Consider the following 130382-nt stretch of genomic DNA (forward strand, 5'->3'; position numbering starts at 1 on the left):
TTTTTTGGGGGTTGCCGAGGGTCCCGGTGGCTGCGGATGGGTGTTCCGGCTGGCGTGCGGCCGGCGGCACGGCGGGGAGCGGCTTCTGGAGGCGCGGGGCGGGTGCTGGGTTTCCAGTCGGGCGGTAGGTAGGGACGGCAATGCCCTGGGGGCGGGCCTTCCCGGGGGGTGTGTCGCTCTCGTGACGTCAGGTGGTAGTCGCGCTGTGTGTACATGCAGTGCGGCGCCGTGGACGGCAGGGGGCGCTACGACGGGGCGCGCTGATTGTACTACGCCGAGTCGGACAGCAGGGGGCGCTATTTCAGTGTTGTGGCGAACAACAGGGGGGTGGTGCGGTTGGTGACGGGGGCTGGTGGATCGGCAGTCGGGATGGCAGCTATGGATGGGGGGCTGCGTCTGGGGGGTGGCAGCTGGGGTGGGCGGGGACAACAACAGGGGGTGGGTGCTTGGGTACTGGGCAGGGTTTTTTCTGTACAGGGGGATGGTGGCTGGGCGATGGGGGTGGCGTGCGTGGCCAGGGGGGCAGCTAGGGGTGGGTGCTTGGGTATGGGGGTGGTGCCTTGTGACAGGTGTGACTCATCAGGCTTGATTGGGGGCAGCTGGGGAGGGTACTGATTAGGGGTGGGTGGGGTCCCCTATATACTATATATAAAAAGAAGAAAAACTATATGTCTGGTGCAGCAGTAGAAAACTTTCAGGCTCCCGGGGAGTAAATGCTTTGTTTTATAATTTTTTTTTTTTTTTTTTTTTTTTTGCTTTACTCTCCAGGGAGCCTGAAAGTTTCTACTGCTGCTTTTTTAAAACTAAAAGCTAGAAAGGAAAACAAAGTTAGAAATAGAGAGAGAAAAGAGAGAGAGAGAGAGAGAGAGAGAGAGAGAGAGAGAGAGAGAGAGAGAGAGAGAGAAAAGAAAGAGAGAGAGAGAGAGGAAAAGAGAGAGAGAGAGAAAAGAGAGAGAAAAAAGAGAGAAGAAGAGAGAGAGAAGAAAGAGAGAAGAAGAGAGAGAAAGAGAGAGAGAGAGAGAGAGAGAGAGAAAAGAGAGAGACAGAGAGAAAAGAAAGAGAAGAGACAAGAAAAAAAAGATTAAGAGAGACAAGAAAAAAGTCAGAGAGAAGACAGAAACGAAAGAGAGAAAAATAGAGAGAGAAAAGCAGACAAAAGAGAGAAAAGAGAAAGAGAGAGAAAAGAAAGGAGATGGAGAAAAAGGAGAGAACAAAGAAAATAGAGAGGCACAAAAGAAGACAGAGAAAGAAAAACAGACAGAAGAAAAGACAGAGAAAAAAAAGAAGACAGAGAGACAGAGAAGAAAACACAGAGAGAGAAACCAAGACAGAGACAGAAAAGAAAAGGAGGATGGAAAAACTGAAGAACAGGAGTTAAAAGGGAAAAAAAGTGGTTAGGATTAGAGTTACAGCAAAAACTCAGGGTAGAGTGAAATAGGAAAAGACTAAGAGCAAAAAAAGACAAACCAAGGAAAAGGAGAACACAGACAGAAAAAGAAGCAAGAAGAGCACAGGGGAAAGTTATAAAGAAAAAGAAATAAGGTCCAAAGTAAAGAGAGAAAGAGAACAGAGTTACAGAAGCAAGACAGCATCAGAAAGAGTGAGACACAGAAACAGAGGGTGGGAGACAGATGGAAGTTAAGTGAAAAATAGAAAAGGAAAGGAAGGGGCAAAAGGAAGAAACACAGAAGAAAAAAATTACAAAACCACACCAAAAAAACACAGGAGCCGTGGGGGTAATGGGGGGTTTAGGGAAGGGCAGGGGGTATCTTTATTAGGGGTGATTCAACTTTATTACAGGAAATCAGCAAAAGACATAGACATAGAAACAGTGCATACAAATGCAAGCACAGATACAATCCATACACACAACAAAAAAATCCAATTCACATACAAAGCAGTACAAAGCAGTACAAAGCAGTACAAAGCAGTACAAAGCAGTACAAAGCAGTACAAAGCAGTACAAAGCAGTACAAAGCAGTACAAAGCAGTACAAAGCAGTACAAAGCAGTACAAAGCAGTACAAAGCAGTACAAAGCAGTACAAAGCAGTACAAATATTAACACAAACATATAACCTTTTCCTATTTCGACTACATGTTAATCTATGGTTACAGGAAACCCAAAACAACAAAACCACAGAGAAAACAACACTCACCCACCACAGACACTCGCTTCAAATAGCACACAAACCCACCAGCCCTCTCAGCAAAACTACTAAATTAAACCCCAGCAATCATTGGGCCACGGGAACGTGGTTCCCGGGAGCCCCCCAAAAAATGCTCCTGCCTGACGAAAACCCCGGTCCCTGGCCGTTCCGTGCCCAAACTTTGGCGATGAACGTCGCCTCGCGGACCGACCGGGACCGAGGAAAAAAAAACCCAGCCGGGGGGAAAAAAAAAAAAACCCCCCGGCTGGGGATTTTTTATTCTAATTTTAAAAATGAGTTGAAAAACCTGAAAAGCAAACAGCATACAAGGTTACAACCCTACAGACCTGCAACAGGCACGCACACACACACACATACACACACTTCAGCTTACACACAAACCCACACTACCTCCCACATCAACCGCTTAGCTAACCCTCAGCACACATTCACACCGCTCCTCGGGAACGTGGTTCCCGGGAGCCCCCAAAAAATGCTCCTGCCTGACGAAAACCCCGGTCCCTGGCCGTTCCGTGCCCAAACCTTGGCGATGAACGTCGCCTCGCGGACCGACCGGGACCGAGGAAAAAAAAACCCAGCCGGGGGGAAAAAAAAAAAAACCCCCCGGCTGGGGATTTTTTATTCTAATTTTAAAAATGAGTTGAAAAACCTGAAAAGCAAACAGCATACAAGGTTACAACCCTACAGACCTGCAACAGGCACACACACACACATACACACACTTCAGCTTACACACAAACCCACACTACCTCCCACATCAACCGCTCAGCTAACCCTCAGCACACATTCACACCGCTCCTCGGGAACGTGGTTCCCGGGAGCCCCCAAAAAATGCTCCTGCCTGACGAAAACCCCGGTCCCTGGCCGTTCCGTGCCCAAACTTTGGCGATGAACGTCGCCTCGCGGACCGACCGGGACCGAGGAAAAAAAAACCCAGCCGGGGGGAAAAAAAAAAAAACCCCCCGGCTGGGGATTTTTTATTCTAATTTTAAAAATGAGTTGAAAAACCTGAAAAGCAAACAGCATACAAGGTTACAACCCTACAGACCTGCAACAAGCACGCACACACACACACATACACACACTTCAGCTTACACACAAACCCACACTACCTCCCACATCAACCGCTTAGCTAACCCTCAGCACACATTCACACCGCTCCTCGGGAACGTGGTTCCCGGGAGCCCCCAAAAAATGCTCCTGCCTGACGAAAACCCCGGTCCCTGGCCGTTCCGTGCCCAAACTTTGGCGATGAACGTCGCCTCGCGGACCGACCGGGACCGAGGAAAAAAAAACCCAGCCGGGGGGAAAAAAAAAAAAACCCCCCGGCTGGGGATTTTTTATTCTAATTTTAAAAATGAGTTGAAAAACCTGAAAAGCAAACAGCATACAAGGTTACAACCCTACAGACCTGCAACAGGCACACACACACACATACACACACTTCAGCTTACACACAAACCCACACTACCTCCCACATCAACCGCTCAGCTAACCCTCAGCACACATTCACACCGCTCCTCGGGAACGTGGTTCCCGGGAGCCCCCAAAAAATGCTCCTGCCTGACGAAAACCCCGGTCCCTGGCCGTTCCGTGCCCAAACTTTGGCGATGAACGTCGCCTCGCGGACCGACCGGGACCGAGGAAAAAAAAACCCAGCCGGGGGGAAAAAAAAAAAAAACCCCCCGGCTGGGGATTTTTTATTCTAATTTTAAAAATGAGTTGAAAAACCTGAAAAGCAAACGTCACACACACAAGGTTAAATCCACTCACCCTGTGCTCACACGCACAGAGACAAGCACACACAGACAAACACAGCCACAGGCTCTCACACATGCTCGCACGCTCTGCCCGCTTACACGCTCGCTGCGGCCCTTACCTGAGACGCTGAAGAACGTGCTCGGACGCATGTTGTGGCTGCCCCTCCCTGACATCAAATGGTAGATTAGGGAAATCGGCAGCCTCGGGGACCTGTGAGACAACAGAAAGTGATCAGCAAGTGCCAATCTGACAGCCGGGAATTGTACCCGGTCTAAACCGATAAGTTTTCCAACCCAAACCCCACAAAACACAAACCAACAGGAAAATTTCTATAACTGTTCCACCTAACTATGACTAGCTGCCAGGGCAGGGCAGCTCCGACCGTAAGTGGTACAACATAGCTACACAGAATATAAGCCAATGCACAAAGTGCCAGTACAGACAATAAAATGCAATGCACTTACATACATTATAAGTACATACAGTATAAGCCAACACAGGTACACACAATATAAACCAAGACAAGTACAAGCAAGATAAGTACATACAGTATAAGCCAAGACCGGTACATGCTAGATAAGCCAACAGAGGTACATGCAACATAAGTACATACAGTATAAGCCAACACAGGTACATGCAACCTAAGTGCATACAGTAAAAGCTGACACAAGTACATGCAATATAAGCCAACACAAGTACATACAATATAAGTACATACAGTATAAGCCAACACAGGTACATGCAACATGAGTACATACAGTATGAGCCGACACAGGTACACACAAGGTAAGTGCATACAGTAAAAGCTGACACAAGTACATACAGTATAAGCCAACACAAGTACATACAACATAATTACATACAGTATAAGCCAACACAGGTACATGCAACATGAGTACATACAGTAAAAGCTGACACAAGTACATACAGTATAAGCCAACACAAGTACATACAACATAAGTACATACAGTATAAGCCAACACAGGTACATGCAACATGAGTACATACAGTATAAGCCGACACAGGTACACGCAACCTAAGTGCATACAGTAAAAGCTGACACAAGTACATACAGTATAAGCCAACACAGGTACATACAATATAATTACATACAATATATGCCGACACAGGTACATACAATATAGGTAGATAGATACAATACAAACAGGACTTAAGATCACTCTGGAAGATGAATTCCTGATACCTATACCCTTTCAGAAGATGGAACCCATAGAACTACTGCAGTCACGTCAGGAGTGTATAAGACACTGCTCTAGAAGTCAAAGAAAATGTCATTGGGAAAAAAGGCACTACCGAAGCTGGTAGTGAGAAGGAAGACGGATGAGAACATCTTCGCTAATCCTACCTGGCTCAGAGTAAAAAGATAAGGAGGGCAGAATAAGAAAGATCCAGAAAGGCACATGAGTAGAATATAGGCAATATAGCACACATTAGTGCCGAGAAAGCGTCGAGACATAAGAAAGGCCTTAGGCGTGAAAGACAATGGACGCGCGCAACATAACACGGACGCAGATGAGCTAACGCAAAGGCAAGCCGGAACTTTCCCCTTAGGGATCTGATATTGCAAACGCAAGATGAGCCACAGGAAAGGAAGACCTGTGATGATGGCACGTGATGAGGAAATGTAGCTCGCAAATGTAGTGTCAAAGCAGTTAGGAAGACCCTCCAGACGCTCGGCCGGCCAACAGAAGGAAGCGGACTGCCGGATGACCGTGGCGAGAGCCGCGGACCCGAAGGCGAGCCCCTCGGGGGAAACGGCCGTGACTATGCCTAGTCGAGGAAAGCTGACGACGCAAAGTCCACGAGAACGTGGAGATGGGTCGGAACTGCCCTGCCCGGCAAAGGCTCTCGTGAGGCTGAGGACAAACCCTCTCTCTTTAATTGCGAAGAGCCCATCCCGCTACAGACCTCTCAGCTAAGCTGACGTGAAACTGCCCCCTGTGATAGTAAAGGCTTTTCCCCTTCTCCCGACCGCCGCCCCGACACTTAGCTTTTGAAAGACGAGCGGACAAAATCCATCCTCGGTCGGACGTGCGGGTTGAGATGTTCTGGATGTGTGTGATTCGGTGCTGCCGCTTCCCAGCTGTGGCTACGAGCCTGCTCAGGGTACCTAAGATACAACAGAAAATGTGACTATTGCCCTCAAAAACAGTAATCCCTGCAACTCCTCTGCACCGCAGGCCCAGCTCACCTCAAAACTTGATTTGACTCAGGAGGCATCCCAGAAGACACCTGCAAAAAGAAAATGTACACACTTAGGGTGCTGCTGCATAACCCTCCCCTATGACTCACCCTGCCTAAACACCGACTCACCTGCCCTCCTCTGTTCCATGGTCATGCTTAGGGCAGCGACAACACCTGCAAGGAAACAAAGCAAAAAAGCATGCTGAGATACTGGGAAAACACAACCTCCCTACCGTGACAAGTATGCCACACCGATACCTAAGGCTTGCACCCACCTCGCATGAGCATCCTGGGCCGGGATAGATCGCAAGTGAACCACCTAAAAGAATAAAAAAAAAGAAAACAAACAAGAGGAGACAGTTAGAGCTGCGCCAGAAACTGATACCTCGGCAATAAAACTGCGTGTGTACGCTACGCAATGCTCACCTTGCCCGCTGGCCTGGACTGCAGCTCTCTGCCTTGACTTCCTAAAAGGAAAGGCAAAAGAGGTGTGACAGCCATAATTTATGCTTCCTCTACAGAGGAAAACAGTAACTGACCTGCTTGGGGGAAGCCCCTCACCGTAGATGCAGGGCTCAGCCCTGGATTTGATCCTTCTGCATCTGAAAGACAGTTAGGAGAAAAGTCAAAGGGCTGCAGGATAACTTAGAGGCTCCAGACATGTCATGTCCATTTACAAATCCCATCTAGAGGCCAACTACACCCCACATTACAAATTACAAGTCCCCAAGACGCCTCCGATTGCGCCCGGCTACGGGGCAGGGCGGAGCAGCTCCGGCACAAATGTGTGCAGACACCCGTGACACGGGACCGGACGAGACAAACAACGAGGACAAAACACACACAGAAACCTGTAGGCAAGGAAAATGACTGCAAGGACTGATAAGATGAAAAATGAGATGACCAAAGTTAGACTGATGGTGAGCTGATGAGCCTCAGAGATGCCTGGCAAAAGAAAATGCTAAACTTAATGATTCAGTCCAAGAACTGCAAAGATGAATGCCCAGGAGCCCTAGAGTCACAATGCTCTAACTGAGCTCACATGCTCACAAGTGCTAAGCAGCCATAACGGAACCTTGCAGGGTGCAAGTGTCCATACAGCTGAGAACAAGACCTGAAAAGACCTCTGACAGACTGCTTCTAAAAAGAGATGCAATTCTGATGCCTGTCTGGGCTCCCGGATGAAGAGTTCCGTGGCACGGCTGCCAGGGCAAAGAAGGCTGAGATCACGGATGCTAGGAAAGGTTACTGAGAGGCCCCTCATAGTGCTAAGATAAAGAGACATGACATAGCCAGACACACAACACACAAAAGACAAGGGACACAAGACACACCGGGACTGCTCTGCCCTGCTGCCCGCCTCAGCACCGTAACCAAAACTGAGGCTTTGCTTTTGTGAGGCGTAAGGGGCCACATGTTGGCGACCCTCATCTCCGGAGCCAATTCAAACCCCCCAGCCTGGGAGGCTGACCTAGCACCCCACTTTCATCCCCTCTGGGGTTCATAGCCCTCTACTTATCTCACAGACATCTGGCAATACTGCTCTGTATCGGGTGCGAAGGAAGGCGGCCTCAGCAGCTGCGGAGTTCCTGCTGCCACCGGGCTGGTGTCTCTCAGACAGCTAGAGTAAAGAAAACCAAACATCAGTGCCTGATCTTGGCACCGCATGGGCCAAAAGCCACAAGTCTGCTACTCACTGTTGTCCTACCAATGGCCGATCGCCTGGAGTCACACACATCACCATGCTGAGACACCGATGCCACCATCACAGACTACACCTGCATGAAGAGGACAGGAGATGATGTGGGATTGCTCAAAACTGCATGGACCCACGCTCCTCATCCCTACTTGCCCGACTGACCAGAATTCCTCGGTGGATCCGAACACCTACCCAGAAGACAGGGGTGACAAAGTCAGCAAACCCAGTGCTTCATCTGGTGGGGGATGGCAGCTTGACGTGCTCAGAGCGGCTTCACTAAGGCACAAAAACAAGAATGGAGACTTAGACTGGCCCCGGAAAGTGAGACCTCAGGAACAAGGAAGGCTACTGGTCACTGCTCACGTTGCCTTCTTGAACTGGACTGCTGAGATCCAGCTTTGCATCCTAAAAATAAAGACAAAGAACAGACCTGTAACAGGGTCACACTTACCACACACCCTGCACAGACAACTGTTGACTGACCTGATTTCAGGAACCCCCTCACCCAGGATGGGATGCGCAGCCATGGATGCAATGCACCTGCAACTGAAAGAAAGTAAGAACATAGGTCAAATACCAGGAGGATAACTCAAAATCTGCAAAAACCTTCTATCAACCTAGGAATATCATCTGGAGTCGAAGTACACCCAACATTACAAATTCCAAGTCCCCAGGATTACTCCAATTACACCAGGCTAGGCAACAGGGCAGACCAGCTCCAGCACAAATGTGTGCAGACACCCGTGACACAGAACAGGCAGGACAGGACAGACAACGGGGACACAACAACAACAGAAATCTCTTGGCAAGGAAAATGGCTGCAAGGACTGAGAGAATGCAAAACAAGATGACTGACTTCAAACTGACGGTCAGCTGATGAGGCTCAGAGAACCCTGGAGGAAGAAGATGCTAACTGAAGGATTTATTCCAAGAACAGCAAAGATCGATGCCTAGGAATCCTATGGTCAGAATCCTCTGCCTGCCCTCACATTCTTACAAGTCCTAATCCACCACAATGGATCCAGGTGGGGCATAGCTGTGCGGACAGCTCAGAACAAGACCTGACAAGACACCTGACTGGATGCTTCCAAAGAGAGAACTTTTGACCGGGGAGCTCAGACAGGTATCAGAATCGCATCTATGGCCTGGGTGCCAGGCCACGGAATGCAGAGATCACAGATGCTAACAAGCATGCCAGGGTTTCTGACAGGCCACCCTAAGTTAAAAGACATGGCATACACAAACAACACATAATGCACAACAGACAAATGACACGAGACACACCGGGACTGCTCTGCCCTGCGCTCCTCAGCACTGGGACCAAAAGTGAGACGTGGCTTTTATGGGGCCTAAGGGGCCACTTCATGAACACCCCCCACCTCCAAATCGGACTCAAAAACCCCTCCCAGTAATTCCCAAACCAGCACCATGCCTTCATCCCCTCTGTGGATCACAGCCCTCTACTTATCTCTCAGACATCCGGGGATGCCGGTCCGTCTCAGGTGCAGAGAAAGGCCACCTCGTCAGCTGGGAAGGTCCTGCTAGCAACGGGCCAGTGTCTCTCAGACAGCTAGATTAAAGAGAACCAAACATCAGTGCCTGACCTTGGCACCGCATCGGCCAAAACCCCACCGCTCTGATACTCACCGCGCTCCTAAGGAGGCCCGGCACCTCCTAACCCTGACCCTCTGCCACACCTGGAATGCATCTGCACCTGAAAGAAAGTTAGAACATATATCAAACACCACCAGGATAACTCAAAAGCAGCAAGCACCTTATGTCAATGCAGGAAGAGCATCTAGAGCCCAAGTACAGGCCACATTACAAATTCCAACTCCCCAGGGCTTGTCCTATTGCAGCAGGCCAGGCGGCAGGGCAAAAGAGCTCCGGCACAAATACCCGCAGACACCCGTGACACAGAACGTGACAAACAGGGGGACGTGAAACACGACACATCATGCTTGCGGTGAGGACCTCCAGAGAAGAGGGAAAAAGGGACCCCAAAGACACACCAGGTAACAGGCACACGGCACAACACCAGACACACCGGAGCTGTTCTGCACTGCCCGCCTAAAAGCTTCCATTAAAAGTAGAGTCTCTCCCTTCACTTGTCCTAACATGCCCTTGGACATGATTGCTTCTGCCTCCACTATTTGTTAAATCTGGCCCAAAAACTCCCAATCTCCTACACTCCCATCTCCAGGCCAAGGCCCCCGACTTATCTTTTGGATGATGAGTGATGGCAATCCACATTGGTCCTGAAATGAGTGTGCCTCGGAGGGCTCTGTGATGGCCTGTTAGCCTCTTGGTCAGCTACAAGAAAGAAAACCAAAACCAAAGTGTGAGTCCAGAATTATGGGGGACATACCCCAGCCAGTCAGCTACTTGCCCGTTCCTGAGTGTGCCTGGCTCCCTCAGGCTCCAGCTTCATCCTGATTCCAAGGCTGTGGCCTTCATTAGGGGTGGCACCTGGGTAAGAGAAAGGCAAAGGTAAATGGCATTGCTGTGAGTGCAGTGGATGACCTTGGTGCTGCGAGACATGGGAATGCCTCTGCTAGGCTTCTGAACAGCCTTGTGAAGGGGGCCCTCAAATAAACACCCTTTCTCACCCTCCTGCCTGCAAACCCCCTCCCAACAACTCCTAACTCAATACCTGATCACCCACCCTCTCCCAGTCACAATCCTCAACTCACCTGAAGCCTCAATCTCAAACATCATCCTTAACACTGGGCAGATCTCTCTTGCGACATGATCCATCCGCTGAAATATTGTGGTTCTTGAGAGCTGAGCAATAACAAGCACTTCTCTCCGCTGCTCACCTAGGCTGCCGGTATCCAGATTTATTTCCTAAAAACAAAGACAAAGAACAGTGCTGGAACACAGTGACCATACACACTTCTGCTGCAGAGACAAATGGGGCCTCACCTGCTCGGGGCAATCCCCTCAACGGGATGGGGCCCTCTGGCACAGATTTAATCCATCTCAATCTGAAAAAAAAGATAGGACAAGAGTCAAACTGTTGCAGGATAACTGAGGAGCTCCAGATATCCTGTGTCCATCTACAAATCCCACCTAGAGTCCAACTACAGCCCACATTACACATTCCAAGTCCCCGGGCCCTCTCCTATCGCACCAGGCTGTGCGGCAGGGCAGAGCAGCTCCGGCACAAATGTGTGCTGACACCCGTGACGCAGGACAGACAGGACATGACAAACAAAGCACACAACACAGAGACAGAAATCTACCGGCAAAGAAAATGGGCGCAAGGACTGATAGAATGCAAAAGGACATGACCAAGTTGAAACTGATGGTGAGCTGATGAAGCTCAGAGAACCCTGGAGGAAGAAGGTAACTGAAGGATTTATTCCAAGAACAGCAAAACCGGATGCCCAAGAATCCTATGGTCGGAATCCTCTGCCTGCCCTCACATTCTTACAAGCCCTAATCCACCAAAATGGATCCAGGTGGGGCATAGCTGCCCGGACAGCTCAGAACAAGACCTGACAAGACACCTGACTGGATGCTTCCAAAGACAGAAGAGAGTCTGATGCCTGTCTGAGCTCCCCAGTGCAAAGTTCTGTGGCCGGGCTGCCAGGCCAGGGAATGCAGAGATCACAGATGCTAACAAGGATGCCAAGGTTTCTGACAGGCCCCCCTAAGGTAAAAGACATTGCATACACAAACAACACATAATGCACAACAGACAAAGGACACGAGACACACCGGGACTGCTCTGCCCTGCGCTCCTCAGCACTGGGATCAAAAGTGAGACGTCGCTTCTATGGGGCCTAAGGGGCCACTTCATGAACACCCCCCACCTCCAAATCGGACTCAAAAACCCCTCCCAGTAATTCCCAAACCAGCACCATGCTTTCATCCCCTCTGTGGGTCACAGCCCTCTACTTATCTCTCAGACATCTGGGGATGCCGGTCCGTCTCAGGTGCATAGAAAGGCCACCTCGTCACCTGGGAAGGTCCTGCTGGCACCGGGCCGGTGTCTCTCAGACAGCTAGATTAAAGAGAACCAAACATCAGTGCCTGACCTTGGCACCGCATCGGCCAAAACCCCACCGCTCTGCTACTCACCGCGCTCCTAAGAAGGCCCGGCACCTCCTAACCCTGACCCTCTGCCACACATGGAATGGACCTGCACCTGAAAGAAAGTTAGAACATATGTCAAACACCACCAGGGTAACTCACAAGCAACCAACACCGTATGTAAATCTAGGAAGAGCATCTAGAGCTCAAGTACATCCCACATTACAAATTCCAACTCCCCAGGGCTTGTCCTATTGCAGCAGGCTACACGGCAGGGCAGAACAGCTCTGGCACAAATATGTGCAGACACCCGTGACACGAAACGTGACAAACAGGGGAACGAGAAACACGAGACATCATGCTTGTTTTGAGGGCCTCTAAGGGGAGAAGGCAAAAGGAATGCCAAAGACACACTAGGGAACACGGCACAGTGGACAACACGACGCAGACCGGAGCTGTTCTGCGCTGCCCGCCGGAAAGCTGACGTCAAAAGTAGAGCCTCGCCCTTTAGCTGTCCCAAGAGGCCCTTGGACAAGATTGCTTTCCCCTCTGCTAATTTTTAAATCTGGCCCAAGAACTCCCAACCCACTATTCACTCATCTCCAGGCCATGGCCACCGACTTATCTTTTCAATGATGGGTGATGGGAATCCACGTTGCACCTGAAATGAGTCTGCCTCCGAGGGCCTCGTAATGACCTGCGTGCCTCTCGGTCAGCTACAATAAAGAAAACCAAAACCAAAGTGTGAGTCCAGAGTTATGTGGGCCAAATCCCAGCAAGGCAGCTACTTGCCCTCTCCTGAGTGGGCCTGGCTCCCTCAGGCTCCAGCTTCATCCTGACTCCAAGGCTGCGGCCTTTATTCAGAATGGCAACTGGGTTAAACAAAGGGAATGTCAAATGGCATTCCTGTGACTGCAGTGGATGACCTTGTGTGAGAAAGACATGAAAATGCTCCTGCTATGCTTCTGAAAACCTTGGGTGGGGGAGCCCTCAAATAAACACCCTTTCACACCCTGCTGCCTACAAACCCCCCCCCCCAAGAACTCCCAACTGGATACCTACTCACCCTGACTTCACCTACTCTCAATTCTCAAATGCCCTGAATCCCCAATCTCACGCATCTTCTTGGACACAGGAACGATCCCTCTTATGACATGATTAATCTGCTGAAAAATGTACTGGAGTTGACACACCCTGGAATCTGTGAAAGCTGCCCTCCTACTAAAAGCAATGGAAGAAAAAAAAAAAAAAAACACAAACACAAGAACAAAACCAGAAACTACAAACATACTTTACCCCCCCTAAACACAAAACTCAAATCCACAAACCTAAATACTCCCTGTATTCCATGGCGTTTTCTTCACTGTATTTCCCAAGCCTCTGTTACTTTAGATGCCCAGAAACACCTGCTGAAAATCAGCTGAGATAAGCTAAAAGAGACTCTTCACTGAAATGAGAGGAGAGCTCTTACCCCAGCAGTTCCCAGGGAGGGAATGAAGGCCCCTAGCCAAGGCTGGGGTTAATATACCCCTGATAGTGCCCGCCTCTTTTTCCCATGATGCCCTGGAAAAGGGAGGAGACTAATCCCACCGGGTATAAAAGCCCTCAGAAGAGCTGCAGCAGTTTGGCTCCTCTGACTCAGATTCAAGAGGAGCAAAGGGCTTGTTAAAGAAGAAAGCTCTTCATTGAAAAAACAGTGCTTTCCATTTTCACAGCGACTACTTGCAGCAGAAGAACAGAAAACTGGTAAGACATTAAACTTTTTCTTAAGGTTACATAGATAGATACATTGGGTGATAAGCTGCTGCCTTACATAATTAGTCTTTGGTAATTGCTAAGTAGAACATCATGTAGGACTGAGTAGGGTGGAGAAGAAGGATAATGACATAAATAGTCTAACTCCCATTGGGACTCTTAATTAGGCCTAACTGCATTAGAAATAAAAATGAGAAAAAAAACCTCCTGGGTGGCTTATGTGTTAAGTACACGCCGGGCTCGCTCTTCTCTAAGATACCGGCTCCAAAGGCACGGAAAAAAAGTGGCCGGAAATGAATACTTAAATCCTAAAAATGCTGAAAAAGACACAGCTTCCTTCAAGTGAACCCATAGAAATTAGACAGCGGGGCAGTTAGGTCCACTGAAACTGATAACGTGACAAATAAACTGATTCTACCCTATAATTCGTTCTCCAAAAATACTGTGAAACGAAGGGTTCTCCTCAATTTAAATTCCTCAAGCAATGAAAAAACAAAATTTTTTCTGTCAATCAAAACCCTTAACAACGAGGGACAGCTGGGGAAGGTTTGCAGGAGGCACTTAAGACTCACAAACTGACGTGACTTTCCGGTGGTGACGGCTTGTGTCTGTGAGACGTCTGGCGCGAGGCACGTTTTTCGGCAAGCGGCCGGCCGCTCTGGGCCGTAGACCTCTGAACGCCGGTGCTGGCCCTTTTCCCTAGCAATGACAGCTAACTAACTCAGGTTCGAGATGGCGATTTGCAAGAGGCACTTGGCACTACCAAAGTACCTTGAGGTGTCCCTGGTGCCAGCTGGAATCTGGAAGGCATACTTCACAAAATAGAATTTCGGGAGACACCGCGCCGCTCCAGGCTACAGGCCCGTGAACGCGAACACCGGCCCTTTCCCCTGGCAAACGAAACTCACCTGCCCGGGTTGGTTCGGAGGAGGCGCTTGGGACTGACTACGCGGCCTGATTTTGCAGAGGTGCCGGTGTGGGCTTGAGAGGCATCCTGTGCCATGCAAAATATGAGGAGCCGGCTGGGCGCTCGTGGCGGCTGAGTCCTGACCAAAAATGCCACCCCGTTTCCTAAGTAAACGAAACTAACCGTTCCGGGTTCCTGGTGTCCCTTTGCAGAAGGCGCTTGTTATTGTTAATGCAGCCTGAGTGTTCGCTGCTGCCGGCTTGGGTCTGCAAGGCATCTGACGCAATGCAGAATTTTAGGAGACGAACGGCCGCTCCGGGCCGCGGGCACCCAAACACCAAAGCTAGGTTTTTTCCCTGGAAAGAAAATGCAACAGACTACGTTCCTGATGGCAGATTGCGGGAGCGCCTTAAGACGCTCAAACCAGCCTGACCTGCAAGTTGTGCCAGCTTACGACCTGGAAGCATCCTGTGCAATAGGGAATTTCAACGGGCAGCGGAACACGCTGGGCCTGAGGCGCCTGAAAAAAAATGCTGACCCGTTGCCCTGGGAAACGACGCTCAACGGCGCAGGGTCCTGATGGCAGATTCCGGGAGACGCTGGGCACTGTCAAAGTAGCCTGACTTTGCAGTGGTGGCGGCTAGAGTCCGGGAGGCATCCTCTGCAATGCAGAAGTTCAGCAGGCGATGGGCCTCTCCGGACAACTGGCCCCTCAACACGGAGACCGGCCTTTTCCCCTATCGATCCACACTGACCAGATCACATTCGAGATGGTAGATTACAGAAGCCACTTAGCGCTGTGAAACCAGCTAGAGTTGGAACTGATTCCACCTGAGGTCTAGGGGGCACCTGCGCAAGGCAAAAGGTCGGTAGGCGGACGGCCCCTAGGACCTGAACGCAATAGGCAGCCCTTTACACAGGGAATTGTAACTCACCGGCCGAGGTTCCTGATGGCAGACGGCAGGAGACGCGTGCTGAGGAAAAAGCAGCTGGAGTTGGAACTCGTGCCACCTTGGCTCGAAGAGGCATATTTGGCAATACAGAACTTTCAGCAGGCAGCCAGCAACTCCGGGCAAGGCCTCCTGAACACCACTGCCGGCCCTTTCCCGGAAGAAGAAAACTCAGCATCCCAGGTTCCTGATGGAATATTGCTGGAGCCATTTGGGACCCTCAACCGAGACTGACTGTACGGTGGTGGCGGCTTGGGTCTAGGAGCCGTCCTGCGCAATGCAGAATTTTAGCCGGCTGATGGCCACGAAGGGCCCCTGGGCCCTGAATGTGAACACCAGCCCTTTTCTCAGGTAAGCGTGACTCAGCTGCCAGGTTCCTGATGGGAGATAGGAGACACGTGCCGAGGCCAAAGCGGCTGGTATTGGGACAGGGGCCAACTGGGTCTGGGAGGCAGATTGGGAAATGCAGAAGTTCAGAAGGCAAGCAGCCGGCCGCTCCGGGCCAAACGCCCCTGAACACTAATGCTGACCCTTTTCCCGGGTAAAGAAAACCGAGCAACCCGGGTTCCTGATTTCAAATTGCTGGAGGCGCTTGGGAGTCTCAAATCGTCTCGACTCGGCACCTGTGACAACTTGGATCTGAGAGGCATCCTGCGCGATGCGGAATTTCGGGAGCTAGCCGTCCGCTAAGGGCCCCCGGCCCCTGAACGGGAACGCCAGCCCATTTCTCAGGGAAGCGTTACTCAACCGCCCGGGTTCCTGATGGCAGATGGCAGGAGACACGTGCCGAGGGAAAAGGAGCTGGACTTGGAACTGGTGCCGGCTTGGGTCTGGGAGGCACATTTGGCAATGCAGAATTTCGGCAGGCAGTCGGCCGCTCGAGGCAAGGCCTCCTGAACAACGCCAGCCCTGTCCCGGAAAAAGAAAACTCAGCAGCCCAGGTTCCTGATGGAATATTGCTGGAGCTATTTGGGACCCTCAAACCAGCCTAACTTGGCGGCGGTGGCAGCTTGGGTCCGGGAGGGATCCTGTGCGATACAGAATTTCACCAGACAGCCGTCCGCAAAGGGCCCCTGCGCCCTGGACACAAATGCCGCCCGTTACCCCAAGTAAGTGTAACTCACCAGCTCGGGTTCTTCATGGAAGATTGCTGGGGACATTCTGAACCTTCAAACCAGCCTGACTTTGCGGTGCAGGCAGCTAGGGTCTGGGAGGCATACTGTGCGTTGCAGAATTTCAGATGGCAGACAGCCAGCCCCTCTGGACCAGAGGCTCCTAAACACTAGTGCTGTCCCTTTTCCCAGGTAAGCAAAACTCAGCCCCCCGGGTTCCTTGTTGCAGATTAGTGGAGGCACTTGGGACTCTCAAATGAGCTCGACGCGAGTGAGGTGGCAGCTTTGGTCGGGGAGGCATCCTGAGCGATGCAGAACTTCAGCACGCAGAGGGCCGGCCGCTCCGGGCCACGGGATCCTTAAAATTAGTCCTGTCCCTTTTCCCAGATAAGGAAAACTCAGCCACCCAAGTTCCTGGTGGCATATTGTTCAAGGCACTTGGGACGCTCAAAAAGATCAACTAGGCACAGGTGGCAGCTTGGGGCTGGGACGCATCCAGACCAATGCAGAATTTCAGGACGCAGCAGGCCACTACGGGCCACTAAGGGCCCGGGACACCAATGCTGCCCATTACACAGGGAAGTGTGACTCAGCAGCTCAGGTTCCTGAAGGAAGATTGCTGGAGCCACTTGAGACTCCCAAACCAGCTTGACTTTGCGGTGGTGGCAGCTGGGGTGCGGGAGGCATCCTGCTCGATGCGGAATTTCACCGGGCGGCCGGCCGCTAAGGGCCCCTGGGCACTGGACAAAAATGCCGCCCATTACGCAGGGAAATGTAACCCAGCCACCCGGGTTCCTGATGGGAGATGGCAGGAGACACGTGCCGAGGACAAAGCAGCTGGAGTTGGAACTGGTGCCGGCTTCGGTCTGGGAGGCACGTTTGGCAAAGCAGAAATATCAGCAGCCAGACAGCCAATCCAGTCAGGGCCTCCTGAACACAAATGCCAGCCCTGTCCCAGAAGAAGAAAACTCAGCACCCCAAGTTCCTGATGGGAGATTGCTGAAGCCATTTGGGAGCCTCAAAGCCTCCTCACTCTGCAGCGGTGGCAGCTTGGGTCAGGGTGGCATCCTGCGTAATGCAGAAATTCAGCACGCAGCAGGTCACTAAGGGCCCCTGGGCCCTGAAAAAAGATGCTGCCCTTTACACAGGGAAGTGTAACTCACCAGCTCAGGTTCTTGATGGCATATTTCTGGGACCATTTGGGACCCTCAAACCAGCCTGACTCTGCGGTGGTGGCACCTGGGTCCGGCAGGCGTCCTGCGCAATGCGGAATTTCAGCAGGCAGACAGCCGCTCCAGGCAAGACCTCCGGAACGCGACTGCCAGCCCTTGCCCAGAAGAAGAAAACTCAGCAGCCCAGGTTCCTGATGGCATATTGCTGTAGGAGCTTGGGAGTCTCAAACAAGTTCGACTCAGGTGAGGTGGCAGCCTGGGTCTGGGAGGGATCCTGCGCATTGCAGAATTTCAGAATGCAACCGGCCACTAAAGGCCCCTGGGCCCTGTATACCAATAATGCCCTTTACACATGGAAGTGGAACTCACCAGCTCCGGTTCCTGATGTCAGATTGGTGGAGCCATTTGGGACCCTCAAACCAGCCGGACTTTTAGGTGGTGGCAGCATGGGTCTGGAAGGCATCCTGCACCATGTTAAATTTCCCCAGGCAGCCACCCTCTCCAGTCCCCAGGCCCCTGAACACTAATGCTGACCCTTTCCCCCAGGTAAGCAAAACTCAGACGCCCAGGTTCCTTGTTGCAGATTGCTGGTGGTGCTAGGGACTCTCAAATGAGCTCGACTTAGCTGAGGTGGCAGCTTACATCTGGGAGGCATCCTGTGCAATGCTCCTGTCCCCAGGCTCCTGAACACTACTCCTGACCCTTTTTCCAGGTAAGCAAAACTCAGCCCCCCAGGTTCCTTGTTGCAGATTGGTGAAGGAGCTTGGGACTCTCAAACGAGTTCGACTCGGCTGAGGTAGCAGCTTGGGTCTTGGAGGCATCCTGCGAAAGGTGCAATTTCACAAGGCAGTCAGCCACTAAGGCCCCTGGGCCCTGAAAACCAAAGCCGCTCTTTAGACAGGGAACTGTAACTCTCCAGCTCAGGTTCCTGATGTCAGATTGTTGGAGCCATTTGGGACCCTCAAACCAGCCGGACTTTGCGGTGATGGCAGCTTGGGCCCGGGAGGAATCCTGCACAATGTGAAATTTCAGCAGACAGCTGGACACACCGGTCCACAGGCTCCTTAACACTACTGCTGACCCTTTCCCCAGGTCAGCAAAACTCACCCTCCACGTTCCTTGTTGCAGATTGGTGAAGGAGCTTGGGACTCGCAAACAAGCTCGACTCAGGTGAGGTGGCACCTTGGACTGGGAGGCTTCCTGGACAATGCAAAATTTCAGCAGACAGCCGGTCACTAAGGGCCCCTGGGCCCTAAAAACCAATGCCGCCCTTTACACAGGGAAGTGTAACTCACCAGCACACGTTCCTGATGGCAGATTGCTGGGGCCATTGTGAATCCTTAAACCAGCCTGACTTTGCGGTGGTGGCAGCTTGGGTCTGGGAGGCATCCTGCACCATGTTAAATTTCCCCAGGCAACCGCCCACTCCCGTCCCCAGGCTCCTGAACACTAATGCTGACCCTTTCCCCCAGGTAAGCAAAACTCAGACGCCCAGGTTCCTTGTTGCAGATTGCTGGTGGTGCTAGTGACTCTCAAATGAGCTGGACTTGGCTGAGGTGGCAGCTTACATCTGGGAGGCATCCTGCGCAATGCGGAATTGCAGCAGATGGCCGGCCGCTACGGGCCCCTGGGCGCTGGACACAAATGTCGCCCATTGCACAAGGAAGTGTAACTCAGCTTCCAGGTTCCTGATGGCAGATGGCAGGAGACAGGTGCCGAGGCAAAAGCACCAGCAGTTACCACTGGGGCCAGCTTGAGTCTGGGAGGCACATTTGGCAATGCAGAATTTGAGCAGACAGCCTGCCGCTTCAGCTGAGGACTCCTTAACACCAATGCCAGCCCTTTCCAAGAAAAAGAAAACTCAGACGCCCAGGTTCCTGATGGAAGACTGCTGGATCCATTTGGGACCCTCAAACCAGCCGGACTTTTCGGTGGTGGCAGCTTGGGTCTGGGAGGCATCCTGTGCAATGGAGAACTTCAGCAGGCAGATGGATGGCCACTCTGGGCCACAGGCCCCTGATCATTAAGGCGAACCCTTTCCCCATGTAAGCAAAACTCAGCAGCCCAAGTTCCTGGTGGCAGGTTGCTCAAGGCGCTTGAGACTCTCAAACGAGCTTGACAAAGCTGAGGTGCCAGCTTGGTTCTGGGTGACATCCTGCTTAACGCAAAAATTAAGCAGACGGCAGGTCACTAAGGGCCCCTGGGCCCTGAAAAACAATGCTGCCCTGGACACAGGGAAGTGTAACTCACCAGCTCAGGTTCTTGATAGCAGATTTCTGGGGCCAGTTGAGACCTTCCAACCAGCCTGGCTCTGCGGTCTTGGCAGCTTGGGTCCAGCAGGCATCCAGCGCAATGTTAGATTTCAGCAGACAGCCAGCCACTCCTGTCCCCAGGCTCCTGAACACTAATGCTGACCCTTTCCACAGGTAAGCAAAACTCAGCCCCCCGGGTTCCTTGTTGCAGATTGGTGGAGGGGCTTGGGACTCTCAAACGAGCTCGACTCGGCCGAAGTGGCAGCTTGGGTCTCGGAGGCATCCTGCGCAAGGCGGAATTTCAGAAGTCGGCCGGTCACTAAGGGCCCCTGGGCCCTGAAAACCAAAGCCGCCCTTTAGACAGGTAAGTGTAACTCACCAGCTCAGGTTCCTGATGGCAGATTGCTGGGGCCATTTGGGACCCTCAAACCAGCCTGACTTTGCGGTGGTGGCAGCTGGGGTCTGGGAGGCATCCTGCACAATGCGGAATTTCAGCAGACAGCCGGCTGCTCCCATCCCCAGGCTCCTGAACACTACTGCTGACCCTTTGCACAGGTAAGCAAAAGTCAGCAGGCCAAGTTCCTAGTGGCATATTGCTGGAGGAGCTTCGGACTCTCAAAGAAGTTCGACTCGGGTGAGGTGGCAGCTTGGGTCTGGGAGGCTTCCTGCGGATTGCAGAATTTCAGAAGTCAGCCGGTCACTACGGGGCCCTGGCCCTGTACACCAATGCTGCCCTGTACACAGGGAAGTGTAACTCACCAGCTCAGGTTCCTGATGTCAGATTGCTGGAGCCATTTGGGACCCTCAAACCAGCCGGACTTTGCGGTGGTGGCAGCTTGGGTTGAGAAGCCATCCTGCGCAATGTGAAATTTCAGCAGACAGCCGGCCGCTCCTGTCCCCAGCCTCCCGAAGACACATGCTGACCCTTTGCCCAGGTAAGCAAAACACAGCCCCCCAGGTTCCTTATTTCAGATTGGTGAAGGAGCTTGGGACTCTCAAACGAGCTCGACTCGGCTGAGGTGGCGATTTGGGTCTGGGAGGCATCCTGTGCAATGCAGAATTTCAGAAGGCAGTCGGCCACTAAGGACCCCTGGGCCCTGAAAACCAAAGCCGCCCTTTACACAGGGAAGTGTAACTCACCAGCTCAGGTTCCTGATGTCAGATTGCTGGAGCCATTTGGGACCCTCAAACCAGCCTGACTTTGCGGTGGTGGCAGCTTGGGTTGACAAGGCATCCTGTGCAATGCGGTATTTCAGAAGGCACACAGACAGCCGCTGCAGCCCACAGGCTCTTTAAAAGTAATGATGACCCTTACCCCAGCTAAACAAAACTCAGCCCCCCAGGTTCCTTGTTGCAGATTGGTGGAGGCGTTTGGGACTCTCAAACAAACTCGACTCGGCTGAGGTGGCAGCTTAGGTCTGGGAGGCATCCTGCGCAATGCGGAATTTCAGCAGACGGCCGGCCGCTACGGGCCCCTGGGCGCTGGACACAAATGTCGCCCATTGCACAAGGAAGTGTAACTCAGCTTCCAGGTTCCTGATGGCAGATGGCAGGAGACAGGTGCCGAGGCAAAAGCACCAGCAGTTACCACTGGGGCCAGCTTGAGTCTGGGAGGCACATTTGGCAATGCAGAATTTGAGCAGACAGCCTGCCGCTTCAGCTGAGGACTCCTTAACACCAATGCCAGCCCTTTCCAAGAAAAAGAAAACTCAGACGCCCAGGTTCCTGATGGAAGACTGCTGGATCCATTTGGGACCCTCAAACCAGCCGGACTTTTCGGTGGTGGCAGCTTGGGTCTGGGAGGCATCCTGTGCAATGGAGAACTTCAGCAGGCAGATGGATGGCCACTCCGGGTCACAGGCCCCTGATCATTAAGGCGAACCCTTTCCCCATGTAAGCAAAACTCAGCAGCCCAAGTTCCTGGTGGCAGGTTGCTCAAGGCGCTTGAGACTCTCAAACAAGCTTGACAAAGCTGAGGTGCCAGCTTGGTTCTGGGTGACATCCTGCTTAACGCAGAAATTAAGCAGACGGCAGGTCACTAAGGGCCCCTGGGCCCTGAAAAACAATGCTGCCCTGGACACAGGGAAGTGTAACTCACCAGCTCAGGTTCTGGATGGCAGATTTCTGGGGCCAGTTGAGACCTTCCAACCAGCCTGGCTCTGCGGGCGTGGCAGCTTGGGTCCAGCAGGCATCCAGCGCAATGTTAGATTTCAGCAGACAGCCAGCCACTCCTGTCCCCAGGCTCCTGAACACTAATGCTGACCCTTTCCACAGGTAAGCAAAACTCAGCCCCCCGGGTTCCTTGTTGCAGATTGGTGGAGGGGCTTGGGACTCTCAAACGAGCTCGACTCAGCTGAAGTGGCAGCTTGGGTCTCGGAGGCATCCTGCGCAAGGCGGAATTTCAGAAGTCGGCCGGTCACTAAGGGCCCCTGGGCCCTGAAAACCAAAGCCGCCCTTTACACAGGGAAGTGTAACTCACCAGCTCAGATTCCTGATGGCAGATTGCTGGGCCCATTTGGGACCTTCAAACCAGCCTGACTTTGCGGTGGTGGCAGCTTTGGTCGGAGAGGCATCCTGCGCAATCCTAAATTTCAGAAGACAGCCGGCCCCTCCGGTCCCCAGGCTCCTGAACAGTCATGATGACCCTTTCCCCATGTAAGCAAAAGTCAGCAGCCCAAGTTCCTGGTGGCATATTCCTCGAGGCGCTTGGGACTCTCAATCGAGCTCAACTCGGCTGTGGCAGCAGCTTGGGTCTGGGAGGCATCCTGCGCAATGGAGAACTTCAGCAGGCAGATGGCCGGCCACTCCAGACCACAGGCCCCTGATCATTAGGGCTGACCCTTTCCCCACGTAAGCAAAAGTCAGCAGTCCAAATTCCTGGTGGCAGATTGCTCAAGGCGCTTGGGGCTCTCAAATGAGCTTGACTCAGGTGAGGTGGCAGCTTGGGTCTGGGATGCATCCTGCACAATGTGGAATTTCAGAAGTCAGCCGGCCACTAAGAGCCCCTGGGCCCTGAAAACAAAAGCCGCCCTTTACACAGGGAAGTGTAACTCACCAGCTCAGGCTCTTGATGGCAGATTGCTGGAGTTACTTGGGACTCTCAAACCAGCCTGACTTTGCGGTGGTGGCAGCTTGGGTCTGGGAGGCATCCTGCACAATGTGGAATTTCAGAAGTCAGCCGGCCACTAAGGGCCCGTGGGCCCTGAAAACCAAAGCCGCCCTTTACACAGGGAAGTGTAACTCACCAGGTCAGGTTCCTGATGGCAGATTGCTGGGCCCATTTGGGACCTTCAAACCAGCCTGACTTTGCGCTGGTGGCAGCTTTGGTCGGGGAGGCATCCTGCGCACTGCACAATATGAAGAGCCAGCCGGCCACTAAGGGCCCCTGGGCACTGGGACCAAATGCCGCCCATTACACAGGGAAGTGTAACTCACCAGCTCAGGTTCTTGATGGCAGATTGCTGGAGGCACTGGGGACCCTCAAACCAGCTTGACTTTGCAGTGGTGGTAGATTTGGACAGGGAGGCATCCTGCGCAATCCTAAATTTCAGAAGACAGCCGGCCCCTCCGGTCCCCAGGCTCCTGAACAGTCATGCTGACCCTTTCCCCACGTAAGCAAAAGTCAGCCGCCCAAGTTCCTGGTGGCATATTCCTCGAGGCGCTTGGGACTCTCAATCGAGCTCAACTCGGCTGTGGCAGCAGCTTGGGTCTGGGAGGCATCCTGCGCAATGTGGAATTTCAGAAGTCAGCCGGCCACTAAGGGCCCCTGGGCCCTGAAAAGCAAAGCCGCCCTTTACACAGGGAAGTGTAACTCACCAGCTCAGTTCTTGATGGCAGATTGCTGGAGGCACTGGGGACCCTCAAACCAGCCTGACTTTGCGGTGGTGGCAGCTTTGGTCGGAGAGGCATCCTGCGCAATCCTAAATTTCAGAAGACAGCCGGCCCCTCTGGTCCCCAGGCTCCTGAACACTAATGCTGACCCTTTCCCCAGGTAAGCAAAAGTCAGCAGCCCAAGTTCCTGGTGGCATATTCCTCGAGGCGCTTGGGACTCTCAATCGAGCTCAACTCGGCTGTGGCAGCAGCTTGGGTCTGGGAGGCATCCTGCGCAATGGAGAACTTCAGCAGGCAGACGGCCGGCCACTCCAGACCACAGGCCCCTGATCATTAGGGCTGACCCTTTCCCCACGTAAGCAAAAGTCAGCAGTCCAAATTCCTGGTGTCAGATTGCTCAAGGCGCGTGGGACTCTCAAATGAGCTTGACTCAGGTGAGGTGGCAGCTTGGGTCTGGGATGCATCCTGCACAATGTGGAATTTCAGAAGTCAGCCGGCCACTAAGAGCCCCTGGGCCCTGAAAACAAAAGCCGCCCTTTACACAGGGAAGTGTAACTCACCAGCTCAGGCTCTTGATGGCAGATTGCTGGAGTTACTTGGGACTCTCAAACCAGCCTGACTTTGCGGTGGTGGCAGCTTGGGTCTGGGAGGCATCCTGCACAATGTGGAATTTCAGAAGTCAGCCAGCCACTAAGGGCCCGTGGGCCCTGAAAACCAAAGCCGCCCTTTACACAGGGAAGTGTAACTCACCAGCTCAGGTTGCTGATGGCAGATTGCTGGGCCCATTTGGGACCTTCAAACCAGCCTGACTTTGCGGTGGTGGCAGCTTTGGTCGGGGAGGCATCCTGCGCACTGCAGAATATGAAGAGCCAGCCGGCCACTAAGGGCCCCTGGGCACTGGGACCAAATGCCGCCCATTACACAGGGAAGTGTAACTCACCAGCTCAGGTTCTTGATGGCAGATTGCTGGAGGCACTGGGGACCCTCAAACCAGCTTGACTTTGCAGTGGTGGTAGATTTGGACAGGGAGGCATCCTGCGCAATCCTAAATTTCAGAAGACAGCCAGCCCCTCCGGTCCCCAGGCTCCTGAACAGTCATGCTGACCCTTTCCCCACGTAAGCAAAAGTCAGCCGCCCAAGTTCCTGGTGGCATATTCCTCGAGGCGCTTGGGACTCTCAATCGAGCTCAACTCGGCTGTGGCAGCAGCTTGGGTCTGGGAGGCATCCTGCGCAATGTGGAATTTCAGAAGTCAGCCGGCCACTAAGGGCCCCTGGGCCCTGAAAATCAAAGCCGCCCTTTACACAGGGAAGTGTAACTCACCAGCTCAGGTTCCTGATGGCAGATTGCTGGGCCCATTTGGGACCTTCAAACCAGCCTGACTTTGCGGTGGTGGCAGCTTTGGTCGGGGAGGCATCCTGCGCACTGCAGAATATGAAGAGCCAGCCGGCCACTAAGGGCCCCTGGGCACTGGGACCAAATGCCGCCCATTACACAGGGAAGTGTAACTCACCAGCACAGGTTCCTGATGGCAGATTGCTGGAGTTACTTGGGACTCTCAAACCAGCCTGACTTTACGGTGGGGGCAGCTTGGGTCTGGGAGGCATCCTGCGCAATGTGGAATTTCAGAAGTCAGCTGGCCACTAAGGGCCCCTGGGCCGTGAAAACCAAAGCTGCCCTTTACACAGGGAAGTGTAACTCACCAGCTCAGGTTCTTGATGGCAGATTGCTGGAGGCACTGGGGACCCTCAAACCAGCTTGACTTTGCGGTGGTGGTAGATTTGGTCTGGGAGGCATCCTGCGCAATCCTAAATTTCAGAAGGCAGCCGGCCCCTCCGGTCCCCAGGCTCCTGAACACTAATGCTGACCCTTTCCCCAGGTAAGCAAAAGTCAGCCGCCCAAGTCCTGGTGGCATATTCCTCGAGGCGCTTGGGACTCTCAATCGAGCTCAACTCGGCTGTGGCAGCAGCTTGGGTCTGGGAGGCATCCTGCGCAATGTGGAATTTCAGAAGTCAGCCGGCCACTAAGGGCCCCTGGGCCCTGAAAAGCAAAGCCGCCCTTTACACAGGGAAGTGTAACTCACCAGCTCAGGTTCTTGATGGCAGATTGCTGGAGGCACTTGGGACCCTCAAACCAGCCTGACTTTGCGGTGGTGGCAGCTTTGGTCGGGAAGGCATCCTGCGCAGTCTTAAATTTCAGAAGACAGCCGGCCCCTCTGGTCCCCAGGCTCCTGAACTGTCATGCTGACCCTTTCCCCAGGTAAGCAAAAGTCAGCAGCCCAAGTTCCTGGTGGCATATTCCTCGAGGCGCTTGGAACTCTCAATCGAGCTCAACTCGGCTGCGGCAGCAGCTTGGCTCTGGGCGGCATCCTGCGCAATGTGGAATTTCAGAAGTCAGCCGGCCACTAAGGGCCCCTGGGCCCTGAAAACCAAAGCCGCCCTTTACACAGGGAAGTGTAACTCACCAGCTCAGGTTCCTGATGGCAGATTGCTGGGCCCATTTGGGACCTTCAAACCAGCCTGACTTTGCGGTGGTGGCAGCTGGGGTCGGGGAGGCATCCTGCGCACTGCAGAATATGAAGAGCCAGCCGGCCACTAAGGGCCCCTGGGCACTGGGACCAAATGCTGCCCATTACACAGGGAAGTGTAACTCACCACCACAGGTTCCTGATGGCAGATTGCTGGAGTTACTTGGGACTCTCAAACCAGCCTGACTTTACGGTGGGGGCAGCTTGGGTCTGGGAGGCATCCTGCGCAATGTGGAATTTCAGAAGTCAGCTGGCCACTAAGGGCCCCTGGGCCCTGAAAACCAAAGCCGCCCTTTACACAGGGAAGTGTAACTCACCAGCTCAGGTTCTTGATGGCAGATTGCTGGAGGCACTTGGGACCCTCAAACCAGCCTGACTTTGCGGTGGTGGCAGCTTTGGTCGGGGAGGCATCCTGCGCAATCCTAAATTTCAGAAGACAGCCGGCCCCTCCGGTCCCCAGGCTCCTGAACAGTCATGATGACCCTTTCCCCAGGTAAGCAAAAGTCAGCAGCCCAAGTTCCTGGTGGCATATTCCTCGAGGCGCTTGGGACTCTCAATCGAGCTCAACTCGGCTGTGGCAGCAGCTTGGGTCTGGGAGGCATCCTGCGCAATGGAGAACTTCAGCAGGCAGACGGCCGGCCACTCCAGACCACAGGCCCCTGATCATTAGGGCTGACCCTTTCCCCACGTAAGCAAAAGTCAGCAGTCCAAGTTCCTGGTGGCAGATTGCTCAAGGCGCTTGGGACTCTCAAATGAGCTTGACTCAGGTGAGGTGGCAGCAGCTTGGGTCTGGGAGGCATCCTGCATAATGTGGAATTTTAGAAGTCAGCCGGCCACTAAGGGCCCCTGGGCCCTGAAAACCAAAGCCGCCCTTTACACAGGGAAGTGTAACTCACCAGCTCAGGTTCCTGATGGCAGATTGCTGGGCCCATTTGGGACCTTCAAACCAGCCTGACTTTGCGGTGGTGGCAGCTTTGGTCGGGGAGGCATCCTGCGCACTGCAGAATATGAAGAGCCAGCCGGCCACTAAGGGCCCCTCGGCCCTGAAAACCAAAGCCGCCCATTACACAGGGAAGTGTAACTCACCAGCCCAGGTTCCTGATGGCAGATTGCTGGAGTTACTTGGGACTCTCAAACCAGCCTGACTTTACAGTGGGGGAAGCTTGGGTCTGGGAGGCATCCTGCACAATCTTAAATTTCAGAAGACAGCCGGCCACTCTGGTCCCCAGGCTCCTGAACAGTAATGCTGACACTTCCCCCAGATAAGCAAAACTCAGATGCCCAGGTTCCTTGTTGCAGATTGCTGGTGGTGCTTGGACTCTCAAACCAGCTCGACTCGGCTTAGGTGGCAGCTTACGTCTGGGAGGCATCCTGCGCAATGCGGAATTTCAGAAGGCACACAGACAGCCACTCCGGGCCACAGGCTCCTGAAAACTAATGATGACCCTTTCCCCAGGAAAGCAAAAGTCAGCAGCCCAAGTTCCTGGTGGCATATTCCTCGAGGCGCTTGGGACTCTCAAACAAGCTCGACTCTGCTGAAGTGGCAGCTTGGGTCTGGGAGGCATCCTGCACAATGTGGAATTTCAGAAGTCAGCCAGCCACTAAGGGCCCGTGGGCCCTGAAAACCAAAGCCGCCCTTTACACAGGGAAGTGTAACTCACCAGCTCAGGTTCCTGATGGCAGATTGCTGGGCCCATTTGGGACCTTCAAACCAGCCTGACTTTGCGGTGGTGGCAGCTGGGGTCGGGGAGGCATCCTGCGCACTGCAGAATATGAAGAGCCAGCCGGCCACTAAGGGCCCCTGGGCACTGGGACCAAATGCCGCCCATTACACAGGGAAGTGTAACTCACCAGCTCAGGTTCTTGATGGCAGATTGCTGGAGGCACTGGGGACCCTCAAACCAGCTTGACTTTGCAGTGGTGGTAGATTTGGACAGGGAGGCATCCTGCGCAATCCTAAATTTCAGAAGACAGCCGGCCCCTCCGGTCCCCAGGCTCCTGAACAGTCATGCTGACCCTTTCCCCACGTAAGCAAAAGTCAGCCGCCCAAGTTCCTGGTGGCATATTCCTCGAGGCGCTTGGGACTCTCAATCGAGCTCAACTCGGCTGTGGCAGCAGCTTGGGTCTGGGAGGCATCCTGCGCAATGTGGAATTTCAGAAGTCAGCCGGCCACTAAGGGCCCCTGGGCCCTGAAAATCAAAGCCGCCCTTTACACAGGGAAGTGTAACTCACCAGCTCAGGTTCCTGATGGCAGATTGCTGGGCCCATTTGGGACCTTCAAACCAGCCTGACTTTGCGGTGGTGGCAGCTTTGGTCGGGGAGGCATCCTGCGCACTGCAGAATATGAAGAGCCAGCCGGCCACTAAGGGCCCCTGGGCACTGGGACCAAATGCCGCCCATTACACAGGGAAGTGTAACTCACCAGCACAGGTTCCTGATGGCAGATTGCTGGAGTTACTTGGGACTCTCAAACCAGCCTGACTTTACGGTGGGGGCAGCTTGGGTCTGGGAGGCATCCTGCGCAATGTGGAATTTCAGAAGTCAGCTGGCCACTAAGGGCCCCTGGGCCGTGAAAACCAAAGCTGCCCTTTACACAGGGAAGTGTAACTCACCAGCTCAGGTTCTTGATGGCAGATTGCTGGAGGCACTGGGGACCCTCAAACCAGCTTGACTTTGCGGTGGTGGTAGATTTGGTCTGGGAGGCATCCTGCGCAATCCTAAATTTCAGAAGGCAGCCGGCCCCTCCGGTCCCCAGGCTCCTGAACACTAATGCTGACCCTTTCCCCAGGTAAGCAAAAGTCAGCCGCCCAAGTCCTGGTGGCATATTCCTCGAGGCGCTTGGGACTCTCAATCGAGCTCAACTCGGCTGTGGCAGCAGCTTGGGTCTGGGAGGCATCCTGCGCAATGTGGAATTTCAGAAGTCAGCCGGCCACTAAGGGCCCCTGGGCCCTGAAAAGCAAAGCCGCCCTTTACACAGGGAAGTGTAACTCACCAGCTCAGGTTCTTGATGGCAGATTGCTGGAGGCACTTGGGACCCTCAAACCAGCCTGACTTTGCGGTGGTGGCAGCTTTGGTCGGGAAGGCATCCTGCGCAGTCTTAAATTTCAGAAGACAGCCGGCCCCTCTGGTCCCCAGGCTCCTGAACTGTCATGCTGACCCTTTCCCCAGGTAAGCAAAAGTCAGCAGCCCAAGTTCCTGGTGGCATATTCCTCGAGGCGCTTGGAACTCTCAATCGAGCTCAACTCGGCTGCGGCAGCAGCTTGGCTCTGGGCGGCATCCTGCGCAATGTGGAATTTCAGAAGTCAGCCGGCCACTAAGGGCCCCTGGGCCCTGAAAACCAAAGCCGCCCTTTACACAGGGAAGTGTAACTCACCAGCTCAGGTTCCTGATGGCAGATTGCTGGGCCCATTTGGGACCTTCAAACCAGCCTGACTTTGCGGTGGTGGCAGCTGGGGTCGGGGAGGCATCCTGCGCACTGCAGAATATGAAGAGCCAGCCGGCCACCAAGGGCCCCTGGGCACTGGGACCAAATGCCGCCCATTACACAGGGAAGTGTAACTCACCACCACAGGTTCCTGATGGCAGATTGCTGGAGTTACTTGGGACTCTCAAACCAGCCTGACTTTACGGTGGGGGCAGCTTGGGTCTGGGAGGCATCCTGCGCAATGTGGAATTTCAGAAGTCAGCTGGCCACTAAGGGCCCCTGGGCCCTGAAAACCAAAGCCGCCCTTTACACAGGGAAGTGTAACTCACCAGCTCAGGTTCTTGATGGCAGATTGCTGGAGGCACTTGGGACCCTCAAACCAGCCTGACTTTGCGGTGGTGGCAGCTTTGGTCGGGGAGGCATCCTGCGCAATCCTAAATTTCAGAAGACAGCCGGCCCCTCCGGTCCCCAGGCTCCTGAACACTAATGCTGACCCTTTCCCCAGGTAAGCAAAAGTCAGCAGCCCAAGTTCCTGGTGGCATATTCCTCGAGGCGCTTGGGACTCTCAATCGAGCTCAACTCGGCTGCGGCAGCAGCTTGGGTCTGGGAGGCATCCTGCGCAATGGAGAACTTCAGCAGGCAGACGGCCGGCCACTCCAGACCACAGGCCCCTGATCATTAGGGCTGACCCTTTCCCCACGTAAGCAAAAGTCAGCAGTCCAAGTTCCTGGTGGCAGATTGCTCAAGGCGCTTGGGACTCTCAAATGAGCTTGACTCAGGTGAGGTGGCAGCTTGGGTCTGGGAGGCATCCTGCATAATGTGGAATTTTAGAAGTCAGCCGGCCACTAAGGGCCCCTGGGCCCTGAAAACCAAAGCCGCCCTTTACACAGGGAAGTGTAACTCACCAGCTCAGGTTCCTGATGGCAGATTGCTGGGCCCATTTGGGACCTTCAAACCAGCCTGACTTTGCGGTGGTGGCAGCTTTGGTCGGGGAGGCATCCTGCGCACTGCAGAATATGAAGAGCCAGCCGGCCACTAAGGGCCCCTCGGCCCTGAAAACCAAAGCCGCCCATTACACAGGGAAGTGTAACTCACCAGCCCAGGTTCCTGATGGCAGATTGCTGGAGTTACTTGGGACTCTCAAACCAGCCTGACTTTACAGAGGGGGAAGCTTGGGTCTGGGAGGCATCCTGCACAATCTTAAATTTCAGAAGACAGCCGGCCACTCTGGTCCCCAGGCTCCTGAACAGTAATGCTGACACTTCCCCCAGATAAGCAAAACTCAGATGCCCAGGTTCCTTGTTGCAGATTGCTGGTGGTGCTTGGACTCTCAAACCAGCTCGACTCGGCTTAGGTGGCAGCTTACGTCTGGGAGGCATCCTGCGCAATGCGGAATTTCAGAAGGCACACAGACAGCCACTCCGGGCCACAGGCTCCTGAAAACTAATGATGACCCTTTCCCCAGGAAAGCAAAAGTCAGCAGCCCAAGTTCCTGGTGGCATATTCCTCGAGGCGCTTGGGACTCTCAAACAAGCTCGACTCAGCTGAGGTGGCAGCTTGGATCCGGGAGGCATCCTGCGCACTGGAGAACTTCAGCAGGCAGACGGCCAGCCACTCAGACCACAGGCCCCTGATCATTAGGGCTGACCCTTTCCCCACGTAAGCAAAAGTCAGCAGCCCAAGTTCCTGGTGGCAGATTGCTCAAGGCGCTTGGGACCCTCAAATGAGCTTGACTCAGGTGAGGTGGCAGCTTGGCTCTGGGAGGAATCCTGCGCCATGTGAAATTTCAGCAGGCAGCCGGCCCCTCCAGGCCGCAGGTTCCTGAAAACTAATGCTGCCCCTTACTCAGGTAAGAAAATCTCAGCCCCCCATGTTCCTAGTTGCAGATTGGTGGAGGCGCTTGGGACTCTCAAACGAGCTCGACTCGGCTGAGGTGGCAGCTTGGCTCTGAGAGGCAGCCTGCGCAATGCAGAATTTCAGCAGACAGCCTGTCACTAAGGGCCCCTGAGTCCTCAACACCAATGCTGCCCTTTACACAGGTAAGTGTAACTCACCAGCTCAGGTTCCTGATGGCAGATTGCTGGACACATTTGGGGGCCCTCAAAGCAGCCTGACTCTCCAGTGCTGGCAGCTTGGGTCTGGGAGGCATACTGCGCAATGCAGAATTTCAGCAGGCAGACGGCTGGCCACTCCGGGCCACAGGCTCCTGAACACTAGTCCTGTCTCTTTTCTCAGGTAAGCCAAACTCAGCCGCCCAGGTTCCTTGTTGCAGATTGCTGGTGGTACTTGGGACTCTCAAATGAGCTCGATTTGGCTGAGGTGGCAGCTTACATCTAGGAGGCATCCTGTGCAAGGCAGAATATCAGAAGTCACACAGACAGCCACTCCGGGCCACCGGCTCTCTAAAACTAATGCTGACCCTTTGCCCAGGTAAGCAAAACTCAGCCCCCCAGGTTCCTTGTTGCAGATTGATGGAGCTGCTTGGGACTCTCAAACGAGCTCGTCTCAGGTGAGGTGGCAGCTTGGGTCTGGGAGGCATCCAGGTGTTCCCCCCGACCCTGTGAGAAGCTCTCGCAGTCCTTCCATGAGACAGTGCCGGGAGCGGCCCATAAACCCCTCCACTCAGCAGCTCCATGCAAAAGGGAGCTGAGGCAAAGCCTCCCCCTAAAACAGCCTCGCCCCGGCAGGAGCCACCCCCTCATCATCCTCACACTCACACCTGGGCTCCTCCCAGCCCCCATCATATATTTTTCATATTTATATTCACATGTATATTTAGAATTTATATTACTGTATAATAAAAATTATATTATATATTGCATCTCTTCATGTTACTTACATAGATTTCTATTTCTATTCCTATTTCTATTCATAGTTTGGTATTATATAATAAATATATAGAGATATAAAGATATATTTCTGTATGTCGATTTACATTTCTATAGTACTTATATTATTTAAAATAAAACCCCTGCCTCTAACGACATAAAAAGCTAAGACACCCCTTTCTTTAAAACACATTTAAAATTTTAAAAATAATTTTGTTTGTCATAATTCTATTCACATCTATATTTGTAATTTTCATTTGTTATATTTATAGATATATATATTGGAGAGAATACCTTTTTATATAATAATAGATACATTCTTTTGACACAATATATGTCTTTTACTTATATAAATATATATTAAATATTTATTGATATCGACATATATCTGATATATTTGCATTTCTAGTTTTATATTTTTTATGAAATCTCCAGCCCATACCCCAATAAAAGCCAAACAATCCCCAATTCATTTAAACTGTATTTAGACATAAATCCTGTCACAGCTGCGTTGCTCAGCAGTGCCCCAAGCTAATCTGACACTTGTTCATCTCCTGGACCTGAATCTGAACCCGCTCACCTTGATCGCACCTGGCAGAACCATTTTCGTACCTTTTTCTGGCATGTCTTGTTTTTGTTTTTTTTTGTCTTGAGTTTTTGTGCCCTTTATTGCCTCTCTTTCTTGCCTTGTTTCTTGGGGCTTTTACTCCCTTTTTCCTTGATTTTTTTCTGGCATTTCTTGGGGTTTTTTCTTCGTTTCTTCTTGCCCATTTTGGTGTTTATTCTGGTTTTTCCTTGCCCCCCTTGGGGGTTTTTTTTCAGTTTGTTTTTTTTTTTTTTTCTTCCCCATCTTGGTTTTTTGTTGTGATTTTGTTTCTTGCCCATCTTGGGGTTTTTCTCTGGTCTGTTTTCAGGGATTTTTCTTGCCCATCTTGGTTTTCTTCTGTGGGTTTGTTTTTTGTTGTTTTTTTTTTTTTTCTTTTCTTTTACTTTTTTTCCCCCCTAGGTTTCTCCTTGCCCTCCTTGTTTTTGGTTTTTTTTGTCTGTCTTCCTTCCTTCCTTCTTTCTTCCTTTCAGTTCCTTTCCTTATTTTCTTTTTTTCTTTCTCTTCCTTTCTTTCTTTCTTTCCCTGTATTTCTAATCTTGGTTTTCATTTCTAGCTTTAGAATAAAAAAGCAGCAGTAGAAACTTTCAGGCTATCTGGGATTAAAAAAACTCCAAAATGAAAATGATTTAAAGAAAACTATTTATTTCCTGGGAACCTGAAATTTTCTACTGCTGCACGTGACATAGAGCGTTTATTCCTTCTTATAGATAGTTGATATTTCATACTTACTTTATACAGCGCTCCCTGCTGTGTGCACCGGCGCGCTGCAGGCACAGCGCCCCCTGCTGTCTGCACAGGCGCACTGCAGGCACAGCGGTGCGGCGACGTTCAGTTCTGTTTAATGAAACTCGGCTAGGTTCAGCTTGGTTCGGCTCTTGGTCTAAACTCATTTAAGTTCGGCTCTTCGGAACAATTCGCACAGTAACGCTTTACGGCACCTTTTACGACAGTCGCGCTTTACGGCACCTTTTACGACAGTCGCGCTATACGGCAGTCTTTACGACAGTCGCGCTTTACGGCAGTCTTTACGACAGACGCGCTTTACGGCAGCTTTTACGACAGTCGCGCTTTACGGCAGTCTTTACGACAGTCGTGCTTTACGACGTCTTTTACGACAGTCGCGCTTTACGACGTCTTTTACGACAGTCGCGCTTTACGACGTCTTTTACGACAGTCGCGCTTTACGACACCTTTTACGACAGTCGCGCTTTACGGCAGTCCTTACGACAGTCTTTACGACAGTCGCGCTTTACGGCACCTTTTACGACAGTCGCGCTTTACGGCAGTCTTTACGACAGTCGTGCTTTACGGCACCTTTTACGACAGTCGCGCTTTACGACGTCTTTACGACAGTCGCGCTTTACGACGTCTTTTACGACAGTCGCGCTTTACGGCACCTTTTACGACAGTCGCGCTTTACGACGTCTTTTACGACAGTCGCGCTTTACGGCACCTTTTACGACAGTCGCGCTTTACGGCACCTTTTACGACAGTCGCGCTTTACGACGTCTTTTACGACAGTCGCGCTTTACGGCACCTTTTACGACAGTCGCGCTTTACGATGTCTTTTACGACAGTCGCGCTTTACGGCACCTTTAACGACAGTCGTGCTTTACGACGTCTTTTACGACAGTCGCGCTTTACGGCACCTTTTACGACAGTCGCGCTTTACGACGTCTTTTACGACAGTCGTGCTTTACGGCACCTTTAACGACAGTCGCGCTTTACGGCACCTTTTACGACAGTCGCGCTTTACGACGTCTTTTACCACAGTCGCGCTTTACGACGTCTTTTACGACAGTCGCGCTTTACGACGTCTTTTACGACAGTCGCGCTTTACGGCACCTTTTACGACAGTCGTGCTTTACGACGTCTTTTACGACAGTCGCGCTTTACGACGTCTTTTACGACAGTCGCGCTTTACGACGTCTTTTACGACAGTCGCGCTTTACGACGTTTTTTACGACAGTCGCGCTTTACGGCACCTTTTACGACAGTCGCGCTTTACGACGTCTTTTACGACAGTCGCGCTTTACGACGTCTTTACGACAGTCGCGCTTTACGGCCGTATTTACGACAGTCGTGCTTTACGACGTCTTTTACGACAGTCGCGCTTTAAGACGTCTTTACGACAGTCGCGCTTTACGGCACCTTTTACGACAGTCGCGCTTAACGGCCGTATTTACGACAGTCGCGCTTTACGACGTCTTTACGACAGTCGCGCTTTACGGCACCTTTTACGACAGTCGCGCTTTACGACGTCTTTTACGACAGTCGTGCTTTACGACGTCTTTTACGACAGTCGCGCTTTACGACGTCTTTTACGACAGTCGTGCTTTACGGCACCTTTTACGACAGTCGTGCTTTACGACGTCTTTTACGACAGTCGTGCTTTACGGCACCGTTTACGACAGTCGCGCTTTACGGCCGTATTTACGACAGTCGTGCTTTACGACGTCTTTACGACAGTCGCGCTTTACGACGTCTTTTACGACAGTCGCGCTTTACGGCACCTTTTACGACAGTCGTGCTTTACGACGTCTTTTACGACAGTCGTGCTTTACGACACCTTTTACGACAGTCTCGCTTTACGGCAGCCTTTACGACAGTCGCGCTTTACGGCACCTTTTACGACAGTCGCGCTTTACGGCAGACTTTACGACAGTCGCGCTTTACGGCACCTTTTACGACAGTCGCGCTTTACGGCAGCCTTTACGACAGTCGCGCTTTACGGCAGCCTTTACGACAGTCGCGCTTTACGGCATCTTTTACTACAGTCGCGCTTTACGGCACCTTTTACGACAGTCGCGCTTTACGGCACCTTTTACTACAGTTTTTTTTCTTCCCAATTTGGAGTTTTTCCTGGGGTTTTTTTGCCAGTCTTGCGGGGTTTTTTCCAGATTTATTCTTGCCCATCTTGAATTTTTTTTCTGGGTTTTTTTCTGGGTTTTTTCTTGCCCATCTTGGTGGTTTTTTTCCCTTTTTTTTTTTCCTTTTTTTTTTTTTTTTCCTTGGTTGTTTCAGGTTTTTTTCTGGTCCATCTTGCTTTTTTTCTTGCCCATCTTGGGGGGATTTTCTGTGATTTTTCTGGGTTTTTTGAGGATCTTCTCCTTGCTCATCTTGGTTTTTTTTTTTTTTGCGTTTTTTTCCTGCCAGTCTGGGGTTTTTGTTCTTGGTTTTTTTCTGGGTTTTTCCTTGCCCATCTTGGGATTTTTTTTCCGTTTTTTTTTCCTGGTTTATTTTTCCTGGTTTTTCCTGCGTTTTTTCTGGTCCATCTTGTGGGGGTTTTTTGGGATTCTTCTTGCCCATCTTGAGGTTTTTTCCCTGGTTTTCTGTGGGTGTTTTCTGCCGTTTTTCTTGCCCATCTTGGGGTTTTTTTCTGGGTATTCTCGCCCATGTTTGGTTTTTTTCCTTGGTTTTTTCTGGGCTTTTCTTGCCCATCTTGGTTTTTTTTTCCTGGTTTTTTCTTGCCCATCTTGGGGTTTTTAGCTTTTTTTCCCGGGTTTGCTCTTGCCCCTCTTGAGATTTTTTCCCTGGGATTGTTCTGGGTTTTTTCTTGATTTTTTTCTTCCCCATCTTGCAGTTTTTTTCCTGGATTTTTGTGGGGTTTCTTTGTTGCCCATTTTGGGGTTTTTTCTGCTTTTTTCTGGGTTTTTCTTGCCCATCTTGGGTTTTTTTACTGGGTTTTTTGGGCCTTTTCTAGCCTATCTTGGAGTATTTTTCTGGGTTTTTACTTGGCCGGGACCAAAAAAAAAAAAGCAGCCAGGGTGGAAGGCAGCTGGGGATTTTTTATTCTCAATTTAACAATGAGTTGCAAAACCTGAAAAGCAAAAGTCATATACACAAGGTTAAATCCAGTCAGCATGCGCTCACACACGCAGAGACGAGCAGACAGACACAGCCACGTGCTCTCACACACACTCCTTCTTACACGCTCACTGTGGCCCTTCTCTGAGATGCTGAAGAAGGTGCTTTGACACATCTTCTGGCTGCCGCTCCTTGAGCTAAATGGCAGATCCTGGGGAAATCAGCAGCCTCGGCGACCTGTGAGACAACAGGAAGGGTCAACAAGTGGCTATCTGACAGCTAGGACTTGTCCCCACTCTGGACTGATGAATTTTCTACCCAAAATCCCACAAAAGACAGATGAACAGTAAAGTTGTTATAACTGTTCTACCTAACTGTGACTATGTGCCAGGGCAGGGCAGCTCCGATCATAAGTGGTACAGTCTACACACAATATAAGCTGACGCATACAGTGCAAGTGTACACAGAGTGTAAGTACACACAATATAAGGCGACATGCTTACATGCAGTGTAAGTACAGACAATATAAGGCGATGCACTTACATTGCATGTACCTATGCTGGCTTATACTGTACGTACTTATACTGTATGTAAGTACATACAATATAAGCCAACATAGGAACATACAATATAAACCACGACTTAAGAAAACTCTCTGGAAGATTACTTATTGAGCCCTGTATCCTTTGAGAAGATGGAACCTATAGAACTACTGCAGTCACGTGAGGAGGGTGTAAGATGCTCCCTCTAGAAGTTCAAGAAAATGGAAAAAAACCCACTACCAAAGCTGATAGTGAGAAGGAAGATGGATGAGAACATCTTGTCCCTGTGAGACATTCCTGTCTCAAAGAGTAAAAATGTAAAGATGCTGGAATAAGGGATATCCAGCAAGGAATGTGAGTAGAACATGGCACAGAAGAGAGCCGATAAAGCATTGAGATGTAACAAAGGCCTATGCCGTGGAAGACAATGGACACACACACCATAACATAGACACAGATGACATAACACAGAGACAAGTTGCAACTGCTTGGCACTTTCCCTTTAGGGACCCGAGAGTCCTAGCACAAGACGAGCCAGAGGCCAATGAGGCCAAGGGAAAGGAAGCCCTATGACAACAGCACGTGATGATGAAATGCAACTCATTAAAGGAAGTTAGGGCCAAAGCAGTTAGGAGGATGCTCGAGAGGGTCAGCAAGCCTAGAGAAGGAAGCGGACTGCCAGGTGACTGCGGCTACAGCTCCAGACCTTAAGGCAAGCTCCACGGGGGAAAGAGCCGTGACGACTTCAAGTCGAGGAAGGCAGATGACGCAAAGTTCACGAGAATGTGGAGATGGGTAGGAACTGCCCTGCCCGGCAAAGGCTCTGGTGAGGCTGAGGAGAAACCCTCTCCCTTTACTTCCAGCGAGCCTGTCCCACTACAGACCTCTCCGCTAAGCTGACATCAGATTGCCTCCTGTGATAGTAAAGGCTTTTCCCCTTCTCCCAACCACTGGCCCCGACACTTAGCTTTTGGAAGACAAGCAAACAAAATCCATCCTCGGTCGGACGTGGACGTTGAGACATTCTCAACATGTGCGCTTCGGTGCTGCCGCTTCCAAGCTGTGGCTACAAGCCTGCCCAGGGTACCTAAGGCAAAACAGAAAACGTGACTATTGCCCTCAAAAACAGTAATCCCCGGGACTCCTTCGCACCCCTGCCCCAGCTCACCTCAAGTCTTGATTTGACTCCAGAGGCCGCCTGGAAGATACCTGCAAAAAGAAAATGTAGACACTTAGCATGCTGCTGCATAACGCTCACCTAGGAATCAGCCCGCCTAAACTCCGAGTCACCTGCCCTCCTCTCTTCCCCGGCATGCCTAGGGCAGCGACAGCACCTGCAAAGAAACAAAGCAGAAAAGCATGCTGAGATACTGTGAAAACACAACCTCCCAACCCTGACAAGTATGCCACACTGATACCTTAAGCTTGAACCCACCTGGCATGGGCATGCTGGGCTAGGATAGATGGCAAGCAGTCCATCTAAAATAAAAAGAGGAATAATACATACCTAGAGCTGCACCAGAAACTGAGACCTCAGCAATAACAACTGTTTCGGTACCCTACTGAATGCTCACCTTGCCCACTCAGCCTTGACAGCTGCTCTCTGCCTTGACTTCCTAAAAATAAAGACAAAGAGCAGAGCTGCAGCAGCCACAATTTATGCTTCCTCTGCAGAGACAAACAGTGACTGACCTTCACAGGGGAATCCCCTCACCCAGAATGGGGGGCTCTGCCCTGGATTTATCCTTCTGCAACTAAAAGAAAGTTAGGATGAAAGTGAAAGGGCTGCAGGATAACTTATGGGCTCCACGTATCCTGTGTCCATCTACAAATCCCATCTAGAATCCAACTACACATTACAAATTCCAAGTCCCTGAGACTTCTCATATTGCAGCAGGGCAGAACAGCAGCTCCAGCACAAATGTGTGCAGACACCCGTGACACAGGACAGACAAGACGTGACAAACACTGGGGACACAACAGGAACGGAAATCTCTTGGCAAGGAAAATGGCTGCAAGGACTGAGAGAATGCAAAAGAAGAAGAGTTGAAGATGATGGCGAGCTGATGAGGCTCAGAGAACCCTGGAGGAAGAAGATGCAAACAGAATGATTTATTCCAAAAACTGCAAAGATGGATGCCCGAGAATCCTACAGTCAGAATCCTCTCCCTAACCTCACATCCTTACAAGTCCTACTCTGCTATAATGGATCATTGCGCAGCATGGCTGTCCGTACAGCTCAGAACAAGACATGACAAGACATTTGACTGGACGCTTCTAAAGAGAGATGCATTTCTGATGCCTGTGTGAGCTCCCCAGTCAAAAGATCTATGGCATGGGTGCCAGGGCGAGGAACGCTGAGATCACGGATGCTAGGAAAGGTTTCTGAGAGGCCCCTCACAGGGCTAAGATAAGAGACATGAGATATCCAGGAAAACACACAATACACAAGTGACACAAGACACACCAGGACTGCTCTGCCCTGCTGCGCACCTCAGCACTGTGACCAAAAGGGAGACTTTGCTTTTATGGGGCCTAAGGGGCAACATCTTGGCTAACCTCATTGCCAGAGCCAACTCAGACCCCCACCTCAGGGAGTCCTGACAAAGCACCCCACGTTCATCCCCTCTGAGGGTTGCAGCCCTCTGCTTATCTCTCAGACATCAGGGGATGCCTGTGTCAGGTGCAAAGAAAGGCCACCTCGTCACCTGGGAAGGTCCTGCTGGCACCGGGCTGGTGTCTCTCAGACAGCTAGATTAAAGACAACCAAACATCAGTGCCTGACCTTGGCACCGCATCGGCCAAAACCCCACCAGTCTGCTACTCACCATGCTCCTAGGAATGCCCAGCACCTCCTAACCCTGACCCTCTGCCATGGATGCAATGCATCCATACCTGAAAGAAAGTTAGAACATATGTCACACACCTCCACAATAACTTTAACTTTCAAGCTGGAAACACCTTATGTAAACCTAGGAATAGCACCTAGTGCCCAAGTAGAGCCCACATTCAAATTTCAACTCCCCAGGCTTGTCCCATTGCAGCACGCCATGCGGCAGGGCAGAACAGCTCCAGCACAAATACCCGCAGACACCCGTGACACAGAACGTGACAAACAGGGGGACACCAAACACAACACATCATGCTTGTGGTGAGGGCCTCGAGGGAAGAGGGCAAAAGGGACCCCAAAGACACACTAGGGAACACAGCACACCAGACAACAGGACACAGACCGGAGCTGTTCTGCACTGCCCGCCTGAAAGCTGCCATCAAAAGAAGAGCCTCTCCCTTTAGCTGTCCTAACAGGCCCTTGGAGAAGAATGCTTTTCCCTCTGCTGCTTTTTAACTCTGCCCAAAGAACTCCCAACCTGCTACACTCCCATCTCCAGGCCGTGGCCCCCAACTTATCTTTTGGATGATTGGTGAGGGGAATCCACGCTGCACCTGAAATGAGTCTGCCTCAGAGGGCTCTGTGATGGCCTGTTAGCCTCCCAGTCAGCTACAATAAAGAAAACCAAAACCAAAGTATGAGTTCAGACTTATGTGGGCCAAATCCCACACAGGCAGCTACTTGCCCTTTCCTGAGCGTGCCTGGCTCCCTCAGGCTCCAGCTTCATCCTGATTCCAAGGATGTGGCCTTCCATAGGAGTGGCACCTGGGTTAGAGAAAGGCAAAGTTAAATGGCATTCCTGTGAGTGCAGTGGATGACCTTGTGTCCTCTAAGACATGGCAATGCCTCTGCTAGGCTTCTGAACAGCCTTGTGTTGGGGGGGCCCTCAAATAAACAAATAAACACCCTTTCTCACCCTGCTGCCTGCAAACCCCCTCCCAAGAACTCCTTACTGGATACCTGATCACCCTCCCTCTCCCAGTCACCATCCTCAACTCACCTGAAGCCTCAATCCCAAACATCATCCTTGACACTGGGCAGATCCCTCTTGTGACACAATGAATCTGCTGAAAAATTGTTGTGCTTCAGAGCTGAGCAATAACAACCACTTCTCTCGGCTGCTCACCTTGGCTGCTGGTATCCAGAGTTACTTCCTAAAAAGAAAGACAAAGAACAGAGCTGTAACACAGCCACCATACACACTTCTGCTGCAGAGACAAATGGGGCCTCACCTGCTCAGGGGAATCCCCTCAACGGGACGGGGCCCTCTGGCACAGATTTAATCCATCTCAATCTGAAAAAAAAGGTAGGACAAGAGTCAAACTGTTGCAGGATAACTGAGGAGCTCCAGATATCCTGTGTCCATCTACAAATCCCACCTACAGTCCAACTACACCCCGCATTACACATTCCAAGTCCCCAGGACTTCTCCTATCGCAGCTGGCTATGCCGCAGGGCAGAGCTGCCCCGTCCCAAATGTGTGCAGACATCCGTGACACAGGACAGACAGGACAGGACAGGACAGACAACGGGGACACAACAGCAACAGAAATCTCTTGGCAAGGAAAATGGCTGCAAGGACTGAGAGAACGCAAAAGGAGATGACCGAGCTGAGACCGATGGTGAGCTGATGAGGCTCAGAAAACCCTGGAGGAAGAAGATGCTAACTGAAGGATTTATTCCAATAACTGCAAAGATCGATGCCTAGGAATCCTATGGTCAGAATCCTCTGCTTGCCCTCACATTTTTTACAAGTCCTAATCCACCATAATGGATCCAGGTGGGGCATAGCTGTCCCTACAGCTCAGAACAAGACCTGACAAGACACCTGACTGGATGCTTCCAAAGAGAAAAGAGAGTCTGATGCCTGTCTGAGCTCCCCAGTCAAAAGTTCTCTGGCCCGGGTGCCAGGCCAAGGAATGCAGAGATCACAGATGCTAACAAGGATGCCAAGGTTTCTGACAGGCCCCCCTAAGTTAAAGATATGGGATACACAAACAACACATAATGCACAACAGACAAGTGACACAAGACACACCGGGACTGCTCTGCCCTGCACACCTCAGCACTGCGATCAAAAGTGAGACGTGGCTTTTATGGGGCCTAAGGGGCCACTTCATGAACACCCCCCACCTCCAAATTGGACTCAAAAACCCCTCCCGGTAATTCCCAAACCAGCACCATGCCTTCATCCCCACTGTGGGTCACAGCCCTCTACTTATCTCTCAGACATCTGGGGATGCTGGTCCCTGTCAGGTGCAAAGAAAGGCCACCTCGTCACCTGGGAAGGTCCTGCTGGCACCGGGCTGGTGTCTCTCAGACAGCTAGATTAAAGAAAACCAAACATCAGGGCCTGATCTTGGCACCGCATCGGCCAAAACCCCACCACTCTGCTACTCACCGCGCTCCTAAGAAGGCCCAGCACCTCCTAACCCTGACCCTCTGCCACACAGGGAATGCATCTGCACCTGAAAGAAAGTTACAACATATGTCAAACACCACCAGGATTACTCACAAGCTGCAAACACCTTATGTCAATCTAGGAACAGCATCTAGAGCCCAAGTACAGACCACATGACAAATTCCCATTCCCTATGGTTTGTCCTACTGCAGCAGGCCATGGGCAGGGCAGAACAGCTCCGGCACAAACGTGTGCACACACCCGTGACAGAGAACGTGACAAACAGGGGGGACAAGAAACACGACACATCATGCTTGTGGTGGGGGCCTCAAGGGGAGAAGGGAAAAGGGACCCCAAAGACACACTAGGGAACACGGCACACCGGACAACACCAGACAGACCAGAGCTGTTCTGCACTGCCCGCCTGAAAGTTGCCATCAAAAGTAGAGCCTCGCCCTTTACCTGTCCTAAGAGGCCCTTGGAGAAGATTGCTTTTCCCACAGCCAATTTTTAATTCAGGCACAAGAACTCCCAACCTGATACACTCCCATCTCCAGGCCGTGGCACCCGACTTATCTTTTGGATGATTGGTGATGGGAATCCACGCTGCACCTGAAATGCGTCTGCCTCGGAGGGCTCTGTGATGGCCTGTGAGCCTCTCGGTCAGCTGCAATAAAGAAAACCAAAACCAAAGTATAAGTCCAGAGTTATGTGGGCCAAATCCCAGCAATGCAGCTACTTGCCCTTTCCTGAGTGTGCCTGGCTCCTTCAGGCTCCAGCTTCATCCTGATTCCAAGGCTGTGGCCTTCATTAGGGGTGGCACCTGGGTTAGAGAAAGGCAAAGTTAAATGGCATTGCTGTGAGTGCAGTGGATGACCTTGTGTGCTGCAAGACATGGCAATGCCTCTGCTAGGCTTCTGAACAGCCTTGTGGGGGGGGGAGCCCTCAAATAAACACCCTTTCTCACCCTGCTGCCTGCAAACCCCCTCCCAAGAACTCCTAACTGGATACCTGAACACCCTCCCTCTCCCAGTCACAATCCTCAATCACCTGAAGCCTCAATCTCAAACATCATCCTTGACACTGGGCAGATCCCTCTTGTGACACGATCAATCTGCTGAAAAATTGTTGTGCTTCAGAGCTGAGCAATAACAACCACTTCTCTCCGCTGTCCACCTTGGCTGCTGGAATCCAGATTTATTTCCTAAAAAGAAAGACAAAGAACAGAGCTGTAACACAGTCACCATACACACTTCTGCTGCAGAGACAAATGGGGCCTCACCTGCTCGGGGCAATCCCCTCACCCGGGATGGGGCCCCCTGGCACAGATTTAATCCATCTGATTCTGGAAAAAAAGTTAGGACAAGAGTCACACTGTTGCAGGATAACTGAGGAGCTCCAGATATCCTGTGTCCATCTACAAATCCCACCTACAGTCCCACTACACCCCACATTACAAATTCCAAGTCCCCAGGACTTCTCCTATTGCACCAGGCTGTGCGGCAGGGCAGAGCAGCCCTGGCACAAATGTGTGCAGACACCCGTGACACAGGACAGGCAGGACAGGACAGGACAGACAACGGGGACACAACAGGAACAGACATCTCTTGGCAAGGAAAATGGCTGCAAGGACTGAGAGAATGCAAAAGGAGATGACTGAGTTCAAACTGACGGTCAGCTGATGAGGCTCAGAGAACCCTGGAGGAAGAAGATGCTAACTGAAGGATTTATTCCAAGAACAGCAAAGATCGATGCCCAGGAATCCTATGGTCAGAATCCTCTGCCTGCCCTCACATTCTTACAAGTCCTAATCCACCATAATGGATCCAGGTGGGGCATAGCTGTCCGGACAGCTCAGAACAAGACCTGACAAGACACCTGACTGGATGCTTCCAAAGACAGAAGAGAGTCTGATGCCTGTCTGAGCTCCCCAGTCAAAAGTTCTATGGCCCGGGTGCCAGGCCAAGGAATGCAGAGATCACAGATGCTAACAAGGATGCCAAGGTTTCTGACAGGCCCCCCTAAGGTAAAAGACATGGCATACACAAACAACACATAATGCACAACAGACAAAGGACACGAGACACCCCGGGACTGCTCTGCCCTGCGCTCCTCAGCACTGTGATCAAAAGTGAGACGTGGCTTTTATGGGGCCTAAGGGGCCACCTCATGAACACCCACCCTCCAAATTGGACTCAAAAACCCCTCCCAGTAATTCCCAAACCAGCACCATGCCTTCATCCCCTCTGTGGGTCACAGCCCTCTACTTATCTCTCAGACATCTGGGGATGCTGGTCCCTGTCACGTGCAAAGAAAGGCCACCTCGTCACCTGGGAAGGTCCTGCTGGCACCGGGCTGGTGTCTCTCAGACAGCTAGATTAAAGAGAACCAAACATCAGTGCCTGACCTTGGCACCGCATCGGCCAAAACCCCACCACTCTGCTACTCACCGCGCTCCTAAGAAGGCCCGGCACCTCCTAACCCTGACGCTCTGCCACACGTGGAATGCATCTGCACCTGAAAGAAAGTTAGAACTTATGTCAAACAAAACCAGGGTAACTCACAAGCTGCAAACACCTTATGTCAATCTAGGAACAGCATCCAGAGCCCAAGTACACCCCACATTACGAATTCCCACTCCCTATGGTTTGTCCTACTGCAGCAGGCCATGGGCAGGGCAGAGCAGCTCCGGCACAAACGTGTGTACACACCCGTGACACAGAACGTGACAAACAGGGGGGACAAGAAACACGACACATCATGCTTGTGGTGAGGGTCTCGAGGGGAGAAGGCAAAAGGGACCCCAAAGACACACCAGGTAACACGGCACACGAGACAACACCAGACAGACCAGAGCTGTTCTGCACTGCCCGCCTGAAAGTTGCCATCAAAAGTAGAGCCTCGCCCTTTAGCTGTCCTAAGAGGCCCTTGGAGAAGACTGCTTTTCCCACAGTCAATTTTTAAATCTGGCGCAAGAACTCCCAACCTGATACTCTCCCATCTCCAGGCCGTGGCCCCCGACTTATCTTTTGGATGATCGGCGATGTGGATCCACGTTGCACCTGAAATGAGTCTGCCTCGGAGGGCTCTGTGATGGCCTGTGAGCCTCTCGGTCAGCTGCAATAAAGAAAACCAAACCCAAAGTATGAGTTCAGACTTATGTGGGCCAAATCCCACACAGGCAGCTACTTGCCCTTTCCTGAGCATGCCTGGCTCCCTCAGGCTCCAGCTTCATCCTGATTCCAAGGCGGTGGCCTTTATTAGGAGTGGCACCTGGGTTAGAGAAAGGCAAAGTTAAATGGCATTGCTGTGAGTGCAGTGGATGACCTTGTGTGCTGTAAGACATGGGAATGCCTCTGCTAGGCTTCTGAACAGCCTTGTGGGGGGGGGGAGCCCTCAAATAAACAAATAAACACCCTTTCTCACCCTGCTGCCTGCAAACCCCCTCCCAAGAACTCCTAAACTGGATACCTGAACACCCTCCCTCTCCCAGTCACAATCCTCAATCACCTGAAGCCTCAATCTCAAACATCATCCTTGACACTGGGCAGATCCCTCTTGTGACACGATCAATCTGCTGAAAAATTGTTGTGCTTCAGAGCTGAGCAATAACAACCACTTCTCTCCGCTGCCCACCTTGGCTGCTGGAATCCAGATTTATTTCCTAAAAAGAAAGACAAAGAACAGAGCTGTAACACAGTCACCATACACACTTCTGCTGCAGAGACAAATGGGGCCTCACCTGCTCGGGGCAATCCCCTCACCCGGGATGGGGCCCCCTGGCACAGATTTAATCCATCTGATTCTGGAAAAAAAGTTAGGACAAGAGTCACACTGTTGCAGGATAACTGAAGAGCTCCAGATATGATGTGTCCATCTACAAATCCCATCTAGAGTCCAACTACACCCCACATTACAAATGCCAAGTCCCCAGGACTTCTCCTATTGCACCAGGCTGTGCGGCAGGGCAGAGCAGCCCCGGCACAAATGTGTGCAGACACCCGTGACACAGGACAGGCAGGACAGGACAGACAACGGGGACACAACAGGAACAGACATCTCTTGGCAAGGAAAATGGCTGCAAGGACTGAGAGAATGCAAAAGGAGATGACTGAGTTCAAACTGACGGTCAGCTGATGAGGCTCAGAGAACCCTGGAGGAAGAAGATGCTAACTGAAGGATTTATTCCAAGAACAGCAAAGATCGATGCCCAGGAATCCTATGGTCAGAATCCTCTGCCTGCCCTCACATTCTTACAAGTCCTAATCCACCATAATGGATCCAGGTGGGGCATAGCTGTCCGGACAGCTCAGAACAAGACCTGACAAGACACCTGACTGGATGCTTCCAAAGACAGAAGAGAGTCTGATGCCTGTCTGAGCTCCCCAGTCAAAAGTTCTATGGCCCGGGTGCCAGGCCAAGGAATGCAGAGATCACAGATGCTAACAAGGATGCCAAGGTTTCTGACAGGCCCCCCTAAGGTAAAAGACATGGCATACACAAACAACACATAATGCACAACAGACAAAGGACACGAGACACCCCGGGACTGCTCTGCCCTACACACCTCAGCACTGCGATCAAAAGTGAGACTTTGCTTTTATGGGGCCTAAGGGGCCACTTCATGAACACCACCCACCTCCAAATTGGACTCAGAAACGCCTCCCGGTCATTCCCAAACCAGCACCATGCCTTCATCCCCTCTGTGGGTCACAGCCCTCTACTTATCTCTCAGACATCTGGGGATGCTGGTCCCTGTCAGGTGCAAAGAAAGGCCACCTCGTCACCTGGGAAGGTCCTGCTGGCACCGGGCTGGTGTCCCTCAGACAGCTAGATTAAAGAGAACCAAACATCAGTGCCTGACCTTGGCACCGCATCGGCCAAAACCCCACCACTCTGCTACTCACCGCGCTCCTAAGAAGGCCCGGCACCTCGTAACCCTGACGCTCTGCCACACGTGGAATGCATCTGCACCTGAAAGAAAGTTAGAACTTATGTCAAACAAAACCAGGGTAACTCACAAGCTGCAAACACCTTATGTCAATCTAGGAACAGCATCTAGAGCCCAAGTACAGCCCACATTACAAATTTCAACTCCCCAAGGCTTGTCCTACTGCAGCAGGCCATGGGCAGGGCAGAACAGTTCCGGCACAAATACCCACAGACACCCGTGACACAGAACGTGACAAACAGGGGGACGTGAAACACGACACATCATGCTTGTGGTGAGGGCCTCAAGGGAAGAGGGCAAAAGGGACCCCAAAGACACACTAGGGAACACGGCACACACCGGAGCTGTTCTGCACTGCCCGCCTGACATCTGCCATCAAAAGTAGAGCCTCTCCCTTTACCTGTCCTAAGAGGCCCTTGGAGAAGATTGCTTTTCCCACTGCCAATTTTTAAATCTGGCGCAAGAACTGCCAACCTGATACTCTCCCATCTCCAGGTCGTGGCCCCCGACTTATCTTTTGGATGATCGGCGATGTGGATCCACGTTGCACCTGAAATGAGTCTGCCTCGGAGGGCTCTGTGATGGCCTGTGAGCCTCTTGGTCAGCTACAATAAAGAAAACCAAAACCAAAGTGTGAGTCCAGAGTTATGTGGGCCAAATCCCACACAGGCAGCTACTTGCCCTTTCCTGAGTGTGCCTGGCTCCTTCAGGCTCCAGCTTCATCCTGATTCCAAGGCTGTGGCCTTCCTTAGGAGTGGCACCTGGGTTAGAGAAAGGCAAAGTTAAATGGCATTCCTGTGAGTGCAGTGGAGGACCTTGTGTGCTGTAAGACATGGGAATGCCTCTGCTAGGCTTCTGAACAGCCTTGTGAGGGGAGGCCCTCAAATAAACAAACAAACACCCTTTCTCACCCTGCTGCCTGCAAACCCCCTCCCAAGAACTCCTAAACTGGATACCTACTCACCCTCCCTCTCCCAGTCACAATCCTCAACTCACCTGAAGCCTCAATCTCAAACATCATCCTTGACACTGGGCAGATCTCTCTTGTGACACGATGAATCTCCTGAAAAATTGTTGTGCTTGAGAGCTGAGCAATAACAACCACTCCTCCCCGCTGCCCACCTTGACTGCTGGCATCCAGATTGACCTCCTAAAAAGAAAGACAAAGAACAGAGCTGTAACACAGCCACCATACACACTTCTGCTGCAGAGACAAATGGGCCTCACCTGCTCAGGGCAATCCCCTCACCCGGGATGGGGCCCTCTGGCACAGATTTAATCCATCTCAATCTGAAAAAAAAGGTAGGACAAGAGTCACACTGTTGCAGGATAACTGAGGAGCTCCAGATATGATGTGTCCATCGACAAATCCCATCTAGAGTCCAACTACACCCCAAATTACAAATTCCAAGTCCCCAGGACTTCGCCTATCGCACCAGGCTGTGCGGCAGGGCAGAGCAGCTCCGGCACATACGTGTGCTGACACCCGTGACACAGGACAGACAGGACAGGACAGACAACGGGGACACAACAGGAACAGGCATCTCTTGGCAAGGAAAATGGCTGCAAGGAGTGAGAGAATGCAAAGGGAGATGACCGAGCTGAGACCGATGGTGAGCTGATGAGGCTCAGAAAACCCTGGAGGAAGAAGATGCTAATTGAATGCAGTTATTGGAATAAATCAAAGATGGATGCCTAGGAAACCTACAGTCAAAACCCTCTACCTAACCTCGTAATATTACAAGTCCTAATCCACCATAATGGATCCAGGTGGGGCATAGCTGTCCCTACAGCTCAGAACAAGACCTGACAAGACACCTGACTGGATGCTTCCAAAGAGGGAAGAGAGTCTGATGCATGTCTGAGCTCCCCAGTCAAAAGTTCCGTGGCCCGGGTGCCAGGCCAAGGAATGCAGAGATCACAGATGCTAACAAGGATGCCAAGGTTTCTGACAGGCCCCCCTAAGATAAAGATATGGGATACACAAACAACACATAATGCACAACAGACAAGTGACACGAGACACCCCGGGACTGCTCTGCCCTGCACACCTCAGCACTGCGATCAAAAGTGAGACGTGGCTTTTATGGGGCCTAAGGGGCCACCTCATGAACACCCCCCACCTCCAAATTGGACTCAGAAACGCCTCCCGGTCATTCCCAAACCAGCACCATGCCTTCATCCCCTCTGTGGGTCACAGCCCTCTACTTATCTCTCAGACATCTGGGGATGCCGGTCCCTGTCACGTGCATAGAAAGGCCACCTCGTCACCTGGGAAGGTCCTGCTGGCACCGGGCTGGTGTCTCTCAGACAGCTAGATTAAAGAGAACCAAACATCAGTGCCTGACCTTGGCACCGCATCGGCCAAAACCCCACCACTCTGCTACTCACCGCGCTCCTAAGAAGGCCCGGCACCTCCTAACCCTGACGCTCTGCCACACGTGGAATGCATCTGCACCTGAAAGAAAGTTAGAACTTATGTCAAACAAAACCAGGGTAACTCACAAGCTGCAAACACCTTATGTCAATCTAGGAACAGCATCTAGAGCCCAAGTACAGCCCACATGACAAATTTCAACTCCCCAAGGCTTGTCCTACTGCAGCAGGCCATGGGCAGGGCAGAACAGCTCCGGCACAAATGTGTGCACACACCCGTGACACAGAACGTGACAAACAGGGGGACATGAAACACGACACATCATGCTTGTGGTGAGGGCCTCGAGGGAAGAGGGCAAAAGGGACCCCAAAGACACACGAGGGAACACGGCACACACCGGAGCTGTTCTGCACTGCCCACCTGAAAGCTGCCATCAAAAGTAGAGCCTCTCCCTTTAGCTGTCCTAAGAGGCCCTTGGAGAAGAATGCTCTTCTCTTTGCTAATTTCTAAATCTGCCCCAAGAACTACCAACCCACTATTCTCTCATCTCCAGGCCCTGGCCCCCAACTTATCTTTTGGATGATCGGCGATGTGGATCCACGTTGCACCTGAAATGAGTCTGCCTCGGAGGGCTCTGTGATGGCCTGTGAGCCTCTTGGTCAGCTACAATAAAGTAAACCGAAACCAAAGTGTGAGTCCAGAGTTATGCGGGCCAAATACCTGCAAGGCAGCTACTTGCCCTTTCCTGAGTGTGCCTGGCTCCCTCAGGCTCCAGCTTCATCCTGATTCCAAGGCTGTGGCCTTCATTAGGGGTGGTGCCTGGGTTAGAGAAAGGCAAAGTTAAATGCCATTGCTGTGAGTGCAATGGATGACCTTGTGTGCTGCAAGACATGGGAATGCCTCTGCTAGGCTTCTGAACAGCCTTGTGTGGGGGGGCCCTCAAATAAACAAATAAACACCCTTTCTCACCCTGCTGCCTGCAAACCCCCTCCCAAGAACTCCTAACTGGATACCTGATCACCCTCCCTCTCCCAGTCACAATCCTCAACTCACCTGAAGCCTCAATCTCAAACATCATCCTTGACACTGGGCAGATCCCTCTTGTGACACGATGAATCGGCTGAAAAATTGTTGTGCTTGAGAGCTGAGCAATAACAACCACTTCTCTCCGCTGCTCACCTTGGCTGCTGGTATCCAGATTGATTTCCTAAAAAGAAAGACAAAGAACAGTGCTGTAACACAGTCACCACATACACTTCTGCTGCAGAGACAAATGGGGCCTCACCTGCTCGGGGCAATCCCCTCACCCGGGACGGGGCCTTCTGGCACAGATTTAATCCATCTGATTCTGGAAAAAAAGTTAGGACAAGAGTCACACTGTTGCAGGATAACTGACAAGCTCCAGATATGATGTGTCCATCTACAAATCCCATCTAGAGTCCAACTACACCCCACATTACAAATGCCAAGTCCCCAGGACTTCTCCTATTGCACCAGGCTGTGCGGCAGGGCAGAGCAGCTCCGGCACAAATGTGTGATGACACCCGTGACACAGGACAGACAGGACAGGACAGACAACGGGGACACAACAGCAACAGAAATCTCTTGGCAAGGAAAATGGCTGCAAGGACTGAGAGAATGCAAAAGGAGATGACCGAGCTGAGACCGATGGTCAGCTGATGAGGCTCAGAGAACCCTGGAGGAAGAAGATGCTAACTGAAGGATTTATTCCAATAACTGCAAAGATCGATGCCCAGGAATCCTACAGTCAGAACCCTCTACCTAACCTCGTAATATTACAAGTCCTAATCCACCATAATGGATCCAGGTGGGGCATAGCTGTCCGGACAGCTCAGAACAAGACCTGACAAGACACCTGACTGGATGCTTCCAAAGACAGAAGAGAGTCTGATGCCTGTCTGAGCTCCCCAGTCAAAAGTTCTGTGGCCCGGGTGCCAGGCCAAGGAATGCAGAGATCACAGATGCTAACAAGGATGCCAGGGTTTCTGACAGGCCCCCCTAAGGTAAAAGACATGGCATACACAAACAACACATAATGCACAACAGACAAGTGACACGAGACACACCGGGACTGCTCGGCCCTGCACACCTCAGCACTGGGATCAAAAGTGAGACTTGGCTTTTATGGGGCCTAAGGGGCCACTTCATGAACACCCCCCACCTCCAAATTGGACTCAAAAACCCCTCCCAGTCATTCCCAAACCAGCACCATGCCTTCATGCGTACTGTGGGTCATCACCCTCTACTTATCTCTCAGACATCTGGGGATGCCGGTCCCTGTCAGGTGCAAAGAAAGGCCACCTCGTCACCTGGGAAGGTCCTGCTGGCACCGGGCTGGTGTCTCTCAGACAGCTAGATTAAAGAGAACCAAACATCAGTGCCTGACCTTGGCACCGCATCGGCCAAAACCCCACCACTCTGCTACTCACCGCGCTCCTAAGAAGGCCCGGCACCTCCTAACCCTGACCCTCTGCCACACATGGAATGCAGCTGCACCTGAAAGAAAGTTAGAACATATGTCAAACACCACCAGGGTAACTCACAAGCTGCAAACACCTTTTGCCAACCTAGGAATAGCATCTAGAGCCCAAGTACAGCCCACATTACAAATTTCAACTCCCCAAGGCTTGTCCTACTGCAGCAGGCCATGGGCAGGGCAGAACAGCTCCGGCACAAACGTGTGCACACACCCGTGACACGGAACGTGACAAACAGGGGGACGTGAAACACGACACATCATGCTTGTGGTGAGGGCCTCGAGGGAAGAGGGCAAAAGGGACCCCAAAGACACACGAGGGAACACAGCACACCGGACAACACGACGCACACCGGAGCTGTTCTGCACTGCCCGCCTGAAAGCTGCCATCAAAAGAAGAGCCTCTCCCTTTAGCTGTTCTTATAGGCTCTTGGAGAAGATTGCTTTCTCCTCTGCTCATTTTTAAATCTGTCCCAGGGATTCCCAACCTGCTACTCCACCATCTCCAGGCCGTGGCCCCAAACTTATCTTTTGGATGATCAGTGAGGGGAATCCACGTTGCACCTGAAATGAGTCTGCCTCGGAGGGCTCTGTGATGGCCTGTGAGCCTCTCGGTCACCTCCAATAAAGAAAACCAAAACCAAAGTGTGAGTCCAGAGTTATGTGGGCCAAATCCCACACAGGCAGCTACTTGCCCTTTCCTGAGCGTGCCTGGCTCCTTCAGGCTCCAGTTTCATCCTGATTCCAAGGCTGTGGCCTTCATTAGGGGTGGCACCTGGGTTAGAGAAAGGCAAAGTTAAATGGCATTGCTGTGAGTACAGTGGATGACCTTGTGTGCTGCAAGACATGGGAATGCCTCTGCTAGGCTTCTGAACAGCCTTGTGGGGGGGGGGCCTCAAATAAACAAATAAACACCCTTTCTCACCCTGCTGCCTGCAAACCCCCTCCCAATAACTCCTAAACTGGATACCTGAACACTCTCCCTCTCCCAGTCACAATCCTCAACTCATCAGAAGCCTGAGTCTCAAACATCATCTTGGACACTGGGCAGATCCCTCTGAAGACATGATGAATCTGCTGAGAATCTGTTGTGCTTGACACAGCTTGGAATTTCAGGGAGTCTCACTCCTCCATTAAAGAAAAAAAAAACAAAAAAAAAAAAACAATAACAACAACAACCAAAAAAAACTAAACCAGAAAACAAAAATAAAAAAACCCAAAACACCTAAATCCCCACAAAAAAAAAAAAAAAAACAGAAACTACCAAAAAATCAAAGAAAGCAATGAAAACCAACCAAAAACCCCAAAAAGAAAACCTAAGAAACAAAAATTTCCACCAAAAAAAAATCCAACCAAAAAAAAAAAAAACAGTGCAAAACCAAAAATTTCAAAGGCACTTTACCACCCCTAAACACAAAACCCAAAATCACAAACCTAAATATTCCCTGTGTTCTATGCTGTTTTCTTCACAGAATCTTCCAAGCCTCTGTGCTTTAGATGCCCAGAAACACCTGCTGAAAATAAGCTGAGACAAGCTGAAAGAGCCTCTTCCCTGAAATGAGAGGAGAGCTCTTACCCCAGCACATCCCCAACAGGGAATGAAGCCCCTCAGCCACGGCTGGGGTTAATATACCCCTGATGGTGCCCGCCTCTCGTTCCCATGGCACCCAAGAAAAGGGAGGGGGCAAATCCCACCAAGCCCTCAGAGCAGCTGCAGCTGTTTAGCTCCTCTGACTCACATTCAAGGGGAGTAAAGGGCTTGTTATAGAAGAAAACTCTTCAGAAAAGTAACCGTGCTTTCTTTTTTGCAACAACTACTTGGAGCAGAAGAACAGAAAACTGGCAAGATATAAAACTTTGTGGTAAGGTTACATAGCTGGATAAATTGGGTGATTGGGTAATTTTGCTGTTACCTTACATAATTATTCTGTGTTTAACAAAAGCCATCTAATAAATTCACACCCAAAACTCCAGCAGCCCAGCTGGCCCTACCAAATCTCTATGTTTATGCATACAGTAAACAAAACCAAAATCCCAGTAATACCTATGAGAACTCTGTGAAAGAAACCTATTGAAATTGATCCTACCTCAAATACAAAACAACCCGTCCAAAGTTAGCTTCACTCAAAAAACAATTTACACAGAGTTAATAGTACCAAGAAATAAAACAACACACCATATATCACCAATGAATATAACAGTGAAGAAAAAAAACCACTTTTTTTTTTTGTTTTTTAAACTAACTTCTTTTATTAGCTAGAACAAAAGATTTTGCCCGGACTGTAACAACAACTTCTTCTCCTTCTGAAATGTCCCTTCTTCTTCCCAAATTCCTTACAACTTCTGAATTTACATCCAAGCAAAAAGCAAAATTTGTGCACTTGTGCATTCGATGCTCCTGTCAGATTCTCTGTTTCCCTCCACATCTTCTTACACTTTCAGTCTTCACGCTGTCCTGCCGTGATGAGTTTGACGGAAGAATTGGTAAACGTTAAGAGAGGATTTCCCTGCCTCCCTCCCCAGAGCTGGTTTCCTTAGCGCATTTCACTCAATCCCAAGCCGGCAACGATGCACGCTCACCTCAAGGCTCACAGCTGCTCGGCTAAACTCGGCTCTAGTCGGCTAAACTCGGGCATTGTCATCTGCATTCGGCTGGACTCGACCCTTCGGCACGGCTCGGCTCGCTTCGGCAGAACTCGGAGCCGATCAGTGCGCTCAGCGCGGCTCGGCTCGCTTCGGCCGAACTCGGAGCCGCTCAGTGCGCTCGGCGCGGCCCGGCTCGCTTCGGCAGAACTCGGAGCCGATCAGTGCCCTCAGCGCGGCTCGGCTCGCTTCGGCAGAACTCGGAGCCGCTCTGTGCGCTCGGCGCGGCTCGCCTCGCTTCGGCCGAACTCGGAGCCGCTCTCTGCGCTCGGGGCGCCTCGGCTCACTTCGGCAGAACTCGGAGCCGCTCTGTGCGCTCGGCGCGGCTCGCCTCGCTTCGGCCGAACTCGGAGCCGCTCTGTGCGCTCGGTGCGGCTCGGCTCGCCTCGCTTCGGCCGAACTCGGAGCCGCTCTGTGCGCTCGGCGCGACTCGGCTCGCCTCGCTTCGGCCGAACTCGGAGCCGCTCAGTGCGCGCGGCTCGGCTCGGCTCGCCTCGCTTCGGCCGAACTCGGAGCCGCTCAGTGCGCTCGGCGCGGCTCGGCTTCATTCGGCCGAACTCGGAGCCGCTCTCTGCGCTCGGCGAGGCTCGGCTTCATTCGGCCGAACTCGGAGCCGCTCTCTGCGCTCGGCGCGGCCCGGCTCGCTTCGGCCGAACTCGGAGCCGCTCTGTACGTTCGGCGCGGCTCGGCTCGGCTCGGCTCCCTGACGGCGGGCAAGCGGCGCCGCCTCACGTTAAACTCGCCCGGCTCGGGGCTCTCCTGCTGCCGCGTCCCGCGGGCGGCCCGGCCATCGCACGGACACGATCGGGAGCGCGGCGTGGCACAGGAGCTCATTGGGCTGTGACCGCACTCGCGCTAATTAGCGCGCACGAGAGCAGCGGGCTCGGTTCGGCTGAGCTCGGCTCGGTTCAGGCAGCCTCGCAAGCCTGGCCTCGGTTCGCTCGAGGCCGTCAGACTCCGCCGGTCTCGCCTTGGTTCGGCTGAGCTCGTTCCATTAGGCCGGAGGAGGCGTCGTTCGCTCGTGTTTTTTACAAATATCTTTCCATATTGACTGTATATTTCTATATTTAGTTTTATACTTCTATAATACTTCCATTATTTCAAATAAAAACCCCGTCTCTAACCAAATAAATAAAAAAAACCCTTCTTTTAAAGGATATTGAAATATTTTTTATTTATACTTTGTATAATTATACATTCATATTTTAATTTATCGTTTCTTTGGATGTATTACATTAATAATGATATATTATATATATAAAATTTTAAAATAGATTTAAATTATTATTTAAATTATGTATAATATCTACTGCTACAACTAATTTTTTCTTATATTTTTAATTTTTATATTTATCTGTATGTATTTATTATATATTTCTAAACTTAGATTTCTACCTTTATATTATTTGTATTTATAATTTTTACTATCAAAACCCTGCCTATTGACCAATAAAGAAAACCCGCTTTATTTAAGTATTTTAAAAATATTTTCATGCTTATAATTGTCATATTTATATTTATAATTTGTTCATTATTAGATGAGAACACACCTGCTCCTGCACCCCAGTGGGGCTCCTTCTCCTTGGGACCTTGGGGTGCCCCAACGGCATCAGAGCCCCGAGTCTTCACCCCCTTCTCCTCTATTTAGAAACTACACAACAACTTTTTTCTGGAAACAAAGACATTACCTAAATCCTCTCCCCGTGTCCCAGACAGATGGATATTACAGAATCACAGAATCACAGAATTTTCAAGACTGGAAGAGACCTATAAGATCATCTAGTCCAGCCGATGTTCTAACTGTTCAACTAGATCATGGCAGCAAGTGCCACATCCAGTCTTTTTTTAAATTCTTCAAGGGATGATGCCTCCACCACCTCACTAGGTAAATTATTCCAGTTTCTGACCACTCTTTCTGTGAAGTATTTTCTTCTTACTTCTAACTTACATCTACCTTGACGCAACTTGAGACTGTGTCCTCTTGTTCTATCCGTTGTCGCCCGGAGAAAGAGGCCGACCCCCAGCTCACTACAGCCACCCTTCAGGAAGTTGTAGAGAGTGATGAGGTCGCCCCTTAGTCTCCTTTTCTCCAGGCTGAACAACCCCAGCTCCCTCAGTCGCTCTTCATATGGCTTGTGTTCCAAGCCCTTTATTAGTTTCGTTGCTCTCCTCTGGACACGCTCAAGTAACTCGACGTCCCTCCTGAAGTGAGGGGCCCAGAACTGGATGCAATACTCTAAGTGAGGCCTCACCAGTGCCGAGTACAGGGGAAGAATGACCTCTCTGTTCCTGCTGGCCACTCCATTTCTGATACTGGCCAGGATGGCATTGGCCCTCTTGGCTACCTGGGCACACTGCTGGCTCATATTCAATCGACTGTCAACCAGCACCCCCAGGTCCCTTTCCACCTGGGCACTATCCAGCCACTCCATCCCCAGCTTGTATCGGTACAGGGGATTATTATGGCCGAAGTGCAATACTCGGCACTTGGACTTATTGAAGCTCATCCCGTTTGATTCTGTCCATATGTCCAGCCTTTCCAAGTCCCTCTGAAGAATCCTACACCCCTCTAATTGATCTACACTCATTCCCAATTTGGTATCGTCGGCGAAACTACTAATAAAAGACTCTAAGCCCTCATCCATATCATCAATAAAAATATTGAACAAAACTGGTCCCAACAGTTATTAGTTATTATTCAGTTATTAGTTGGCTGGGCAGCAGTTTCTTAAATATAATGATAAACAAGATGTGAACATTTTAGCTACAAGCAAATAGGCAAATCTGAACAAGGTACTGATGGCCAGCCACTTAAGTTATTTTGAAGGAATTTTTTAAACAATAAAATACTGATACCACAAAAATAAAGCAAAAAGCTAACTACTGGCTAAGAAAAAATTAACTTTTGACAGCAACAACATTCTAACCACACAGGCTTTTTCCCGATGTCATACCTTATAACTACCTCTCTTGGGAATTCTCATCATGTATCCCAAAAGGAATGAATACCTTAGAGCGTCCTAAAGCAAAACATAGCACACATGAGCTCCTCACACTCCCGGGAGGCCAGCACAGCGTGCACTGAGTCTGCAATGAATTCTGCTCAGTGAGGGTCTGCAAACAAAGGTTCAACTGATGAATTTAACTGATTTTAAAGGGAGGTTTTCTAAGCACTGAGGCACAACAAAGAACAAGAAACAACAATTCTTAAAAAAATCTGCAAGTTTTATTTAGCATATATGCGACTGATTTCCACGCTGTTGCTTCTCACTTTGATTCGTCTGTAGGTTCAGGAAGATGACAATGCACACTCTGCCTTCTGTGAGCCCCCCACAGCAGCTGAGCGCTGCTCCGTATGCTCAGATCATCAGGAACTGGATTACACGTGCCCGGATGGACTGGAACTGCTCTGCTGCAGATTCAGGAGACGATGGCAGAGAGGGGCTGGCCGAGGTGTCGTCCCAATTCCATTTCTGTGTGACTAGAAGCGGTTTGTTCCCAACAGCTGCAACAATCCCCAGCTCCCTTCCGTGGTGAGTACCGATGGCACACAAATGGCAGCCTGAGGAAATCGTGTTCTGGGCTCTAAGTGGGTGGGACAGGGTCTGATTTTTTGTTTTGTACTTGTATGATGATTAGTACAGCAGGGCTCTGATGGATGACATGGCAACACAGAACTAAAAACTCCTCGATAGGATTACATCGACTTCTAGGAAAAGACAAAAGCTTAGGACCCTTCTGAAATCTACTTTTAATCCAAAGCACGGGGATTGTCAGCATGCTGCACCTTCCAGCTTTTCAAAGCAGCTTACCTCTGAAGACCAGGAAACATTGATTTCTACAGAAACAATGGGCAACTCCCAGGCTAATCTCAGCACTACTGTTTAATAGGGGACCTGCCAGCGTGCCAGTCCAGCTTCAAGTGTGCTTTACTTCAGTCTAACATCCTCACACAATTCTCCTCACACCTTCCAACCCTGAAATCTTATTTTCCCCTAAAGCTTCTCTTCATTAGCAATTTCCAAGTAACATGGTATTTTTACAACATTCAAAAATGTCATGCTGGACTGTGCTAGAGAGTACTCTGCAAATATAAGCTTAGCAAAGTTTGAATTGCCTTGTCCAGAGAAAAAACCTACAAGTGAACACCTACACCTGCCTACAAAGAGCTAACAAGCCCCCGGCAGCTGCCAGCATCAAAGCACAGCGGATGTTTCTAATACAGGGTAAGGATAACAACATCACCTTTTGTTCTCTCCAGCTTCTTTTCCCTGCAGTCATATTTTGCTTCTTATGATTTTTTTAGTCTCTGTATCTTCTTGGACAGCACCGAGACCGACGACAAGGATACGAGAGTCTTTCCCTGCCGTAGGGAGAGAACCAGGAAAACAGTTAAAATAAGAACAGGGCAGTTTGAAATTCATACTTGCAACGAGAAGCAGCGCCTAACTAACAGAACAAAAGTAAACAAAGCACGACACCTCCCTGGGGACAGAAGACTTATAAACACTCCAGGATTTACAATTCTAGCGACCATCCCCTTCAGGACAGCAGCCAAGTGTCCCATGGGGTGGTGCTGCACCAAAGAACCATCTGAGAGTGCCCAAAGAGTGAAATGCACAATATTTTGCAAAGACAAAAAATCTTGCAAAATAACAAAAATACAATAGATGTAAACTACAGGGCAAGAGTACAAGTGTTACCTTTGGGAGCTGGAACCATCCAGGTGAGCACCTGATAACTGGATCCTCACCAGAGTTTGAACCCTTCAGGACACAGAAGGGTTTTCCCCAGAAACTTCACAGACTGAGTTTTGATAGAAGCACGCTCGCCGGATCCTCAGAAACGTCACCCCTTCTCCAGGTGTCTGGAGAGAACTGCAAATGGCTCTCACGTAGTTTGAGCTGGTTCTGTAAGGTCTCAGGGTGAATTTCACCAGATGCAACCAAATTGGGCCACTCCCAGTGGGACAGAAGGAACCCAAAGCTTGGGTAAGCAGAGCTGCAGCAAATACTGAGGAAACAAACATAACAGCGTAAAAAATAATAAACCATCCTTTTTTTTTTCTCTTGCTTTTGTTTTTTCTTTTCTTAGTCAGATCAGCATAGCAATTAAAGAGAAGGTGAAAAACTCACCATTACTGAACATTTCATCATCGGTAAGCTGAGCATCCTTAGCACAGAGGACTCCGAAGTTAAAATTCACCGATCCCTGGGAAATAAAGCCAAATATCGTATCGTAAACAATCAAACAGCAGACATAAAAATTTGTTTCCTCTCAGGACTTTCAGGTACGTAAGTATCTTTGCATTACACATTAGAACATACACTTTATACCATCACCTAATACATAATAATTTACCTTTAAATTTTGATAGTATAGCATGAATTTTTAACTTAAACTGGTGATCTATCATTATTAAGTTGGTGCATAAAGTTATTTCTGCTGTCACGTTCAAAAAAACATTAATTTTTTTTAACTGTAATGAGCAATTGATTTCGAAGTCATCACAAGCCCATCAAAATACAAAGCTGGGTTCACCGGACGGGTCTGTGAGCTAGAAGAAGTTAGGCTTGTACTTCCCTCTTGTTCTTCCAGAACCAATAAATCCTGTCAACAAAACCAGGATCTTTAGCCCGCTGCTGTGAAAGATTCTACAAGGATGATGGTTTGATTTGTGTTTAGAAGTTTTGATTTGAAATGGCCAGTCCAATGGATAAAGACAGTTTAAGTAGTATTACATTACTATTATTATTATTTCTATCACTATTTTTGCTAGTACTACTACTATTATTATCACCTGCTACTGGAAGAAACAAACCAGTAGCACCTATACTTAATTACTTTTATTTCCAGGAAATAATAAAGAAAAAGAACCAAACCAAAAAAAGTCACTTCCTACCTTTTATATCAAGGGATGAAAAATTTCTCTTGGGCTCTTCTCCAATTTATCAAGACTCATAGCACTGAAAGGCAAACAAAACAGTGCTTTATAGAAGGTCAAGTGCACGTTTCAAGGCTGAACCACCAACTGATTGCAGTGACAGCAGTTACAAAATGAATCCTTCCAAGGGCCTCTGTTCAATGGAATGTTCTGTGGAACTGCCATTTCTTTCCCAAAACACTAACTTCCAACACTTCCTAAACTTATTTTGCATTTTAAAAATAGAAATTAGTAAGACTCTGTGTGGAGGTCAGGTTTATTTCCTTCTAACGCACAGAGCTCTGTTCCATCACCCTTCACTTTGGCTCTACACAGAATCATGGTGAGCTTTTTAGGAGGGCTCAATAATCAATTCTATTTCTCTCTTTTCCTAGTTCTCTCTCTTCTTCAATAATTCAAGGCAAGTCAAATGAAAAATGACAAGTTCAGCATCAGAGTCACACTTTTTCCCTTTGTCTGGTCAAGAACAGGCTCTAAATCCACTTATTGCTGCCTTCAACGATTCAGACTTGCAAAACCATTCTTACATGTTTTACAGGTTTATCATAAAACCCACAGAACGCAAGCTCTGAATTACAGGAAAAGGTACACAGGCAAATATCTAAAGGGATCACTTAATTTTAAATACATACCTTGATAGAGAGCGCACTGAGAACCTTTCCGTGGAACTCTAAGGGACGCATGCTTTCTGAGCACCCTGTAAACAAGAAAAGCTACGATATGCTACAGGACATCCCCACTTTTTCCACATATTCAAATAGGATTTTTAATAAAAACAGTTCAGTTACAAAAGAAGGAAGAAAGCCAAGCTAATTTTACTCAGCTGTATTTACTGCCGATTTAGAGAAAAATGCCGGGCCGCGTCGCCCGTTGCGTCACACGCCGCGCCGGCAGCAGGGCCTGGCGGGAGCTGGAGTCTCGGGCTGACAGCCACTCATGTGCCGCGTCAGCCGTTGCGTCACACGCCGCGCCGGCAGCACGGCCTGCCGGGAGCTGTAGTCTCGGGCTGACAGCCACGGCTCCGTCCCCCGCCACCGGGAGTTGCAGTCCTTCCCGGGCATCAAATGGATCCTTCGCCCCCGGGCAGGGAAGGACCTGAGGCAGCACCGCTCCTCCCGAATGCCCTCTCTTTTTCCCTCCAACTCTTTTTCTTTTTTTAACTCTGTTTTTCACCCCTTTCCCTTCCCTTCCCTTCTGCTCTCCTGCTTTCTTTCCTTTCCTTTCCTTTTTTTTCCCCCCCCCTTTTTTTTCCCTTTCCCTTTCCCTTTCTTTTTCTTGTATTTCTAATCTTGGTTTTCCTTTCTAGCTTTAGAATAAAAAAGCAGCAGTAGTAACTTTCAGGCTACCTGGGAGTAAAAAAAATCCCAAAACTATAATGACTGAAAGAAAACTATTTATTCCCTGGGAGCCTGAAATTTTCTACTGCTGCACATGACACAGAGCTTTTTATTCCTTCTTATATATAGTTGATATTTTATACTCACTTTATACACCGCCCCCTGCCGTCTGCACCGGCGCTGTGCAGGCAGAGCGCTGCGGCGTCGTTCGGTTCTGTTTAAATAAACTCGGCTAAATTAGGCTTGGTTCGGCTTAGGTCTAAAATCGTTTCGGTTCGGCTTTTCGTCTAAATTCGGCTTTTCCGGCTCTTCGGCAGAACTTCGGCCCGGTTGGGCTAAAGTCGGTCATATTCGGCTCTTTGCCTAAATGCGGCCAATGTCGGCTACACTCGGTACCGGTTACACTCGGCTATCATCGGCTCTTCGTCTCAAGTCGGCCGTGTTCGGCTACAGTCGGTTCTTCGTCTCAAGTCGGCTGTGTTCGGCTACACTCGGCTCTTCGTCTCAAATCGGCTGTTGTCGGCCACACTCGTCTCTTCGGCTCAACTCGGCTATTTTCGGCTGCACTGGGCTCTTCGGTTAAACTCGGCTGTTGTCGGCTAAACTCGTCTCTTCGGCTCAACTCGGCTATTTTCGGCTGCACTGGGCTCTTCGGTTAAACTCGGCTGTTGTCGGCTAAACTCGTCTCTTCGGCTCAACTCGGCTATTTTCGGCTGCACTGGGCTCTTCGGTTAAACTCGGCTGTTGTCGGCTAAACTCGTCTCTTCGGCTCAACTCGGCTATTTTCGGCTGCACTGGGCTCTTCGGTTAAACTCGGCTGTTTCCGGCCACACTCGGCTGTGTCCGGCCACACTCGGCTCTTCGGCTCTGCGGAACAATTCGGCCCGGCTCGGCTCCCTCGGGGCGGGAAGGCGGCCGTGAGAGGACCCCGGCACAGCGAGGCGTTTACCCAGATGCCTCTCACAAACCCGCCGAAACACGCCCGCCCGCGGCGCCGCTGAGACCACAGCATGTGTCGGGTACACTTGAAACGCCATAGAAAATACCACCGGGGCCGCGCCGGGGTCGGTATTCCATGCAGGCAGTCCAGTTACACCCACCCCGGTCCTCCACTTCCCCGCCCTTTTCGCCGCCCTGCTGAGAAGGTCAATTAAAAGTCCGCGACATCCGCGACGCGCCACTCCCAAGGTGGCGGCCTCTCGGTGCAGGGCTGCAGTACCGCGCTCTGCCCACGAGATGGCAGCACTGCCGCCCGCCCCGGCCGGGGGCGCAGCGCGCCTCGGGGCTGCGGGCAGCGAAGGCGGCAAAAAAGAACAGGGGCGACCCCCGCCGAAAACTGCTCTGAAATAAACGCCCCAAAACAACCGGGAAGAGGAAAAATAAACTTCTGCCTCTAATCTAATAGGATAAAACAAAACAAAACCCCAACCATTTCTTTAAAAAACAAAATTAAATATTTTATAATTTTTTTTTTTCATATTCATATTCACATTTCTATTTAATAATGTATATTGATCTACACTGTCCATTTATACATTTGTTTTTATGAATACGTTTCTATTCCATATTGCATATATCCCTAAAACTTAAATTTATTTTTATATTTTTATACATATTTTTACATAGTAAGTATATATTTCTGTTAGGATTTTTACTTCTCTAACACTCACAGTACTCAAAATAAAACCCCTGCCTCTACCCCATACATGGCAAATAAAACCCCCTTTCATTTCAACTGTATTTAAATTTTTTTAAAAAATATTTTTCAAATTTATATTTAAAATGTTTACTGATGTATGATCGATTTTGCATTTATATTTAGCGATTTATTTATAAATTTATATTCTATGTTACATGTGTTCCTATTACTTATATTTTTATATACTTTTACTCATATCTTTATATATTTATTATATCTTTCTGTGTTAGGATTTTTACATCTGTAACACATTATTTAAAATAAAACCCCTGCCTCTACCCACATTAAAGCCAAAAAGAACCTCAGTCTTCTCAACTGTATTTAAATATTTTTTAAAATTCTATTTTCCAGGTTCATATTCACTTTTACATTTAAAATGTATACTAATGTATACTCTTATTTGTATTCTCCATTCCATCTCTTCCTATTATTTATATTTACTTATATTTTGTGTTTATATATATATTTATATCTTGATTTTATATCTCAATATTTAGAAATATATAACAATAATATCTACATTCATATTATTTAAAATAAAAACCCTGCCTCTAACCCAATAATAAAAAAGACCCAAACCCTTTCTTTTAAAAAATATTTAAATAGCTTTTATCCTTATGTCTGATTTTTATATTCCTATTTGTATTTATAATAATGTATGTTAATGTCTATTGCTTACTTATACATTTATCTTTAGCAATGTCAAGTTATGAATAAATTTACATTCTATATTACATCTGATGCGAGTAGTTATTTATATATTTTTATACATATTTTTATACATATTTTTATACATTGATTAAATATTTCTGCGTCAAGATTTTTACTTCTCTAACACTTATAATATTCAAAATAAAACCCCTGCCTCTACTTAAATAAAAGCCAAAACATTCCCTTTCTTTTAAACTATATTTACATATTTTTATATTTATATTCTCGTATAATGTTATTTATATGCTATACTACAACTCTTCATATTACTTACATATATTTATATATAAATTTATATTCATGCTTTAGCAATTTCTCTTTATATATTTATTATATATTCCTATCTTAAGATCCACATTTCTATATTCCTTATATTATTTAAAATAAAACTCCTGCCTCTAACCAAATAAAAACCAAGGACAGCCCTTTATTTGAACCAGATTTAAAATGCAGGAAGTAAATTTATTTTTCAAAATTATAGTGATATTTATATGGATATTTTTATTTATTTTATTCATAGATATATATATATTAGAGAGAATACCTTCTAATATAATCATAGATATATATTTTCTGTATTGTATATTTCTTTTACTCATATTTATTTAAATTAAATATTTATAGAGATTTGTATTTGTATATATATTTGTATATCTGAATTGATATTTTATTTCTGTCATTTATTTAAAAACCCCAGCCTATAACCTAATAACACCCCCAATTTATTTTAACTCTATTTAAATATTTTTATATTTACAATCTATATTTATTTATCTTTGTGTGTATATATATAAATATAATAGACTATCATTTATCTATGTGATAATATGTTACAATTATATACCATGTATTATAGTTTTATGTATGTATCTGTTATCTATATTTATGTTTACCACTCTAATTTTAGATTTATTTTTAAATGTATATTTATTTCTATTTTCATCTCTACATTAAACCATGTCAGTTCATTAACCTGACGCACCAGAGCCACAACAATACTGTACCTTTGTCAGCACCGGCACGCAGCACACGCCCATCCCATCGCAGCACAGCAAAACAAAACCTATTTCTATTACTAACGGAACAAATATCCCACAACGTCATTGAACCCTAATAAAAACTCAAATAAACCTAACTGTAAATAAATGTCAAATCCCACTATAAAGTAGCCCAAAACCTCCGCACATTGTCATCATAAACTTCCTCCTAAACCAATATCTCAAAAAACTCAAAAACAACTCAAAAATGACACAACTGCTAATAAAAACAAACACCCATTAACAATTAAATCAAACCAACTCACTAGACTCAAAACTGCACAGCTGACCCTAAACATTACTAAAAAAAGTCCCCAAAGCTCTACCTTTATGTTAATGCACAAATAATAACCTATCATCTATAAAAGTTATTTGAAAAAATTTAAAAAAATAATTAAAACCATGAAAATAAAAAACCTAAACCATTAAAATACTAAAAAATATCACTACCCAAATTAAAAAACGTATTGCCTATAAAAACCCACCATATAAACGCCCCTGTCCCAAAAAATAAAAAAAACTATCGAACCAGAAAGAAATCAGAACTTAGGAACCCTAAAACCATAGCGTTCAAAAAGTCACACCGCATCCCTTATCATACAGCAACTAAAAACAACAGAAAACAATACAAGGAATTCTTAAAAACCACCTTAAAACCACTACATTGAAAAACATTTCAAAAATGAAAAACTGCATTTAACAAAAGCCATCTAATAAATTCACACCCAAAACTCCAGCAGCCCAGCTGGCCCTACCAAAGCTGTATGTTTATACATACAACAAACAAAACCAAAATCCCAGTAATACCCATCAGAAATCTATGAAAGAACCCTACTGAAATTAATCCTGCCTCAAATACAAACCAACCCATCCAGAAAGTCAGCTTCACTCAAAAAACAATTTACACAGAGTTAATAATACCAAGAAATAAAACAACACACCATATACCACCAATGAATATAATAGTGAAGGAAAAAAAAAACACTACATTTTTTTCTTTTTGTTTTTTAAGCTAACTTCTTTTATTAGCTAGAACAAAAGCTTTTGCCAGGACTGTAACAACAACAACAACTTCTTTTTCTTCTTCTCCTTCTAAAATGTCCCTTCTCACTCCAAAATTCCTTTCAACTCCTGAGTTTATATCCAAGCAAAAAGCAAAATTCGTGCACTCGTGCGTTCGCTGCTCCTGTCAGATTCTCTGTTTCCCTCCACATCTTCTTACACTTTCAGTCCTCACGCTGTCCCGCCGTGATGAGTCTGACAGAAGAATTGGCACAAGTTAACAGAGCATTTCCCTCCCTCCCTCTGGTTTCCTCAGCGCATTTCAATCCATCCCAGGCCTGCAGTGATGCACGCTCACCCCAAAGCTCACAGCAAGCATGCAGCTGCTCAGGCTCACTCGGCTCCAGGGCTCTATGCCTTGGATAGCCGAGGAAACTTCTGATGAGCCTCTGTTCCAATACACTGGAATGCAAACTCACCTCCATCTCAGAGCCTCGGCCAGTGACCTCGGCCAGCCCTTCCCTCACTTCCCTGGGGCACAATGACTTGCAGGCACAAGGATGCAAAGCAGGTTTTTGTCTTTTCTCTTGAGTGCCAACAGGTCAAATATGTAGGCTTTGACATATCTAATTACCCTCTCTTTGAACTCTCCCAAGGACACTTTCAAAGAAAAGACAGAAGACTGCTGGTACATCCATATGGGATCAGGAGCAAAGCAGCAAGGATCCGAGGCCAGCGGCGCGGCCGGGCAGTGTCGCATCCCTGCCACCCTGTGACAAGGCACACGGCTGCAGAGCCCCAGAGCCTGCAGGCCCTGCAGCTGCCACACGGATGGACCTGGTTCCCTCCCCGGGTGCCCAGAGGGAAACCTGAGGGCAGGCGTCCACCCCGAGGGTGCACCCGCAGCCCCGGGCAGGGATGGAGTCACCGGCTGCTCTCTGGGGACGAGACCCTCCCTGCAGGCCACACTGCCTCGTCCTCTCCCTCCCTGGGGGACAGGCACCTCCAGGGTCTGTGACCAGCCCCCTTCCGTCAGCATCCAGGGGCTCTGTCAGAGCCAGAGGGCTCAATTCGTGGTGAGTACCGATGGCACACAAATGGCAGCCCGAGGAAATCGTGTTCTGGGCTCTAAGTGCTTGGGACAGGGTCTGATTTTTTGTTTTGTACTTGTATGATGATTAGTACAGCAGGGCTCTGATGGATGACATGGCAACACAGAACTAAAAACTCCTCGACAGGATTACATCGACTTCTAGGCAAAGACAAAAGCCTAGGACCCTTCTGAAATCTACTTTTAATCCAAAGCACGGAGATTGTCAGCATGCTGCACCTTCCAGCTTTTCAAAGCAGCTTACCTCTGAAGACCAGGAAACATTGATTTCTACAGAAACAATGGGCAACCCCCAGGCTAATCTCAGCACTACTGTTTAATAGGGGACCTGCCAGCGTGCCAGTCCAGCTTCAAGTGTGCTTTACTTCAGTCTAACATCCACACAAAATTCTTCTCACACCTTCCAACCCTAAAATCTTATTTTCCCCTAAAGCTTCTCTTCATTAGCCATTTCCAAGTAACATGGTATTTTTACAACATTCAAAAATGTCATGCTGGACTGTGCTAGAGAGTAATCTGCAAATATAAGCTTAGCAAAGTTTGAATTGCCTTGTCCAGAGAAAAAACCTACAAGTGAACACCTACACCTGCCTACAAAGAGCTAACAAGCCCCTGGCAGCTGCCAGCATCAAAGCACAGCGGATGTTTCTAATACAGGGTAAGGATAACAATATCACCTTCTGTTCTCTCCAGCTTCTTTTCCCTGCAGTCATATTTTGCTTCTTATGATATTTTAGTCTCTGTATCTTCTTGGACAGCACCGAGACCGACGACAAGGATACGAGAGTCTTTCCCTGCCGTAGGGAGAGAACCAGGAAAACAGTTAAAATAAGAACAGGGCAGTTTGAAATTCATACTTGCAACGAGAAGCAGCGCCTAACTAACAGAACAAAAGTAAACAAAGCACGACACCTCCCTGGGGACAGAAGACTTATAAACACTCCAGGATTTACAATTCTAGCGACCATCCCCTTCAGGACAGCAGCCAAGTGTCCCATGGGGTGGTGCTGCACCAAAGAACCATCTGAGAGTGCCCAAAGAGTGAAATGCACAATATTTTGCAAAGACAAAAAATCTTGCAAAATAACAAAAATACAATAGATATAAACTACAGGGCAAGAGTACAAGTGTTACCTTTGGGAGCTGGAACCATCCAGGTGAGCACCTGATAACTGGATCCTCACCAGAGTTTGAACCCTTCAGGACACAGAAGGGTTTTCCCCAGAAACTTCACAGACTGAGTTTTGATAGAAGCACGCTCGCCGGATCCTCAGAAACGTCACCCCTTCTCCAGGCGTCTGGAGAGAACTGCAAATGGCTCTCACGTAGTTTGAGCTGGTTCTGTAAGGTCTCAGGGTGAATTTCACCAGATGCAACCAAATTGGGCCACTCCCAGTGGGACAGAAGGAACCCAAAGCTTGGGTAAGCAGAGCTGCAGCAAATACTGAGGAAACAAACATAACAGCGTAAAAAATAATAAACCATCCTTTTTTTTTTCTCTTGCTTTTGTTTTTTCTTTTCTTAGTCAGATCAGCATAGCAATTAAAGAGAAGGTGAAAAACTCACCATTACTGAACATTTCATCATCGGTAAGCTGAGCATCCTTAGCACAGAGGACTCCAAAGTTAAAATTCACCGATCCCTGGGAAATAAAGCCAAATATCGTATCGTAAACAATCAAACAGCAGACATAAAAATTTGTTTCCTCTCAGGACTTTCAGGTACGTAAGTATCTTTGCATTACACATTAGAACATACACTTTATACCATCACCTAATACATAATAATTTACCTTTAAATTTTGATAGTATAGCATGAATTTTTAACTTAAACTGGTGATCTATCATTATTAAGTTGGTGCATAAAGTTATTTCTGCTGTCACGTTCAAAAAAACATTAATTTTTTTTAACTGTAATGAGCAATTGATTTCGAAGTCATCACAAGCCCATCAAAATACAAAGCTGGGTTCACCGGACGGGTCTGTGAGCTAGAAGAAGTTAGGCTTGTACTTCCCTCTTGTTCTTCCAGAACCAATAAATCCTGTCAACAAAACCAGGATCTTTAGCCCGCTGCTGTGAAAGATTCTACAAGGATGATGGTTTGATTTGTGTTTAGAAGTTTTGATTTGAAATGGCCAGTCCAATGGATAAAGACAGTTTAAGTAGTATTACATTACTATTATTATTATTTCTATTATTATTTTTGCTAGTACTACTACTATTATTATCACCTGCTACTGGAAGAAACAAACCAGTAGCACCTATACTTAATTACTTTTATTTCCAGGAAATAATAAAGAAAAAGAACCAAACCAAAAAAAGTCACTTCCTACCTTTTATATCAAGGGATGAAAAATTTCTCTTGGGCTCTTCTCCAATTTATCAAGACTCATAGCACTGAAAGGCAAACAAAACAGTGCTTTATAGAAGGTCAAGTGCACGTTTCAAGGCTGAACCACCAATTGATTGCAGTGACAGCAGTTACAAAATGAATCCTTCCAAGGGCCTCTCTTAAATGGAATGTTCTGTGGAACTGCCATTTCTTTCCCAAAACACTAACTTCCAACACTTCCTAAACTTATTTTGCATTTTAAAAATAGAAATTAGTAAGACTCTGTGTGGAGGTCAGGTTTATTTCCTTCTAACACACAGAGCTCTGTTCCATCACCCTTCACTTGGGCTCTACACAGAATCATGGTGAGCTTTTTAGGTGGGCTCAATAATCAATTCTATTTCTCTCTTTTCCTAGTTCTCTCTCTTCTTCAATAATTCAAGGCAAGTCAAATGAAAAATGACAAGTTCAGCATCAGAGTCACACTTTTTCCCTTTGTCTGGTCAAGAACAGGCTCTAAATCCACTTATTGCTGCCTTCAACGATTCAGACTTGCAAAACCATTCTTACATGTTTTACAGGTTTATCATAAAACCCACAGAACGCAAGCTCTGAATTACAGGAAAAGGTAATTCACAGGCAAATATCTAAACTGATTACTTATTTGAAAACACATACCTTAATTCAGATTTCACCCAGAATGTTTTTGTGGGACTCTAAGGGAGACATATTTTATGAGTACCCTGTAAACGAGAAAAGCTAGAATATATATTACAGGACATCCCCACTTTTTCCACATATTCAAATAGGATTTTTAATAAAAGCAATTAAGTTAAAAAAGAAGGAAGAAAACCAAGGTAATTTTACTCAGCTATATTTACTGCCGATTTAGAGGAAAAAAAAAATTCACGGGTGCTGCAAAGAAAAAAAAAGTGAACCATAAACGCTTACAGTAGAATTTTAAAACAAGTGCTTGGATGAAAGAATCCCATGGTACGTGAAGTAGAAAAAAAGTGAAACCACTATCAGACCTGCCTATTTTCTCACCAGTGTACAAGAAAATCCTAAAAGCAGTATAAAGTCGCTGCCTAAAACCGGTCATGGGATGTAACCAAGAACAATTTAGGCATTTGTTAATCTAGACAGAAACCTTTTCTGGATGCTAGTGTCAAATCACAAGTTTTGTCTTTCAGAAGCTCGACAATGCTGGAAAGCATTTTCCCTGGGGCTCGGGAGGGCAGGGACGGAAGGGGGGGTGGCTTTGCAGCTCGCACCTGTGCCATCCGAAGCACACAGCCCGCCCGCTCCCTGCGCTGGGCATTCTCCCGGCCATCTCTGGCTTTACCGCCCAGCGCCGCTCCATCCGCTGTCACGGCACAAAGAGCCACGAGCACTAACGCAGGCAGCAGCCCCGTCATGCCGGCGATACCGCAGCGCTCCCTGCTCGCAGCGCCCAACACGGGCGGAGCCGCCTCCTCCCGCAGCACCGGCAGCAGCCCGAGGGAGACGGCTGCAGCTCGGGGGCTCCTCCGGCGCCTCCGCCAGCCCGAGGGCGGCCGCCCCACCGGGACCGCGGGAGCGCCCGGCGCCGCTCGCCCGGGGCGGCTCCTGCAGCTCCCGGCCCGCGGCAGCAAAGCACCGCCTCGCCCTCCGCCATCGGCGGGCGGCAGCGCCCCCGCCCCCGCTGAGGGAGGCCGAGGAACCGGGCGGATGCTCCTTCCGCGCTGCTCAGCTCCGTGCGGGCGGCCAGACGGAGGCTTCGCCCCTCCAGCGTCGCTGACCCGCGCGGGAGAGGCGCCGGCAGCTGCCCGCGCACAGCCCCGCGCGGCCGCCTGGCACGCCAGCCACTCATGTGCCGCGTCAGCCGTTGCGTCACACGCCGCGCCAGCAGCACGGCCTGCCGGGAGCTGTAGTCTCGGGCTGACAGCCACGGCTCCGTCCCCCGCCACCGCGAGCTGCAGTCCTTCCCGGGCATCAAACGGCTCCTTCGCCCCAGGGCGGGGAAGGACCAGAGGCAGCACCGCTCCTCCCGAATGCCCTCTCTTTTTCCCTCCAACTCTTTTTACTTTTTTCACTCTGTTTTTCACCACTTCCTTTCCTTCCCTTCCCTTCGCCTTTCTTGTATTTCTGATCTTGGTTTTCCTTTCTAGCTTTAGAATAAAAAAGCAGCAGTAGAAACTTTCAGGCTACCCGGGAGTAAAAAAAAAAACTCCAAAACGAAAATGATTTAAAGAAAACGATTTATTCCCTGGGAGCCTGAAATTTTCTACTGCTGCACGTGACATAGAGCTTTTATTCCTTCTTATAGATAGTTGATATTTTATTTATATTTATTTATATTTATAGTTTTTATTGATGCATTATATTAATAACTAGATATAATATGCACCTTATTAAAAAATATACGGGAATTATTTTTTAAATTATTTACCATATCTACTGCTACAACTTATTTTTCCTTATATTTCTAATTTTTATATAAATCTTTAATGTGTTTATGATATATTTCTATACTTATATTTCTACCTTTATATTATTTGTATTTGTAATTTTTACACGAAAACCCCTGCTTTGGCAAAGAAAAAACAAAATCATCCATTATTTTAAGCTACCAATTTTTTTTTATATTTATATTTATCATAATATACAACAAATAATAGATATAGATAGATAGATCACATCCATATTTATATCTATTTTATATCCATTTCCTATAATATTTTTAATAAAGTATACACAGTATTACTTGTCTTATATATTGTATAAATTTATGTTATTTTACATTTACAATTTCTTATTAATTTTTTATATATCTGCATATAGTTGCAATACACTTTTATATTTGTATTTTTGTTTGGGTTGTATTTACATTTATATTCTCTATTCATATATCTATAAACATACACAATACTCTCTTAAAATTAGAATAACTTATTGTAACATATAATGACTTATGTTACATGTTAAATTTTAAAAATTGACCGAATATATAAAAATAAAATTGGCTCATTCCCATTGCTACACATCTATTTCTTTTTTTTCAATATAGTTAGAAGCATAATTGTATTTTTAAAATCCAATTCCTAAATGAAATGACAGAACAAACCGCATCAAATTCCCACCAATATCTTCCAAAAACATCAAGAGACCTCCAACAGCCAAACAAGTGTCAGCGAAAAAACAAAGAACACTCTTTTCAATAACAATTCTCATCACGACAGAAAAATGGAACCAAAATAAAAGAAAATCCTCTAGAAACACACACAGCAAATTACAAAAAGTACTAAAAAAAAGTCAAACCAATCTACTAAACTCAAGACAGTGCCACTGACCCTGAACGTTACTAAAAAAGAAAAAACCAACGCAATTCTACCTCTACACTAACTCAAAGAATAAACAATCCTCTGTAAAAATAACTTTAACCTGAACTAATTAACAAAATGGAAAAACATCTCAACCACTAAAAACTAAGAAATTAACTACCCGAATAAATAAATACTTTAAAAACCCACCATATAAATACCCACGTTCCCAAAATAAACCCTGATAAACAATACTCAAATACATTAAAAGACAACAACAACAACAACCAAAAAAAGAAAATAAAGAAAGCAACAACAAGAATAATACCAAAAACCAAATAAACTGAAATCTGCAACAAAAAACTTATTCCCAACTGAATAAACCCATAGTGCCTCAAGCTATCAAAATAAAAATACCACCTAGAAACAAACACAAAGACTAAAGACAAACGTAACCATAAACAATGTCCCCCAAATTACCCGTAACCATAAAACATACACTACAATCAAACAAACCAAACAAATAAAAGCCCTGGAAGACGATAAACACACATGCAATTATCGAGATTAAAAACCCGCTGCTATGAACGACACGACGCTACCTCAAGCCCTCCAAAACAAACACTACACACTCATGCTAATAAAAGCCACCGCAACAGAATTAAAATCCGAACCGCTGCTTCACGCTATGACCCGTAAAAAACATTGCGCGCCCTTCTAAACATAATACCCCGGAAAAAAAAAAAAACCTCCGACTACAAAACCCAATCCGAAACGAACCTTTATCATCCCTACCGGCACCGAGAACCGTGCCGCTCAGGAAGAACACCGTATCCCTTAGCGTACACCCGCTGCAAACCGAACACAGCGATGCAATCAACGCCTCCAAAGCGCCTCCGAGCCACGGCACCGCCGAACTTGGAGCGGCCGAACCCCGCGCTCGCTGCTGGCCCCGGACGGAGCGCGGCTCCCGGCAGGAAAGCGGCTCCTGCGGCGGCCGCTCCGGCACGCGGGGCCGGCGCCGTCCCGGGGAGCCCCGCCCGCTACCCCTGCCCGGTGGGGCCGGCACCGGGCCCGGGGCTACCGGCGGCGCCCGAGCCCCGCGCCCGGAGCGGACGGAGCGGCCGGCACCGCCCGGGCCGGCGCAGCAGCGCCCGCGCCGCCTCTGCCGCCCTTGGCCGGCCCGGCCCGGCTCCGCTCAGCTCCGCACAGCTCGCACCGGCGCGGCTCCGCCACTGCCGCCCTGGCCGCGCCAAAACCCCGTGCGCCCCGGCAGCTGCTCGGGCCGTGCCAGCAGCACTCCCGAGCGGGAACGTTCCGGGCCGGGAACGTTCCGGGCCGGGCCGCGGGCACGAGGAGCGCCCTCCAATGAAGCGGCACAGCCCCATTGCAGCCCTGCAAACGCTGCCGGAGCTGCGGCTTCCTGCAAGCCAACCCCGAAACCTACGCCGCAGGCAGGGCTCACCTCACTTCAACAAGGGCAAAGAAATGTGTTCTCCCCTCCAATTTCACCCCCTAGGAGAGCAGAAAAGAAGGGGTGCTCCTCAAATGAAAGCCTTCAACTGATGGGAAAGGGCGATTTCAAACCCTTGAAAAGGAGGGACACCAGGGCTGCCCCCTCCATTTAAACCCTAGGGTGATGAAAATGGGGTGGGCTGCCTTCAAATCAAACCCATAATACCACAAGAATACTTTTCCCATTCCCCTTAAAATAGAACGCAGGGATTCCCTGTCACCCCCGGGATACCCCTAACAGCCTGGAAAAGGCAGCTTTTCCTGCAATCAACACCCTTAAAACCACAAGTGAAGAGGGATCCCCTCAGTTCAAACACAGACAATAAGAGAAGAGGAGCTGCTTCCTTCTCCGTAATTCCTTTTGTCCTCATAAGCTCCACTTTTGTTCCTGGGGAACCGGGGAGGGACTGGCAAGATGAAATTGCAAAGGGGAAGGAGAAAAGTCCCCGCTCCAAACCCACACGGGCTCACCTGTTCGGCTGCTGCTCCCCGGCACAAAGATTCATCCCTCGGCACCTCCTTTAAGCGATGCTCCACGTACCCAAGCGCGGATCCAGGTGTTCTCCCAACCCTGTGGGAAGCTCCCGCAGTCCTTCCATGAGACAGCGCCGGGAGCGCCCCATGAACCCCTCCACTCAGCAGCTCCATGCAAAAGGGAGCTGAGGCAAAGCCTCGCCCCGGCAGGAGCCGGCCCCTCATCATCCTCACACTCACACCTGGGCTACTCTGAGCCCCCATCATCCTCACACTCACACCTGGGCTGCTCCGAGCCCCCCACCATATATTTTTCATATTTATATTCGCATGTATATTTAGAATTTATATTACTGTATAATAAAAATTATATTATATATTGCATCTCTTTATGTTACTTACATAGATTTCTATTTCTATTTCTATTCATAGTTTGGTATTATATCTTTATATCTCTATATATTTATTACATATTGCTGTATGTCGATTTACATTTCTATAGTACTTACATTATTTAAAATAAAACCTCTGCCTCTAATGAAATAAAAAGCAAAGACACCCCTTTCTTTAAAACACATTTAAAATTTTAAAAATAATTTTGTTTGTCATAATTCTATTCACATCTATATTTGTAATTTCCATTTGTTATATTTATAGATATTATATATATTGGAGAGAATACCTTTTTATATAATAATAGATATATTCTTTTGACACAATATATTTCTTTTACTTATATCTATATATATTAAATATTTATTGATATTGACATATATATGATATATTTGGATTTCTAGTTTTATATTTTTTATGAAATCTCCAGCCTATCCCCCTATAAAAGCCAAACAATCCCCAATTTATTTAAACTATATTTAAACATAAATCCTGTCACAGCTGCATTGCACAGCAGTGCCCCAAGCTAATCTGACACTTGTTCATCTCCTGGACCTGAATCTGAACCCGCTCACCTTGATCGCGCCTGGCAGAACCATTTTCATACCTTTTTCTGCCATGTCTTGTTTTTGTTTTTTTTGTCTTGAGTTTTTGTGGCCTTTATTGCCTCTCTTTCTTGCCTTGTTTCTTGGGGCTTTTACTCCCTTTTTCCTTGATTTTTTATGGCATTTCTTGGGGTTTTTTCTTCGTTTCTTCTTGCCCATTTTGGTGTTTTTTCTGGTTTTTCCTTGCCCCTTGGGATTTTTTTTTTCTGTTTATTTTTTTTTCTGGGTTTTTCTTTGCCATTTTGTTTTTTTTTTTTTCCTGAATTTTTCTTCCCCATCTTAGTATTTTGTTCTGATTTTATTTCTTGCCCATCTTGGGGTTTTTCCCTGGTCAGTTTCAGGGGATTTTTCTTGCCCATCTTGGGTTCTTTTCTGCTTTTTTTTTTCTGGGTTTTTCTTAGGGTTTTTTTCCGTATTTTTTTTTTCTGGGATTTTTCTCGCCCATCTCGGGGTTCTATTGTGGGCTTTTTCTTGCCCATCTTGGGGTTTCTTTCTGCGTTGTTTTCTTACCCATTTTGTTGTTTTTGTTGTTTGGGTTTTTTTGTTTGTTTGGTTTTGGGGTTTTTTTCCCTGTTTGTTTTTTTTTCCTGAGGTATTTCTGGGATTTTTCTTACCCATCTTGGGGTTTTTTTCGGGGGGGGGGGCGGTTTTCTCGCCCATCTCGAGGTTTTTTTCTGTGGGTTTGTTTTTTGTTGCATTTTCTTTCTTTTCTTTTTCTTTATTTACCCCCTAGGTTACTCCTTGCCCTCCTGGTTTTTTCTTTACAGCCGTCTTTACGATAGCCGCGCTTTACGGCACCTTTTACGACAGTTGCGCTTTACGGCAGTCTTTACGACAGTCGCGCTTTACGACACCTTTTACGACAGTTGCGCTTTACGGCCGTATTTACGACAGTCGCGCTTTACGGCACCATTCACGACAGTCGCGCTTTACGGCACCTTTTACGACAGTCGCGCTTTACGGCAGCTTTTACGACAGTCACGCTTTACGGCCGTATTTACGACAGTCGCGCTTTACGGCACAATTTACGACAGTCGCGCTTTACGGCACAATTTACGACAGTCACGCTTTACGGCCGTATTTACGACAGTCGCGCTTTACGGCCGTCTTTACGACTGTCGCGCTTTACGGCCGTATTTACGACAGTCGCGCTTTACGGCACCTTTTACGACAGTCGCGCTTTACGGCCGTATTTACGACAGTCGCGCTTTACGGCACCTTTTACGACAGTCGCGCTTTACGGCAGCTTTTACGACAGTCACGCTTTACGGCCGTATTTACGACAGTCGCGCTTTACGGCACAATTTACGACAGTCGCGCTTTACGGCACAATTTACGACAGTCACGCTTTACGGCCGTATTTACGACAGTCGCGCTTTACGGCCGTCTTTACGACTGTCGCGCTTTACGGCCGTATTTACGACAGTCGCGCTTTACGGCATCTTTTACGACAGTCGCGCTTTACGGCACATTTTACGACAGTCGCGCTTTACGGCAGTCTTTACGACAGTGTTGCTTTACGGTACCTTTTACGACAGTGTTGCTTTACGGCACCTTTTACGACAGTCGCGCTTTACGGCACCTTTTACGACAGTCGCGCTTTACGGCAGTCTTTACGACAGTGTTGCTTTACGGCACCTTTTACGACAGTCGCGCTTTACGGCCGCCTTTACGACAGTCACGCTATACGGCACCTTTTACGACAGTGTTGCTTTACGGCACCTTTTACGACAGTCGCGCTTTACGGCCGCCTTTACGACAGTCGCACTTTACTGCACCTTTTACGACAGTTGCGCTTTAAGGCCGTCTTTACTACAGTCACGCTTTACGGCAGTATTTACGACAATCGCACTTTACGGCATCTTTTAAGACAATTTTTCTTGCCCATTTTGGAGTTTTTTCTGGTTTTTTCTTGCCAGTCTTTGGGGGGTTTTTTCCAGGTTAATTCTTGCCCATCTTGGGGTTTTTTTCTGTGTTTTTTTCTGCGTTTCTTCTTGCATATCTTGGGGATTTTTTTTTTGGTTTTCTGTGTGTGTTTTCTTGGTTTTTTTCTTGCCCATCTTTGGGGTTTTTTCTGTGAATTTTCTCGGTTTTTTGTGGATCTTCTCCTTGCCCGTCTTGGGGGTTTTTTTGGGGTTTTTTCCTGCCCATCTGGGGGTTTTTTTCTTGTTTTTTTTCTGTGTTTTTCCTTGCCCATCTTGGGATTTTTTTCCGGTTTTTTTTTCCCTGTTTTTTTTTTCTCCTGGTTTTTCCTTGGTTTTTTCTGGTCCATCTTGCATTTTTTTTCTGGGATTCTTCTTGCCCATCTTGAGGTTTTTTTCTTGGTTTTCTGTGGGTGTTTTCTGCGTTTTTTCTTGCCCATCTTGGGGGTTTTTTTCTGGGTATTCTCACCCATGTTGTGTTTTTTTTCTTCGTTTTTTGGGTCTTTTCTAGCCTATCTTGGGGTATTTTTCTGGGTTTTTACTTGGCCGGGAACAAAAAAAAAAACAGCCAGGGTGTAAGGCAGCTGGGGATTTTTTATTCTCAATTTAACAATGAGTTGCAAAACCTGAAAAGCAAAAGTCATATACACAAGGTTAAATGCAGTCAGCATGCGCTCACACACGCAGAGACGAGCAGACAGACACAGCCACGTGCTCTCATACACACTCCTTCCACTTACATGCTCACTGTGGCCCTTCCCTGAAATGCTGAAGAAGGTGCTTTGACACATCTTCTGGCTGCCGCTCCTTGAGGTAAATGGCAGATCCTGGGGAAATCAGGAGCCTCGGGGACCTGTGAGACAACAGGAAGGGTCAACAAGTGGCTATCTGACAGCTAGGACTTGTCCCCACTCTGGACTGATAAATTTTCTACCCAAAATCCCATGAAAGACAGATGAACAGTAAAGTTGTTATAACTGTTCTACCTAACTGTGACTACTGTGCCAGGGGAGGGCAGCTCCAATCATAAGTGGTACAGTGTAAGTACACACAATATAAGCTGACGCCGATGCCACTCTCCAACAGCGCCTCTCCCTGTCCAGCACACAGCCCGCTTCTCACAGACACAGAACAAACAGAAATCTGCTACGGGTGTATTTTTATATATATATTTATATATTTGTGATATATTTCCGTACTTAGATTTATATTTCTATAATATTTATAGTATTTAAAATAAAAACCCTGCCTCTAACCAAAATTTAAAAATACCTTTATTTAAATGGTGTTTAAATATTTTATATTTATATTTTTATAATTATATTCACTTTTTCATTTTTAGTTTATATTGATATATTTATATACAATATATATAAGAACATAGTAATATACTACAATAATACTTATATATTATAACTGGTTCTAATACTTATATTTGTTTATATTTTATATTTTTATAGATATCTTTATGTATTTATCATATATTTCTATATTTATATTTCTATCTTTATATTATTTATAATTATATTTTTATAATAAAATCCAAGCCTATAAAAAGACAAAAAAACCCATCTTTATTTTAAACTATATTTAAATATTTTACATTTTTCATATATTTTATCAATTTTTTTTTTTTTACATTTCAGATACAGAAATGTAATTTACTTAGGGTCATTGAATTTTTCTTGCCTCTTGGTAATTTTCCATTATCTGCAAAATTATCTGAATTTGTAGCATAATTAATCTGAGATATTTATACCAATCTTCACACTCATAGTTTCAGCCCCACCCACAATAGCTATTTGCTTATAATCCTTTCCATTCTCAATCATTCTTCTTCAGGCTATTCACCAGAGTCAGAAATGTTTTATTTTGTTCATATTTCAGAGCTGCTTCTAAAAAGAAAACTGGGATCAGCTCTCCAACTTCTCAAGGGGAAAAAGACAAACGAAGGGCAAAGGTGGCAACTGATAGTCCCAGGGTCTGAAACCTTGGGAAGCACAGTTTAGGTTCCTGGCAGCTAGAACAGTTTAATGTTGGTTGCGCTGCAAGCCCTGCGCAGACGTTTAAACCTGTGTGATTTACTGTCCAGTATCTTTCTAACTTGTTAGAAGGTTTAATTTGGGAATTGAATTTGGGCCCAATCACTATAAAATCTTGCAAAGGCTAAAGGATTGGTATGGTGACTGCCCTCAGCAAAGGTTATTTGTTCATATTTTGTCAAATTTCCCTCAGCTGCAGGCAGGAAAGGCAAGGGTTAGGGCTGGGAATTCTGCAAGCAAGAATTCCTTGTTACTGTTGATTTATTGTGTGTGTGTCAGTGAACCAGGGCTGGGACAAGGATGTGTCCCTTACAGAGCTGCCACTGGAGCTGTTGTCCCTTGGAGCCATTCTGAAGGTCTGATTCTATCACATTTTGAGGCTATATCCAGAGTTCAGTTAGTAGCTGGGTCTCACTCAGGTGCAAGCAGCCAGGGGAGGGTCCTTACCTGTGCAGCCCAATGGCCCTGCTCAGCCTGGCTGGGGCTGCTGCAGACACAGACTGGCACTGGGGCAGCTGTTCCAGGTCACTGGAGATCACTGAGGACTGGTGGTGGTGGTGGCACAAGGCATGTAGGAACCTATGGACAGGTGTCCAAACAGAAAGTTTGTAACACCACCCTAAATCTGACCTTCTGTCACGCAGGAATTTCTTAGGATTTGCTGGGTTTTCTCATGTGGTCAGTAAGGAAACGAAAGGTCAAAGCAGGGGCATTAAAAATCCTGATGGTGCTGAGTGAGAGGGCGGGAGGAGCTGCCATCCTGCCTGGAGCAGCATCCAGCTCTGCAGGCGCTGCCACATTCCCCTGGAGGCGTGAGCAGGGCTGGGAAGGGGGCAGAGCCCGACACCCCCTCGCACTGCCAGCTTTGGCCACTGCCACACCTGATCCTGACCCGGTACGGAACGGATTGCTTGGGAAGGGAGGAGTTCTGCATCATCCACAGAGGCACGTGGATCAGGGCATCCCACCCCCGGGAGAGCTGGAGCACATCTCACCTGCAGGAGGGATGGAGCACATCTCATCCCTGGGAGATGGAGCACATCTCACCCCTGGGAGATGGAGCACATCTCACCTGCAGGAGGGATGGAGCACATCTCACCCCTGGGAGATGGAGCACATCTCATTCCCAGGAGATGGAGCACATCTCACCCCCGGGAGAGCTCATCAGCTGCTTGTTAAATGGTGAAATGACTCAAACAGGACAAGCTGTCTCATAGCACCTTGGTTTGGTGCCACGGGATGAATGCTCCAGGCTGACAATGAACATCTTACTGTGAGAGTGAGACCTGGAAAGATAAGCTGGATTTCTCAGACAGGCACCTCACTTTAATGTAAAAGCTACAAAAGTCACACCAAACTTTCCCAAAGCAGAAATGTTCCTGCTGTAAATCCCCTGTAAATGTGTGGAGTTTCTCTCCAGAGAAGCGAGCCTGCATTGCAGTTACTCCTCTGGACAGTGAGTGAAAGGACTCTGGGTACAACAATGGCATTTGGTGCCAAATTCCACTTGACCCCTAATCAATAATCTTTCTTTTGCTAGCTTTAAAATATGTAGATTACATAAAAGTGATATGCACTTTTATGTAATCTACTAGTAGTTCTTCCTTGTTTATACTGTGTAGTAAAGACCTTTTGTCTGTTATCTCCTGTCTGTTCAATAAATAACTGATTTTATGAATTGCCTTGATTTGCAATCCTTAGAACTTGCGGGCCAGAGCGCTTTCTTGAATTTAAGAGGTTGCCAAAAATCTGAGGCTAAGGCAGAGCTTGCCTGAAGCTCCCACTTGTTCCATGACATTTTTGGCATAGTTGAAGACAGGATGGCAAACAATTTAGAGAAACAGACAAAAGGCTTGGCAGATTACCTGCAAAGGCACAGTTTTCATATTGAAACTGATGAGCTTTGGCCAGTAGATAACTGGTACAAGTGGGAGAAAATGTAGGACAAAATAGATGAAAAATGGGGACTGCTGAAAGATAAAAGGGAGAAAGTATTATTTGTAATGCACTGGCACTATGTTTAAAGTTTGCACGGCAATGGAGGGAACAGATGATAAAATGGTAATTTGAGAAATGAAATAAAGGAAATAAATTGAAATAGTATTGTAAAATTGTCTCTACGATACCAAAATGACAAACTGAAACAAGAGTTAAAAGGATCCAAGGGAAAGACAAAAACCTGGGAAGAAAATTTAAAATTGACAATACTAAAAAAAACCCAAAGATTATCATATCCCAGGAGATGGATTTTGGAATGTTTTATGGAATTGTCTGAGTGGCTCTTACCTCTTATATTTATATGGTCTGTTCATGACAGGTCCAGCCTCTGCTTCAACTTAGTGCCACTCTAAGCCCTCAGTCTGCAGGGAAATCAATGTTTTGGGAAGTTCTTACATCTCTATTTAGTGCTTAAGGGTTAGGATGATTTTCTGGGAGCAGGCTGTCCGACCAGACCTGTTTCCTTCCCTCTCCCTCTCAGAGTGTCCCTTGGGAAGCTGAGGTGAGACAGGACCTGTAAAATGTGACTGTCTGTGTCCTCCAGGGGCTGGACTGTTTGCTAGCAGTGCTGATGGAGTGTGAGGTGCTGAAGACCGAAAAGCCCTTCTTTTCCCCTGAATCCCAGGCCACTGTGCCCACAGGAGCTCCTCTCTTGGTGGCACTTTAGGGATGCTCCCCAGGGCAGCAGGCAGAGGAACCTGTGATGGGTCAGCATGGGCACAGTCAGGACTCACTGACACAGCTGGAGGTGTTGGGACGAGGTCACCCCTGGGCTACAGTCACAGGTTAGGGCAGAGTGGTTCTTTGTGAACATTCCATAGGACCATATACAGAATTGTTCCTTGGGAACATTCCATAGGACCATACACAGAATTGCTCCTTGGGAACATTCCCATAGGACCATACACAGAATTCCACCAGGGACACAGTGGCCACAGTACAGAACTTGGTGAAATTGAAGTAAAGTTGAAGGGTTTATCCACTAAGAGAAGCAGTGATTTATAAATTAAAGCAGAGTGGTTATTCCACACTAGCCATTTGGGATTGGTGCTAGCCAACCTGTGCCAGACTTGCACTCAGAGACCTACCCAGTGAGGCCACCCCTTTGTGTGGAGGAGAAAACCCCAGAGATTCAGGGTCCAGACTTCTAAACTGCAAGTGCCTACCATGAAAAGTAAGTATTAGCCAGTCTCTAAGCACTTGTGTGTATTCCAGGTCAGCACCCATCTATGGAAATGCCTCTGCTTTAAGTAACCTAGGGACAGATGCAGCCAGTACATAACTATGTGCACTTCTGTTCTCAGCCAAATCAAGCCAGAGACTTTTTATTACTTTCCTGGGAACTTTCTTTGCTCAGGATTTTCCTGGGAGGAATCTGTACCACATCTGTACAATGTAATGAAGAAGCATTTGCTGCACATCCATACAGATGGGTTGCAAGGACAGGGAAAAAATCTCACCTTAGAACAGTGCTTAAAATGAAATTCCCTTCTGTTATTATCACACATTTGTTAGTACATAAAATATACTTAACAGAAACCAAACCATCAAACAGTGAGCAGATTGATAAAGTTCAGTACAGCATCACTTGTGCCCTGGCTGCAGCAGACACCTGGCTGCACACGTGAATGGAACACGTTCTAGGGACATATTAGTGCTGCAGATACTAATGCTGCCTGCCAGAGCTCACAATCTAAGCTCTCAACAGACAGATCTGAAGAATCTGGAGGAAAAGAAACTGCTATCCGATTCCCTCAGCTTCAGGAAGCCACAGTGCAGATGGCAAACTGTGCAGTCAGTTGGCTCCGAGATCTTTAACTCACATGACCAACAGTTACTGCAGAAAGAGAAATAAAAATCTATCAGAGGAAACAAGTTCACAAATAAAAGCCTTCACTCATGGCTCCGTGCAAGTTTCTTTATGCTGTTCCTCCCAAACCTTCTGTCTGTGAAGGTCTCATTCATTCAGGTTGCTTTTTCTCTGGCATTTCATCCGCATGTCTTGCATGAAGTTTCTGAAGGCTGGTTCTTCATGACTCTCCTCAGTCACTGGGGGAAGAAATGACAGTTTAGCACTATTCTACCTCTGTTACTGACAAAAGGGAGTCAGGATAGTCATAATTAACACAAAACATCCGTTGGATCTTCAACTACACTACAGGGCAAAGGAAAGAAGTGATCCGAAACACCAACGGAAGAGGAAAACAATGAAGATTAAGTCTGTGAGCTTAGAAGAGGGAATAGAAGAGAAAAATCACCCTCTAAGAACTTAGAAGATTGCTCCAAGACCATAGTCACAGCAAAAGCCACAGCCAGGGCAGAAACTGTAAGGTGAAGGAGATGATAGAACAGCTGGGCATGAGTCAGGTTCAGAGGTCACTGCATGTCTCAATCTGAAGGAGCTCTCTGGTTTATGTGGGCCATACACCTATTAATTACTTACACAGAAAACTTACAATTGAACTCTCCCAGAGGCTGGAGAGTGATAGCACTGACCAAACACTGCAGCTGGGTTTCTGCTATGGATTCTGACACGTGTATTTAGGTGACTGAGTGCTTGCTTGTTTTCTAGGCTCTCTTTACAGTCCACCCAGGTAATGAAATGCAGAGGGCATTTCCTAACAGAATGGGCAGTTTCAGGCCTCATTCCCTTACCTTCATGGTCAATGTCGTCGGTATCACTGTCCCTCTCTTCTTCCTCTTCATCGAGAGTTCCTCGTGTGAGGATTAGCTCAGAGGGACCCATTGCAGAAGCATCACCAGATCCTTGAAGGGAAAAGAAATGGTTGTACACAAACCAGCTTGCTAAAGGTAAGGTATTGTTAACAGTGACAACTTTTATCTGCACATAAACACAGCAATTAACACCTACTCTGGGTCATGGATCCCAAAGACACAGGACAGACTCCATCAGCAGGTACAGCTCAGCTCTCCCATATTCTAATCTGTTTCATCTCTTCTAAAGCCCCTCATTATTTTTACTGTCTGTTGCTTTAGCTGCACAGCAGGGTTTCCTGCACGCCTGTGACTGACAGGAATACCTAAACTCTTCAGAAAACTCCTGCAGTGAACTGGATCTTCCTGGTGAGGTACCTGCCAGGGTGCTGCTCTGCATGCACACACTGCCCATGTCCTTCCACAAGTGCTCCAGCTGCTCTTTCTTCTGTTTCTCCTGAGCTTCCTCCTGTAGATCAAGTGTTACATGTGGATTCTGAGAACATTTTAAATATCAGTAGGAAAATAACCTCCCCCAAACCCAGCATCTGCCCCCCAGCCAGAGTGCAAGTCACTGAGCAGATCTCACATCACAACTAAGGTTACACAGAACTTTTGACAAACACAGACAGCGCCCTCCAGTATGGCAGACTTGTAGAACATTTTCAGAAACATCAGGAAGCCAAACTCAGCGCAGCTGTGCCAGCAGAGAACTGTCCTTTGGACAGCCAGGACTCAAATGAGCAGAGCTACTGATTCTGGCACTGCAGATCAGTCTCTGTTACTGTTTAAGTCAAACCAGTACACTTCACTGGCACAGGAAGATACAAGGAAGCCTCAACAAATCACTTGAAGAATTTATTTTCAAGAACTCTCTATCCTTCTCAATGGAAGATACAAAACTATTTCCCAATCATTTTCTCACAATTAGCTTAAATACAAGCACTAAAGCAGCAAACAATATGTGCTTTATAAAACACCTTTATTCTTGTAAAGATGTGCTCCACCACATCTAGGGGAAAAAAGCAGAGAGCAGACTTCTTCAGGACAGGGGCTTTTCCCACACTGAGTATGACTACTAAATGAAATGTTAGACCCACTCAGCATAAAGGCACTTGTGTGCATTAAAGTGACCTCAAGACACTCTGTCCAGGCACACAACAGCCAAAACCACTTACCAGTGTTTTTCTCAGGCGCTCATATTCTGGACGATACTCTCTGAAAAGACACAGTGCATTCAGTCTGAATCAACACATGATTTATATTAAATAAGGATCATCTCAGAGGCTTCCTTCTACCCCAAAAAAAAGTTTTCTTGAGGCTTTCATGTTTGAGAGACATTTCAGAAGGACTAACAGTATTTTTTACCCAGATTTGGATTCTGAAACCAATGGATGCAAAATAAGTGAACATACTTCACTGAAACAGCAAGAGTTCAAACCTTGATCACTGTACAGAATTAGAGAAAAAATATTCCTTCACATATTTAATGGCACAGATAGCTTTTGCTCTTTCACAGAACAGCAAACACAAAAATTCATCTCTGAATATTTCCTTTACACTGCCACTTTCTATGCTGATGCTTGAAATTTATCAGAAACCCTAAACTACCTTGGCTAAGGAAGGTGCAGAGTCCTTCAAACGAAAGAAGCTGCAGATCAGAACCTTGAGGAAATGTTCCCTGAAGTGCTCTCCTCAAACCAAAGGAGCTGCAGATCAGACCCTTCAGGAAGTGCTCATGGGCTGACTATGGCCTTACCGCTCGTATTCATCCACAGCTTTAGAAAGCTGGGTAAAAAACTCCTCCAGTCCTGTGCCAAGCACTGCAGAAACACCAACCACCTGCAAGAGAAACCACACACAACTAGAGAAACTGAACCACTCTCTAACAAAAAACCACAAAAACTAACAAATTATTATCAGTCTAAACCCAACAATAGCCATTTAATCATGAGAGTGGCACAAGAATGTGCAGTACCACTTCTGCTTCTCTCCATCCTGCTTTCAAACTCCTTGCCCGCTTGCTGCTCATGTTTGTTGCCTCTGTCTTTTGGGTGGTGCTGGTTTTCTGTTTGGTGAGTTGTTGCAGTATTTTTTGGGGGTGTTTCTTTGGGGAAGGGGGTTTGATTTTTTTTGACAAGTTGGGCATTTCAAGAGAAAGTCAGGTCTTTCTGTCACTTACTTGTTGACTGTTAATAATCCAATCTGCACCTAGGGTTATAAGTAGTTAGTGTGTATCAGTGTACTAGAAGTAGCAAAATCTAAACTGACCCATATAATACTTTGTATTTAGCCACATCACACTTGGCCACGCAGTCCAACCCCAGAGTGTGGGGTGGAGAATTCAATCAGTTACTGCAGCAATACATTGAACATGCACAACTCCTTCCCAACTTGGGCTTGTCTATCATTACACATCTGGCCATTTGTTCTGTCTGTGGTAAATCAATTATCTAAAACCACATTTCATTAGCACTATTACTAGCCAGAATCAATCATCTTCTAACAAAAATTCTTCCTCTTTTTTGAAAGCAAGACAGTCTCAACTACTCCCTAACAAATGGAAGACTTTTTGCAATACAGCCTTGCACTTGGTCATTAATATAGCAAACGTGAGACAGCTCTCCAAAGGAGTTTAAGTATTACTATTTGCTGACATATGTTAATATTTCTACTTCCCCTGCACTGAAGTACAAGCTGCAGTCTATGCTACAATCATCACATGACCTGCTCTCCAGTCATGCAGAGAAACAGGACCTAATTAACAAATAAGGAACAGTTTAATTCTGTATATGGCACCACTACAATCCTCTCTGTATTTTGTTCCACATAGAACATGTACATTACATCTGGCTACATTATTATTATTGTTGTTGTTATTATTGTTATTGTTATCTTTGTGAATAGAATCACTTATTTTCATTGTCTTTCTTTAAACACCCATAAAGCCAAGAAAGGTTGCTTTTTCTTTAGTAAAAGCTAATGACAAACACAATTAGCTGAAACCTTTTGCACAGACTATGGGAACAGTAACAGCCTACAATGCACAGGGTTTCCTGAGGAACTGGATTCCTTTGTCTTCTCAAAACCTGGTTAAGTGAGAAAAAAACCCCAACTTCTTTTTGGCCAAGCAAGTATGGGGGCGCAGGGGGGAGAGGGTGTTTGGGTTTGAGATTCTTTCCATTCTTCCTGTGTACTAAATCACACAACTGCACGAGACACTTTCTAAACAAGGAAAATTACCTCAGACAGGAAATGCTGCAACAAAGAATGCTGCCTCTCACCAGCCTATCTTGGCTTTCTTCTCATGATTAATCACAATATTGAATTATTCAGGGCTGCCACTCAGTGTGACAAGTTACTGCAGTAACTGTGTTCAAATCAGGAAATCCTAACACAGCTCATCAACAGACTACAGCTCAAAAGAGCAGTGCAAAGACCCTTTACAGAAGCACAGAATGGGCAGGATTGGGTGACACCTCTGGAGATAATCTAGTCCAACTTCTCTGCCCAAAAAGCAGAATTAACTAGAACAGGTTGCCTCATAACTTGGTCTGTCTCCAAGGTTGGAGACTTCACAATTCCTCTGCACTGTCTGTTCCAGTGCTCAATCAGTAAAAATGAAGTCATTTTCTCCTCCTCTGCTCAAACACAGTTTCCTGTATTTCACTTTGTGTCTATTGCCTCTTTTCCTTTCCTTCAGCAGCAGCGAACAGTCTGCCTTTTGACTTCCTCACACTCTACTCCCACCCTACATCAAAAACACTATTCTTGAGCTTTCTCATCTCCAGGCTTTGATGAGAGGTAATAAACAAAACCAAGATTCTTACCTTCAGGGAGCTGTAAAATTCATCCAATACTAAACTCATGGAACGAGTCAGGTTACTGACATAGGAGGTCTCTTGGTTCAGGGCATCCTGAAAAGTCTCAAAGTCCTGCATCCATTCCACTGCGAAACTGTGGTCGATTATGTCAGTCTGGAAGGAGAAGGGAAAATGTTCACCAGTAATAATCTCAGCCATAGGCTGTTAAGTGGACAAATATTAAAAAAGTCCATGTTAAGCTTATTTTCAAAATGTTAGTATTTTCAAAATACTCAGCCCTGGTCTGGAGTTTCGCAAGTTCTGTTTTTATCAAATGAATATCTGGAGAGAAGACAAACAACTGCTCAGGTTTAAGAAGGCAATGACTGTTAAAGGGAACAACCACAGATCTAAAGCCTTCTACGACTTACTGCAAAGGAGCATTCAAACACTGCACATTCTACAATAAAGCTTACAGTGTAAATGGCAGACTGTATGACTGAGGCCAGGCAGGAGCAGCCCCACTGAAATCCCAAGCTTTCCTGATTGCCTGGGAGCTGGGGGAGCAGGTGGGCAGCAGCCCAGTGATGGGGGCTCTGTAAGTGCCAGCTGTGCTCCTACCCAAGGAGCTTACAACCCAAACTCGGTGCACAACAATAGACACAAACAGGTGAGATGGCCCCACAATTCTACATGGACTCATGTGGAAGCAGTCTATTCCAAAGTTTCATCAACACCTTGCCTCAGGCATATCCACCCTCAGCACAATCTGAGGTGCCTAAAACTCTGGTATGCTTCATTTCCCTGCACCAATAGGAAGGAGAAAGATGAAGTATTGCCTAGCATTACTCACAAGATTCAAGACAGAACTGAATCCCCCAAGGGCCAAAGCCTGAGTACTTCAAATTCTATAAATAAAATAAAATCACCTCTACAAATTGGGTTTTTTTCCCTTTGCACATCTTAAAATTCTAAAATCTGCACATCTATAAGTTGCCCAGGATTCTTCCATTCTAATCAAGAGTCAATTAAAAAAAAACTAAACTTAATTACATTTTGTTAAAAATCCTTAAAATGCTGTTGCCTTTACTCTTTAGCAAAGGCAAACATTAAATTAAAATGAGGTTTGAAGTTATGAATCCTATGCCTCAGGCCTACCTTTCCTAATGATCAAGCCCCACTTTCAGTCTTTCAAAACATGTATTTTCTTAAGAGAGAATGATTTTCCTACCTTGTGCCTTTTTCTATGGGAAAAAAACCCCAAAATCTTAGAAGCTTATCTAAAATTACTGTCTAAAGTTAGAGAGAAAACAGATACAAAACCTTGCTCAGTAAGTAAGCAGGTGCCAAAAGAGGGTTTGGGTCACTGGGCAGAAGGTGGAGCTGGGGCACAGTAGACACTAAAATGGCACAGGAAAGGCACGGCTGTGGGAGCTGTGTGTATGTGTGTGTGTGTGTGTGTGTGTGTGTGTGTGTGCAGAGAGCCTGCCGTGCTGGGGATACAAACACAAGTATCAATGATGTCTGTGGGCAGCAGCACTGGGCACACAGGTGGAGCTGGGGCACAGCAGACACTAAAATGGCACAGGAAAGGCATGGCTGTGGGAGCTCTGTGTGTGTGTGTGTGTGTGTGTGTGTGTGTGTGTGTGTGTGCAGAGAGCCTGCCGTGCTGGGGATACAAACACAAGTATCAATGATGTCTGTGGGCAGCAGCACTGGGCACACAGGTGGAGCTGGGGCACAGCAGACACTAAAATGGCACAGGAAAGGCATGGCTGTGGGAGCTCTGTGTGTGTGTGTGTGTGTGTCTGTCTGTCTGTCTGTCTGCCTGTGTGTGTGCAGAGAGCCTGCCGTGCTGGGGATACAAACACAAATACCAATGATGTCTGTGGGCAGCAGCACCCACACCAACAACCTACCGGGATCCTTTCAATATCTGAAATGATTGTGTTTGATTATGTTTTGAGCCGTTAAACTCAGAAGCACTCCTTTAAGAGTGCCCTACATGGCAGTGGATGTGTATCTCTAGACTGGCTTCTGCCTCCCAGCAAACACTGGATCAAACAAACGCCTTCTGCTGAGTTTTGCCTGGTGCAGTACGTGGGACTCCTTCCTCAAACCACGCAGGGGTTACACCACTCCCATGTGGGTCACAAGCCTGCTGCTAACAGTAACAAAGCCAAATTCCATGTGCAAAGAGGGTGTGTAAGAGCAGACTCCCTCATCTCCTCCCTCTTACCTTGCAGGGTTAAGTGTCCCTATAGCCCAGGCTTGAGGTCCCAAACGTGCTTCAAAGTGATGGTGCTCTGTTTTGGGTGCAACTGCCCATCCCTGGTTATACTTGTGCCTCTTAGATTTGGTTGTCAGCCTGCAGCCCCCTCCCAGTCTCTCTTTTCTAGAAAAACCCATTATTGTGGTAAAACAAAGACACCACACCAAAGAAGCTGAGCAGAACAATGTCCTGCTAGGAAATGGAAATCAGAGCTTTGACTTACTTTGTTCATAACCACGATGAAAGGTAGCTTTGTCTTGTACAGGATACTGGGCAGGGAGACACAAAATGAAAGTTTAACATCAATTTAAAACCCACTAGAATAGAAAGCATGTTAAGCATAAGGCAGACAAGACTTACGCAAGACTGAATACGTTTGACATCAAAAGAAAATTATTTTCCTCTGCAGCAATCAGAATGTAATTTTCACCATCTTTGCTTACCATCTTTGAACAAATATGCTTCCCCAAGATGTAAGCACACATCTGTGAGGCAGAAAACCTCTGACACACACAGTTGATTTTGGTTACCATTTTCTATGTCTCTCAGATCCCAGTTTTTAATTACATTTGCATTTTGCATTTGACTCAGACCTCAGGTTCTGAGAGATCGTGAACTGAACAATGTATTCAAATAACACAGGACATCTAAAAAGAAAAACTACCTCAACACAAGAGCTCACACACTTATTATACTGTATACGTGTTCATCTTTTGCTCAAACTAACGTCAGAAAATGCAGCATGCAGCAAGACATATTTTGCACACTATTATAGTGACACAGCTCCTAATCTTGATACAAAGATTGCAAGGGTTTTTAAAAACCTTTTACCAACATTTACCATGAATTATGACAGCTCTAGTTATGCTGATCATTCTATAGGTATTTAGTCCCTGATTTAACATGAAAGAAAAGAGATATGTTAATGTATGAGAAAGAATACAATAAACCAAGATCTCGTTGCTATGCTGAACTCAAAACAAATCTTGAAAAATCTCTTGAAGTATCAACAACATTAAAAAACAGAATAAGAAAATATGTGTTTACAAGAAGAAACTTAAGATAGACTATCTCGGTACATCTTAGATAAATGTGTTTATAAGCAACAGGCAATGTTAAACTTTTGTAACCAGCATTCACCACACCGAGGTCTCACAGATTATTTAATGCCTTCAGCGGGAGTTTTGAGCCAATGACCTCCATATGTCCATTGGCACCTAATTTATTCTGCTTTTTCAATGAGAAAATCACAAAGAGAATAACCAAGGCAATAGATGGAGTGGATCTGAGACACCCTAGCCTGCACCAGGAGCAGCATGGGCAGCAGGGTGAGTAAGGTAAGTGGACCCACAGGAGGCCACGGAAACCATCAGAGCAATCTCCTATACAGGCAGGCCAGAGAGTTGGGATTGTTCAGCCTGGGAAAGGCTTCAGGGAAGCTTTATTACAGCTTTGCAGTATACAAAGAGGTTTATAAGAAAAATGGAGAGTGAGTCTTTACCAAGGCTTCTAGGGACAGGACAAGGGATGATGATTTTAAGCTGAAAGAGACAAACTGACAAAATTTTTCATGATGACAGCAGAGAGATATTGGAGCACACTGCACAGGAAGCTGTGGTTCCCCATCCCTGGAAGTGTCCAAGGCCAGGCTGGATGGGCCAACGGGGTCCAGTGGAAGGTGTCCCTGCCCATGGAAGAGAGCATGGACTAGAGGGCCTTTGAAGGTCCCTTTGAACCCAAACTATTCCATGATTCCCCTCAAAGAAATTAAAGAGAGACAGCAATTGAAGCAGATGGGCTGCATTTCCACCTTTCTTACCTGCAGGCATAGAGCATGTTGGACATGAAGGTGATGGGGCTGGTACTGCGAGAGGTGTCCATCACATAGACAACAACTGAAGGGAAAGAGGAGGCCTGGGAACACCAAGTCAGAGACAGTTTGATTAGAAACTCACTGCTCAACAGCCAGGTCATTCACACAGCTTCATTGTCCAGCCATGCCAAAAGCACTTACCAAAGCCTCCGTTATGATGGTTCCTGATGCTGACCAAGTGAATACCTCAATTTGCCCTGGTGTGTCAATAATAACATACCTGGTAAGAAGTTACCCCCAAACAACAATAAGGAAAAATTAGTTAAGCACAAGGTCCTGTTCTGACTAGATTATTACCAGCATACAATAGCAACTGACATGATTATTCTATAACAGATGAGAAAAGCTTCTCCCAAACAGTAATGAGATTTATGGGCATGCCTGAAAATCTCCTGTGTGAATTTTGTAACTAAGAAGCATGTAATCTCATGAGTTGAAGGCATCAATTTGCCAGACAGTTAGTAGTGCAAAATCTTTAAAAAATGAATACATTGCTGCGTATTTGAACAGTGTGTGAGAGAAAACAATAGTCTAATGGAAGACAAGAAAAGCAGGACTGTGATAAGCAGGCTTTATTTTTATGTATGTAAAGAAAATTTAGTTTATCCATTCTATGCCCTTTTCCACATAAAATTTATAGAATTTTTTAGAATTTTGCAATTTTCCCACAATGATCCCAGAAAAGCACAACTCAGTAGAATGTACTCACTTAGATGCATTTTGCCTTTTTTCAATAAACTTCATCACCTGATTGAAAAAGCAGAAGTATATTTTGTATTTCACAACAGGAAACTTTCATCTTCATTTCACAGCAGAAACTACATTAACTTGCACAGCTGCAGGTGAATATCAAAAGGTTAAAGTCTTTATGCTTTTCAGAGTGTGAAAATGCCTTAATAAGGAGGGGTGAAAAATGCTCAGATCCTGCATATGTCAAAGACAATCTTGATTTTGTGTGTGTTCTAGTACTTGACTAAAGGCAGTTGTTCTGTGCCTCTTCACCAGGAGATCGTCTCAGTATCTGACACCAGCCCCCAGCCCAGAGCTGATTCAGTGAGTGGTATGATTTAGGAGGGCTGTTTTATCAAATGGCCCCAGGAAAATTTAATGGGTTTCCAGAAGTGAGCTGCCCTACTCCTAAACCAGAGCATCCACATGAAAGATTTTATAGGAAACACGCTGCAACAATAGTCCTATACAAACACTGAAGGGTGTTCTGGACCTGTGGCCTCTTCATTTTACTTTAAAACAAGCTGAAATCCTGAAATCTCTCATATGAAAGCTAATGTGCTCTGACAGCATTGTAGAACACAGAGTTCAAACCTTGAGAATAACTGCCCAGAAATATGAGAAAGCTCACCAAACACAGTGCAGTGCCCCTGAGACTGGACACACACAAAACCCCTACATCCAGCACACATCATGGAGCAGCACACAGAAACCACCTTGTACCTGGTCAAACCTTGTGGCAAAGAGATTCAGAGAGGTCACTATGCCGCCGTTTGGGCCCAGCCCATATCTGATGCTCCATTCAGGAAAGCAGATGGTTACACAGAGCCCAGAGGTCATCTCTGTCACCTCTGACAACAGATGCACTCTGGATACTTTGGGATTGAGGGACAACATCCCCAATACATGATTAATACACGTCTATAAGTCACTCAGCAGGGTAACAAATGCTCTCTTACCCAAACATGTGCCATCGGCAGAAGGAAGAGGGGCTGCGTGGCTGCTCCTTGCCATTTGTGCTTTAACTGCACAAGAACCAGCACTGACTCATAACACACTGTTTTCTCTATCACTGCCCTCAACATCCACACATCCTCCTCAGGCCCTTATTAACAAGGCACAGCAACTCAGTGTTGGATAACAGATGCAGTGAAGCAAATAATGCACTTACATATTAATTTGAAACTTATATTTAGGATGTTCTGCTGGTAACCCCAAATCAAACAACAGCCAAAATCAAGAATCCTATCCCCCTTTATTCTTTGTCTAAAATATTAAATTTAAGAGTCATACCTGCAAGTCAAAACCAAAGACTGTGTATTGTCTCCATCTGCACAGGCTACTACATAAGAGACCAAGGATCTCCACAGGCCTCTGGAAGTGCAGCCACTTTAGCACAATGTTACTGCACTACAGTCAGCAGCACTGTGAGCAAGAGCAAACACTCCTGTGTCTCTGAGATTCAGAGAGACAACACTGCTTTGGTTATGGCCAAATGGAGAAATCGTTTTCTCCATCTACTACAGGCAAGTAGGAATTTACATATTTGTTTATGACAAATAAAATTAGACTAGTTAAAATATGGGGAAAAGGCTGCTGGCTTCCCCGAAAACAAAATAAAACAAAACAAAAGGGCAGAGTCCCTGTTGCTTGTAAAAATTTACTGTTAGGTAAAATCATTTTTAGCACAGGAGAAAATCATCTAAGTGCCAAATCTTGTAGAACCCACATCCCTAATATCACATGCAAGAAATACACAGTCAAAGCCTCTTGATCTTCATGCAACACTCTGCATTACTGCAATCCCCCCCAAACACTTCCTGCCCCTTTACCACAGTGTTCACGCAGCAGATTATTTTCAAAAACCTGAAATTTCAAATATCATTATTCAGACAAAAAAAAAGGATACTGCTTCATGACCTCTTTGTACTTCACGGTGTCCCTGATATCTAGGGGAGAAAGAAAGACATGTAAGCAGTTTTCCACTCCCCAGTTGGTCACCGTCAGCTAACAAAGTACATCCACCACAGCTCCATCTGTGTTCCTGGAGATCCAGCACTGGAACAGACACTCCTGCCATTCCTCTGACAGCAGTAAAACAACTCGTGCACCCATAGTGTCTTGCTTATCTTTGGGAAGGCTGACTGGCATCCTTCACAGAGGGTAGGAGACAGGATTGTCACAAAACTAAGGAATAGTATGTTTTTTGGAACAGCTAAAAGTAAGATCTGTTCCTACTGCTAAAATGTTTTCTCTAAAATTCATGTCTTTTAAAGCGCTTTAAAGCTCTTTGTTGACAGCATATTTGTATTTAGAGATCAAATCTGCTAATCCTTTCATTACTGACAAAAAAAAGCCTCCAGAACCGAAACACCTCCAATCACACCAGATGACATAAAAAACGTACAAACGCATTGGAAGAATAGCTTTGGTTCTAAAAATACCCATATTAACCACTGTTTGGAGAAAAGACCTATAATTTTAACAAATAGTCCTCAAGTCCTTTTGTTAGACCTTGGGCTCTCTTAAGGGAACACAAGCAACCCAGCTTGTATTCTCTCACGTATTCGCTCCCGGAACACATGAATGACTCTCCGCGAACGGGCTCGGGCTCTGTTGAAGGCCCCGCTCCCTCCCGGCGGATCCCCGGTCCCGCAGCGCTCACCGATGTTGGCGGGGAAGGGCAGGCTGTGCACGGCAGGGTCCAGGTTGATCACGTACGGAGGGCAGCGCTGCCCGTGCAGGTGGGCGGCCAGACGCTGCGGAGACACGGGGAGGCGTCAGCCCCGGGGGGACGGCCAGCCCCGCTGGGCACGGGCAGCCCCGGGGGCACGGGCAGATCCGGGGGAACGAGGAGGCGTCAGCCCCGCTGGGCACGGGCAGCCCCGCTGGGCACGGGCAGCCCCCCACGGGCAGCCGACGACTCCCCGCGACCCCTCGCGACCCCCGCCGCCTCTCACCTGCACGAAGGTGGTTTTTCCGGAGCCGGCCATGCCCAGCACCAGCACGCACACCGGAGCGGCTCCCGCCGGAGCTCCCGCCGCCGCCGCCATGTTCCCAGAGCCCCCTTGTCCTTCCGGAGCGGCCGCGGCCCCGACGTGACGCGCGCGGGCCCGGTTGTGGCCCCGCTGCCGCCTGGACGCTCCGCGGGCCCGCGCGGCCTCCCGGCGCTGCTCGGCCTGGCACGGCCCCGGGCGCGCCACACCAGCAGCAGCAGCGCGGCGGGGCTGGGGGCGCTGCCAGGGCCGGCCGGGGGCGGCGGGCGGGACCGCGCGGGCGGGCGTGGCGCTGACGTGGCGGCGACACCGGCACCATGCGGGGCGGTAGTAGCGGCGGAGGCTCGGTGAGTGCCCGCGGTCTTTTCAGCGATGCTACCGGCGGCTGCCCCGGAGAGCCTGGCTGCTCCGCGGGTCACCGCGAGATGGGTTCCGACGTCGGGATAGCGGGGGCGAGCCGGCTTCCCGGCCAGCCGGTGAGGCTGTGCGGCCTGCCCGGCGCCGTGAGCGGCTCTGCGCGGGCGAAGAGCGGGAGCGCTCCGGACTCCCGGGGAGCAGCGGCCGGAGCCGCCCCTCTGCGCCCGAAGGCGAGGCGAGGCCTGGGGCCGGGCCCGGGCCCGGCTGTGTTCGGCCCGAGGCGGGCAGGGGCCCTGAGCGGGCGCTGCTGGGGCCGGGGGCCTGGGGCCGGGCCAGTTCTGTTCGGCCCGAGGCGGGCGGGCAGGAGCCCTGAGCGGGCGCTGCTGGGGCCGGGCCGGTTCTGTTCGGCCCGAGGCGGGCGGGCAGGAGCCCTGAGCGGGCGCTCCTGGGGCCGGGGCTGCGCTTTGTCCGAAATGCCTTCGCTGCAGGAGGAGCTGGCTGATGCAGTGCGCGGGTAGGAACGGGAGCGCGGGGCTGGAACAGGGAGTTCCCCAGAGGATACCGAGCCCTCCCGCTCCTCGCAGGACGGTCGGGCCCTGAGGATGCCCGGTGTCCCCACTGGCACCTCCATCACCTCCAGTTTTCGTGCCAGCTCTCGCCGCGGGGAGTTGCTGTGCTGTGCTTGGGCACCGTCCTGCCGCCTGGGTGCTGTTTCCAGCCCGCGCTCCGGGTCACCGGCATGGCCCGCAGAGCGCGGGCAGACAGAATCCACCACTCCCCGCCTTTTCAGGCTCTGTTTCACTTTTTCTCACCCGTGCAAGGAACATGACTTTTCTGTTTTCTTTATGTCCAGCCGTTGAGCATTCCTACATACATTAGGTCTCTGTTTTTTAAGTAGGAAGTGTATAAATGAAAAAACACGCAGAACTTAAACACCAGTTTCTATAGATGTTTCCTTCATAATTGCTGTTATTAACTTCTCGGAGAGGAAAGCCTGACAGATAATTTTCACTCTCCTTTTTTATTGCAGATCCTTAACTGCCACTGAAGTTCTTCATAGTAATCTTCACTCTTATGCAAAATTTTTTAGTTATGAAAACCCCATGAATCTTGATACACATGCCATGTTTGTCATTTTTTCTAATCCTAGATTAAGCCAGAGAATTGCAGCAGACTCTGCCTGCCTGTTTATTCGTTTTTATCATTATAACTTCATAGCTTCTGGCTGCTTCTCCACTCGTGTAGAGATTTCCCAGGCAATGCTGTTGATGCCGCTGTTTGGGTGTAAATAATGCAAATAGAAACATCCAATTGACTTCACTTCCAAGGAGGCAAGATTTGATTGTGAAGTCTTTGATCAAGCAGTTGTGAATTTTCCCCTGCTGCTTCCCTAACGTTTCCATGAGGAGACTCTGGGGCTGGAGGGCATAGGCACAGTTTAATCATTCGTGTATTGATATTAGTGCCTGCTTCTGAACTTCTTAACTGGTGCTTGGGGCGTCTCATGGTTGATAGTGTGAATCACAGCTTTCTATAAAGAAGATAGGCAATTAGCCATAATTTCTTTTTTTGTCTGTTTTCTTTTTTTGTCTGTAATTTTCTGTTTTGTTTCATTGGATTTTTTTGTTTTTTCAGGGTGTTTTTTTTTGGTTTTGTTTTGGCTATTGGTTTTTTTGTGGGTTTTTTTTGGTTCTTCCAGTTCCTTAGCCAGTTTCTGTTTATGGCAAAATACTACCTTTGTTCCTTGGGTTACAGTTTTGGTATTCTTCATGCTTCCACTGGGCAGTGATTTTTATTCTCTAGTCTGTATAACTATTGGTTTTTTCCTGAGTTTTCTAGTGAGGAATGGCATTCAGTCATTAGCATTTGGAAGAAGGTGGTGGTACGTGTTTGTCCATGCACTAGGAGCAGCTTACAACAAATGGCATGTTCAGCTGACTTGTACACATACTTTTACAAAGATGTGTTAAATTGCATGTCTTAATAGCATAGCAATGGATAAGTGACAAAAAAAATCTTTGTTAAATAAGAAAAAGGATTCTTTGATGTGGATAACGTGAACATCTGGGGGGCTGATGTGGTATAATAAAACGAGATAAAAAGGAGGGCATGAAGGAGACCAGAAACAAGGTTCTTGGCAGGGTAAATGGAAGAATTACTTCATTAAGGAAAAACAAGTACTGTGTAAAAGCCAGCAAATGAGTATCTAAAATATTTGTCATCGAGTGATAAAGTATAGGCAGAAAAAATATATGGGTGAATGTACTGGAGACAAAGAACACTCCGCCATTGCAGGTGAAAGATTTCATATGGGATGTGTGGAGGGGCTCATCCCTGGTTTGATTCCAGTCCAGTTCTGCTGGAGTTGGAAAGGTTAAGCTCTTCTAGTTGCAGAAAACGGTGATTTGTTTTTCAAAGGGTGGTGAATGCACATCCTCAAGGTGATGTGCAGGTGGTTGTACTTGGCTGCATAGTGAAACATGCTAAAAGAAAACAAATGATGCTGCTAATGTGAATTGTTCTGCCTTTTTAGGACACCAGGACTGGACATCACAGACAGCAGAAGCTCAAGAAGTCCTTAGGAAATAAAAAGTATGTGAATGGGTTTTGTCTAGTTTGATTGACAGCAAGAAAAAAGCTGAGAATATTCTGAATTTTAAGAGTTGCAACAATTTTAATTAAAGTGTTGAGAGTCTCAGCTGACTTCACTTACTGGTTTGTAGGAAAAGTGCTTTTCTGGCACTTCAGTGTGTATTAGCTTTCATTTATTTTTTTAAACGATTTTAGCATTGTGAAGATAAATATTTTGAGTCCAAAACCAAATGGTGCTCCGAAATGTATGCATTTTGGGTGTGATTGCAACTTAAAGACTTTAATTTGAGCAAGCCTCTCCCCATGCTTCTGCAGTACCTCCTGAAACATAGTATGTAATGACCTGACCTGGTGCCCTCAGCATCTCCCCTTATCAATTCCTGGATTGATGTGTTGAAGGTGAGCTCCACAGCTCAGAGTATGGGCACAGTGGTCATCACAGTCATCACTCACTCGAGTGATCTACTTATTTCAGTTGGGAATTGCAGTAGCAATGGGAGACATTGCAAACTGTTTGTGTTCCCTTTGTTTCTCCTTCATGTAAGTGGTATTTGCCCAGAGAATAGATACTCTGTGTTTCTTGGACACTTCATTCAGTTTCCTGTCGTGTACAGGAATGTAGATGTTCAGGCATTTCAAGGCCTGAGAGAAATACTTTGGAACAGTGAAGCAAAGTTCCCTCTGATCTCTAGGAAAAAATGTCAGTGCTGCTGATTAGTCTAAAGTGTCTTAATATAGTGTGATTTGTAGGTTGGAAGTTGTCTTAATTGCTGAAAGGCTCGCTTGTTAAAATTCTTACTGGCACAAAATCTTTAATTGAGTTGTGCCACCCCTGATTCTGGGAGTAGAGGCTGAAGGAGATCTTGCCCTTTCTGGGATGCAAAATGTCTCTTTTATAATGATGGGCTACAGAAATATTCTTATATTCCAGGGATAAATGCGTATTTTAAAATTAAGATTCACTTACTCCTGCTTCTGAAGTTGAAAGTTTGAGGTAGGAGGAATATTTTTTTCTGTTCCTCTTGAGATCTCAATAATGTCATTATCAAAAAGATGTACTGAAAACCAGCACTGAGGACAGTGTTTTATCTTGCTGGCAAGATAAAACAGGTCCCAAAACTCAGGATATTCAGTGAATTGTGATATTAATTTTTAGAATACTTGGGAAGATGAGAAGGATGTTGTCTGTCAAGTTTATTGTGATTATGCACTAGTATGCATCCATACACGCAGGAATTTGACTGGATGTTTTCCAGGTCTAAGCCAGCTGAGGAGGTGGAAGCTGCTGTGGTGGGAGTGAACAGTGACTCTGAGGACACAGCCACCACCATCTCCCCGGCCTCCCCAGTGAACGGGAGCGCCGAGCCCAGGAGCAAGCGCACCATTCGCAGGCCTGCGTACTGGCTGGAAATGAGAGGGATGAAAAACAGCGTGAGCAAATCTTCAGAAAAAAAAGGTAATTATCACTAGTGGTCCAAGGCAAAACTGGTTTTCTCTCTGGTTTTTCAGTGAGAAATTCGTTTGCTCATGAAAGGCATGCTGCAATTCAGCCAAAAATTACAAGCTTGCTGGTGCTGCTCGTGTATTAGAAAAAATGAACTTTTGCCACTGCACAAATACCAGTACAGTTCTCTGATATTATACAGTTCCTTTTGAGTCCCTTGTCTATTAAAGTAATCATTCTGTGCCTGAACTCAGTTCTATCTGTAGAAGAGGAAGAGTTACACCAATCATATCAGAAATAAGCTTGAAGAGCTTTAAAAATAGAACCATCAACACTAAAGATGTGGCAAAGGGGACCATTCAGTAGTATTTGGGATTAGATACAGCTTTTGTGGTTGGTAGATTATTATTTTTTAAGGATGTCTTCATTTTCTCACATTTGTCAGTTAAAATTTTCTGATTTGAAATGGGTCTGGTTTGGGTTGTTGCAGGAACATTCAGATTTCCTGGCCTAGGAGCTGTTTTCCATACTTCTTGTGTGGCAGAGAGTCAAAACTTCAATCTTCTTTAATGCACTTCCTTCTTACCTCTAAGTCAGGATCTGTATTTTATTCTGTTGTGGGGAGAGGCAAATTTGGTAGCTTGATAGAAGTGAGATTGCTGTAGCTGCACGGCCCAGGTGCAGTCACTAGCCAGACTGAGTATTCCTGTGGGACCAAACAGACCTACAGCAGACATGGGCGGGAGCCACACAGACCAGCATGCACACAAACAGCACCAGCAGCCTCCATCCTTGTACGCTCCATCTGCTCAGTGCCTGACCTTTGGATCCCAGGCTCCTCAGTTGCTGGGCCAGGGATGCACTGGCCCCTGTAGAGCCATGCCAGGGGCAGGTGAAGACCTCCTTACAGACAGGCTCGTACTCACAGACCCTACTTGCTGTAAGACATGACAAGATTTGTATACTGACCAGTCACCTATTTACAAGCAGGTGTTCTTTGCTATCCTCTTACACCTCTATTTTCCCACACTTGATCAACTCCAAACTGGGTAATTCTGTCCCTTTCCCTCCCTTTGATACCACTCCTGATCATCCTAGTCCTGTGTAATCCTGAATTGTTCTCCACTCATATCCCAGGTGCTGCATAACCCCAGGCAGTAACACCACGCTCTCCCTTCTCACTGTCCCCCTCCCAAAGGGGGCTGCAGAGAGGGGTTCCCACTGACTTATCCTTGTGGGTCTCCTGGGACAGGCTCAGGAGGAAGCTATCTGTTTCTTTAAGTCCCTAATTGGTGTTCCCTGCCTACCATTGTGCTTCTGTGCTCATCTGTATTCATGGAGACAAGATTTTGATAAGCTTGGAAAGGGCAGGCACGATTTGAGTTTCTGTATGCTCCTTTTTGTGTGAGTGCAGGTGAGGTTTCCATCACATAACCTAGTGCTTTCTGCTTCTTTTCCTGAGGATTATTTTTCCAGGCCCTGCTGTGGCACTGTTTCTTCCGTACCTGCTGTATCACAGTACTGTGGGCCATGGGCTGCTTCAATGTTGCTGAGTGAGAAGGTGGTGTGCAGTTCACTGGTGCCCAGGTGCCTCACAAGAACTACTTTTTTTTGGTTGTTTTTTAATAAGTTTTGAATACAAGATGAGGCAGCAGTAGACTCAAGGCTGTTATCCAGACTGAATACTGAGACTGAAGCATATCTGTTCTTACTTATCAGGAGAAGTACTGTTGAAAGGCAAGAGGAAATCTGAGCAAAGGGAAGGCAAAGATGTTAAAGACTCTCCCAAGAAGAAGCAGAAGATTTCGGGTAATACAAATAACTTGTAATTCCTAATTAGATACTAATTAGGTGCTTTGACTTGACTGCCCAAGTGACATCTTCTGGAGTCTTCAAACTCTGTTTTTGATTCTGAGTGTTTTGTTCTAGGAAGCGATTGACTAGTGTCTGCTTCATCGGTGGGAGGTGGTCTAATTTCAGTCTGTCTTAGAAGTCCAACAAAGGGAGCGAGGAAGGAAATGATGGGAAGTATAGGCCAGTCTGCATATTTCGGTTTCTCAAAGGATTATAGATTAAATAATCTGACACATTGCTTGTGAACATCTGGAGATTGGGTAGCTGATAACAGCAGTATGGGTTTGTTAAGAGGAACTCATACCCAAACACTTTTTTATTGCCACAAAGACCAAGGGGAGAAATGTGTGACACCAGAGGCCTTTCATTCCTCTAGAAGGTTTGTCAGTCAGTGGTTAGGTGCAAAGGAAGGTGTGCAAGTGGTGAAAGCAGGAGCAGGTGACACAGAAAGCCAGCCTGGAGTTGAATCTGGCAAGGGATGTGAACAGCAATAAGAAAGGATTCTACAAGTATATGAACAGCAAAGGGGAGACCAGGGAAGCTGTGGGTGCACTGCTCCTTAGAGCAGGGGAGCTTAAACTGGATTTACCCAATCATTTTTCTGTAGTCTTGGTTAGGTGGAAAGGTCTGAGAAGACTGGAGGTTAGCCTGGGTTACACCCATCTGCAGGAAGGCTCAGAAGGAGGATCTGGGAAACCACAGACACATTTGTGGCTCTGGCCTTGGTGCCATGGAAGGTCATGGAGCACATTATCTGGGGTGCTGTCATGGGGCATCTGCAGGACAGCATGGTGATCAGGCCAGGCAGAATGGCAGGTACTGCCTGACTCATCTGATGTTCTTGGATGACAAGGTGATGGATGAGAGAAGGGCTGTGGGGATGTTATTTACCTGGACTTTAGTGGAGCCTTTTGACACCATTTCCCACATCATTCTTCAGGAGAAACTGGATGCTCATGACTTGGACAGGTGCTCTCTTGGCTGGGTGGAAAATTGGCTGGATGGCTGGGCCCAGAGAGCCATGGGGCAAGGGGTGACATCCATCTGGGGCCGGTCACCAGTTGTCTTCCCCAGGCCCAGTACTTGGCCAGTCCAGTTTAATATCTTTATTGATGGTCTAGATGAGGGGACTGAGTGCACCTTCAGTAAGTTTGAGGATGACACCAAGTGGATTAGGATGTGGATCTGCTGGAGAGCAGGAAGGCTCTGCAGAGGAAACAGGACAGGCTGGAATGATGGGCCAATGCTAACAGTGTGAGAGCCAACAAGGCCAAGTGCCAGGCCCTGCCCTGGGGTCACTGTAACCCCATGAAGCACTCCAGGCTGGGGCACAGGGGCTGAAAAAAGCCCTGTGAGTGTTGGTCAAGTGTGGCTCAACACAAGCCCAGGTGGGCAAGAGGCAGCCACTGGCCCCTGGGCTGTGCCAGCTCTGGGGTGGCAGCAGGGCCAGGGCAGTGCCTGTCCCCTGTGCTGGCACTGCTGGGACGCCTCCAGTGCTGGGGGCAGCTCTGGGCCCCTCCTGACAGGAGAGACCTGGAGGGGCTGGGGAGTGTCCAGGGAAGGGAGCTGGGAAGGGAATGGAGCCCCAGGAGAGGCTGAGGGAGCTGGGAAGGGAATGGAGCCCCAGGAGAGGCTGAGGGAGCTGGGAAGGGGCTCAGCCTGGAGAAAAGGAGGCTCAGGAGGGATCTTGTGGCTCTGCACAAGTCCCTGGCAGGAGGAAACAGGCTCTGCTTCCATGGAAGTGACAGGACAAGGGAAAATGGCCTCAAATTGCACCAGGCTTAGATGTGATACTGGGAGCAATGTTTTGCCCCAGAAGGACTGTCCAGCCCTGGCACAGCTGCCCAGAGCAGTGGTGCAGTGCCCATCCCTGGAGGGGTTTGAAAGGCATGTGGATGTGGCACTTGGAGACATGGGTTAGCAGTGGCCTTGGCAGCACTGGGGGAACTGTTGGACTTGATGATCTTGGAGGGCTTTTCCAACCTAAACAATTTAAGATTCTAAGTCCTGGAGGGCCTGACGGGGTGCACTGAGTGCTGAGAGCTGGCTGATGTCATTGTGAGGCCACTCTTGATTATCTTTGAAAGGTGATGGCGACTGGCAGAGGTTCCTGGAGGCTGGAAGAGACAAATTACCAATTGTATCTTCAAGGACAGAAAGAAGGAAGATCTGGGGAACTACTGGCCAGTCTACCTCACCTCAGTCCTTGGGAAGCTGATGGAGAGAATCATCCTGGAAAGCATTTCCAAACACATGAAGGACAAGATGGGGATTTGGAGTAATCAGCATGGATTCATGCAGGGCCAGTCATGCTTAAATCAGCCTGACAGCCTTCTACAATGAGGTCACTAGCCCGGTGAAATAGAAGTGTAGAAAGATGGTTCATGGAGTGTCCCTGTATTCAACTCTGGCTGTTGTTTCTGTCACCAAGGGTGGAAGTATGTAGACAGCACATAGCTGAAAGTGACAGCAAGTGTACTGGAGAAAAGGCTAAAAGTGAAAGTGGTCTCAACAACAGAGAAACAATTTAAAAATAGAACAGAGAGCAGTGTAAAATTAATGATATTGTTTGGGAGGAAACACTGTCACAGCTGAAAAACAACAAGCAGCCTCCCAGGAGCCAGTGCTGCAGAAGAGGATTCAAGATCCATAGCAGATCAAAAGCTCACTGGGGACTAGCAGTGTCAGAATGGTTTTTTGAGAAGGCAGATGTTGGACTGAGAGCTTTGAGGAGAAATGTAGACTCTGAAGTAATTAGACGTGTGAAGTAATTCTTTTGCTCTAATGCAGGGCCACCATGGAGTGCTGTTTCCAGGAACAGGCACTGAGGTTCAGGAAATCTGTGTGACAGCTGAAGAGGACAGGGAGATGAGAGCAAACAGCATAACCCATGCTGAAACAATAAGAGTGTTTTAGTCTAAAGAAGACTGGAATGAGTAGAGCAACGAGACTCCCATGGTTATCATCAGATGGACTCAGTCAAACTGCACAAAGGATGTGTCAGTGTGGAGAGTTCACATCCCCGAGCTTGGAGTGGGAACAACCACAGAACTCACAAGTGTTTGAGTGGGACTAATGCCTGCCACTAGAAATAGATCTTGAAAGGGAGTAGGAAACATAACCTTGACATTGCTTAAAAAAAAAAAAAAGCATTGAACATTTCTGAATAACTTTGAGACAGCAGACTTAAATAGCAGCCTTCTAGCAAAAAGAAAATCTGTTTTTTATTGTAAGAAAGCTAGCAGAACTGACTATTTTGGCTTGTCTTGTTTGTGTTATAACAGGGAAAAACCAACAAACTGGAACAAAACAAAACTCCAGAACGAAACACCACAGTGTTCGGAAAGAGCCAGAAACCTATGACGCAGGTAAGAAGAGGCAGTAGCTAGGAGTTGCTCATGAAGCAGATAAAAGATAAATGTGATTCTAGGATTTGAATCTGAGCAGAGCTGTGCTTCTGGTGTTTCCATTCAGCAGTTCCCTGTACTGTTGGCAGGGAGGAGCTGGCTGCTGGCCTGGCACTGTGTCAGTACTGCACAGTAGGACTGAAAGGACTGCACACTGCCTGAGTGTAGCCCCACGTGCTTTGGCTATTGCAGAGTGTAACAGTGAAAGAGGAATCACTTTTTGAACTGAAAAAAAGCCTGTTAGAATAGTTACATTATTAAACGCATTAAAACATTTATCGTTTTTACTCAGCAGAATATGTTTGCAGGAAAAACTCCATAGCTGTTGCTGCCAGATCACCTATCCTGGGAGCCAGAGACCCAAGCAATCTGTCCTAGAAAAATAAAATTAACCTTGATTCAGTGAGTGGAATAACTTGGTGTTTGTAAATTACAGCACTCATTAAACACCCCAGTTTTCTACCAAGTGCTGTTTGATTCACAAACTTTTCCCCAGGAGAGGGACAGCCTGGGCCTGTTATTATTGGGAAAAGAGGAGAGGATGTGGATCTTGTTATGGTAAGAATTCAGGCAGATGGCTGCTAAACCACTTTCTTCCCAGAACCCATTTCAGTAATTTATAATTCTTGTGGATTATGACAGACCTCTGCTTGGGATTTCATAGAGAGGCCAGAAACTGAAAACCATGCCACACAGGGTGCTTTTCCCTGGCTGCTGAGTAACTTGCCCTGGTGGTCTGTGGCTGCTTTTACTGTGAAAACACTTTGGCCAAAAGAAAAGTTTGCTAAACTTTTGCTAACTCAGCATGCTAAACTAATTGTGTGACAGAAATTAGCAGAGGGAAATGTGCTGGCCCTCAGGATTAGGCCTTATACTACTGGTCAGGTAGAAGAGCACACCTTACAAGGGAATGGTAGATCCAAGGGTATTTGTAAAATGCTCTTTGACAGTGAGTGCTGTGTGCCTTGTGACAGATCCAAGGGTGTTTGTAAAATGGTCCTTGACAGTGAGTGCTGTGTGCCTTGTGACCGTCCATCCCTGGAGCTGTAAAGGAGCTGCACGTGAAGGAGGAAAAAGGAAAAATGTTGTGTTAGCACTTTTGTTCTAAATGTTGTGTTTTGACAGGTAGCATGGAAGAGCAGTGGTCTCTAGAGATTCAGGACAAAGGCCGAGTTACCTGTCCCACGTGCCGGGCTGTGGTGAGGAAGACTGTAGAAGGGCTGAAGAAACATATGCTGAATTGCAGGAAGGTAAGAACACAAGAGATGAGCAATGGTCTCTTTACTCCTCTTCAGCTTACTGATAGAAATACCTGCCTGTTTTGTGTTGCATTTAAAACCAGTTTCATCTCATCACTGTGTCCCTTAGCAAGAGTCCTTTATATATCTGTAAGAACAGTGATTGGTGCTTCTTGCCCAGCCTTTTGCAGGAGGTTTGCGTAGTGAACAAAGGTGTAGTTACTTCATTGTTCCACTAGATTTTAGACTCCGTAAAATCAGTTCTTTGAAGAGAGTTACCAGGCCCAAATAAATTGTTCTGCTCTCCTGCTCCTTTCCCCCAAAGAGTTATCCACTGCTTTGGTTAATTTACAGTTAAATGTACCACATCCTTGTTTGTTTCTAGGAAATGTTCACGTGTCAGCACTGCGGGAAGCAGCTGAAGTCTTCAGCAGGGATGAAATACCACGTCATGGCAGACCATAACAATCAGGTAACACAGCTGCTGTGCATCTGAAACTGCTGCAGGCAGAGCAGGCTTTGGTGCTTCCTGCTACACACAGACACAGAACAGGCTTTGGTCCTTCCTGCTACACACAGACACAGGCAGAGCAGGCTTTGGTCCTTTCCTGCTACACACAGACACAGAACAGGCTTTGGTCCTTCCTGCTACACACAGATACAGAACATGGAGTGCTTTTTTCCAGTGTTCTAGCTGCTCAAATCTAGTTGAACTGTTATTTTTCCAGTGAGACTTGACATGTGAAAAACAGTGGAATGTTACCAGAGATGCTAGGCATGCAACATCATAGAATGAGGGATCAATTTCTGTTTAGGAAATAAGTCACACATAAAAGGCATTCCCAATCAGAAGGAAAAATATTAGGCTGCAAGCAGTCCTTTGCTACAAAGGTGGAGGTTTTTCTTCATCCAGAGCAGACTAGATTTGAGGTAAAATAGCAGAAGCAGCAATTAGTTCTCATGTCTGTTTACTTTAAAAATAGTAATCTAACACTAGATTCGTACTAATACTACAATCTGCTTTTCCTCTTTGCTCTTACTTTGAAGAACGCAATGTCTCCTGTTGTAGCTGTGGAGAATTAGAACTTTTGAAAAGGTCATTTGGAAGTTTGTGTAAAGTTCAGATAATTCACTCTGAATTTTTTGCACGATTCCCAGTACTGCAGTTTCTGAACCTACAGCTGTATTAGTAAATGATGCGGGCCAGGGATCATGTTCTGGCCCTGAGGGTTAGGTCTGTCACTGAATTCTATCTTTTTACTCAATCTAGGTGTACTATTAGGTAAGGTAGGAAATAATATACAGTAACCATCAGAGAGAGAATAAGAGACTTGAGCTGTAGTTCTGCACAGATGAGTGGTTGTTACAAGCAGTCTGCTTCACCTTAGTCAGCCTGAGTGGAAACAGTAGGACTATTAAATGTTTAAGATGCATAATTTTCTGTCAGTTTACTCCTTTTAAAGATAATTCCTCTTTGGTTTAACCTCAGTCAGCAGCCAAGCCCCCTGCTGCCCTTCACTCTCTCTCTCACCTACAGGATGGGGGAGAGAATCGAAGTGAGAAAACTCATGTGCTGGGATAAAGACAGCTCAATAGATAAAGCACACAGGCAAAGCAAAACAAGGAACTCATTCACCACTTTGGTAGGAAGGTCCAGGCATCTCCAGGACCACAGGGCTTCATCACACATAGTGGTAGCTTGGTACAGCAAATGCCATCATTTTGAATGTCTGCCCCTTCCTCCTCCTTCCCTCAGCTTTACATGCTGAGCATGGTGGTGCAATATCCTCGTGGTCAGTTGGAGTTGGCAGTGTGCTCTGCAGTGTCCTCGTGGTCAGTTGGGGTTGGCAGTGTGCTCTGCAATATCCTCGTGGTCAGTTGGGGTTGGCAGTGTGTTCTGCAATGTCCTCGTGGTCAGTTGGTCAGTTGGGGTTGGCAGTGTGTTCTGCAGTATCCTTGTGGTCAGTTGGTCAGTTGGGGTTGGCAGTGTGCTCTGCAGTATCCTCGTGGTCAGTTGGGGTTGGCAGTGTGCTCTGCAGTATCCTCGTGGTCAGTTGGTCAGTTGGGGTTGGCAGTGTGTTCTGCAGTATCCTCAGGGGCTGCTCAGCAACAGCAAAACCATGTCTGAGCTCTCAGCAGTTCTCAGCACAGATCCAAAACACAGCCCCACACCAGCTGCCACCCCAGCAAAACCAGCACAGATACAGAAAGTCAGCATTATAGTAAATACATGTCTGTAAAATAATCATTAAGTTGCAGAGATTTAATTATTTTAGAAGCTTTCCTGCCCCAGTGTGAGTAGTGAATTCCCTGTGAGGAGAACTGTGAATGCTGAGCATCCCGTGTTTTTCATTCATCTTTCTGCTGTGCTTTAGCCAATTATGAAGGAGGGAGAAGAAGTGGATGAGCAGCTTGAGCGAGAGCGCCTTCGGAAAGTTCTGAAACGAATGGGAAAACTGAAGTGTGCAAGGGAGGTAAGCTGCATTGTGCAGAGTGTCAGTTAATCAGCAGTGTCAATTAATCAGCAGTGTCAATTAATCAGCAGTGTTGTATGCATAGACATGAAATGTGAGAGTGCTGTTGAGTGTGCTCTGGTGCTGGCCAGAGCAAGATTTGCTTCAAGACCCCAGCTATGCTTTTAAGGCAGAGTAGCATAGAGTCTTAGAATGGTTTGGGTTAAAAGAGACCTTTAATGGTCACTTCAATGCCAATTCTTTGTTGCAGATGTTGTCTGTCCGAATAGACAGATCCTGTTCACACTGGAGGTGGAATCCCTTGAAGAATGGTTTTCTTCCATGTATTTTCTTTTTGTTTGACAGGGCTGCACAGGCAGCTTCACCAGCATAATGGGATACCTGTATCATATTAAAAAATGTGGGAAGGCTGCTTCTGAGCTGGAGAAAATGGCTATGAAGTGCCATCACTGTGGGAAAGCCTACAGATCAAAGGCAGGACTTGTCTACCACCTGCGATCGAAGCATGGGCCAGTGAGTGCACCCTGCAGGGGTATCGGGGACTGGGGTGGGACTTTAGCCACTCAGGCTTGAGACACGTGTAGGCTTTTGTCTACTCCTTTGTTGGGTAATTACAGACCACAAATGTTTGCATTTTTCCTGCCCCTGGATTATTTTGTCTTTGATAGTTTCCTTCTAGCAGCAGCTGTTGCTTCTGTATGACTAGGATGAAGTTTCTAATAGTAAATCAGCATGGCAGCAGAAAATGACCTGACTTTGGCTCCATGAAAGAGTGATGCTAACATAACTTGTGAGATGCTTTCCTTTGCTCTTAAAGGACTCACCATTGGAGCAGAACAGGCAGTCTTGTTGTCCATGAGGGTTTTACAGTGAATGATGGAATACCTTTCAAGACTAGCAACTCCATGAAGCTCTCTGCTTGAGCCTCACTGCTGTGATCCCTGTGAGCAGTTCTGGGGGTCTGTCTGACCAATGGGATGCACTTCTGTCCCGTGTCTGTGACAGTAAACCATAGCTGATGCAGCCTGTTTATGAGGAGTTTGGCAAAACATTTATTCCCTGTATTTAGTGTAACTGAAATAGGAAGCAGTGAAAGAGACTCACCTTTTTGGGCCTTCATTGCAGGTCACCTTCCTCCATGAGGAGAGAACAGAGAACCTGAAAGAAATGAAACGGGAGCAAAACAGCGCAGGCAGAGTGCAGAGGAGATCTGCAAAGGTGGCAATCTACTATCTCCATGAGCTGGCAGGAGAGGAGCTGGCCAAAGAGTGGCCCAAAAGAAAAGTTCTGCAGGACTTGATTCCTGATGACCGGAAGGTACAAAGCCTTAAAAATGCTACATAGGGTCCAAGTTTATACCTGCACATCTAATGTGTGTTGTACTGGCTCCTATGCCGTGTTTGTGGCACATGGAGAGCAGTGTGTTGTGTGGGGCCTGGGTTCTGCTCTCTCTCCTTCCCCCCCCCCCCCCCCCCCAGTACTTCTGTAGCAGCAGTTGTGTGGGGCAGTGTTTGTTCAGGCAGGCTGTGATCACTGTAGAGTCCTGTTGCTGGAATTCCCAGGGGGCAGAAGGAACAGGGGCTGTCATGGATCGCTCCTGCCATGCTGTAAGGCCCCAGCAATCCTTCCAGTCTCTGATACTTGCTGTGCTGTTTCACAGTGCTTTAGACTTCAGAGTTTCCAGTAGTATCCTTTAGGCTGTGAGTGAAAGCCAGAGGAAAACGATGGCTCTCAGCAGGGTAAGGACATTTAGAGCAATTGCTGTAGTCAAGGCAATGGGAAGTTTCAGATTCTGATATTGTGGGGTTTTCCAGATTCACTTATGTTTCTAGAGGATTGGTGAGACAAGAGAACATTGATTATTGGGAGTTTGCCCGTTAGAGTAGGAGAAGAGATAGCACTTCTGTCTCGGCCTAGAGGAGGAAATTCTGCACAGGCAGCATTACTTCCAGCTCTCGATTCCATCTTTGTCTCAGCTGAAATACACTCGTCCTGGACTGCCCACATTTAGTCAAGATGTGCTGTGCAAATGGAAAACGGAGATAAAGATGTACCGAAGAGTCCACTGCCCAAATCAGGTAATCTTAAACTGTTTCTGAAGCCCCAGAGGGGATAGATTTCAATTCTGTATGAGCCAGCAGCTTCCCACAACCCTGGAACTGCAGTTGGTCTCTCTGTGGGAGACAAATCCTGCTCCATCTCAGTATGGTTGTTTAGTGTAATCAAGGGCCTGTTGAGTCTTGGGGATGTCTGGGGATGTTCCTTTTGTCTTTTGCATCAAAGTGCCCTGGGTTGATCCTTTTGGGAATGTGTGTGAATACCTGAGAGCCAGTAACTTGGTGTCAGGCTGGTACAGTTTTCTCATCCAGGTGGGCAGTTGGTCCATTTGGAGGTTTGAATAGTGGAAAATGACAGGCCTCTGCCTTTCTATCTAAATCTATTCACAGAAGGAAGGAGTAGAGTTGGAAATACAAGAGTGAAGAGACTTTGTGTGGGACAGCACTTCAGTTTTCTTCATTGTACTAGACCAGCTTTAAGGTCTTTTCAACCTGGCCTTGAGCATTTCCAGGCATGGGGCAGCCACAGCTTCTCTGGACAACCTGTGCCAGGGCCTCAGCCCCCTGACAGGGAAGGATTCCTTCCCAGTATCCCATCCAGTCCTGCCCTCTGGCAGTGGGGAGCCATTGCCCCTTGTCCTGTCATTCCAGATCCTTGTCCAAAGTCCCTCTCTGGCTCTCTTGGACCCCTTGGACTGGAAAGCTTTGTTGTAAGGCATTGTGAAAAACTGTCACCAGTCAGATCCAGTGGGAACAAATGGCCCCACTGGTGGAGGTGGTGGACATCTCCATGTGGTGGTTGCTGTCAGAGCCAAGGGTCAGTGGCAGCTGCCCTCTGGGTTTGGTTGGTCTGTGGTGCCTTCCCTGTGCCCTCCCCTCCCCTATACCCAGCACTTTCTCCCCAGTATTCAGCATCATTTAGCATGATCATTTAAAATTATAGCATCATTTTCAAGGTCAGAATTGCAGCCCTGTTGTCTGTGGAGAGTCTGCAGAGAGCAGCTGTGCTGTCACCACCAGTGACCCAGCAGCATGTCCTGCTCCTGCCTCCTGTTCTGGGCCCTGGGCTGGGGGCTGAGCACAGTGTGGTACCCCAGCACTGATGCCTGGAGCTGCCCATGGGCCAGGCCTCTGAAGCTGCTGAGATCAGCCTGTGGGGTGCTGTGCTCCTGCTCTGTGCCAGAGACATGAGCAGTGCAGGAGAAGTGTCTTGTACCTGCTCTGTGTGCTCTGCTTGAAATTGTTCTCCGTTGCACTTCAGGCAGAAAGCAAACTATCATTGTAGTCAGGCTGTTGATAGAGTAGGAGAGTAACTGTTGCAGGAGTCTCTTTTTTATGTCCAAGTGTGCTCAGAAACTGGAAATATAAATACTAAGGTTACTCTTCTAATGGTCTTTTTGCCAGAAGCTTTCTGGCAGTGGAGGATTGGTATCTGCCTCCCTCTACCTCTCTTTTGCACTTTTGGGATTGGCCTCCAGACATAATAATGCTGTATTGTCCAGGAAGGAATGATTTCTTGCTAGCATGTAGTTCACATTTGTTTTTTTTACTTTTTCAGGGTTGTGAATCTGTGTATGGCAGTGTCTCAGGACTCAAGTCTCACCTTGGCACATGTACCTTGGTTGGTAGCCTTCCTCTTCATAGCCCCACTCTCCATGTCCCTCAAGCTCTTATCCTGCCACCTGCTGATCTGAGATCCTCACAAGTTCATGGATTCATGGAATGGTTTGGGTCGGAGGGGTTCTTACGGATCACCTCATTCCAGCCCCCAGTTTGGGTGCTCCCCTGTGTGCTAAGGGTGTTGCCATCGTAAACAATGCCTGAGAGCAGGAGAAAGCCCCTTGCTGGCACTCCTTGTACTTACACAGGAGAAAGCACCTTGCTGGCATTCCTTGTAATGACACAGGAGAGAGAAAGCCCCTTCCTGCATTCCTTGTAATGGCACAGCAGTTCCACCTGTAGGCTCACAGCTTCAAGAGCAGCTTTTCCAGGTGCCCTGCTGGAGACCTTGTGGCATCTCAGAGAGCAGTTCTGTGCCTTGTGGGCACAGCTGCTCACTCATGGCAGTGCTGCTGTGGCTAAAACTGTCTGCTATGCATGAGAGCTTCTAGTTTTTATTGCTGAATTCTATCTGAGCAAGATGTAAATGAAATCTATAGGGTTATCAGCCTCCTCCTCTTGATGGAATTTTGTTTGTTTTTGTTTTGTTTTGATGCCAGGGAGACTTTGTGGCTGGTAAATACAAGTGTCTCCTGTGTGAGAAGGAGTTCACTTCAGAGAGTGGGGTCAAATATCACATCAACTCTGTGCACGCTGAGGTAAGGCAGGCAGAGGGAACCTCAAAACTCAGCATGCTGGAGGTGGGGAGAGTGTCTTAAGAAGAAAATGCTCGATGTGTGCCATGTTTTACTTTTTCCTTTACTTTTAACCCTGTTGGGAACAGGGTCATTAAACTTAGCTGGTCTATGTGTTAGTCTGGGGAGTAAGTAAGTGTTGTGTCATGTCACATGCCTTGTCCCAAGCTGCTGCTGCTCTGTTCAGCTCTGCAGCTCTGCAGCATTTCCTGTGCCTTAACTAAGCAAATGTCAAATCAAATCTGAATCCTCTGAGACACAGTGACACCTAAGGAGGCACATCAAAGAACAGAGTGTTGTTAGGCAGTTGTCTTTCCAGATCTTACCTTTCAGGGAAACCTTGTCCCACAAGGCAGCTATGTTGTAAGCCCTGATAGGCTTTATTTGGTATTTCCACCACGATCAGTACCAACCTGTTGCTTTCTAAACCTGCAGGACTGGTTTGATGTGAATACCACAACCACCAAAAGCTTTCAGAAGCTAATCAAAATTCGCCAAAGGGAAGAGCAGAAGAAGCAGCGGAAGAAACGTCCTTTGAGCAGGGGCAGAAAGAAGAGAGCCAGCAGCCTGGCTGCCAAGAAGCTCCCTGCTGTTGGAGCTGATAAAACGAGGAGTAAGAGAGGTCGCCCACCACGAGCACACAACGAGAGCACGGGCAGTGAGGAAGGGGCACCTCAAATTGCACAGAAAGCTGAAGTTCCAAAAACCAGCCGCAAGCGAGGCCGAAGTAAATCCCTAGAAGATGAAAAGGAGTAATCCTAAAGCTTTTCAGCTACAAGTCCCACTTCTGTCAGGCTCATAACCCACAGCACTAATATAAGCAGCTGAATGTCTTTGGGACTGTGACTCAGTTCTGCAGGGGACTTTGATACTGAAACATCTGGTCAGTTGTGAGGAGTTCAAGCCAAAGCTGCGGTGCAGAGGCTGCTTCTGCCAGTGGAGTTCCTTTAGACAGTGGCACTCACAGTGTGATTCCTGCTCTGGTTGCAGCCTCAGTTTGGTCATACTAGTTGCTTGTATAGTGGTTTCCAGTACAGCAAGTGTCTGTTTTGTCATCTTCCTCTGATGTGTGAGATCAGGGTTCTTTTTTACAGTTCTTCTCAAAAGGGACTGACTAGCACAATGTTTGGGTCTCTTCAGCGGGGAAATCCTTTCTTGCACAGAATGCACCCACACTGAACATGAGAACAGTGCTGTGCAGAATGCAAAGACTGCCTTGCCCTGTCACTCTCCTGTCTGTTCTCAGCAAGGCTGCTACAAAAGAGACCTTCTCAGTGCTTGCTGTATCCTGTTGCACAAAGCTCTATTTCATACCCCAGCATTTCAGCTCAGCACCAGACAGCACCAGACTTGGAAGGGATGGAAGGTCATTATTACCCTTGTCAGGAACCCACTGTTCCTCCTGCATCTGTCTCCTGTAATGTTGGACATTAAACATGTGTAGAAAGTCTTCCAGTGCTGCAAAAGCTGAATGCTCTCAAGCCTTTGGAGATTCACCAGCCTTTTAGAGACCTTGGTATACCTGATGTGCTGAGGTGGCCTTTGTGTGCCCATTGAAGCTGTTCCATGCTCACCTGAGAGACACACTGCAATTCAGTGCATCCCTCCATGAGCAGCCTGCTGGTGCTGGGACCAGGCTCCACGAGGCTGCCTTGCCAGCATGGGTTCCTTATCATGCCAGTGCTCCCACAGTGTCTTTTCCCCCTGCTCTGCAGATACCCCTTCACTGTCTTACATAACCAGTTTCTTTTCAACACTGACTCTCTGTGCAAATGAGGCATAATAGCAGTGGCTTCCCTGTGTAGAAAAGGTTAAAAGAAGAGGGGTCACCATTTTAAGTCATGTTGTTGGCATTGTCTCTGGACCATAAGGAATAATATCTTTCTGTCTCTATAAATCATAGAATGTGAAGGGATTGGAATGGACCTTAAAGATCAATTAGTGTCACCCCCTGAGCAGGGACACGTCTCACTAGAGCAGGTGGCTCCAGGCCTTACCCAGCCTGGCTTTGAGCAGTGCCAGGGCTGGGGCATCCACAGCCTCCCTGGGCAGTGTCTGAATGCAGCAGATGTCACAGAAGCTGGCAGGAAGCAGCAGCACAGGCAGTCCTGGTTTTTAAAGAATGAGTTCTCCAGACTCTGTCATCCGAAGACACACCATACCAGAAAATTGCAGAATTTGCACTGTGGGACAAAGTTGCCGGTGCTGACATTGCCAGGGAAGGCCTGGCAGTGTGTGGGGAGCAGGCAGGTTTGTACCTGTGTGTCAGTACCAGCACAATCCCATTGTTCTGACAGCAGGGGATAATGCAGGGCCAAGGGGGTCTCCAGAGCTGCCTTTGGAACAGGTTCTGCTGCGTTTGCAGGTGCTGTGCTGAAAGCAGACGTGGAGACTGTGCAGGGGTGGAGAGTCTGCAGTGAGATGGGCAAGAGCAGAAGACAACAAAATAAAATGTCACCAGTGCGAGAATGTGGTTTCTTGTCTGTTTGCTGTGTGGTGTTCTTGGTGCCATCCCTCCTCCCCCAGCACAGCCCAGCTGCTGCAGGGCTGTCTGTCCTGCTGCATGTTTGTCCTGCTGCAGGGCTGTCTGTCCCACCTGCAGGGCTGTCTGTCCCACCTGCAGGGTTGCCCTACATGCTCTGGTGCTGTTCAGCTGTCTTTGTGGTTTCTCTTCGGAACTCCACAGTGCTGTACTTGGAGCAAACATTCACTGCATTCCCACTGAGTACAATAAAGCTAGGAATTAAAGAAGGTTTTTCATAGTGATTTTCAGTCTGGAGTCCTGGTTCCTGTCATTTATGAGTTACTGACTAGACCTGCTCTCTAGACATGGATACTTTGTGAGCACTTGGGGTTTGTCGTTACTTCAGTAGCATGGCACATGGAAAAAAGCATTCTCCAAGGATCCATCCGTGGAACATGGAAAAAAGCATTCTCCAAGGATCCATCCGTGTCAACAGCGCAACAGCAGATTGTTTGTGGGACTGGCTCAAGCTGGTGTGAGCTGGTGGCACTGCTGCCAGTGCACGGTTTGTGAGGAGAGAGATCTGTCCTGGAGCTCCTGCGTGCTGCTGCAATGGGGCCAGGGCAGCATTGCTGCTGTGTTCCTGCATTCTGCTGCAGTGGGGCCAGGGCAGCATTGCTGCATGCTGCAGCGGGGCCAGGGCAGCTGTGCTGCTCTGCTCTGAGGGCAGGGGATCCAGCAGAGAGGCAGAACCGCCTCCCTCACCTCACCTGCTGCAGAGGCAGCCCCGGGCCCTGGTGGTTCCTGGGCTGGCAGTGCACAGCCAGATTGTGTTAGCCCGGTTTTGTTACCCCTTGTCCCCGGGCTGCTCTCCATCCGTGGATTCCCCAGGTTTCTCTGGCTGCCATCCCTCTCCTCCAGAAGATGAATTGCACCAACAGCTCAGGTGGGCAGCAGGCCCTGGAGGAGCGCTGCCCACTGCCCACAAACTGCTCCTTGCCGTTACCAATTTACTGAGCAAGTTCGTGTTAGGAGGAGGTGCGGTTCTGAAGGAATCAGAAGTAACAAAAGAGACCAGCTGGTCACTCAGTACTTGTTGCAGTGGTTCATTGTACTAAAAATGCTGTGTCTTCTCATTGGCACTTGTTTTATTTCAGCCTCTGTATCCCACACTGTTGAGTCCTGGTAGCAGAAGTAGCTTTAGGGTAGCAGAAATTTCTTCCTGCATATTTGATTTGTAGTCATCATTAACTCCACACATAATTTGCTGTATGAGCTAAAGAGGCTTGCTAGTGTCAGTCTAAACAGCTTTTTCTTTTTTTCTGTGGTGCATTGTTCTTTGCTGACATGTTATGTATCAATTGGTGCATTTTTCACTTTTAAAGTCCAGGGGGATGAACCAGCAACCAGCTGCAGTGTTCTGTAACAGTCTTGTTTATGTAAGATAGGAGAATGACCTTGCTCTGCTCTCACCTACTTCTTCTTGTCCTCAACTCCCTCACTACACTGTTAATATTCACTTTTACCCTCTTAAGCACATTTTTCAGTTGTTCTGCAAATGCCTCTGAGAACTCATTTCTTTTGTTTCTAGAAACTCAACGGGGTTTAAGGCCAGACAGCACACGATGAACATATTCTGAAACATTGTGGTGTATTTCACAGAACTACTCTAGCAGATACCTTAATAACTATGTTTTGTACAGTAACTTTTCCAGAAAGCTTGGGTTTAATATGCAGATTCTCTTTGCAATTGTTATGTAATTTCATTAACATTCTTGATAAAGATGTCAAATAGCTGCAGAGTATGGGATTCTCTAGGACAAATCCTTATTTACAATTATTTAATATCAAGCATTTAATGATTCCGCCAATGCTTGTATAACATGTGGGGCCAAAAACAAGGCCTTAGAGAAATTTATGATGTCAACAGCTACTTTTACCAAAATGGACTTGTAATTAATTAAAGAATAATATTTACAGAAAACTCTTCTCTGTGAAACCACATTGGCTGGGTCTTACTTATGATGCCCTTGGATGTCAGTTGTTGGTGTGTCTGGGAGACAGACTAAGTTGTGCTTACACTCATCACACAGTTTGTCTTTTTTTAAATATTGGCACACTTTAGTTTTGCTTTGGGGGCCTGGAGGGATTTTTTTGTAGAAGGAGAGAGAATATATTTTGGTTTGGGAGTTGTTCTGTTTTGGTTTTTCTTAATCCTTAAGGATTTCCCCATTGTTCCAAGATTTGTTAAATGTCGTTAATAATTCAGTAATTTTCATGAGATCACATACCATCCTTCCTGCAAGTTATGCAATGCAGTAGCTTTAAGATTTAAGCTCATTTAATAATGTTGCAAAAAAATTGAGCTGTTCTGTTGAGAGGAAACTGTCACAGGGTGCACTTCCCACAGAGATAGGCGGTGCATTTTGTCATTCCTGCCTGCATGGAACAGTCTGGTGCTGAGTGTGGCACACACAGATATCCAGTGCAGTTTGTCATTCCTGCCTGCGTGGAACAGTCTGCTGCTGAGTGTGGCACACACAGATATCCAGTGCAGTTTGTCATTCCTGCCTGCGTGGAACAGTCTGCTGCTGAGTGTGGCTGCTGAGTGTGAGGATGAAATCATTGCAGTCATGCACTCAGCTCTCTCACTGTCAGCCTGGGGTGCATCCCATTAGTTCAACATTTCTCCATTGGTGAGGACTCCACACCTGTGCCAGGCCAGCTCTTCCTCTGCTTCACTGTCCTTGGAGTGACATTACCTATGAATCAAATGTGTCCCTGTGCCACTGCAGTGTTTGGCAGCAGAGCCATGGCCTGGGAGCAGCTTCTGGAGTGGCATTACCTACAGATCACGTTTCCCTGTGCCACTGCAGTGTTTGGCAGCAGAGCCATGGCCTGGAGCAGTCTGGTCCTCGGGGCTTGCTCGGTGACCTGCCCTTGCTGGCCAGTGGAGGGTTAATGTCATCCTGGGGTGCTGTGGGACTGATGCGGGTAATGAAACCAGCACTAAACATGACATTATTTCTCCAAGTGTTGCTTGGCTCTGAGAGCCAGCTGCTTTCAGAATTAAGTAGGTCAATCTTCTCATTAAAATATAGAGGAATGAGAGTGAGATTGGAGGGGCGGTGGCTATATTGGACAGCTCTGCTGAGACATTAATTAGCACAGTATCCTCTTTTATACCTGCTGGATTGGGTCCAAAAACCCATCTGAGTTAGGCTCAAAGGTCTTCTGAATTGGAGGCTTCTGTTCTCAAAGAGCGCAGTTGCATTTCAGAAGCAAGCCTCTGTCTTTTTTCGGAGCAGGTAACAAAAGCCAGGCAGTTATTCAGACACTGGACCATGACCAGAACCAGAGACGGGGTCCCAGTGATTCCTGGGGAGGCAGACCCAAAGTAAAGCTTAGGAAAATCACAGCAAGTCCTGTCAGCGTTTTATCCAGTTCCTCCCCATGGCCAAGGAGACTCTTGGTCCTCTGTGCCCCTGCAGCATGGGCTGGTCCCTCGGCTGTCCCTGGGCACAGCCCAGGCAGGCAGAGCTGCCCCGGGCAGGATGGGTGGCACCCGTGGCACCCGGGGGTGGTGGCCAGGACGGGTGGCACCCGTGGTGCCAGGGGGTGGTGGCCTGGACAGGTGGCACCCGTGGCACCCGGGGGTGGTGGCCAGGACAGGTGGCACCCGTGGTGCTGTTTTTGTGGGCAGCTCCTTCACGTCACCTGAGCCCAGCCCGTGCTCAGTAAGGGCTGCAGGAAGGAGGAGGGCTCACATGCAGGGGAAGGATGTGAATGGGAGACAGACTTTGTCTGGTTCAGGTACTTGGTAAAGAGGTAAACCTCAAAGAAGACGTTTCCACACATGGAATCATGGAACACTTGGGGTTGGAAGGTTTAAATGTCAACTTCAAATGTCACCTTTAAATATCAACCAGGCCAAGGCCCTGCCATGAGCAAGATTGTCTTCTACTAGATCAGGTTGCTCAGAACCCTATCCAACCTGACCTTGAATGCTTCCAAGGATGGGATGTTGCATACAGGTAAAGACAGTATAAAACAAAGACCTTATAAAATATCATTTAGGCCCTACTAGTCTAGCTAAGCTAGCAATTAGCTTGTAACTTCCCATATAAAAAATCATAAGAATGAAAGCAGTTAGCACAACAAACTATTCTAGTAAGAAAACTGTCTGCACCTGCAATAAACAAGAAACCTGTCCCATAAAAATCAAAAAACAAAATATGTGAACTAACCAAAAATAGAGAGATTTAACAAACATACACCCCAGTCATTTACCAACCAATAAACTAAATATCAGTATATTGTTAGTCAATTAAGTATAACATGGTACCTTCTAATATTTCCTACAAATATAAGCTTTGTAAATAGAGAATGGGCTTTTTCTGCATGAAGAAACTGGATCCCATGTGTTTTACTGCAACATGGGGACACTCACCACCTCTCTGGGCAGCCTGTATGTGTCTCTGGCCACACTCATTGTGAAAAACTTCCTTACATCTGCTCTAAATTACCTCTCCTTCAGTTTAAACCATCGCTCCTTGTCCTATTGCACCGGGCCCTGCTCAAGAGTCCATCCCCATCATTCCTGTGGGCACTGGAGGGGCTCTGAGCTCTGCCTGGATCCTTCTGTTCCCAGACTGAGCCCCCCCAGCTCTCCCAGCCCTGCAGCAGCTCCGTGGCCTCCTCTGGTCCCACCCCAGCAGCTCCAGGTCCTGCCTGTGCTGGCAACCTCAGAGCTGAATATCTTCAATCAGATTGTGCTGCAGCTGCAGCTGGAATTTCCAAAAACATTTGACAAGGCCCTGGACCTCTTTAAAAAGCAAGGCTGCCATGCATTGAGCAGGATGGTTGTCTTGTTAAGGGCCAGAGGAAGCATTTGGATGAGACATTTGGCATTTTCAGGGGAGTGAGGACACTGGGGGAACCCTAGAGGGATCCACATAAACACTGGACTGTTCAAAAGCTTTCCCTCATGGCCCAGGAAGTAAACAGGCAGGGACTAAGGTCAGGTTTGAGGATTACATGGAGCAGTAAAAAAGAAAAGGTAACCATGAAGAAGGGCTAAAGCATCTTAGAATACTGAGTGGCTGGGAGATGAAATGGCAGATGAAATTCAGTATTACAAAAGGAAAAGGGCCCAAATAACATCTATATATTGTCCTTGCAGCCCCCTAAAGATGGTTTGCTTTGGTGATCAAAATGGGGATATCCTGAAAGCCTACAGGATCTTACTGCTGACCTCCTTCCTCATCAAAACATCTTGCCATGCTACACCAAACACCATCATTCAGGACAGACTGCAGCCACCCTGGCCCAGGCCCCGGAGCTGCTGCAGAGCACAGGCAGAGCAGGAGGGCACCTCCACAGGCAGAGCAGGGAGGGCACCTCCACAGGCAGAGCAGGAGGGCACCTCCACAGGCAAAGCAGGGAGAGCACCTCCACAGGCAGAGCAGGGAGGGCACCTCCACAGGCAGAGCAGGGGGGCACCTCCACAGGCAGAGCAGGGAGAGCACCTCCACAGGCAGAGCAGGGAGAGCACCTCCACAGGCAGAGCAGGAGGCCACCTCCACAGGCAGAGCAGGAGGGCACCTCCACAGGCAGAGCAGGAGGGCACCTCCACAGGCAGAGCAGGGAGGGCACCTCCACAGGCAGAGCAGGGAGAGCACCTCCACAGGCAGAGCAGGGAGAGCACCTCCACAGGCAGAGCAGGAGGCCACCTCCACAGGCAGAGCAGGGAGAGCACCTCCACAGGCAGAGCAGGAGGGCACCTCCACAGGCAAAGCAGGGAGAGCACCTCCACAGGCAGAGCAGGAGGGCACCTCCACAGGCAGAGCGGGAGGCCACCTCCACAGGCAGAGCAGGAGGGCACCTCCACAGGCAGAGCAGGGAGGGCACCTCCACAGGCAGAGCAGGAGGGCACCTCCACAGGCAGAGCAGGGAGGCCACCTCCACAGGCAGAGCAGGAGGGCACCTCCACAGGCAGAGCAGGAGGGCACCTCCACAGGCAGAGCAGGGAGGGCACCTCCACAGGCAGAGCAGGGAGAGCACCTCCACAGGCAGAGCAGGGAGAGCACCTCCACAGGCAGAGCAGGAGGCCACCTCCACAGGCAGAGCAGGGAGAGCACCTCCACAGGCAGAGCAGGAGGGCACCTCCACAGGCAAAGCAGGGAGAGCACCTCCACAGGCAGAGCAGGAGGGCACCTCCACAGGCAGAGCGGGAGGCCACCTCCACAGGCAGAGCAGGAGGGCACCTCCACAGGCAGAGCAGGGAGGGCACCTCCACAGGCATAGCAGGAGGGCACCTCCACAGGCAAAGCAGGGAGAGCACCTCCACAGGCAGAGCAGGAGGGCACCTCCACAGGCAGAGCAGGGAGAGCACCTCCACAGGCAAAGCAGGAGGGCACCTCCACAGGCAGAGCAGGGAGGGCACCTCCACAGGCAGAGCGGGAGGGCACCTCCACAGGCAGAGCAGGGAGAGCACCTCCACAGGCAGAGCGGGAGGGCACCTCCACAGGCAGAGCAGGGAGGGCACCTCCACAGGCAGAGCAGGAGGGCACCTCCAGCCCCGTGCCCTGGCTCCACCTGCTGCCCCAGCCCCTGCCTGCTGCAGGGACAGGGCACACCCTGGCACAGGGGCTGGCAGAGCTCTGGGGCTGCTCTGCACCCGGGTGGGTGGAGGGACATCCCTGGCACAGGGGCTGGCTCAGAGCTCTGGGGCTGCTCTGCACCCGGGTGGGTGGCTGGGTCCAGTCTCTCCTGTCCCTGGCCACCTCCATCACCAGCCCCTGAGGCAAGGACTGCCCCGAGCAGCCCTTGAGCAGGACAGGGAGGTTCTGTGGCACCACACCCCCGCCAGGCCTGGTGCACACAGTGGCTCTCAGTCACAGGGGCTCCCAGTGCCCTGTGTCACTGTGCCAGTGCCCCGTGTCACTGTGCCACTGCCCCGTGTCACTGTGCCAGTGCCCTGTTTCACTGTGCCAGTGCCCCATGTCACTGTGCCACTGCCCCGTGTCACTGTGCCCATGCCGTATCACTGTGTCAGTGCCCTGTTTCACTGTGCCAGTGCCCCGTGTCACTGTGTCAGTGCCCTGTTTCACTGTGCCAGTGCCCCGTGTCACTGTGCCAGTGCCTTGTCTCGCTGTCCCGTGTCCCCGTCCCATGCCATGGAGGCACAGGCATCGCCCAGGCTTCCCCTCCTGCCCCCTTGGCTCTGCCCCAGGCTCGTGGAGTCCTGCACAGCTGGGCAGGTGGGCTCAGCACTGCACTGAGCACAAACGGGGGGCACAGCCAGGCTGGCTGCCAAGCACACGCTCTCCCCTTTCTCCAGAACCTCATCTCTGCTCCCAAATTATGGGAACAGTCAGCACAAGAAAACACAAGGAGCAGATCCCAGTGCCAGTGATGCAGCTGGCAAATTACTTTGGCGCTGTCAGAAGCAATGCCAGGGAGAGGGTGTCAGGAGAATGGCAGCAAGAAAGAGGTGGAGGAGTGGCTGGAAATGAAATCCACATTCTGCAGTCTCATCCTGAGAGGACAATCAGCCCTGGACCCATGTGGGCCAAGCCAGCAGGGACTGAAGCTCTGCCCCTGACGTGGAACAGGCCATGCCAGCCTCTGCAGCAGACACGGAGATGCTTGGCAGCTGTCAGGCATTGAAAGAGAAGCTGTCAGCACATCCCCCTCAGTTTCATAGTTTCTAGGCTAAACAATTCAGCCTAATTTAGGCTTTCACCATAAGCTGCTTTGCCCAAAACTCCTTCTTAAGGGAATTGTATTGGGTTTGCACGGCAGGGTTTTGGTAGAGGAGGGGGTTACAGGGATGGCTTCTGTGAGAAGCTTCTAGAAGCTTCCTCCACGTCCAGCAGAGCCAAAGCCAGCTGACCCCAAGACAGACCTGCTGTGTGCCAAGGGAGAGCCCATCAGCAGTGGTGGCAGTGCCTCTGGGATTTAAGAAAGGAAAAACTGTGCACAGCAGCAGCCAGAGAGAGGAGCCAGGGTATGTGAGAGCAGCAGCCCTGCAGTGCCCCAGGCCATGCAGCAGGAATGAGAGGAGGTGCCCCAGGCTCTGGAGCAGGGATTCCCCTGCAGCCCATGGGGTCCAGGGGTAGCAGGGACCCACCCAGAGCCCAAAAAGATCCAGTCAGGAGCAGAGACCCACCTGCAGCCCATAGAGGAGCACATGGGAGAGCAGAGGAAGAGTGTGAGGACCCTCCCCCTGAGAAGGAAGCAGTGCCAGAGATATGCTGCGATTAATTGATCCCATTCCCTGTCCCACTGCACTGCTAAGGGGCAGGAGGGAGAGAACTGGGAAGTGAAGCTAAGCTGGGCAAGACAGGAGGGTTAATGAGAATGTGGTTTTATTATTTGGTTTTATTCCTCATTGCCCTACTTTGGCTTGATTGGTAATATATTAAAGTAATTTCCCAAAATTGAGTCTGTTTTGCCCATGACAGTAACTGGTGAGTGAGCTCTCCCTGTCCTTATCCCAATCCATGAGTGTATCATTATACTTTCTCTTCCCTGCCCAGCTGAGGGGGAGAGTGATGGAGCAGCTTTGATGGGCACTGGTGTCCAGGCAGGGTGAGCCCAGCTTTGATGGGCACTGGTGTCCAGGCAGGGTCAGCTTTGATGGGCACTGGTGTCCAGGCAGGGTCAGCCCAGTTTTGATGGGCACTGGTACCCAGGCAGGGTGAACCCAGCTTTGATGGGCACTGGTGTCCAGGCAGGGTCAGCCCAGCTTTGATGGGCACTGGTACCCAGGCAGGGTCAGCCCAGTTTTGATGGGCACTGGTACCCAGGCAGGGTCAGCTTTGATGGGCACTGGTGTCCAGGCAGGGTCAGCCTTGATGGGCACTGGTGTCCAGGCAGGGTCAGCCCAGGGAGCTTCCCAGGCAGTGCCAGGTGAGTTTTCTTCGCCCTATAGCCCCAGCCCCTGACTGGACACTGAACCCAGAGGAGATCCCAGCACTAACAGGCAGGGAATGGGGCACGGAGCCAGAGCAGGGTCCTTGCAGGCTGTGTGTCCATTGCAGAGAGCCAAACCCCCCCTTTTGTATGGCAGCTGCTCACTGCAGAGCAGCCCTTGCCTTGGCAGAGGCTCAGTGTTTGCCCAGTACTCCATTCTCTTGATGAAGAGGGCTAAGTGCCTCACATTCAGCGCTTTGTGCTTTTATCTGAGCAATAACAAATAAACTTTTTCCTAGGGGTGGGCTTTAACAGAGCTGCTCATCGACTTTAATCAGTTGTGTGCTCACTGACCATGACACTGCTGAGTGCTTTTGCTGTTGATAGACCTGTCAGATCACTTGGCTTTTCACCTTCACCAGGCTTTGGTGGCTTCATGTGCTGTAAATGAACTGGGAAAGGGCTGAGTAGTAACACTATTATGAATACATTGGCACACAGGAAACCCACATCTCAAACACCATATGCTGTCTAGTTGTCCCATACTAAAAGGGTAAAAAAGAAATTATCAGTTGTGAAAGATGACCGGGGTCTGCTGTGCTGCAGATGGTGCAGTGCAGATAGATAGCAAACTGATATTACTTGTTTCTTACAATAGAAGCTAGGAAGCACCAGAATAAGTAATTGGGCATCTGGTCTAAATGAAACAGAATAAATTACTTTTCACAATGCACATAATTACACAGCAAAACTCTTGACTTCACAATACCCTGTGATAACAGAACGTATAAATGTCTGTTCTTGGGCAGTACTGAATTCCCCAAATCCAATTATGCAGCAGATGGTAAAAAGATGCCATCATAGGATATATAAACAAAGACAAAAGGAGGATCAGGAGTTATTAATGATCAGTGCGTATTAATGATTAGCAGATTGACTTTCCACATTTAATGAAGTTCATGAAGTGTTTATGAAGTGCTGATATCCATAGACTGGTGACAGGTCTGATCCTGTTCCTTGGCTGAGGACCATAGGGCACTTCCCTGCAGCAGCTTTATAGAAAATGTCTGTGGTTTGCTCTCCATTGTAATTATCCTCACAGGGAATCAGTGTGTTCATTCCCACTTCCATGGGAGAGAAATGGAGGACACAGCAGACAGCACACAGACTTGGCAAAGTGAGTGGGAATGAACCCTCACAGCAACTTTGGACATTTCCTTTCAGTGAACATGGAGACAGCAGCAAGGCAGCCCTGGAGAGAGGGAGGACAGGGTGGGCAGGCATGGGGCTGGTTGGGAGACGGGGTCTGGGGATGCAGGGGCAGGTCTGGCATCCACACCCTGCCCAGCCCTCCTCCAGCCCAGGCAGGCACTGTTTGGGGGGCAATGCCCAGCAGGACAAGGCCAGACAGGCACTGTTTGGGGGGCAATGCCCAACAGGACAAGGCCAGGCAGGCACTGTCTGGAGGGCAATGCCCAGCAGGACAAGGCCAGGCAGGCACTGCCTGAGGGGCAATGCCCAGCAGGACAAGGCCAGGCAGGCACTATTTGGGGGGCAATGCCCAGCAGGACAAGGCCAGGCAGGCACTGTCTGAGGGGCAATGCTCAGCAGGACAAGGCCAGGCAGGCACTGTTTGGGGGGCAATGCCCAGCAGGACAAGGCCAGGCAGGCACTGTCTGAGGGGCAATGCTCAGCAGGACAAGGCCAGGCAGGCACTGTTTGGGGGGCAATGCCCAGCAGGACAAGGCCAGACAGGCACTGTTTGGGGGGCAATGCCCAACAGGACAAGGCCAGGCAGGCACTGTCTGGAGGGCAATGCCCAGCAGGACAAGGCCAGGCAGGCACTGCCTGAGGGGCAATGCCCAGCAGGACAAGGCCAGGCAGGCACTATTTGGGGGGCAATGCCCAGCAGGACAAGGCCACTGAGCCACTGTTTGAGAGGCAAGGACAAGGCCAGGCAGGCACTGTTTGGGGGGCAATGCCCAGCAGGACAAGGCCAGGCAGGCACTGTTTGGGGGGCAATGCCCAGCAGGACAAGGCCAGGCAGGCACTGTCTGAGGGGCAATGCTCAGCAGGACAAGGCCAGGCAGGCACTGTTTGGGGGGCAATACCCAGCAGGACAAGGCCAGGCAGGCACTGCCTGAGGGGCAATGCTCAGCAGGACAAGGCCACCTGAGTCACAGCCACAGTTGCTAGCGACTCCCATAGGCACAGCTGGTTCACAACTGTCCATGGAAGGCTGTGGGGCAGGAAAAAAGGGCAGCCAGAATGTGGGGAAAGAGTTGCAGGAGTTTTGTGTCCCAGGAGGGGAACAGTCACAGAGCTCCAGGACCCCCCGATCAGGACCCAGATATTGCAGGTCACGTCGTGCTTTCCTAAATCTGTGAACACTCATCTCACACCAGTTAGCAGCTAACTAAAGGTTAGATTAGGGACAAAAACCCACACATCTCTTGTGGGTTTCATTTTATCAATAACATTTATACAGTACGAAGTATGGGTCAGATTCTGCACAGGCAGAATCAATCCAAACCTTTCCCAGCTGCAGAGGTCAATTGCTGATGTGCTGGGAGTCCTGGCTGGTGTGTTCCTCTGGTGGGCAGAGGAAGGTGACAGCAGGGTGATGTGATCCAGGTACAGGGGGCTCCGGCATCATGGGCAGGACGTTCTCCTGCTGCCAGCACCACCCCCAGAACCTCGGATTTGCTAGAGGCAGGCTGGGACTCCAGAGCCTGGAGGCCAGGCTATAGAGGTGAGGCTGAGATCTTGAGGCTGCTGCTGGATTTCCCCACTGAATTCTAAGTACAAGGCACTTCAAGGCATATAATACAATTTAGATGCATTAGTTCCTGATTTGTGATTGCAAATTGAATTTTGCCTGGCCAAAATCCCAAATACCCAAGTGATAATTAAATGTGTGTGGAGAATTTGCACTCTCAGTATTTATTATTTATAGACTGAACCCACAAATGCAAATGTCATCACTGCTCCCAAAGCAGACCATGCAGCCTGTGCACAGACAATCCGGAATTCCCAGGATTGTCCTAAATGCCACAGCATGTCCTTTTCCATGGCCAGCACTGATCCAGAAGGTGTGTGAAGCCCGGGAATGCCAGCCAGCCAACAGTGATGCCTCGGGCGATCAGACACAAAATTCCCCAATCACAGCATAATTCTCACCCTGCACAAGCCATTGGGCTGCATCCTGGAGCACAGGAAAAGGACATAGAGCCTGAACCACTTTTAAGTATTTTGGGGGGAAGGATGCAAAATAAACTGTCCCACAGTGATAATGGGCACCTGTTTCTGCTATCAAAAAAATGGCACTGCTCACTGATACCTAACAGTGACAGCACTGAGCTTTCCAAATAACCTGTCTGAGCACTCCTGCACAGGCCAGAGCAGTGCTGGGCAAGCCAGGGATCCTTGCCTGGTGGCAAAGAGAGGCTGTGGAGCAGTCAACATTAACACCACAGCAAGCTCTGCAATAACCAAGTGCTTCTCACAGCAACCAAGTGAGAAGGGACCTTGCAGAGACGACATAACTGGCAAACTGTTCCTGTAAAACCACGTGCAGTCACAGTTTTACAGTTGCCAGCTCTACCCTTGGCTCGCCTGAAGTTCCTTCCCCATAATGCAGACAGAGGGAGAAGAAGCTTTGGAACAGGGCTCTGCTGGGAAAGCAGGATCAGGCTCACCCTCCTCCTCACCACTGTGGACTGCAGCACCGATGAAGCTCAGCAAAGGAAAGAGGCAGTCCTGATCTGCCAAGAGCATCTGAAAAGCAGCATTGAACAACCCAGATGGGACCATTTTGATCACTTCACCTGCCATGCAGCTGCAGATAACGTAAATTCTGACAAGCTTCAGTTTTCACTTAGCTGGAACTTGCCTTTTGCACACAGGCACTGCAGATTAAATCCTTCACATGGCAACATCACTACCCTGGTCTTCCACAGCTCTCCCCAAAGTACAGACCAATTCTCCTGTAACTAGGAAAGGCCTTTTCAAGTGACCAGGTAAAGACTTTTAGGGGCCCCAGGGCACGGAACAATGGATGTCTGTGT

General features: G+C 48.3%; 2 protein-coding genes and 4 long non-coding RNA genes across 10 annotated transcripts; 1 reads left to right on the forward strand and 5 right to left on the reverse strand.

The window, feature by feature from the left end:
- Nucleotides 1–38847: 38847 nt before the first annotated feature.
- On the reverse strand, nucleotides 38848–39463 carry LOC131081814 (uncharacterized). The gene is made up of 3 exons (XR_009114284.1): nucleotides 39159–39463; nucleotides 39020–39063; nucleotides 38848–38918 (listed from the first exon to the last, which is right to left on the reverse strand). It is a non-coding gene; the product is annotated as an uncharacterized LOC131081814 (long non-coding RNA).
- Nucleotides 39464–60529: 21066 nt separating this feature from the next.
- On the reverse strand, nucleotides 60530–63036 carry LOC131081531 (uncharacterized). 2 transcript variants are annotated; one of them, XR_009114266.1, is made up of 4 exons: nucleotides 62772–63036; nucleotides 61920–61984; nucleotides 61246–61309; nucleotides 60530–60554 (listed from the first exon to the last, which is right to left on the reverse strand). It is a non-coding gene; the product is annotated as an uncharacterized LOC131081531 (long non-coding RNA). The 2 variants fall into 2 exon arrangements; XR_009114267.1 differs by lacking the exon at nucleotides 60530–60554 and adding an exon at nucleotides 60894–60953.
- Nucleotides 63037–69525: 6489 nt separating this feature from the next.
- LOC131081767 (uncharacterized) lies at nucleotides 69526–70571 on the reverse strand. The gene is made up of 3 exons (XR_009114281.1): nucleotides 70518–70571; nucleotides 69751–69826; nucleotides 69526–69628 (listed from the first exon to the last, which is right to left on the reverse strand). It is a non-coding gene; the product is annotated as an uncharacterized LOC131081767 (long non-coding RNA).
- Nucleotides 70572–79083: 8512 nt separating this feature from the next.
- LOC131081678 (uncharacterized) lies at nucleotides 79084–82331 on the reverse strand. The gene is made up of 3 exons (XR_009114276.1): nucleotides 81217–82331; nucleotides 79468–79580; nucleotides 79084–79353 (listed from the first exon to the last, which is right to left on the reverse strand). It is a non-coding gene; the product is annotated as an uncharacterized LOC131081678 (long non-coding RNA).
- Nucleotides 82332–84064: 1733 nt separating this feature from the next.
- On the reverse strand, nucleotides 84065–97238 carry GPN1 (GPN-loop GTPase 1). Of its 4 annotated transcripts, none has more exons than XM_058020931.1 (15): nucleotides 97120–97238; nucleotides 96825–96918; nucleotides 96069–96108; nucleotides 94883–94949; nucleotides 94140–94177; nucleotides 93572–93650; nucleotides 93377–93471; nucleotides 91781–91826; nucleotides 89313–89459; nucleotides 87242–87324; nucleotides 86661–86700; nucleotides 85861–85951; nucleotides 85423–85533; nucleotides 84707–84816; nucleotides 84065–84604 (listed from the first exon to the last, which is right to left on the reverse strand). In XM_058020931.1, exons 1-14 carry the CDS (start codon nucleotides 97210–97212, stop codon nucleotides 84725–84727), a joined length of 1116 nt encoding a protein of 371 aa, XP_057876914.1. In that variant the 5' UTR covers nucleotides 97213–97238; the 3' UTR covers nucleotides 84065–84604; nucleotides 84707–84724. The 4 variants fall into 4 exon arrangements, with proteins under 4 accessions (XP_057876914.1, XP_057876915.1, XP_057876912.1 ...); XM_058020932.1 differs by having other exon boundaries at nucleotides 84065–84626; XM_058020929.1 differs by having other exon boundaries at nucleotides 84065–84816.
- Nucleotides 97239–97417: 179 nt separating this feature from the next.
- On the forward strand, nucleotides 97418–117395 carry ZNF512 (zinc finger protein 512). The gene is made up of 14 exons (XM_058020457.1): nucleotides 97418–97502; nucleotides 100046–100104; nucleotides 101361–101560; nucleotides 103268–103357; nucleotides 106687–106770; nucleotides 107935–108059; nucleotides 108433–108519; nucleotides 110423–110521; nucleotides 110867–111034; nucleotides 111647–111838; nucleotides 112498–112599; nucleotides 114137–114199; nucleotides 114798–114896; nucleotides 115368–117395. Exons 1-14 carry the CDS (start codon nucleotides 97473–97475, stop codon nucleotides 115686–115688), a joined length of 1719 nt encoding a protein of 572 aa, XP_057876440.1. The 5' UTR covers nucleotides 97418–97472; the 3' UTR covers nucleotides 115689–117395.
- Nucleotides 117396–130382: the final 12987 nt, after the last annotated feature.

The sequence above is a fragment of the Melospiza georgiana genome, chromosome 3, assembly GCF_028018845.1.
Source record: "Melospiza georgiana isolate bMelGeo1 chromosome 3, bMelGeo1.pri, whole genome shotgun sequence".
NCBI lineage: Eukaryota > Metazoa > Chordata > Aves > Passeriformes > Passerellidae > Melospiza > Melospiza georgiana.

Bases quoted from the DNA above. Each gene is read 5' to 3' on its own strand.
- ZNF512 (XM_058020457.1), top strand. From the start codon at position 97,473: ATGCGGGGCGGTAGTAGCGGCGGAGGCTCG. The intron at 101,561-103,267 runs GTAATTATCACT...CTTACTTATCAG, and splicing joins CAAATCTTCAGAAAAAAAAG to GAGAAGTACTGTTGAAAGGC. The intron at 110,522-110,866 runs GTAAGCTGCATT...TTTGTTTGACAG, and splicing joins AACTGAAGTGTGCAAGGGAG to GGCTGCACAGGCAGCTTCAC.
- GPN1 (XM_058020931.1), bottom strand. From the start codon at position 97,212: ATGGCGGCGGCGGCGGGAGCTCCGGCGGGAGCCGCTCCGGTGTGCGTG. The intron at 85,534-85,860 runs GTACCTCACCAG...TTTCCCTTCAAG, and splicing joins GCAGAGCAGCACCCTGGCAG to GATCTGGTGATGCTTCTGCA. The intron at 84,817-85,422 runs GTAAGGGAATGA...TTCTTCCCCCAG, and splicing joins CGACGACATTGACCATGAAG to TGACTGAGGAGAGTCATGAA.